The following is a 144,179-nucleotide window of genomic DNA, read 5'->3' as shown; positions in this document are numbered from 1 at the left end:
CCTGCTGGAGCTGCTCCAGTCAACTGTAAGTGCTGTTATTGTGAAGTGGAAATGTCTAGGAGCAACAACAGCTCAGCCACGAAGCGGTAGGCCACACAATCTCACAGAACAGGACCGCCGAGTGCTGAAGCGTGTAGCGCATAAAAATCGTCTATCCACAGTTGCAGCACTCACTACCGAATTTCAAACTGTCTCTGGGAGGAACGTCGGCACAAGAACTGTTTGTTAAGAGCTTCATGATATGGGTTTCCATGGCCGACCAGTCACACACAAGCCTAAGATCACCATGCACAATGCCAAGTGTCAGGTGGAGTGATGTAAAGCACACCGCCATTGGACTCTGTAGCAGTGTAAATGTATTCCCTGGAGTGATGAATCATGTTTCACTATCTTGCAGTCTGACGGACGAATCTGGGTCTGATTGATACCAGCATATCGCTATCTGCCTGAATGCATTGTGCCAGCTGTATAGTTTTGAGAAGGAGAAATAATGGTTTGGGGCTGTTTTTCATGGTTTGTGCTAGGCTCTTTAGTGTCAGTGAAGGAAAATATTAACGCTACAGCATAAAATGACATTTTAGAGAATTGTGTGCTTTCAGCTTTGTGCAACAGTTTAGGGAAGGTCCTTTTTTTGTTTCAGCAGGACAATTCGCCCATACACAAAACGAGATCCATAAAGACATGGTTTGCCGAAGTTGTTGTGGAATAACTTGACTGGCCTGCAAAGAGTCCTGACCTCAACCCCATCGAACACCTTTGAGATGAATTGAAACGCCGTCTACGAGCCAGGCCTTCTCGCCCGACATTAGTGCCTGACCTTACTGATGCTCTTGTGGCTGAAAAAGAGCGAACCTCTCAGCCATCTTCCAAAATCTTGTGAAAAGACTTCCCAGAAAAATGGTGGCTGTTACAACAGCAGAGAGGGGACCAATTCCATATTTATACTCATGGTTTTGGAATGATATGTTCAACAAGCACATATGAATATGTATATATAAATGATAAACGATTCTCATCCGAAATGTTTCATAAACTCGTGTTTTGTTCCGAAAGAGTGTTTTGTAAGCTAAGTTTCACATTCAAGTAACTGTCTCAGTCGGCAACCATACAGTACAAGTACCTTGTTTGTTTGTTTATTTTTGAATTTCGTGCAAAGCTACAAGAAGGCCATCTGCGCTAGCCGTCCCTAATTTAGCAGTGTGACACTAGAGGAAAGGCTGCTAGTTATCACCACCCACCGACAACTCTTGGGCTACTCTTTTACCAACGAATAGTGGGATTGACCGTCACTATCTAACACCCCCACGGCTGAAAGGGCGAACATGTTGGGCGCGACCGGGATGCGAACCCACGACCCTCAGATTACGAGTCGCACGCCTTAAGACGCTTGGCCATGCCGGGCCCATTAGAATGTAAATCGGTATGATTATAACACAAAAAAGGAAACATTCTGTCTATTTGCTAAAGATTTTTTAAAAAGTATAATAAAGGTTTGTTTTGAAACTAACTATGTTAAAAAAGTGCTTTTTAGTATGATAAACCTATGAGATGCTGAAGAGAAAAAGTGCAATATGAATAATTACGTAACTGGCAACTCGGATTTCTGATTGATTACAAAAAATAAAGAATTCTCAAGTTGTTTAAAGCCTTTGATATAAGTAGAAATAAAGGTGGTAATTACGTTTTTTTATATTGTATATGTATGTGTGCCCTGGCATGGCCATGTGGTTAAGGCACTCGACTGGTATTCTGAAAGTCGCGGGTTCGAATCCCTTTCATACCAAACATGTTCGTCTTTTCAGCCGTGTGGGCGTTATAATGTGACGGTCAATCCCACTATTCGTTGGTAAAAGAGTAGCCCAAGAGTTGGCGGTGGTTGGTGATGATTAGCTCCCTTCCCTCTAGTCTTACACTGCAAAATTAGGGACGGCTAGCGTAGATAGCCCAATGGTAGCTTTGAGCAAAATTAGAGAAACAAACAATACAATATATATGAGATCTGGAGGGGTTATCTATGCTGTCACTAGTGTTAACAAACATTCCATGTGAACAGTTAAACGAGCTACATCCTTATGGTATGCTTGTAATACGAGAAACAGACCAAAATGTTTTAATGGAGTTATATCATCTTCCAGTCGGCACTAGATCTCTGGAGGAAGTTAGTGTGTAGTAGGACGAAAGGTTCTTGGTTGTGTCAATCAATCAACATTCGGAACGTATAGCACGTGACAATGCACGTCCAATTAGACTGCGACGGTTTGCAAATCGCCCACAAGAAAAGGATAATTTGATGAATATTTAATACAAAGTATGTTAATTGGACTATCGTCTGTCAAAATATGAAAAACAACCTCCAAAATCTAAATGTTTCATAAATGTTCTTAATGAAATTACTGTCTCACAGACATGTGTGATTTGTGGAATTTCACGCAAAGCTACCTGGGCATAGTTTGATATAACTGTTCCTAATTTTGAAGTGATAGAATATATGGAAATCAAATAACCAGCAGAAACGCTAGTCTTAGCAGTCCAACTAGTGGGACTTCATCATCACTCCGGTGTTTCGAAAGTTTGACTTCTGTACGTCACTGACTAGAAGTGACTTTTGATGTATAGAGCCTCTGTTCTACCAAATGAACATACTGAAGAACTGTCAATTTTGCAGTTAAAGTTTAACAATAACAAAATACAAAGTAGCGTACAATATGTGAGATATAATGTTTCTGTTAAAAGTAAGACATTAACAACAAATTACAAAACAGCATACGATGTGAATGACATAATATTTATGTTCAAAGTAACAATTTAACAACAACAACAACAATACCAAATAGCACGCGATGTGAATGATACAATGTTGTTGTTTAAAGCAATGGTTTAACAACAACAAGAAAAATACACAATAGCATACGATGTGAATGCTGTAATGTTTTTGTTGAAATCAATACTTTAACAACACCAAAAATACAAAAATAGCATAGGATGTGAATCGTACAATGTTTTTGTTAAAAGTAACACTTTAACAGCAAAAACACATAAATAACATACGATTTGAATGATATATTTTTTGTTAAAAGTAACAACTTAATAAGAACAAAAATAAAAAATATCATACGATGTGCATGATGTGATGTTTTTGTTAAATGTAACACTTTAACCAGAACAACAAAAATACAAAATAGCACGCGATGTGAATGATGTAATATTGTTGTTAAAAGCAATAGTTTGACAACAACAACAAAATGTGATATAATGTTTGTGTTAATAGTAACGCTAAGAAGCTCACTTTTTAGTACGAAATAACAAATATATTTCTTCAAAATGGACCATTTGTTATTACTATTTATTTTGACTGTTTATAAAACAAATTGACGGTCCACTCTGAACCATCTATTACAAACTAACAAAGATACTGTTTAATAATAGACTGTTCCTTGTTGCTGTTTATATTAACTGTTACTAAGAACATAGTAATGGTTTTCTGTGTATTTTGTGCCAGAATTGTATTTCCTTATTGATATAATTTGTTTTCGGTCGCACGACCCATGACATATCATTATTTATTCAATCATTAGTATCCTAATAATTTATCTTCTTATCGTTTGCTTGTTTACTGACGTTCACATAAAGTAATGTGAGGGTTATCTGTCCTTAGTTTTAAATTTGTCGAAAGCAGCTAATCATCAGCACCCTCCGCCTAAACTTGGTCTGCTCTTTACCAACAAGTAGTGTCATTAATAGTCACATCATAATGCCCCTACGGCTGAACATGTAAACACGTTTGTCGACATAATTCGATTCCACGACACGCAGGTTGTGAGTCAAGCTCCCTAACAACCACGGTTGTCTCATCTAACCCATTTCACACAATAATTCCTGGTCAAGTATACAACATCTAAATACTTGGTTATCTTAAATAACACTTCGAACAGCATCACCGATTCACTTATGAAACGTCTAAGTGCATAAATTGGCTTTTATAGAAAATTTCGTTTGTTAACGAGATCAAAACGATAATAACTTGCAAACTAAGACTAAAACACAAATCATTTTCTTTATTGTGACTTTTATCATCTTGCTTTCTTTTCATTTTTAAAATATTTCTATTCAAAAGTTTTAAACAAAAGAACGAGCATGTAAGTAGTTTTCTGTAAAGTTTGGAACATACGTTCATCAGAGATGATGACACCTACATGAAATAAAGTTTCAAAATACCTGTTTTAGCTTCGTGGATTGAAAGTTTGATTGGACTTTGCTCCTGAAATTTGCTGCTTTTAAGGTCAAAAGTCCTTTAGAACTAACTTCTTGACAGTTAGAACTGCGCGAGCTTTTTTAAATTCCTAACATGCAAACAGTGGGACAGTTTTTGTGACGAAACTAATCTTGCAGCCAATCGACGAGCTACTTAAAACTGCGTAACAAGTTTAGCTACACATTGTAGAAAAACTGGTGGGCGTTTAGACACCAACGATACGATTTTGTGTTGAACAGTGCCAACGTTTTCTAAGTGAAATCGTCTCACATTTAAACATATCCATCTTGAACTTTTATCTTTTTGTTTTCTGCTCAGCTCAGAGCTATAGAATAGTCTATCTATGTTTTGCACACCGCGAGTATGAAAATCCGGTTTTTAGAGTTACGGGCTCTCAGACTTTTAACTGAGCCACCAAGTGATAAAATTTGTCTAAATAGAATATTTTAATTAGTTTACCTTTTTATGTAAGTCATCACTTTAGTGCTAAAGATTTTAGTGGACAAAATAGAAAATTCAGAGTTGACGCTAATTAAACTGGTCAGATCACGTGATCGGTCATATAGACCGATCCCGTGTTGACAAATTCAATAATTAAAATAGTCACATATCTATATATGTGTCAATTTATATTGAATGTATTAACTTGAATTAACTTGTCACTTACTTGCCTCTTTATTTCCAAAACAACTATAATTTTATACTTTTGTGAGAAAATTATATTTAATTAGAAATATTATTATTTCTAGAAATATGCATTAACTATGAACGTTTGGTTAGGTATCACACAAAAGCTGTTTATAAATGCTACTTGAAACAATCAAATTAGTTTGATCAAAGAGAAAAATCTAAATTTTTTTTCGAAAAGTAATTCCTTCACAACTTGAAACAATCTCGTCAAATTATAAGGTGAGTTTTTATACATATTTAACATGTGTTCATCCTAATCATCGTGTTGTTCTTTTATTTGACGAACTGTTAAATTATATTAGTTATTTATCACTCTAACACAGTATGTGAGAATAGTGTTATCTATAAAACGTCTTTGTCACGACCTTAAGGCAGAAAATAGATCACTGGATACCAAATGCTTCAGCACTCCATATATTTACGTAACACACAGTTCACCAGTCGTATGAGATTATATGTACTTCAGTACTCACGTGAACTTACCTGATGGCTTTCAGTGCAAGGTAATGTTATTTGTAATTTTTATTTAAATTAACACAACGGACAAAGTAATTACTCAGTGTTAACTCACGTTAGAGTTAGCTTATTTAGGAAATATTGCACAGGTAGAGTTAGCTTTTTAGGAAAACTGCACTAGTATAGCTAGCTTAGTTAGGAAGTATTGCACTTGTCGAGGTAGCTTGTTTATGAAGTATTGCACTAGTAGAGTTAGCTTATCCAGGAAGTATTGCACTTACCCCTCACAAAAGCACCTGTTAGACTTGGTTGAGATGTTAAAACACTTACCGTTCCTGTCGGATTACACAGTAATAATTTCACAAGCGATCAAGTGTTAGTTAGTAATAACTTCATACCATAAATAAACGTGTTTATTAAAAACTTGTTCCTTTTATATGCATCACTTCTGCATTAAATGGTTATACAAATAAGTTCCATGGTTGAATACTTTTTGGCCAGAATCTTTGTTTCACAAAGAGGATGTCCGAAAACGAATATAAAAATAGAGTAGAATAACCTTATCGCTATTTGAGATAACAGCAAAAAATGAATATAAGTAGTAGGTTTGTAGGTTTTATTTTCAATAATTAATGGACTTCTCCATGTCTTTCATCATTCGCTATAATTCATGTGAATTTAAGTTGATATTCTGATAAAACATTTTCAAACGTGGCAGAAGGAATGGGTAAAATAGCATCACGACTCCTATGTTTCAGTTCTTCAAGGTTTTTCTATTTTTAAGGAAGACTTTTATTTCCAAAAGGCTGGTATGTTAAGATCTAAATGGGTTAAATTTGGCGAACCAGAGGTCCATTGGGTAGGTACTCCCCTAACAATTCAACGTTTTGCAAAAGTTTTATTTAAAACTCTTTAACAATACCAGCAAAGCAAAATGGTGGTCCGATTTGTTGGAAAACAGCTCTTTGAACAAACCAGGAGTTTCTGAGTTGTTGAATAAATAGCTCTTGTAACATTTGTAGATACAAATTACCAATAACCGTTGGTTTATCAAAGAAACAAGAACAAAACAAAACTTACAAACCTACTTCTTGTATTTATATTTAGTTGTTGTTACATCAAATAACAATAATGTTATTCAACTTTATTTTTGACGTATTCGTTTTTGAACAACCTATGTATGTGTGTGCATGTCTGTATGTCTTTGTACTGTGGTATAAGACGAACACAGAGAAGAGATTTTATGAAGTCTCAATCTGCCCTAAATCAAGCTATATTCTAAGAATACGTAAGATTTCTGTTAATGAAGGTTAAAAATGGTAAAATATGATTTCGTATTTCTTTTAAAAAGTTGGAAGGAAAACTAACTGTACCAGATAAAGTAGACCGACCTGGAAATCAAGCCAAGGAAATAAAGTGTCTTCAATAAAACTGTGATATGTATCATTTGGGAAGCTGATGGATGTCATTGTATAACAGCTGCGAAACTTCACATCTTACTGTCTGGTGGACATTGTTTTGTCACTGGTGTGGAATTCAATGTCTTAGCACTTGGCACATACTTACCTATCAGAAGTCTTATATTTAACAACACAGCTGGTTGTTTCATCAGTGCTCTGAGTTCCAACGATTCGTATACGTTATTCTTTCAGAACTGTATATTCGAGATGGTTCTGTGGTTGTGGTGGTTGGTTAACATTAACAGTCGTGTTTCTTAAACAGGTATATTTAACACTGGTACATTATGTCATTTGCTTTTCTGTATATCATTTTTTCTAAGGTTTTAAATGACAGTAAATTGAATATCTTTCGTAGGAAGGACTAAAAGACTCATGTTATTAGCTATTCATTTGTGATATCAGATAGAAAGAACAGTATAATATTTAAAAATTCAGATTTTGAAATAAAGTACGGACTTCGAAATTTGAAATTAATGCCAATCTGTTGATGAAATAAACGCTTATGAAGATAACAGAATGCATCTCATAGATTATGACAACATGGAGCATCAGGCTTAAACAACGTTACATTTTACATAAATAATCGAGATCTAAACAACAATAGATCTCATCGAATACAACTACATAGAGCATGGAGCCCAAAATAACATCTATCGTAATAATTTATAAGATAATCGATTTCTTATTAAACGAAAGTAAAATAGAATGAATCATGCACGTCGTGTCTGTAACATTGAATTAGAAAATAACTCTGTCAGTATGAAATAAATATTATGATACCCATAATAAAATATCAGTGTTTACTTCTTTAAATAACGTGTTCGGTGTCTGCTGCAAAAGCACCATACAGGGTTTCCAAAATTCGGAGATCTAAGTTCCACTGCTAGAAATTAAAAACAAAAAAAAAACTAACTTGGAAAGCCAACAACTGCACTTTCTAATATTTTATGACAACCAATAGCATATATTGAACAGGTTCAGTTGTCTTTTTGTGTCCAAAAGTTACCACTGGATGTGGAAATTAAAGAACAAGCTTCGTCAATTTTATAGTATCACCTACATTCACCCTATAATGAATGTGAACAAAACAATCTGTACTTTATGTCTTAGGCTTAAAAATACACAGATAAAAACAGCAGACGATTTGAGATAAACTGAAGAAAACACGCACTATTGACAGGACTGGAAAACAAATAGGAACTTCTATCGTACTGGGAAAACATGTGATGAATTATATCAGACAAGTTCAGTAATACCCATAAACCCACAACGACTGAAAGGAGATAATACCCTTTGTTAGAGATATAAAACATGGATCGTCAATATATTTAATTTTAGGTATAAAACATGGATCGTCAATATATTTAATTTTAGGTATAAAACATGGATCGTCAATATGTTTAATTTTAGGTATAAAACATGGATCGTCAATATATTTAATTTTAGGTATAAAACATGAATCGTCAATATATTTAGCTTTAGGTATAAAACATGGATCGTCAATATATTTAATTTTAGGTATAAAACATGGATCGTCAATATATTTAATTTTAGGTATAAAACATAGATCGTCAATATATTTAATTTTAGGTATAAAACATGGATCGTCAATATATTTAGTTTTAGGTATAAAACATGGATCGTCAATATATTTAGTTTTAGGCATAAAACATGGATCGTCAATATATTTAGTTTTAGGTATAAAACATGGATCGTCAATATGTTTAATTTTAACTTGAAACATGATATATGCATTTTAAAAACTTAGAAGAACTTTCATTGTCCCGAAACATTTATAAACACCAAAACATCAGACGTTAGGCACCGATAAACCTTATTTTAATAATAAATTACGAGTAGTAAGAAAAACTTAAAAATGTTTCCTTAAACACAAGTCTTTCTAGCATTTAATAAAACCTGTCAGAGGTATAAATGTTCTGTGGCGTCAAAAGGAATAATAATTTAAAAAATTATATCAGATTAATACACCTGAGAGTTCTGGGTACTTTACTTAGGACAGTAAGACATAGAAAAAATAAAACATGGTTTATCTTAATTTGAAGTATTACATATATTTAGAACTACGTTTGTTTAATTTGAAGGACATGGTTTATCTTAATTTGAAGTATTACATATTTTTAGAACTACGTTTGTTTAATTTGAAGGACATGGTTTATCTTAATTTGAAGTATTACATATATTTAGAACTACGTTTGTTTAATTTGAAGGGCATGGTTTATCTTAATTCGAAGTATTACATATACTTAGAACTACGTTTGTTTAATTTGAAATACATGGTTTATCTTAATTTGAAGTATTACATATATTTAGAACTACGTTTGTTTAATTTGAAATACATGGTTTATCTTAATTTGAAGTATTACATATATTTAGAACTACGTTTGTTTAATTTGAAAGACTTATAGTTTATCTTAATTTGAAGTATTACATATATTTAGAACTACTTGGAGTACTCTTTTACCAACGAATTATAGGATTTACCGTCACATTGTAACGCTCCCACGAACCACGGCTGCAAAGGCGAGCATGGTTGGTGTGACAGGGGTTCGAACCTGTGACTCACAGATTACGAGTCAAGTGCCTTGACCATCTGGTCATTTCGGGTCTTTATATTTGTTATGGTGTGCCTATCTAATCTAAAGAACTATGGTGGCTAATGACATGTTCTTCACTTCCCCTATCCTATAGGTTTTCTAAAGAACTATGGTGGCTAATGACACGTTCTTTACTTCCCCTATCCTATAGGTTTTCTAAAGAACTATGGTGGCTAATGACACGTTCTTCACTTCCCTATCCTATAGGTTTTCTAAAGAACTATGGTGGCTAATGACGTTCTTCACTTCCCTATCCTATAGGTTTTCTAAAGAACTATGGTGGCTAATGACACGTTCTTCACTTCCCCTATCCTATAGGTTTTCTAAAGAACTATGGTGGCTAATGACACGTTCTTCACTTCCCCTATCCTATAGGTTTTCTAAAGAACTATGGTGGCTAATGACACGTTCTTCACTTCCCCTATCCTATAGGTTTCTAAGAACTATGGTGGCTAATGACACGTTCTTCACTTCCCCTATCCTATAGGTTTTCTAAAGAACTATGGTGGCTAATGACACGTTCTTCACTTCCCCTATCCTATAGGTTTTCTAAAGAACTATGGTGGCTAATGACATGTTCTTCACTTCCCCTATCCTATAGGTTTTATAAAGAACTATGGTGGCTAATGACATGTTCTTCACTTCCCCTATCCTATAGGTTTTCTAAAGAACTATGGTGGCTAATGACACGTTCTTTACTTCCCCTATCCTATAGGTTTTTCTTGTAGTGACTACAAAGCACGTTCATACCAATAGTAGGTTTGATACTTTTCACTATGATATAGGCCCGTCTTATCTTGTTAGTTAACTAGTGTTCAGGGTTACTGACAGAGATTGGGGTTCTCCAAAGCTAATACAATTCAATAACACATGTTGATTATGGGGTAATATAACCCAATAACACGTGTTGATCATGGAATAATATAACACAATAACACGTGTTTTTCATGGGCTAATATAACCAATAACACGTGTTGATTATGGGATAGTATAACACAATAACACGTGTTGATTATGGGCTAATATAACACAATAATACATGTTGATCATGGTCTAATATAACACCACGTGATCGTTATGGGCTAATATAACCTAATAACACGTGTTGATCATGGGATAATATAACACAATAGCACGTGTTCGTCATGGGCTAATATAACACAATAACACGTGTTCATCATGGGACAATATAACAAAGTAACACGTGTTGATCACAGGCAAATATGACGCAATAACACGTGTTGATCACAGGCTAATATGACGCAATAACATGTGATAATCATGGTGTAGATTAAACTAAACGTTTCATGAACTTATTCTTCGATATTAATTTTTTAGGATACTAAGTTTAGTTATTATAATAATATTGAATACTCCCATTTATTTATTATAATTATATTGGATACTCCCATTTATTTATTATAATTATATTAGATACTTCCATTTATTTATTATACTTATATTGGATGCTCCCGTTTATTTATTATAATTATATTGGATACTTCCATTTATTTATTATAATTATATTTGATACTCCCATGTATATATTATAATTTATTGGATACTCCCATTTATTTATTATAATTATATTGCATACTAACATTTATTTATTATAATTATATTGGTTACTCCCATTTATTTATTATAATTATATTGGTTACTCCCATTTATTTATTATAATTATATTGGTTACTCCCATTACTATCCTTTCATATTTTTCGTGAATTTATGTTTTCGTGAAGTTTGTTTCCCCTTTTTTTTTTCAAACACCTTATTAACTGTTAATTATAAGTGAATATACGTCATTACGTCATGGGTTGTGACAGCAGTATCTTAACTTCTATACTAAACCTACTTTGAATATTACTTACATAATAAAAACGTATTTAAGTTTCTATCAATTGTTGCCTTCCTAATCAGCCGAAAAAGACACGTATTTACGTTACACAACCGGAAGTTATAAACTGTCCGTGATACAAATGTTCAACGAACCTTTAAGAACATCCTCAACAAGAAAATATTTACTAGACACAACCGGAAGTAATAAACTGTCCGTGATACAAACGTTCAACGAACCTTTAAGAACATCCTCAACAAGAAAATATTTACTAGACACAACCGGAAGTTATAAACTGTCCGTGATACAAACGTTCAACGAACCTTTAAGAACATCCTCAACAAGAAAATATTTACTAGACACAACCGGAAGTAATAAACTGTCCGTGATACAAACGTTCAACGAACCTTTAAGAACATCCTCAACAAGGAAATATTTACTAGACACAACCGTAAGTTATAAACTGTCCGTGATACAAATGTTCAACGAACCTTTAAGAACATCCTCAACAAGAAAATATTTACTAGACACAACCGGAAGCAATAAACTGTCCGTGATACAAACGTTCAACGAACCTTTAAGAACATCCTCAACAAGAAAATATTTACTAGACACAACCGGAAGCAATAAACTGTCCGAGATACAAACGTTCAACGAACCTTTAAGAACATCTCAAGAAGAAATGCTTGCTAAAGTTTCAACTATAGAACACTCCAATGTAATAACTCTCGGAGCTTATAACGAACGTTCATTATTTTATCCTGTTCGCTCTGTATTCTAGATTTTTTATGGCTTTACTTGTTAATATTTTGAATATTTTTCCTTCACTGAAATCATTATCAAACAGATGCTGGGGTGGGAGACAAATCGTCCCATGGTTTTCAGCAATTTTGTGACTATAACACTAATGGTTTTTGATATGTTAGTATAACGTGCCAGAATCTTACATGGTTATAACTAAGCCTTGAGGAAATAACTCTTAATTGTGATGCAAGGACAAAACACTGTGTATCTACACATAGTAATGGTTATTTTTTACGTACATAGCATTTTAATTATCATAGAGTCTGGCATAGCTAGGTGGTTAAGGCACTCGACTCTTAATCTGAGGGTCGCGGGTTCGAATCCCTGTTTCCCCAAAAATAATCGCTATTACAGCCATTAGGGTGTTATGATGTGATGGTCAGTCTCACTATTCATTGGTAAAAGAGTAGTCCCAGAATTGGTGATGGATGGTGATGACTAGCTGCCTTCCCTCTAGTCTTACACTGATAAATTAGGGATGGATGGCGCAGATAGCCCTCGTGTATGGGTGACCTATGTTTGTTTATTTTGAATTTTGTCCAAAGCTAGAGTAAGACTAGAAAGAAGGCAGCTAGTCATCACAGCCAACGAATAGTGGGACTAACCGAAACATTATAACGCCCCCACGGCTGAAACCCACGACCCTCGAATTACGAGTCATGTGCTTTCTATGTAAAAATGAAATTTAAACTTCAGTAGTATTTCTGAATTTGTTTAAAGTTTTCTAAGCTCTTGACTGGATAATAGTGTGTATAAGTGACTTAAATTATTTAGTGTTCAGTAGAACACGAGCTTAAATTGGTTTCCTCTCTTGATATCTGTCTAACTTGAATAAATTAGTTTCAAGCGCTTTAGTTCCATAGATGGACAACGAAACCTCGCTAAACGGAGGAATAGAAAAAAACAAATTGTTAAACTAAGAACAGACGCTGACCTAAGTAACTCGTATCATTTATTTTATTTATAAATGTGATTATAAATCTCATATTTCATTTTTATACTTTTTATTATGAAATTATTTTCAAATGTACGCATTATCAACTCCTATAGTATGGAAAGCTGGATGCATCATTTTATCAAAAAAAGATCCATGAAACTTGATTCTCTCCGAAGGTTTGTAAACCGTGTATTAACAGAAGCATGATGGTGGGGGGGGGGAGGTTTTCTGTACTTTTAACAGATGTTCTGTTGTCGTTCTCTCATTTCTATGATGCTTCAAAAAGCACTGTCTAAATTACTTTTACGAAATGAAATCGACAATTGTCATTGTCTTGGGTAAGTCTTTCTAAAATTGTAGAACAGTAACTCCTTACGTAAGAGATATTTAGTCAATGAAAACATGGGATTTGTTATGAAAAAAATATTTTGAGCTTTGATCTTTATAAGGATTAATATTACATATACATTTAATGTTTAGCATATTTTTAATATGAAAAACAATTTGGAGTGGAGCTACTTGTCTTTTATTTGCCACTGTACCAATTAAGTCCTCGTTTAAGCTCCAAAATTTAGTTGAATATCGTAACATAAAAACTGTATATTTAGTTAAATTTTAAATTTCCTTGGTTTATAACGTCATAAACCAACTTCATCTGTAATAGCGTTTCATAAAACTCATCTTACGTTTCTTAATTCAACTATGAAATACGCCATATGTTCAATCCGAAACGCTATTTGAATAACGTTACGTACATAATGGACATAACATGACACATACATATATATATATACATACGGTAATTTCAGTTTGAACGATTTACACGTTTCGGTTCAATCTGCGAACTAGACTCAGTTCCTGTGCTTGAAATTTAAAAATAAACAGATCTCCCTGTCTCTTATTACAACCTTCGTGACTGAAGATCAGTTTAAGCAGGTACTACAAATTTGAGTAACACTTCTATCAGTTATATTTGTGTACTAACACTTCAATCAACTTCTGTGTTATTAAATTCCAAACCTGTGGTGATAGAATTCGAGTTATTGAACACTAAACTATTTTAATAAACGGTTTTCGAGTAATTGTAATCATTACAAACAGTTTGATGAATGCGTCAATAGAAGTTTCAACTTTAAGAAAAGAAATCATAAAACCCTCAAACGGATTGTCCTTTATTTTCACAAGAATCCACGTGCGATCTAAGTGTCTGTAACTCCATATTTTATGTCACTAACTTTCTACTCCTAATTTAATATTGTTTTCCTTCACGTGTCCTAATGATCACGTGCTCGTTTTGTGTTGTATCATTATTTCCACGTTAACCAGTAAACGTTCACCCCACTCCTAACTTTTCATTTTTCTCAGTTGGTTTCCCATTATCTGCCTGATAAATTAGCTGTTGATAATTGTTTTGTGTTCTTCATAACGACGTAAGTGTTACTGATAGGCCACAGTAGAAGAAACAGAAACGAGGCTGTTCTGTAAATCCAGATTATCAGTAGTGTCTGTCTGTTTTTGGATTTCGCGCAAAGCTACACGAGGGCTATCTGCGCTAGCCGTCCCTAATGTAGCAGTGTAAGACTAGAGGGAAAGCAGCTAGTCGTCACTACCCACCGCCAACTATAGGAAAAGCAGCTAGTCATCACTACCCACCGCCAACTCTTGGGCTACTCTTTTACCAACGAACAGTGGGATTGACAGTAAATTATAACGCCCCCACGGCTGAAAGGGCGAGCATGTTTGATGTGACGGTGATTCAAACCTGCGACCCTCAGATTACGAGTCGCACGCCTTAAGACGCTTGGCACTCGTGTAGCTTTGCGCAAAATTCTAAACAAACAAAACCAACTAGAACTAAAACACTGTTCTCAATTAGTATGTTGAAGTATTATTTCAATGTAGGTTTAATTCTTTTATGCTTTGTTCACAGTAAAATAAACATTTAGTTTTTCATTCTTATCTTAAACGGTTTATTTAGTTATGTATTCTATAATTATGAATTTTTTTCTTTTGTTTTCTCTGTGGTAAAAAAAAAAAAAATACTAAATGTCTGACTTTATACACATAATTCCATCAGTACTCAAATATTAGTGCAGCTACATCTATCTTTCACCTTCTCCGCTAGGTGGCGGTGCTAGTTTAATGTTCGCTTATCAGTAAGGTTATTGCTTTTCGTTACATCTGTCCCTCGCTAGTTTCGCGGTAAGTCTACAGATTTACAACGCTAAAATCAGAGGTTCGATTCCTTTCGGTGGACTCACCATATAGCCTGATATGGCTTTGCTGTAAGAAAAACACACATGTCTGTATCTAATATTATGTATAAGTGATAGTAAATAGTGTGTTATCTAACAGAGAAACGACACTGTGATGGACTTGTTTGCTAAATTAGTTACTTAATTAACGCATGCATATATTTTACCAGATGCTGACTGACTTAGCATGCGTGGTTGCCGTTAACTTGTTAAAACAGTTTAATGTGACATCTGATTTGAATATATAATGTACATTCGAATTATTAAGTATCACAATTTATTACAGACGAGTCTAAGTTTCATTATATTAAGTACTTTACGTATCACTATTTCAAATAACCGGAACTTTTAGTTTAAATTTAGAAGTTAATTAATTAAATGTTAATATATATCAAGTTTTTATTTACCAACAAGATTGATATACACAATTTTCTTTAACACAAATATATTTTGTGTAGTTTCATTTCAAGTGATTTTCTCGTCATCAGGAACAAATGTGTTTTAGCATACAAAGAAAAATACAATTCATAATAACGGTTATTATTTATGATTGTTACAAATAATGGTTTATATACAACAGTTTTACAAATTTACAGACAATACTGAATCTTATATCAGGTCTAAAACTGAATATTTTATGGACGATCCAGGTCCACGACGAGCAAGTTAATTCTAAGTTGATACATCTGTACATTTCGTTTCTAGGCTGGCTGAGCTTTGAGCACCCGTAATTTTTCACTGGCGACAATATCTAATGATCTTATAAAAATACTAACGTCTTAAGTTAATTCACTGAAGTTAAATGGTTTGTAATGTTCGAAATTTATAAATGTTACTGGTCAAATATCTGTAGTTTCCCATTAATATGCGTTAATCACAGCTGTAGTTTCTGAGGTCTAGAGTACACTGACTGTATTGTGTTCTGTCTCTTGGCACGTTGGTTTACATAGTTTAAAGCGACATTCTAAAATGGTCAACAATGTTAGAATATGCTAACATTTTCTTAAAACAAACAGTGATTATTACTATAAAAAGTCATCTACAGATGTCAAGAACAGGCGCGACTTGCGCAGCACACATCGAACAGTATATGTCGCATGCTTCAAACTGAAACAAAAGTAGGTATCAAAATACACGTGTAATGGTAAATCCGTTACAGATTGAGTTCTGACGTAAGAGGTCTTCACTGGCTCACGTTTCAAGGTTTACATTTACCACTTTAACTCAGTTTCTTCCCTCAACTCCAAAACCTTTTTTTTTTTTCCTTTTTATGTTACTTAATACTAAAAATATTGACTCGCATTAGTTTGTAGGTTCTATAATTCATATCCAATGTAATTTCATCCTAGAGCATTGGAGATACCATAAATAAATAGGTTAGTCAATGCAAAATATATCCAAGCTGTGTGTACTCCAAAAAAAAAACGCTTTGATTTTAGAACTTCAGATGTATCTACATAATTCGGTTTTATCTTTACGGTTACTACTATTTTTAGGAAAACATTTTAATATGTTCTTGATAACGAGAAACCAACCTGAAATAAAAATGTATCTCAGAACGGCTGGTACGGGTACTAACACTAATTGATAAGGAAAGAACAACGTTTCGACCTTCCTAGGTCATCTTCTGGCTAAGAAAAATAAACCTGAAGATGACCTAGGAAGGTCAAAACGTTCTTCTGTCCTTATCAGTAAAAGTATTATTACCTATTCTAGACGTTCTGAGATATATTTTAATGTGTTGTTTCCCGAGAAGTTAGTTACCTTTTGCACAGTTAAGTTTAAGTTACGTATTTTAAAAGCATCCATCCTCTTACCCTTTGGTTTTGACTCGTAATGATTGAGTTATTGAAGATAAAACTATGGAAGATGAGGACACGAAACAGTGATTAACTTAATACCACAATATTCAGAAAATTTTCAAATAATATATTTCGCCATCACTTTCTGAAAATAGATCTTTGTTTTTCCAATGGTTTTTGTGATTATTATTTGAATCTTTATATTAATAAAGTGAATTCATGGAGTTAACGATAGTTACATCTTTTTATCAAGATATATCATTCCACGCACAATATTCTAAACCACACGGATTATTGGATTTCCCTAATGGTACGAATCTATACCTTGGTTTGTAATTGTTTCTCACTCTTTCCTTTTATTTACAAGTACACACTGATAGTGCCCGGCATGGCCGAGCGCGTTAGGCGTGCGACTCGTAATCTGAGGGTCGCGGGTTTGCATCCCAGTCGCGCTAAACATGCTCGCTCGTTCAGCCGTGGGGGCGTTATAATGTGACGGTCAATCCCACTATTCGTTGGTAAAAGAGTAGCCCAAGAGTTGGCTGTGGGTGGTGATGACTAGCTGCCTTTTCTCTAGTCTTACACTGCAAAATTAGGGACGGCTCAAGTTTCTCCTCCTGGTTGGGGGTTGTACGGTGGGCTAACAATCTACTCACTTAAAAAACCAGCCTGTTAATGAATCCGCAGGAGGTTGCGGCCCTATGTTCCTTCATGGAATCGAGAGGCATTAATAATAATAACACACTCATAAGTTACATTGTTAGATTTAGCAGGCCTTAATTAGTCGGTAAGAAAGTTTCGTAAACTCGTTTCTGAAAGTGGAAAAATTCTGTTTCTTCTGACGAATAATATTGTTTTTATCAGAACTTCTAATTAATAGATATACTGATCTCCGTGATTCAAGTTTGTAATGAATAGTAGGAATAAATAATCATTGGTTCTAAGGTTCTCTGAAGAACATAATGTTTTATTTCACTAATCACTATATGACCTGTAAAAGACAAAAAAGTACCTTATGACCACGTTGTTGTTGAAACATGGAAACGATTCACCATAGACGAGAAAAAAAACAACTCATATTGTTTGGTTCCACCGTAACAATTACGTTTTTCACAAGATAATTCGTTCTTTTCCGAATATTTATTTTCGTTTACATTTAAACCTTTATTTACAGAAAATTTCTACGAAAAGTTGAAACTCACTCAGGTGTCAAGCACATAAATTAATCGGATTTAATTCGAGATTCTGCAGTGTTGCGAAGTAATAAAATAATCCATACACATGATTATTCACTGAATAAGGAAAATTTACCTTTTCACTTTAAACACAGTGAAACTATGACCATGTGCTAAACAGGCATACTGATGGCTGACTGGAATGGTGTGTGACTGAACTAGACAGGTATAATGGTGGCTGACTAGAATGGTGTGTGACTGAACTAGACAGGCATCATGATGACTGACTGGAATGGTGTGTGACTGAACTAGACAGGCATCATGATGACTGACTGAAATGGTGTGTGACTGAACTAGACAGGTATAATGATGGCTGACTGGAATGGTGTGTGACTGAACTAGACAGGCATCATGATGGATGACTGGAATGGTGTGTGACTGAACTATACAGGTATCATGATGACTGACTGGAATGGTGTGTGACTGAACTAGACAGGCATCATGATGACTGACTGGAATGGTGTGTGACTGAACTAGACAGGCATAATGATGACTGACTGGAATGGTGTGTGACTGAACTAGACAGGCATCATGATGACTGACTGGAATGGTGTGTGACTGAACTGGACAGGTATAATGATGGCTGACTGGAATGGTGTGTGACTGAACTAGACAGGCATCATGATGGATGACTGGAATGGTGTGTGACTGAACTAGACAGATATCATGATGGCTGACTGGAATGGTGTGTGACTGAACTAGACAGGCATCATGATGACTGACTGGAAAGGTGTATGACTGAACTAGACAGGTATAATGATGGCTGACTGGAATGGTGTGTGACTGAACTAGACAGGTATCATGATGGCTGACTGGAAGGGCGTGCGACTGATATTTTCAAAATAAATATTCATACAGTGAAACTGTTAGAACGGTTGGGTTGGAGAGCCAAACATTCAACAGTAAATGGACCAATGTTACCGTTCTCTCCGAAGGAAGTCGTTCATAGAGGAAAATTATTAATCAATTAATATTTGTTTGTTTTAACGCAAAATTAAACGATAGATTAGATTCTCTCTGCCGACGACGCGAAATATAACCCTGGGTTTTAGTATTGTACGTCCGTACTCTGGAGAGCACAGAATTTCTAAGAAGGGCGTCTTCAGTATTCCTCATGTAAACAAAGAACGGTCTTGTCCTAATTTCACTGGAATGATTGGTTTCATTTGGTTTGAATATCGTGCAAAGTTACACGACTCTTTTAATTCTAGGCTTAGAATATGATCTAAACAACGTAATAGTAAGGAATACACGACTGGTAGGCCTAGCATGGCTAGTAAAGATACTCGACTCGTAATCTAAGGGTCGCGGGTTCGAATCTTCGTCACACCAAACACACTTGCCCTTTCAGCCGTGAGGGCGCCATAATGTGATGGTAAATTCTACTAATCGTTGGTAAAAGAGTAGCCCAAGAGTTGACGATTGGTAGTGATGACTAGCTGCTTTCCCTCTGGTCTTACACTGCTAAATTAGAGACGGCTAGCACAGATAGCCCTCGTGTAGCTTTGTGCGAAATTCTAAACAAACAAGACCAACTAGAACTAAAACACTGTTCTCAATTAGTATGTTGAAGTATTATTTCAATCTAGGTTTTATTATGCTTTGTTCAGAGTAAAATAAACATTTAGTTTTTCATTCTTATCTTAAACGTTTTGGTGTGACGGGGATTCCAACCCGATTACGAATCGAACGTCTTTACCACCTGACCATACAGGGCCAGGTCTATTTTAATGTACCAGGTGTTTACGGCATCAGTACAAGCAGTTGAAACAGTCTGAAGAATGAACTGTGTTATAGAAACTTCAATACGAAACGCTGACCATACGCTTGTTACAGCCCAAAGAACAGGAAACTTAGTATATTTTCTAAAATTATTGTGTCCACAAGTATCTGATGACATTGTTTCAGAGGTGTAGCTATCCATCTTACAAGTTGTAAGTGAGAAGTTACTTGACGAATCAATTTGTTATAGTGGTTATTTTTGCAAAAACCTTCGTATTGTACATCATCCTTTACGTCCTTTTCTATACCATCCGCATCGTTTAGAGATTAAATACACGAGAATGCGATTCCAGAAAACATTTCCGTTCGAGTTCACAGAGCGTGATGTATTTGAGGAAACTTTTCTTGGTGCATCATTTGGACAGATGATTTGTTTGTTTGTTTGGAATTTCGCACAAAGCTACTCGAGGGCTATCTGTGCTAGCCGTCCCTAATTTAGCAGTGTAAGACTAGAGAGAAGACAGCTAGTTATCATCACCCACCGACGACTCTTGGGCTACTCTTTTACCAACGAATAGTGGGATTGATCGTAACATTACAACGCCCCCACGGCTGAAAGGGCGAGCATGTTTGGCGCGACGGGGATGCGAACCCGCGACCCTCAGGTTACGAGTCGCACGCCTTAACACGCTTGGCCATGCCGGGCCAGGACAAATGAGACTCGCCTCTTTCCTCTCAGCTACATGAATACCTATAATTATGTCACCTGGCCCAGTGAAAGGCCAAAGATCTTAAAATAACACTCAAAACTTACCTTTTATATCAGTTCCACTGTTGAAATGATTGGACGACGTTATTACGAGTTGTTTCATATCCACTACCGAGTATTGAGGGGCTCATTCATGTTGTCGATGAAGATTTGGTCCGAGCAACCACGATTCCTAAATTCACTCCTGTTTCCCATTAGTTAAATTACTTTCTGGAGATGTCGTCTTATGAACCATTCCTTAGCTTGCAGGTGTCATTACAATAGAAGATTGGAGAATTACTGAATTACGGTTGGATCTACAGACTGTTACACGCTGTGTGTTATTAATCAGATTTCTAACATGATTGTGTAAGATCTTTTACGCAATTAATTAAACACATTTTTACTATGGTCTTGGTCGCTCTATTTAGTATTATTTATTAACCTCAACTTAGTTACTAGTTTAAAAGCAAAGCCACGTGGGGTTATCTGTTGTATCCATCACAAGAAATTGAATCCTGGATTTCACCATTGTGAGTCCGTACGTTTACCGCTGTCCTACCGGTGGACGTAACCTAAACAACACAATTAATAGAAGTGACTCTTTTCACACTTTCGAACAAGCATTTCCTACTAAGGTCCATTCTAATAAACACTTCCTACTGAAGCGTTTCCATTGTCTGTAGAATACTTTTGCGCCTCACATGATGTGAAACTGTGCACATTTAAAACAAAAATCATTAGCCGAAACACCTTCACTTCCAACAGTGAGAAGTTTCACATGTTATAAAGAGAGGTGTCTTTAGAGCCTAGAAAGAATTTATTTAAGTTCATAGAATGAGATATTTTACAAACCGAAATGAAATATTTTATATTTATTTTAATGATTTCGGGATAGTTTGAGTTTACTTGTAAAACAACTTAAGCTCTTTGAGTTAATTATTTTATATTTTTGAAAGGAATCGTTTCCAAGAGCAAATAGTTTGATAACGGTAGACATCTTTTAGTGCTAAGAAACACCAAGGACACCAGGTATTTTTGGAATCACCTTTAGATATTTCATTATTTTCAATCCAGGTGCGAAGTGTCTCTTTTTATCACCTAACACCACACGAAAATAATTTATTTTTATAGTCAGGCTTTCTAGACGAAGGTTTCTTATCAGAATTCATCGATATAATCATCAGCTGTATTTGAGACCAATTAAAATTCCACGTGTTTCTAAGTTGTATCGAACGTCCCCTAACGAGGACTTCAGTAACTAAGTAAACAGTTTTTCATCGGTACTAAAAATGGTCAGTTCTTTCGTTCTTAAAGTTTCATCGCGCCTTTTGTTTCAGAACATTGGTTGTCTTTCCATATACAATGAGCTACCTGCGCTCTCTTAACCGGAAGTATTCGAATCCTGGATTTTAGCCATGTAACTCCGTAATTTTGGCTTGTTATGAATTTCGCGCAAAGCTACACGAGGGCTATTTGCACTAGTCGTCCCTAATTTAGCAGAGTAAGTAAGACCAGAGGGAAGGTAACTAGTCATCACAACCCCCCGTCAACTTTTAGGCTACTCTTTTACCAACGAATAGTGGGATTGACCTCACATTATAACGTCCCTACAGCTGAAAGGGCGAGCATGTTTGGTGGTATTCGAACCCGGGACTCTCGGATTACGAGTCGAGTTCCTTAACTACCTAGTCATGCTGGGCTGTAACCCCATGAATTTACCATTGACCATCATTTCATTATGAAGCGTGGTTTCACGAGCTACGTTTTATTTATATGCGAAGGAAAGTGAATTATTTATAAGAATATAAAGGTCACGTGTTTTAGTAACGAAGAGACGATTTATTTATAAATTCATAATTTAACATTGTAAAAATAATGATTCCGTATGATAAGTTTTAGCGTGAGGTCACGTGTGTATATAAAATATTACACCCAGGAATGAAAAATGTGGAAAGAGAGAAACTCGTTTGTTGTGAAACAAATCGATCAACAAGTAATTTATTATTAAATTGTTTCTGTCCGATGATTCAACGACCAGAAACGTTAAACATTTTTCCTTGTATTATTTGTACAAAGATATTAGATGAGGCGAAAGAATATGCGTTAACTTATAAATTAATAATTCCCCCACCCCACTCCACATTATCCCTTGAAACTGAATGTATTTGTTCAAAATTATTAAGCCTCACTGTTTCGGACAAATCAGAAATAAACTCTATATAAAAACACAAACGTCACAACGTGTGTATCTGTTCCTTAAGTTCCCTAAACATTTTATGATCCATCAGCATCAAACATTACACAGTGATGCAGGATGACGCGAGGAAGGTCATGGGGAGTTGAGCCCCCCGTCTAATATCAGAAGGAACTACCAAACTTGCATATCCCTCAGCGTTAGAATGAACTATGTAGCCACTATTTTCATTTGTATTTATTTTTATTACACATTCAGTGTTTACTATGTTAAAAAATAGAAACTCAGTTTTCTATCCTTTGTTATAAACGAGTTTTTACTTCATTCGTAGCTGTGCTGAGTGCCAAGTGTCCAATGAAATACGTGATGTTAAGGTCTTGGTCATATGGTGAGTCCCGATTCGTTGTGAAGCCACGTAAGAGATATAAAATTATGTATATATATGTTTAGTAACTTGGAACCACACGTTCTTGCATGAACGGGAATCGCGAGTAGTTGGTAGAAAAATTATGGGGAGAGAGTTAAACGTTTGGTGGACGTACTGGCCTAAGTAATTACTGGTACCACATCCTACTGTTCACTGTGCTGCTATGTACTGGTGTAGTTAACTCCAGCCTTCATACCTGATGAAGTCACTACCCACAGATGATGAGAACATTGCTTTAAGAAGAGGAGGTTAGTCTGATAGAATAGCATGTGTTCAGATCTAGGCAGTAGAACATTACTTGAAGAGGAGGTTAGTCTGATAGAATAGCATGTGTTCAGATCTAGACAATAGAACATTACTTGAAGAGGAGGTTAGTCTGATAGAATAGCATCTGTTCAGATCTAGGCAGTAGAACATTACTTGAAGAGGAGGTTAGTCTGATAGAATAGCATGTGTTCAGATCTAGGCAGTAGAACATTACTTGAAGAGGAGGTTAGTCTGATAGAATGGCATGTGTTCAGATATAGGCAGTAGAACATTACTTAAAGAGGAGGTTAGTCTGATAGAATAGCATGTGTTCAGATCTAGGCAGTAGAACATTACTTGAAGAGGAGGTTGGCCTAACTGAATGATCTGTATTCAGATCTACGCAGTAGAACAGTACTTGAAGAGGAGGTTGGCCTAACTGAATGATCTGTATTCAGATCTAGGCAGTAGAACATTACTTGAAGAGGAGGTTAGTCTGATAGAATGGCATGTGTTCAGATCTAGGCAGTAGAACATTACTTAAAGAGGAGGTTAGTCTGATAGAATAGCATGTGTTCAGATCTAGGCAGTAGAACATTACTTGAAGAGGAGGTTAGTCTGATAGAATAGCATGTGTTCAGATCTAGGCAGTAGAACATTACTTGAAGAGGAGGTTGGCCTAACTGAATGATCTGTATTCAGATCTACGCAGTAGAACATTACTTGAAGAGGAGGTTAGTCTGATAGAATAGCATATGTTCAGATCTAGGCAGTAGAACATTACTTGAAGAGGAGGTTAGTCTGATAGAATAGCATATGTTCAGATCTAGGCAGTAAAACATTACTTGAAGAGGAGGTTGACCCAACTGAATGATCTGTATTCAGATCTAGGCAGTAGAACATTGCTTAAAGAGGGGGTTGGCCTAGTGGAATAGCCTGTGTTCATATCTAGACAGCAGAAATATAATAGTTTTGAATCAGAACTAAACTAAATATACTGCAAAATTAATAAAGTATATTAGCGTCTTCGGCAAATTTCAAATACGTAAGAAAAAAGTAGAATTTCATTAATACCGTAAACAAAACAAACATATATACAGGAAGCTGGTTACGCTTCCTCTCTCATAGGTCTGTAATAACGTTAAAACATGTAATCTACTTATTTATTTGACAAGTAAGAAAGAGTAATTAGTCTATAACTGACAGAGTTTAGTTTGTTTCGAATATCATAGGTGTCGCTTTTTGTAATGGGTATCGAATGTGTTAATTGTTCTGACATTTAACACCACTCGTCTGAGCCACAATATTTTTCTTTCTTTCTACTTGAGTCACAACATTTACATGACTAATTTATTCAGATACAAATGATCTTCCATAATAACTAATATCAGTAAGAAGCTTGTAATGTTAGGATTTGTTATACTTACAGTTCAGCAAAACACCAATGGGATAAAATACAATTTAATATGTCGTCTCTTTTCTTTCTCTTCCCTTAGCGGTGTTTTGTGTGTGGGTGGGTGTTCTATTTATAGAAGTGGCTTGGTTTGAATTTCGCACAAAGCTACACGAGGACTATCTGCGATAGCCGTCTCTAATTTTGCAGAGTAAGACCAGAGAAAAGACAGCTAGTCATCACCATTCATCGCCAACTTGGGCTACTCTTTTACCAACGAATAGTGGGATTGACCGTAAATTATAACGCCCCCAAGGCTGAAAGGGCGAGCATGTTAGGTGTAACAAAGATTCAAACTAAGGACCCTAGAATTACAAGTGGAGGCCTGGCATGGCCAGGTGGGTTAAGGCGTGCGACTCGTAATCTGAGGGTCGCGGGTCCCAATCCTGGTTGCACCAAACATGCTCGCCCTTTTAGCTGTGGGAGCGTTATAATGTAACGGTCAAACCCACTATTCGTTGGTAAAGGAGTAGTCCAAGAGTTGGCGGTGGGTGGTGATGACTACCTGCCTTCCCTCTAGTCTTACATTGCTAAATTATGGACGGCTAGCACAGATAACCCTCGAGTAGTTTTGCGCGAAATTCGAAAACCAAAACCAAACCATTACAAATGGAATGCCTGGCCATGCCGGGCCTTGTGCCAGTGAGGTTGTTTTTATCTTTTCTAATTGCACTAAGACAAGTACATTATGTACATAAATAACTAATATTGAAACTCGTGCCATGTTCTGCTTTAAACATTCAATACCATAACAACAGGGGTTTCGTGAAAACATAAAAACGTGTGTAGCGTTTTTACTTCGCAACGTAAAACAAACTTTGGAATGGGTATAGAGACACTGTTTTTACTTCGAAGCCCAAACCAACATTTCTATAACTTTTCCACTAAACCAAAATAGCTACTAGTCAAATGGAATTTCTGACGTCAACATGACGGAAGCGAACACTAAATCGTAACACAAAGAGAATAATATTCTGCCCTTCATGTTTTTGTTAGCGGTTTCCAGTTATACGACAGCTTGTTGTAGGCGTATACGGGAAAACACTTTTTTATAATGTGTGTGTGGTACATAAAAAAGAAAAAAACAAACAAACATCGCCTAATATAAATATGAACGGGCCAGGAGCAGTCTATAAATTAGAGTTCTTAGAATATTAATTCCTGGTCTAAAAGGACAAATAAGCACTTTATTCTTCATCACGTCAAAGAACGTCGTTTGTGTTCTGTTTTACTTTCAACATAAAGTAGAACATAAATACCTAAAAGTAAGTAATTTATTCCAACATCTTATTAAAAGGGGTGAAGACCATCTTGTATACGAATTTAATAGTACAATAGAAGTGTTTACCACACAGTTAACTATCTTTTGGAAATGAGATAATTTGTTAAGATTCAAGTGTTTTAAATGCACAAACTGATTAATTAAATGGGAAATATATGACTAAGATGTCAGTGTTTCCTGAACATGTATAATGTTATAAATGAATCGTAGTTGTTTTACCTCTTGAATAAGTAAACCAATGGAAACAGTGGTGGTTCTTACGACGTCACACATTCTTAAACATGTAGATTGCTATGATTGGTGGTGGTGATTGGCCTAAAAGGTCACGCTTTCTTGAAAGTATTCAGTATTATAAAACGTGCTGCATATCATAAAAGTTTCGGTTTCTTCAATCTACAAAAGTAGGTTAAAGGAAGGTAAGTGTACATTATTCTTAGATACAGTTTACGACGGAACGAATTGCTATCATAATACGTATACAAGCCCACTAACGTGGTTTTATGATATGATGAGTCACTTATTAATATTATTGTAACCGTAAACAAAGTGTAGTTTGTTCTTACATATATATATATATACCGTCACACCATTATCAAAATTGTAAATATATTGAATAACCTACAGACTCGCAACACTAAAAGCCAGTTTTCGATACCTATGGTGGGCACAGCACATGTAGCCCACCGTATAGGTTTGTGCTCAGTGACAAACAAAAATTTTTTTTAATACATTGTCTTTCAGTTTAATTGTTTTTCATGCTTTCAAAGATTATCAGACAAGATAAGTGGTCTTTAAGAAACACAGACATAAGTTTAACATTATATTTTATATTATTATTATTACATCTTATCAGATAAGCGTTTATGAAAATATCCACAACTGTGTTAGAATTCCTCTTACTGAATTACGTTAGGGCGTTATGATACATATGTTAACACCAAAACTGTCTCCTATCCACCCAGCTAGTTTAGTAGTAAGACTGGGGGCTTATAACACTAAAAACCGGATTTCGATACCCGCAGTAGACGGAGCACAGATAGCCTGTATAACAAAAAAACCAAAATTATAACACTTAAAGTAACACTATTTTTTCTGTCTTAACAATTTTTATATTTCTACTTGGAATGTCTAAGATAATTACTTCTGAATAAATAAGCTCTTAGCTTCTCTCTGAATACCAACATTCATTGTTTACACTATAGTATGACACAAAAAGTCATAAATACGTAGGTAATTTATCTTATTCATCTAGACAGTACCTACTGACTGCTCAAACTGTATCTGAGAAAGTATATATCTAATATACTAAAAATCACAAACACGAATTGTCCAACCATTCGACTTCCAAAAACTAGTGCATTTGTGATTCTGATTAGTCTCTAAAATAATATACGAGTTACGTTTTAGACGTAAGTGAACCGTTGGGTTTTTATTCGATTAAAACCTACTTGTTATATAAAACATAAAGACAATTATTGGCGCTTTACATCAACACAGTCAATTAAAGTACATACGTTTCTACATATATATTTAAAAACGGCTGATATGGGTAGATACAGCGCTAGTAAAGGAGCGAACAACGTTTCGATCTTCTTCTAACGATAACCGAAAAAGGTCGAAAGGTTGTTCGCTCCTCTACATAGTTCTTACTCTACCCATACCAGCCGTCTTTACATATATAATTTTCTTTACAAGTGGATTATCTTGCCACACAGATTATTACGTTTCTACATAGGGTTAAGTTACCAAAGGCTCCACTCAGCAGATAGCCCGATGTGGCTTTGCTATAAGAAAACACGTGCACCTGACATACTATATAAACTAAAAATATATTTGTAAAAACCAAGTATTCATAATAATGAAATATTAAGATGGTAAACGCTGTTTCTTCATTGGGCAAAACATAACAAGCACATTTGGCGAATTAAAGACGTTTTGTAAACCAATAATCACGGACTTTCTGCTATAAAATAGGATGTTTAAATCATGCAAGGAAGATAACACTGAAGGTATAAATCATTGTAATCATGCAAGGAAGATAACACTGAAGGTATAAATCATTGTAACCATGCAAGGAAGATAACACTGAAGGTATAAATCATTGTAATCATGCAAGGTATATAACACTGAAGGTATAAATCATTGTAACCATGCAAGGTAGATAACACTGAAGGTATAAATCATTGTAACCATGCAAGGTACATAACACTGAAGGTATAAATCATTGTAACCATGCAAGGTACATAACACTGAAGGTATAAATCATTGTAACCATGCAAGGTACATAACACTGAAGGTATAAATCATTGTAATCATGCAAGGTACATAACACTGAAGGTATAAATCAATGTGATCATGTAAGGTATATAACACTGAAGGTATAAATCATTGTAATAATGCAAGGTAGATGACACTGAAGGTATAAATCATTGTAATAATGCAAGGTAGATGACACTGAAGGTATAAATCATTGTAATCATGCAAGGTACATAACACTGAAGGTATAAATCATTGTAATAATGCAAGGTAGATGACACTGAAGGTATAAATCATTGTAATCATGCAAGGTACATAACACTGAAGGTATAAATCATTGTAATCATGCAAGGTACATAACACTGAAGGTATAAATCATTGTAATCATGCAAGGTACATAACACTGAAGGTATAAATTATTGTAATAATGCAAGGTACATAACACTGAAGGTATAAATCATTGTAATAATGCAAGGTAGATGACACTCAAAAGAACGTCTAATAAAACTATAAGAGTTAAGAACCTAGCAATACTACTGATGCATAATGCAATCAAACTACAAATTTAAGTATAGTTTTAATGAAACGCTATAAAAACTGCATTATCAGTAACAGTCTGTCAAGGAATTGTGAAAATAACACCATTAGGTATGGTGTTAATAAAAACTACATTATTATGAGTAATTGTAATTGCGTCCTATGAGAATTGAGCTACTGGGAGTATTTTTAATTAAATACAATGAAACTTACACTGTCAAGAAAAATCCACCAAAATATCACGAAAACGATACCTTCAATAGAGGTCTATTAAAGTAATATGAAAACAGTTTATTAACTTTTAATTAATTACTTAGAAAATTAATATCACCGGCGTAGTTTTCACAAAAATTTTATGAAATTATATCTTAAAGTCAAGTTCTATGAAAAAAAAAATTGTTATTGAAACTACACTTTCAAGAGTAGTTTTAATTAATTGCTCAGAAAATAAAATCTTCCTGAACAGTTTCAATGAAATGATAAGAAATTTTATCTGCAAGTAATGTTTTTAATGAAGTCTATGAACAATTACGTTTTCGTGAAACTACACCTGTCGGTGGACTTACAATGCTATATATCGGGTTTCGATACTTGTGATGGCCGGAGCACAGATAACCCGTTGTGCAGGTTTGTGCTTAATGTTAAACAATTAATAATACGTTTTCAAGAGTAGTTTTAATTAATCGTTATGAAAATATTAACTAAAGGTGTTTTTTTACTGTTAAGTTTATGAGTAATAATGCATATAACTCATGCCCGTTGAACAAATTGTTTGTTAGTTTTGAATTAAGCACAAAGCTACTCGAGGGCTATCTGTTCCTAATTTAGCAGCGTAAGACTAGAGGGAAGGCAACTAGTCATCACCACCCACCGCCAACTCTTGGGCTACTCTTTTACCAACGAATAGTGGGATTGACCGTAACATTACAACGCCCCCACGGCTGAAAGGGCGAGCATGTTTGGCGCGACGGGGACGCGAACCCGCGACCCTCAGATTACGAGTCGCACGCCTTAACACGCTTGGCCATGCCGGGCCACCGACAACAATATCTAATATTTTAAGTTAATTAACTGAAGTTTGTAGTGTTCGAAATCTATAAACCTTCCAGGTCAAGTTCTGTAGTTTTCAGATTAATATGTATTAATTACAGCTTTAGCGTTTGAGGCCTTTAGCACACTGACTAGAGAGAGCAAACTGTATTTTCTGTTCTATCTCTTGACACGTTGATTAATGTAATTTAAAGCGAGATTCTAAAGCGTTCAACAATGTTCGAGCACGCTAGTATTTTGGTAAAACATATATTGTTGATTCTTACTCTCGAGAATCTTCTACAAATTTATAGAACAGGCAGGACTTGCGAAATACATATCCGACAATACACGTTACATGCATCAAACCGAAACAAACGTAGGTGTTCTGACAAAATCTTTTTATTTCATTCTATCTCTAATTTATATTTTGAAATCAATAAAATTAAATCTGTTAACCTTTTTGTAAAAAAAAAAAAAAAAAAGAGTTAAATTAGGCCTAATAGTCCTCGGCAAGTTGCAGTTTTATTATGATCTCAACTGCTATAAGAGCAACCTGGTACTGAGTGCAGTACAAATTGCATGGGATGACACAAGGTCTGTTTTTAGCTTATAGACCATCCGTTTAAAGATATTCAAACGTATGAATAGCCTGTTTTGTTGATCTTCGTACCAAACTTCTCCACCTCTAGCCATCCATAAAACTTTGACCGTCACTCTTATAACGCACACACGGCCATAAAGAACGTAACGAGATATTTTTTTCTTATTAGTTTTTGTGATAATGGGTCGCAAACGTCAGAATTCTTTTTGTTACTTTATCTGCTTATAAGTAGATGGATATGTAATCGCGTGCTTTTAAAAACGAGCAGGCCCGGCATGGCCAAGCGTATTAAGGTGTTCGACTCATAATCCGAAGGTCGCGGATTCGAATCCCGGTCGCATCAAACATGCTTGACATGTTGTAATGTTACGGGCAATCCCACTATTAGTTGGTAAAAGAGTAGCCCAAGTATTATCAGTAAGTTGATAAGTTACAAATGGCTGACTAGTATGCCACGTAGATTTTGTGCTCAATGTAAAGTTTATATTAAAGTTGGTGATAAAGCCCTTCATTGCTCTGGTGAGTGTCAAAAATGGTATCATTTAAGATGTAAGAACTTAACTGAACAGGATTTGGAATATTTAAATGAAATTGGGAAAAGTTATGAATGTGATTTTTGTATGAGAAAAAGAAAGTTAAGCCTAAATAGTGAAACTCCATTAAGAAGGACTGTGTCCATTTCGTTAGAGGGGGGAGACAGTGAATCTTGTTGAGAATAGTGAGCTTGATTTAAATATGGGGGGAGGCAGATATGAAGTGGCTTAAGACAAAAGTTACTGAAATTTTGTCAAGACTTGATGACTTTCACTTAATTAAAGTAAAGGTCGAAGAATTAGTGACTTCCTTTCAATATTATTCAGAGAAGGTAGAAACTATGAGTGAGGATATCACAACTTTGAGAGCTGAAGTTAAGGAGTGTAAACAGGAAAATAAAACATTAAAGCATGAAAATGAAGAATTGTGGAAGGAGATGGCAAGTTTTCGGAGGAAGATGTGTGAAGCGGAACAATATTCTTATAACTATAATGTTTTGCTTGGAGGTATTCCAGAGAAGCCTAATGAGAATTTGCAAGAAGTTGTTGAGAAGATTACAACTACTTTTGGGGTTGACTGTGCTCCTACAGATATTGACACTGTTCATCGTATAGGAAAGAAAACAACTGAAAATAAGAGTCCGAGACAGATTGTTGTTAAGTTTTGTCGTAAGCAAATTAAATTTGATCTGCTTAAACTTAAGAAAACTAAATTTCGCTCTCTTAATACTAATGATATTAAGGTCTGTAATGAATCTTATCCAGTTTATGTTAACGAACATCTCTCCCCATATTATCGTGATATTTTCATGCAAGCAAAACGAAAACAGAAAGATCTTGGCTATAAATTTCTTTGGGTATCGAATGGTAATATTCTTATTAGGAAATCAGAAACTACTCAGCCCATTGTTTTACGTTGCTTGATTGATCTTAATAATTTATAAATACTGCAATGGCTGATGATTTTGATGATATTGTTGGTGTTACACCAACTTTGTCTTCTCTTTCTGATTTACCAAATGTTTTTCTGTTGGTCATTTAAATTTAATACATGTTAATATTCGAAGTCTTACTCAAAATTTTGACCAATTTCTTGTTTTCTACAATCAAGCGTTGTTAAATTTCATATAATAGCTTTTTCTGAAACTTGGTTTGTTGAGGATGGATTTGTTTCCTTTTCGATTCCAGGTTACTCCTTTTATTCTTCATCTTCTGGTCTAAATAAGGCTAGTGGAGTGGCAGTTTTTGTTAAATTTGAGATACTGACTATGATAAAAGAAGTACAGTACATTAAGTCTGATGCTTTAATTTTATTTTGTATGATTCAAAATAAGAAATTTAATCTCTTTGTTGTTTATCGATCTCCTAGATTGCCTGTATTGAAATTTATTGATGAGCTTTCATTAGAATTGAATTTATACAAATATGATATTAATATACTTGTTGGTGATTTTAATATAGATGTTTTGGCATTTGATGATGTTTGTTATAAGAATGCATATTTTAAGTTTTTGTCTGAGAACAATCTTCGTATTATTATTTCTTCTCCTACACGGATAACCAATGTTACTAATTCTTGTATTGATCATTTTTTAATTAGTGGAAATACTGTTAAAATTGTTATTCTTATATTGTTGAGAGTTTTTGACCGATCATTTTCCAATTGTTTTATGTATAGACATTTTATCGGATCTAGAACATGTCTCAAATGTTCAAAAGATTAAGTTTAATGAATTGAGTTCTTGTTTGAATTTTTCAGATTGGTCCTGTGTTATGAATTGTTCTGATGTTAATGTTGCTTATGATAATTTTGCTGAAGTGTTAACTGATTGTATTCAAAGTTGTACTACTACTGTTTCTGTGTCACGAAAGTTTAGAAAAATTAAGCCATGGATTACCAGTGAATTGGTTTTGTTAATGATTAAAAGAGATAAGTTAAAAAAGAAAGTACATCAATTTCCTGATGATAATTATCTAAAGATTAGATTTAAGTGTTTAAGGAATTATGTTGTTAGCTTGACCCGTAAGACTAAATGGACTTATTATCATAACCTGTTTAAGAATGCTAAAACTATTAAACAGAATTGGAATATTGTTAACTCTATTATTGATGTTAAAAAAAAATATAAGAAATTTTGTAATTTTGGTACTACTGATTTATCTGATTTGAATTATTTTTTTGTTAATGTTGCTAAATCTACTTGCTCCAATCCTAAATTTTGTTCTCAGGGCATGCCTCCTGCTCCTTCTTCTTCTTGTTACCTATATCCTGTTACTGTATCTGAAACTATGAATAATATTTTCTCCTTATCAAATTCAGCTTCTAATGGTGTAGATGGTGTTTCGGTTAAGATTTTGAAAGCTAATGCTAATCTTTTGCACCAATTTTGACTTTTTTTAATTAATTTATCTTTTACTTAAGGGAAGTTTCCTAATGCTTTAAAGTTATCATTGGTCATTCCTATTTATAAATCTGGTAATATTTCTGATTTTACGAATTATAGACCTATTTCCTTATTAATACATTTCTCTAAACTATTTGAAAAATCTATGAAGATTAGAATTTTATCATTTCTTGATAGACATTCAGTTTTGTCTCCTTCTCAATTTGGCTTTCGGCCTGGGCTTGGAACGGAGGTTGCTGTTGCTAAACTTGTGGGAAGTATTACAGAAGCTTTGGATTCTGATCTTCATCCAATTGCTGTTTTTCTTGACTTAGCCAAAGCTTTTGATTCTGTTAATCATAAAATATTGTTAAATAAATTATCTTATTATGGTTTTAGAGGCATTGTTTTTGATTGGTTTTTTTCTTACTTTCACAATAGAAAGCAATCGGTTTGTATCCATAATAATTATAGTGATTGGCTTACAATTAATGTTGGAGTACCACAAGGTTCTGTTCTGGGCCCTTTATTATTTCTCATTTATATAAATGATATTCTTTACCAACAGTTTTTGGAGATATCCAAGCCTATGCCGATGATATTGCTGTTGTTTATAGTAAGCCAAATCTAATTAATGAAGCCATTATTTCTAGTGATCTTAATAAAATTAAAATTGGCTTTTCTGTAATGACTTATCCTTAAATATATCTAAATCTTTTCTTCTTCAGTTTAACCTTTATGGTGTCATTCCAGCTTTTCCTTCTATTTTTTATCATTCTAGTGATTGTTATACTTACCCTAATTGTAAGTGTCCCAAATTGACTCAAGTTTCCTCAGTTAAATATTTAGGAATTATTTTAGATCGAAAATTAAATTGGCGATTTCATATTAATTCTTTAGTTAATAAATTAAAATATAGTTCTATGCTAATTTTTGAACTTAGTCATTGTGCTCCTTATCATATTTTGTTAAGTGTATATTATGCACTCTTTCAATCTTTCTTACAATATTGTATTTCAATTTGGGTGGCACATATAAGACTTTTTTAATTCCTATTCACAAGTTGCAAAAAAAGTGTTTTCTCTCTTATTTTTTACTCATAGGCTTGATACCGATTTCAGTAAATTTAACTCCCCTCTTTCATATGATAAACTTTATTTATATTTTTTAGCTTTATCTACATTGCATGTTTCTTTTAATAGGCCTTTTAAAGTCACTTCATATTTTACACGACTTCAATCTTTTTTTCCAATTAATGTACCCACACCACGTAAAACAGTTACACTTCATCAATATCTTTATTTGGCACCTCGTATTCATAATTTTATTCCTTATAGTATAAGATCTTCTATTAATCGTGTTAATCAAAAGAAATACTTAAAACAATGGATCTTAAATACTGATGATAATATTCTGGGAACTTTATATTGATTTTCTAAGTTTTGATTTTACTTTATTATGTGTTTAACCATCACAGGACGAGTTAACTCTTTGTTGATGGTTTTATATTGATATTTGATTTTTTGTGTCTAATTTATTGCTTAATAAATTTATTATTATTATTATTATTATTAAGTAATTTTGCAATCGCGCCATCTCTTGAGTTTAAAAGAAACATTAAATTTGAAATTATTTATAAAAAAATATATATTATGATAAATATAAATTTATCAACAAACTAACAATCTAGTATAAGTGTTTAGAAAATTCAAGAACTTAGGCTTTACATAAATTTTGAAACCAGTTGATTAACTGTGTCATTAAAGAAGGAACGATTGTTTCCGAATAATTAACAATCAGTGATAATTATTATTTTAATAAGAATTTGTTTTCAAATATTTCTGCTTCCGTCACAGATTTTGTGTCTTTCTAAGCGCTAATTGTTTATTTGGTACCTCGGTGGGTTTACCGAGAAGAAGAATGTATTTCAACCATCTAATAGACACCATATTGCTGACGATGCTTTCAGCTTAATACCAGAACTCATCAAATTTTAAATATTAATTTTTCTTGGGGCTATGACGTCACATAAATTTGATCCATTCTAAGCTGTACACGTGTTTCTTCTTAAATAAGTCTGTTTCCATTTAAAAAGTAAATTGTATGATATTTGAAAAGTAAGCTATTTATAATCCGAGAGTTTCTGGTATTAGCAAACGACTGTTATCATACGTTTTTATATATGTTTTCATTATACAAACCAAAGTACCTGCTTTGCATGAATCATTTTTTTATAATTTAGTTGCCTTAAGAAAGTCTTCAGATTTAAAAACAAAAGTTTCCTTTTCATGTCGCTAGATGGCAATATAAATCCTCCCCTTATTATGATATCACATAAATAAAAGCCTGTAATACAACTCAACAACAATTGTAAAGGCTCATAAATTAATTGTGAAATAAAATAATGTGTTAATAGCTTGTTTAGTACCAGTTGTGTATGAAACAGTATTAAGGTCTTCAAGCTTTCATTAAAGAATTTCTTATCTGTTTGCTTCACATTTTTTTTTAATAAAAGCCTAGTCATCAGTATACTATCTGATCTTTCTTCATTGTTATTAGCTTTAACACATTGTACCTTCTTGCGTATCATGTGTGTATATATATATATATATATACACTTTCTTACATTGTGTTGAACAAATAAAAATAATCTAATTAAGAAGAAAACATACATTTCTTAAATTAGAATTCAAATACTCAATTTTTTTAACGTTACACGTATTATAAAATAACGTACCTCAGTTATAGGTTTCACTTCATATGATCTTTGCAGTTAAGTTTTTACTAAAATTTTCTGGTGTAAAATGTAAAATTGATTGATTTGAAGTTAAGCAGAAAACTACACGAAGCGCTATCTGTGCTCTGCCCAAAAGGAGTATCCAATCCTGGTTTTTAGCGTTTTAAGTCTGCAGACATATCGCTTTGTCACTGGCGATGTGAGGGGGGGTCAAAATAAGAATAAGACCAGTCAACGTTGCGTTTATTTTCTTGTTAAGCGCACACAATGTACGCTCCTAGTCGCAGGTATCGAAACCAGATTATTAACGTTATAAACCTAGAAACATACCGCTGAGCCACCGAATTATTTTCAAAAGGAAACGCTCAATTCAACGCTAACCTGGAGAATTTTACCTTTATAACGACTAACTTCAGTGAACGGTTGAGGTGACAAATATTATATTTTTGATTTGAACTAATCTGTTGTTGGTGTTTTGGAAACTGTTAATTTATGAAATAAATTCTGTTAGGCTATTAATGGTTGAAATATCGGTTGGATAGCGTTGTTTAGCAGAACTAAATATATCATAAAATAAGTCAAATTTAACATTTCAATGACTAAACATATGTAGCAACAGTAAGGTTGAAAGCTTATAACTGTGTGTACGTGTAGGCGAGGTGCATAACACAGATAGCCGACTGTGTAGTTTTGTGTTTAACAGCGAACAACGAACTACTGTATTTTACGCCACATAAGACGCCACATCGTAAAAGACGCACTCTAATTTTGAAAAGACAATTCTAAGAAACAAATATTTCAATTCACCAACCAACACCTTAATACAGCCATGACTTTTTATCAACCTACTGAGTAAATACAGTCAAATACGTCATATTCTTTACAGCATATCAACAATATTAGTTAAATTGAATGTTTTATGCCATTGAAAATACTTGTAATTGGTAAATAGTGAGATTACTATCTGTGTGAGAGGCTGTTTTTAGTAGACCCTGAGATAACAACTTGCCTTAACATCACTTTCGTCTTGGAAGACGCTTTGGGATTTGTGAAGGAAAAGGTGCGTCTTACAGGGCGTAAAATACAATGTATGTTTTTTATATTCGTTTGAAACCTAAATATATATTAATTTATCTGTGTTTTGCTGTTGTTTATATAATGTTTAATCTTGCGTATTTTAACATTAATTATAATATTATTTTACATTAAAATATATTAAAACACTTAAATTAATTACAAAGTTAAGCTATCTGAAAAAAGTCACAGAAGCTGAGATTTTTTAATCACTAAATTAGTATGTAAATATTGTAAAATGACAACATAAACCAGGTGGGTTTGTCAATTTTCTTATGTGTTTTTTATTATATTTCAAACTCTGCGAAACGTTTCAAACCATGTAAAATTATACACTATGTGCTGCTAGTCATTTCGCTAAAGAAACTATTCGTGCAACAGAACTTGTCGACCATACTGTTACTTGTCGTTTTTAATATGTTTGTTGTGTGGTGCTGCCATCTATAGATATGTTCAGTAAAATCTCAAAAATAAATATGTTTATATTAGCGAAAATTAATATTTACAAACCCAAGTAAACAAAATCACGAAAAAGGACTGCATTACAAAAAGCAAATTCAAATCTCTGATAATTATATCAGTTCGTTTTAACTTAAGAAAACAAACCAAAACAAAAATAAATCAAACAAAAAACACTGCACTGATAGACTGTGTATCCCCACCGTAGTGTGTGCCCTACATTAAGAGACACCTCCAAAGCCTAGGCATTTTATAACCCACATTATAGTTTGTACCCTGTGGTCTTTATAATAAGTGAAGCGTTTTTTGTTTAATTTATTTTTGTTTCGGCTTGTTTTTAAGTTATAACAAAGTAATATTTATATATTTGGGTCTCCGTTCTAATATATTTTATTCCGTAGTTCAAGATCAAAGACTTTGTGTTCTTTTTTTAGAAAACAGAAATATTTGACGAAGAAAAAAATAAAAAATTAGAGTTGGGTTTAAATTTTGCGTAAAGCTACACAAGAGCTATGTGAGATAGCTCTCCCTAATTTACCAGTGTAAGGGAAAGCAGCTAGTCATCACCACCCACTGCAAACTCTTGGGCTACTCTTTTACCACCGAATAGTGGGATTAACCGTCACATGATAACGTTTCCACAGTTGAAATGGTGAGCATCTTTCGTATGGCAGAGGTTCGAACCCGCGACTCCCGGAGTTCGACTCAAGTGCCTTCACCACCTGGCATGAAAATTACATACAATAATAAAGCATCAATTTTAACTGTAGTGGAACAGTGTCATAATCTGATGATAGCTAGCAGTGTGCAACCTTTTGGGTTAAAATATAAAATAGCCTTCAGTGGTGGTCATAAACAGTTCCTAGATATATCTTAAGATATTTAATATGTACACCTCCAGGTTGAGAAACTTAGTTCTATCAGTAACACGAGAAGACTATTTCTGTAAAAGAAACGAACCCTTAATTCCACATAACGTTATATTCATTCATCGTTTTAGAATAGGCTAACCAGTTTTCATTTACAAATTTATAAAAACGAAAGGTTATATTCCTTTTTAAAGACACATGCAGATGGTTTTTTATTGTTTGGATATATTGTAATTTTATGATAAGATGAAGATTCCACTATATTGGAATTTTTTATTCATGAATGATGAATTTTGTGCTGTCATCTTAACTCTTCAATATTTGTATACAGTTTTTTTAAGCCCATGAACCATTTAAAATGTATTTTCAATACATTCTTTATAATTAATAATTCTTACCTTTTACGTAGTATTTTATGAATCTGACTTCTTTTTTCAGTCTGTATCACACAAAGAAAATGTTTTTCACTTGTTTCTATATTTGTGTTTAAACAGTGAAGTGAGTTAAAATTGAAGCTCATAACCCAAGAGAGAAAAATACCCAACAATAACTGGTTTTATTATTTATTACATTAGTTTGTGTTTACACTCTAAACACTTTCTCAAACTGAGAAAGTGAATCGTGTACAAAACTGCTGGGTGAAGTAATTATTGCGTTGTTTAAGTAAAACATTGTAATAACTTCACTTCAATTACGATAAGTAAAATTAACAACCCTTCTTTCAAAGCAAAGTGACGTTGTGAGTGTATAAAGTTAACATTTTTCCACCGAGGGGGCCTTCTTACACACGTATTTCTTATTGAATGTTTTGATTGTTTCTTTTAAATTAAACGCAAAGCTAAACAATGAGCTATCTGTGCTCTGTCCATCACTGATATCGAAACCCAGTTTCTAGCGTTGTTTGTCCACAGACGTACCGCTGGGTCATTGAATTTTGTTTTGGAATTTCGCACAAAGCTACACGAGGGATATCTGTGCTAGCCGTCCCTAATTTAGCAGTGTAAGACTAGAGGGAAGGCCGCTAGTCATCATCACCCGTCCGCAATCTCTTGGGCTACTCTTTTACCAACGAATAGTGGGATTGACCGTAAAATTATACACCCCCACGGCTGGTAGGGTGAGCATGTTTAACGCGACGCGGGCACGAACCCGCGACCCTCGGATTACGAGTCGCAGGGTCATTGAAGAGCGAACGTTTTATGGGCCTTTCAATATCAAGTTGATGACAACAAGTTAAACTACAACAAACTGTACAATCTAGTTTTATAACAAGTAATACCCGGATCATATCTAGATTTAACTTTATGCCATCTTTATCTGACATCTTTTCATACTTTGAGTTTTGTCAAACAAAAAAAATTAAAATTAAAATAACTTTAAATCTTACGACACTACGCATTCTAATATCGGATTGCCTATTGAATGGTCCGAGGTTCAAGACATGAGGCACCTGACACACGTTCTGCACTGTAAACTATGGACACCTTATAAAGGTAAATTGCATTATTTAATCAACTTTTGCATAAGGTCCCTTTCAGGGTCAACATTTCAATTTTAATCACTTATCACCTTGAAACAGAACATTTAGAACTTAGAAGTATGCAAAACTTTATCATATTTTAAAAATCTCAAAAAGTAGTATTGTTTTGTTAGAGATTTAACAATATAATATATGTTAGTTTTGGAAAAAAGTTTACGTATTATATTAATTACAGAAAGATTTTTTTTAACAAAATAGAGATTTAACAATATAATATATGTTAGTTTTGGAAAGAAAGTTTACGTATTATAATAATTACGGCAAGATTTTTTTAACAAAATAGAGATTTAACAATATAATATATGTTAGTTTTGGAAAGTTTACGAGTTATAATAATTACGAGAAGATTTTTTTTAACAAAGTTGGGTTTCAATGATATAATATTTGTAAATAAAGAGAAAATTCAGGATATAACTACAGTTTATTACCGGAAAATTAAATATAATAAATGATCAGTGATTGTTTCGAATATTAACTGAGTAGAATTAATAACTAATTATGACTAGCCCCCTACCGGGTATATATCTGAGAATATATATATCTCTTACAATCAACGTTTGATATCCAAACAAATGGGAACTGTTTAATAATCATAAATAAAGCTTGTTTGTTTTTCTTTTCTCCGCCAGGAATCTTATTATATCGATGAATTTAATCGAACGTCATTACTGGTTTTTTTTTTAGCCAATTGAACTATTTAACTATTAAGTATTGTGAGGTTCTTGTGTGCTGTTTCACGATGGTCGTTAAGGAAACATTAAAGATTTTTGCGTAGAGAAATTAGTGTTCTAAAGTTTTGTCATGATAATATATCAAGGCTAGACTAGCTGGTATACACGTCACCATTGAATGTTACTTGATTAAAACGAAATTCTTCACGTTCCGAAGTCTTAAGTGTCATTCATATTTCATTGTTGTGACCGAGATGTGTTCTCTCATCCAAAGTCATCCCAATTCCAGTCGCTTATTAATTAAAACATCTACTTATGATTAAACTGTATACGAATTTGTCCCATAGCATTCTTGTATCGTTTAATATTGTATCTTAATTACAGACGTTTTAATTATTACACATAACTGTCTGTTATCTGTCTTTTATCACGAGGTTATTTTAAAGTTGAAACATACGCGAACTTGAAAGCATTGTTTCTAAAAGCTCCGCCAGGGTTAACATGTTCTTAGATAAAATATTTCTAAATTGCATGTTTTACATTGTAAAAATTATTAAAATAAAATAATCGTTATTGCAGCTAAAATAAAAGTTATTTGTAAACGGTGGTATTAAAATAATAATAATAAAACACATATATAATAATATTTAATACTTTTATTGAAAAAAAAACAGCCCATTTTTTAGTAATTGGCCTTATATAGAGCGCACCTTTCGATAGAATAGTTTTAATATAATAATTCTCAACAGCCATAATGAAAGGAATAACATGAGATGTGGTCATAACAAAATCCGTTATTTCTACACTATAAACTACGTAGCAAACGCCAACTTTTCTTCTTACGGTATTTTCAAATCTACATTAACTACACTTGCTTTCTTAATAATATGGTGTTTAGTTAGTTTGATCATTTAGATTCATATTAATACGTTACAGACGCACATTCATCGATTATCATGTAATATTCGTCGTAAATCACGTAAACAAACCAAAGAAAGCCGTTAAATACATAAACTGTGATTGCTATAGAAACACCTGTTAATCAGTATATTCCACCAGATAGCTGGTGGCTATGGTACGGCAATAATTGGAAAATAAAATGTTTTATCACAGAGTTGTTTAACTGTGCTCCAGAGTTAGTGTTGTTCCGTAACACCTAAAGTAAGCTACTACTGTGCTCCAAAGTGAATGTTGATCCATTACTTACCTGATTAAATCATTCTGTTCCCTTCGCTTAAAATCACCAACAAAGTTGTCACAAATACAAGTAGAAAATTTAACAACACAGTTGCGATGTCAAATAATCTGACAACACAGTTGCGATATCAAATAATCTACCAACATAACTGTGACATCAACGAATCTGACAACACTGTTGCGATGTCAAATAATCGGCCAACGTAACTGTGACATCAAAGAATCTGACAACACAGTTGCGATGTCAAATAATTGGCCAACATAACTGTGACATCAAAGAATCCGACAACACAGTTGCGATGTTAAATAATCTGCCAACATAACTGTGACATCAAGGAATCTGACAACACAGTTGCGATCTCAAATAATCTGCCAACATAACTGTGACATCAAGGAATCTGACAACACAGTTGCGATGTCAAAGAATATTTTTCACAACGAAAATATTCTAAGTACGTCGTTACACACAGTGGTCACTTTGCGGAACTGAATTTTAGTAAAAGAAATAATATTCTGTTCGATCGATTTTTTGTTGTTGAGTGTAGTAAATGCACGGTGCTATTAAAATAATAATAATAAACATAAACACAGTAATATTTAGTATTGTTTATTATAAAAAATTAGTCCACTGATAATATACTTTATATAAAGTATAGGAAATATATAATAATAATACCAAAAAGCAATAATGAAACATTAAAAGATTTAACATGATGTGTCGCTATAACAAAATCCATTATCTTTAGGCTTAGAAAAACACATAAGAAAAGCTTGAATGCTCGACTTTTAACACGCATTTCACACAACGCACATAAATAGAGGTTTGAATTAGCAAATATTTGTTATTTTGAATTTCACGCAAAGCTACTCGAGGGCTATCTGCGCTAGCCGTCCCTAATTTAGCTTGGGCTACTCTTTCACCAACCAATATTGGAATTGACCGTCACATTATAACGCCCCCAGACCTGAAAGAGCAAGCATGTTTGGTGCGACCGGCATTCGAACCCGCGAACCACGAATGACGAGTCGAACACCTTAACACACTTGGACATGCCGGGCCTGTATGCAAATATGAAGCAGTTTTACCTTGAAGGAAGAGCGGAAGGTATGTTCGTGATCTACAAATAAGTAACCTGAAGGAAGAGGAGAAGGTATGTCCATGATCTACATAGAACTAACTTGAAGGAAGAATGGAAGGTATGTCCATGATCTACACAGAACTAACCTGAAGGAAGAGGAGAAGATATATCCGTGTTCTACATAGAACTAACTTGAAGGAAGAGTGGAATGTATGTCCATGATCTGTATGTAACTAACTTGAAGGAAGAGTGGAAGGTATGTCCATGATCTGTATGTAACTAACTTGAAGGAAGAGTGGAAGGTATATCCATGATTTACATATAACTAACCTGAAGGAAGAGGACAAGGTATATTCATGATCTACATAGAACTAAATTGAAGGAAGAGGAGAATGTATGTCCATGATCTACATATAACTCACCTGAAGGAAGAGGAGAAGGTATGTCCATGATCTACATATAACTAACCTGAAGGAAGAGGAGAAGGTATGTCCATGATCTACATATAACTCACCTGAAGGAAGAGGAGAAGGTATGTCCATGATCTACATATAACTAACCTGAAGGAAGTGGAGAAGGTATGTCCATGATCTACATAGAACTAATTTGAAGGAAAAGGAGAAGGTATATCCATGATCTACATAGAACTAATTTGAAGAAAGAGGAGAAGGTATATCCATGATCTACATAGAACTAACCTGAAGGAAGAGGAGAAGGTATATCCATGATCTACATATAATTAACCTGAAGGAAGAGGAGAAGGTATATCCATGATCTACATAGAACTAATTTGAAGGAAGAGGAGAAGGTATATCCATGATCTACATAGACCTAACCTGAAGGAAGAGGAGAAGGTATATACATGATCTACATAGAACTAACTTGAAGGAAGAGGAGAAGGTATGTCCATCATCTACATATAACTAACCTGAAGAAAGAGGAGAAGGTATGTCCATGATCTACATAGAACTAACCTGAAGGAAGAGGACAAGGTATATCCATGATCTACATAGAACTAAATTGAAGAAAGAGGAGAAGGTATGTCCATGATCTACATATAACTCACCTGAAGGAAGAGGAGAAGGTATGTCCATGATCTACATATAACTCACCTGAAGGAAGAGGAGAAGGTATGTCCATGATCTACATATAACTAACCTGAAGGAAGAGGAGAAGGTATATCCATGATTTACATAGAACTAACCTGAAGGAAGAGGAGAAGGTATGTCCATGATCTACATATAACTAACCTGAAGGAAGAGGACAAGGTATATCCATGATCTACACAGAACTAAATTGAAGGAAGAGGAGAAGGTATATCCATGATCTACATAGAACTAACCTGAAGGAAGAGGAGAAGGTATATACATGATTTACATAGAACTAACCTGAAGGAAGAGGAGAAGGTATGTCCATGATCTACCTATAACTAACCTGAAGGAAGAGGAGAAGGTATATCCATGATCTACATAGAACTAACCTGAAGGAAGAGGAGAAGGTATATACATGATTTACATAGAACTAACCTGAAGGAAGAGGAGAAGGTATATACATGATTTACATAGAACTAACCTGAAGGAAGAGGAGAAGGTATGTCCATGATCTACCTATAACTAACCTGAAGGAAGAGGAGAAGGTATATCCATGATTTACATAGAACTAACCTGAAGGAAGAGGAAAAGGTATGTCCATGATCTACATATAACTAACCTGAAGAAAGAGGAGAAGGTATATACATGATCTACATAGAACTAACCTGAAGGAAGAGGAGAAGGTATATCCATGATCTACATAGAACTAACTTGAAGGAAGAGGAGAAGGTATGTCTATGATCTACATATAACTAACCTGAAGGAAGAGGAGAAGGTATGTCCATGATCTACATATAACTAACCTGAAGGAAGAGGAGAAGGTATGTCCGTGATCTACATAGAACTAACCTGAAGGCAGAGGAGAAGGTATATCAATGATCTACATAGAACTAACTTGAAGGAAAAGGAGAAGGTATGTCCATGATCTACATAGAACTAACTTGAAGGAAGAGGAGAAGGTATGTCCATGATCTACATAGAACTAACTTGAAGGAAGAGGAGAAAGTATGTCCATGATCTACATATTACTAACCTGAAGGAAGAGGAGAAGGTATGTCCATGATCTACATATTACTAACCTGAAGGAAGAGGACAAGGTATATTCATGATCTACATAGAACTAAATTGAAGGAAGAGGAGAATGTATGTCCATGATCTACATATAACTCACCTGAAGGAAGAGGAGAAGGTATGTCCATGATCTACATATAACTAACCTGAAGGAAGAGGAGAAGGTATGTCCATGATCTACATATAACTAACCTGAAGGAAGAGGAGAAGGTATGTCCATGATCTACATATAACTAACCTGAAGGAAGAGGAGAAGGTATGTCCGTGATCTACATAGAACTAACCTGAAGGCAGAGGAGAAGGTATATCCATGATCTACATAGAACTAACTTGAAGGAAAAGGAGAAGGTATGTCCATGATCTACATATAACTAACTTGAAGGAAGAGGAGAAGGTATGTCCATGATCTACATAGAACTAACCTGAAGGCAGAGGAGAAGGTATATCCATGATCTACATAGAACTAACTTGAAGGAAAAGGAGAAGGTATGTCCATGATCTACATAGAACTAACTTGAAGGAAGAGGAGAAGGTATGTCCATGATCTACATAGAACTAACTTGAAGGAAGAGGAGAAAGTATGTCCATGATCTACATATTACTAACCTGAAGGAAGAGGAGAAGGTATGTCCATGATCTACATAGAACTAACCTGAAGGAAGAGGAGAAGGTATATCCATGATCTACATAGAACTAACTTGAAGGAAAAGGAGAAGGTATGTCCATGATCTACATAGAACTAACCTGAAGGAAGAGGAGAAGGTATGTCCATGATCTACATATAACTAACCTGAAGGAAGAGTGGAAGGTATGTCCGTGATCTGTATATAACTAACTTGAAGGAAGAGTGGAAGGTATGTCCGTGATCTGTATATAACTAACTTGAAGGAAGAGTGGAAGGTATGTCCGTGATCTGTATATAACTAACTTGAAGGAAGAGTGGAAGGTATGTCCGTGTTCTGTATTTAAATAACTTGAAAGAAGAGTGGAAGGTATGTTATTTATCTATATATTTAAATTATGATTCGTGGTGTTTGTTTTAAAATGCACATTTTGCCAGTTAATATAGAAACACACACACTTGTCTGTACACATATATATGTGTTTTTGTGTGTGTGAAGTTTAACATATCAACAAATAGGAAGCACATGAATATAAAATATTGTTTCTTCAATGTTTTAATATCCAAATAATAATAAAAAGAACAATGAGTATCAAACACACATACTACTGACACAAAAAACAAACACGTATACTACTGACACAAAAAACAAACACATATACTACTGACACAAAAAACAAACACATATACTACTGACACAAAAACAAGCACATATACTACTGACACAAAAAACAAACACATATACTACTGACACAAAAAACAAACACATACTACTGACACAAAAACAAACACATATACTACTGACACAAAAAACAAACACATATACTACTGACACATAAAAACCAACACATATACTACTGACACAAAAAACAAACACATACTACTGACACAAAAAACAAACACATATACTACTGACACAAAAAACAAACACGTATACTACTGACACAAAAAACAAACACGTATACTACTGACACAAAAAACAAACACATACTACTGACACAAAAACAAGCACATATACTACTGACACAAAAAAAAACAAACACATATACTACTGACACAAAAAACCAACACATATACTACTGACAAAAAACAAAACACATACTACTGACATTAAAAAAAAACAAAACACATATACTACTGACAAAAAAAACAAACACGTATATACTACTGATTAAAAAAACAAACACGTATACTACTGACACACAAAAAACAAAACACATATACTACTGACACAAAAAAAAACACACATATACTACTGACACAAAAAACAAGCACATATACTACTGACACAAAAAACAAACACATATACTACTGACACAAAAAACAAACACGTATACTACTGACACAAAAAACAAACACGTATACTACTGACACAAAAAACAAACACACATACTACTGACACAAAAACAAGCACATATACTACTGACACAAAAACAAACACATATACTACTGACACAAAAAAACCAACACATATACTACTGACACAAAAACAAGCACATATACTACTGACACAAAAAACAAACACATATACTACTGACACAAAAAACAAGCACATATACTACTGACACAAAAAACAAACACATATACTACTGACACAAAAAACCAACACATATACTACTGACACAAAAAACAAACACATATACTACTGATACAAAAAAAACAAACACGTATACTACTGATTACAACAAAAAACAAACACGTATACTACTGACACAAAAAACAAATACATACTACTGACACAAAAAACAAACACATACTACTGATACACAAAAACAAACACATATACTACTGACACAAAAACAAACAGATGCTACTGATACACAAAAACAAACACATATACTACTGACACAAAAACAAACACATACTACTGATACACAAAAACAAACACATACTACTGACAAAAAAAACAAACACGTATACTACTGACACAAAAAACAAACACGTATACTACTGACACAAAAAACAAATACGTATACTACTGACACAAAAAACAAACACGTATACTACTGACACAAAAACAAACACATACTACTGATACACAAAAACAAACACATATACTACTGACACAAAAAACAAACACATATACTACTGATACAAAAACAAACAGATACTACTGATACACAAAAACAAACACATACTACTGACACAAAAAACAAACACGTATACTACTGACACAAAAACAAACAGATACTACTGATACACAAAAACAAACACATACTACTGACACAAAAAACAAACACATATACTACTGACACAAAAACAAGCACATATACTACTGACACAAAAAACAAACACGTATACTACTAGACAAAAACAAGCACGTATACTACTGACACAAAAACAAACACATACTACTGAAACAAAAAACAAACACATATACTACTAACACAAAAACAAACACGTATACTACTGACACAAAAACAAACACATACTACTGACACAAAAAAAAAACACATACTACTGACACAAAAAACAAACACGTATACTACTGACACAAAAAACAAACACGTATACTACTGACACAAAAAACAAACACGTATACTACTACACAAAAAACAAACACGTATACTACTACACAAAAAACAAACACGTATACTACTGACACAAAAAACAAACACGTATACTACTACACAAAAATCAAACACGTATACTACTGACACAAAAACAAACACATACCACTGAAACAAAAACAAACACATACTACTGACACAAAAAACAAAGACATATACTATTGACACAAAAAACAAACACATACTACTGACACAAAAAACAAACACATATATTACTGATACAAAAAACAAGCACATATACTACTGACACAAAAACAAACACATATACTTCTGACACAATAAACAAACACATACTACTGACACACCAAAAACAAACACATATACTAATGACACAAAAAACAATCACATATATTACTGAGACAAAAACAAACACATATACTACTGACACACAAAAAACAAACATATACACTACTGACACACAATAAACAAACACATATACTACTTACACACACAAAACAAACACATACACTACTGACACACAATAAACAAACACATATACTACTGACACAAAAAAACCTTTAGTACAAGCAACATATATGAAATACTATTGAGTACCTATGTAAGTGATTCTAGTGGAACAGCGGTATGTATACCGACTTATAGCTCTAAAATACGGAGTTTGATTCCCTGCGGTAGACAGAGTAACATGTTTAATTTGTTCTGACAAAATAAATCTGTACATGTTAAATAGTCTTCGTCTTTAGTGAAAGCCTCACGTGACAAACGAAACTGGAAGTTAAAAATTAGGAGCAGATATGAGAGTAAAAACCTTACACGTGGAACCGCTATTCGCAGTTTAAAGCAACATGTGCACCTCATTTATCCTAGACCTACTATAACTGTTTTTAACTTTCATTTCACATATATATCTAATTAACTGATGTGTAGTCGACCAAAAGCAATGCCGTATCATCTCCACTGAGCAAGTCGTTTCTTAGTTTTATCCAGTCAGTTCATTTCTGTTTATTTTATTGTTTATTTTAGCAGTTGTTTGATATCTCTAAACTTGTACACATATTATCAAGAAAAGTAAATTGTTCAGCTGGTTGTTTAGAAGCAAAGCCACATCGGGCTGTCTTTTGTACCTACCGTGGCACCGCGTGGAACTGAACCTCAGATTTTAGCTTCCTATGTCATTAGACTTACCTCTGGCCCACAGCGGAACAGAAGACAGTTGCTCTTTTTTTAATACTGCTCATGAAATGTAAGGCTATGAAATATATGCTCTGTCATACCTTGTCATCATAATATAGTAAAAATGTCCGTTTACTACGTTTAAAATGCTATCTTATAAGACACTGTTGAATCGTGTTAAGGTACAAAATAAAATAAATGGTAACTAGCAATGAAAAAGAAGAAAATAATGTTAATTTTAATGTTTACTTTTAAAAAAAAATCGTCCATTTCAGTACTGAACAGAAGTAGTTGAATAGTTGTGTTAAATATTTATAATTATCGAAATATGAGGTTCATGTTAAGGTGCTTCCTTGTCATATACAGGAAACAGTGGTTCATCAAACGAAGATATAGGTGTTTGTACTTATTTGTTGGCAACCACAAAGCTATACACTGAGTTATTTGTGCTCTTCCCATCACGAGTATGGAAGTGCGTGATGAGTGCACAATTTTGCCGCTGGAGGGCGCAGTTCTAGGAACGTTTTTTTTTTTTTTAAATAATATAACAAGTTGAGGTATTCGTCCTTTGACTGGGTTGTGAATTTTAAAATAAACAATAGGAGTTGGATGTTGTGATGAATAACAGAAAAATTCTAATTTTGACCCAATTTATTGATAACAAAATGTTATTACAGTATTCATTGTTTAATATAAATTCAATATTTATATACTTAACACATAGTATGCATGTAGGAAGAGGTTTCAGCCAAAATAGTGGTAGTGGGGTGTTTTCTTTTATCCACTTTCAACGCACGCTTTTTAGTGTTTCTCTGTAGTGTTTCACGTGATTAATTAATTGACGGTTAGTGACGAGAGAAGTATCTCGTAAGCCGGAGTTGAAAGATCACATGTCAAAGTAGGAAGGGCTCTTCATGCTAACCTTCTAGTGGCTGTTGGAGTACAGACTTTATGTTGGAGTACAGACTTCAGTTGAGTTTATGTATTATTGCAATAGTGGCGGACATTTTTTCATTGTATTCCTTCATAGATAAAACACTAGTAACCTCTGAGATCTATAAGGTATTTTTGTATGTTGTTTTATAGAAAATTCAAAAGTTCCTACTCCTGGTATCAGAACGTAGCGCCATCTGTGAATTGCATAACGTTAACTTGCGTCAAATATAATAAATTGTCAGCAACAGCAATAATGGGAGTTGGGGGCGAAAGAGTGCTGTACCTTTGTTAATATGCCCCTATTCCCAGACTATCACCCCACAAAGTTTGACTGCGGTTGTCCCAGCGACCTTAAAGTAGTTAGATAACGGGCAGACAAACACACAGACTTTTGTGCTTTATATATATTTATATAGAAGTTGTGTTTTACAAACACACGGACATCTGTTGTAATAATAGATAATAAAGACTTATTAACATTCTGCTTGAGATGAAGTTGCACCTTTCTTGTCTATTTATACAATGTTTTACAATATGGCCTAACATTTTTTGGTGGTTGTCAAATTGCAATCTAAAGGTCATGGATTCAAGTCCTCGTCACCGAACATGCTTGTCCTATTAGCCGTTGGGGCGTTATAACGTGTCAGTAAATCCCACTATTCGTTTATAAAATACTATCCCACGAATTGGTGGTAGGTGGGGTTGTCTAGCTGGCTGTCTTTCTCTTTGTTTTATCACTGCTACATGAGTGACGCCTAACGTACATAGACTTCGTGTAGCATTGCGCGAAATTTAATACAAACAGATAATTTTACAATTCTTTATATATTTTTTAAAACGTTCTAGGAGTTGCCATAGTATTATTATTATGCGGTAACCATAAATCCAAACTACCAAAAATAATTTCAATGGTTATATTTTTGAGCCCTGTATCCAGACATTTCTTGAGAGTTATGTTTTTAATTTACAGTTTGAGTTGAAATACGTTTTTAAAATAAGTTTTCTCACTTTAATATATTATAAGAATTCGGAATGTTTACCGCACTTTCTATTTGTTGTGGCGTCACAAATTCCGGCTGTTACAAGTTTAATGCTTGTGTGTGTGTGTGTGTGTGTGTTTCGTATAGCAAAGCCACAAAGGGCTATCTGCTCAGCCCACCGAGGGGAATTGAACCCCTGATTTTAGCGTTAATGCTTGTGAACTTTGAATTTATGAATATTTCGAGCTTTTCTCGGTACAATAATGCTGGGTTTGCCTTATGACTGGAGTAATTTGTCACAACAATTTTCAATGCAAGATAGACTTGGGGAAGATCGTTGAACAATATAGAACCAAACAAAACGACATTCCAAAATGGGAGTCTTAAATGTTGTCCACAGAAACGAATATATATATAACATGGCAGAACATTTAGGACAGCCAGAAGTTTCTAAGTTGACCCAGAGAAACGCTCACAGTTACAAAGGGGTCACGTACATCGTTGACCTCTTCCACCCTTCTGTACTGAGATTTAGGTTTCACTGTTTAAATGTTGAACGTTACACAAAAGAAGGCGCTGATGTCGCATAAAGTCAAAGTATGATTGTTTTGTTTGTTTTTGAATTTCGCGCAAAGCTACACGAGAGCTATCTGCGTTAGCCGTCCCTAATTTAGCAGTGTAAAACTAGAGGCTAAGGCAGCTAGTCATCACCACCCACCGCAAACTCTTGGGCTACTCTTTTACCAACGAATAGTGGGATTGACCGTCACTTTATAACACCCCCACGGCTGAAAGGGCGAGCATGTTTGGCGCGACGGGGATCCGAACCCGCGACCCTCCGATTACGAGTCGAGCGACCTTAAGCAGCTGGCCATACCGGGCTTGTCAAAGTATGAATTCAATACCCCTATCAGGGTCATGTTATTTACTAGGCTCATCATGCACGCTGACATACACTATTACAGCCCCATGTGTTCCAATGCATTTTCACTGTTTCGCCTATATTATATGTATTTACACAAAATACCCTTTTAATACACAGTACATATACACCACAATAATGATCAATTAAGCAGGCCTAGCGGTAGGTGGCTGATTGCTACACTTATAATACATATATTCAATGAGAGGTATAAACCCTAGTTTCCATCATGTATGATATAGTGACCTAGAGTGAGTAATAATTTGTTTCTGTGTACATTTTGCTTCAATAAGTGAATGAACTGTTTAAAAATCTGTCATAAAGAGGTTGTACATTTCCATAGTTATGTAGAAACTAGAAGTTTGTTTGAAATATCAAAAACTCGTTCATTTGTTCGTTGAATTTCGCGCAACGCTACAGGAGTGTCGCCTAGAGTAACTGTTCTTAATTTGAATGTGATATATAATAAAGTGAAATCGGCCAATCAACGCCACCTCTCATCACTAACTCTCAAACTACCAACAAATAGTGGAATGCCTGAAAGAACGAAAGTGTTCGAAGGCGAGACTCGAACCTACAAATTACGAATCGAATGCACTACGCACCAAGAAATATCAGGCGTGGAACCAAACCAAAGAAATTCTTTGAAGTTTAACCTTTTATAGGTTAAATATAGGTAACATTGTATTCCAAACGATAAATCATTCGAGACAGTATATTATAGTTACATGGGACAGAAAGAGTGCATTCGTTCACTTTTGACCCGGCATGACCAAGTTTGTTAAGGCGTTCGACTCGTAATCCGATGGTCACTGGTTCGCATCTCGGTCGCACCAAACATGCTTGCCTTTTCAGCCGTGAGGGCGTTATAATGTGACGGTCAATCCCAATATTCGTGGTAAAAGATTAGCTTAAGAGTCAGCGGTGGGTGGTGATGACTAGCTGCCTTCCCTCTAATCTTACACTGCTAAATTAGGGACGGCTAGCGCAGATAGCCCTCGAGTAGCTTTGCGAGAAATTCAAAATAACTGACAAATAACTCGTTCACTTTTAAAATATATATTACTTTATTGTATCTGATGAATATCCGTTTTAGCTTTTTTTTCTTAGCTGAGTCTTTATCTTTAACATTTTTCTGACCTTTCGGTGCTTTTGTTTTGTAAAATAGAAGAAATTAGAAAAATGAAGTTATAAGTTTTGTGTACTTGACAAAAAAAATATACTCAAAGCGAACAATGATTCACAATATTTATTTGTATCGATACATTCATTCTCAATCCATATTTCATTCATGACTTCCAGAAGAAAAAAAAAATAGTCATTTAGATTCTACGTTTTGACACTTCGATATATCCACATAAAAAGAGCTGGTTCGGTAACGAGACTGAGCGCCGAGTCTATGGATTTCAGCGAAGCTGGTGCTTTCTGTGCATCAACTGTTTAGAAAGAACATTAAACGGTTGGAGAACGAAAACGTTGGGCCCAAAAAGATACACGTTTGAGATTCTAGCAAATGAAAATTAATCCATTAACTTACAGATTAGTGGTGTACTACAAAAAAACTATGGTTATATATAACTCTAACATCCTCAGTCATTTCATCAGTCGATCCTCCAATAACTCCTTGGCTGTGGATTCCTGACGTCCACTTTTTAACGGTCCTAAATTCGAAAGAAAAATAACACGTAGTTAACATATAATCTTACAGAATATTCTAGCTGCCTTTCTCTCTAACCACTAATGAGAAGCAGCCATTTATATTATTAAAAGGTAAATGAATATATATTTTGATTGGTGAAACTTAGCTGAATTGACGACAACTTGCTGTTGTAGAAACACAAATACAGAGGACGACGTTTCTAAATTCTGCCGAGTTTCATCATGTGTAATGAGACAATAAACGTGTTTTGCTTCGAATTTCGCACAGAGCTGCATGAGAGATACTCGCCATAGCTGTCGTTAATTTAACAGTGAAAAAATAGAGGAAAGGTTGTAACCATCCACCGCCAACTCTTGGGCTATTCTTTTACCAATGAATGGTGGGATTGATTGTACGTTATAACGCCCTCACGGCTGAAAGAGCAAGCATGCTTGGTAAGATGGGAATTTGAACCAGTGGTCCTCAGATTGGGAGTTTAACACCCTCAGCACCTGACGGCAATAATTTCAAATATTTCACAATCCAGAAAAACGAGATCGTAAGTTTGTTTGTTTGCTTAGTTTTTGAATTTCGCATAAAGCTACTCGAACGCTATCTGTGCTAACCGTCCCTAATTTAGCAGTGTAAAACTAGAGAGAAGGCAGCTAGTCATTACCACCCACCGGCAACTCTTAGGCTACTCTTTTACCAACAAATAGCGGGATTGACCGTCACATTATAACGCCCCCACGACTGAAAGGGCGAGCATGTTTTGCGCGACGGGGATGCGAACCCGCGACCCTCAGATTACGAGTCGCACGCCTTAACAGGCCATAGTAAGTTTGAATTAATCTAATGACTTCATTCTCTTGCATAAGACATTAAAAATACAATAATACATTTATGGCATCAAAATATTATCATATAAGCTAACAGCATATATATATGTTTATATATTCTTTAAATGAAAGATACACGGGTGCTTTAATCCACTGTTCATGTTTAAATTCAACTTTTATTTCTCGATTTAAGTATCATCCACATCAAGAAATAAACATTTTATAATATTCATATCTCCTGTTACTTGAAACCAAGGACTGAATGTCCGTAGTACAAAGGACGGTGTCAGAGTTTCCTGTGTGTTTCTAAAATATTATATAGATTACATCCTGTGCTGTAATAAGGAGAGTGCGGAAATTATTTCGAAATGAAAAATGCAGATAAAATCAGCACACTGTATCCCGAGTCTTCAAATTGAACGTGCAACGTTCTTCAACTGTTTATAATATTTAGGCTTCATAAACTGCTTTAGTATTGTAGTTAAATAGTTCTGGCTTGCGGATGAACACAAATTATTAATACAAAAGCTGTTTTATGCTGTATCAAGGAAACCCTTAAGTATTGTGTAGGTTGCTTAGTCTAAGCCTAATACTACTAAATAATTTATTAATACGGAAATAAACGACCCTAACAACAATGGCGGCAGTGAAGTAAAGGGCAAGTCCTTTTTTTTTTTTTTTAACCATACCTTATATAGAAGTTGTAGTGAAATTTTAGTGAGCTGACCCTAAGGATATTCGATAATAACCAATACTTTAAATATTACTATTATTAATTTGTATTTATAATAAAACATTATTACTTTAGGCTAAGGAAATGGTACATAGTTCACACGGTAAATACTACAACATTACAGTTAAGGCTTATGATACTGGAAAGTTAATATGTAGAATTATAAGTGGATTTTTCTATACGTTAAGATATTTTTATTACAAGCTTTCGGTCCTTTTATCGGGCAACAAAAACGACTATTGTCTAGTCTAGATAGATATTTCAAAGCAGTGTTCCATAGTTTTAATTAATTTTTGCTCAATGTATTGTGAAGGCTCTGGTGAGAGGGCCGAAATCTTACAATAATACTGTGTTTTACTTACATACAGTCGATGCAGACGATTCTTTGTCTAGCTTTGCAAACTTTGAAACCGATGTTTGGGGTAAAATAATTACATATATACCTCTAGTTTTAAGAGTGTATACATCACGTATATTTCGTTTGTTTTTAATGTTTAAACAATTCACTGAATATTAAAGAAACAAGTGATTAAAGTTTAATGATATTAAAGATATAAAAGTTAAATGATGACAAAATGATCACCTTGCATTGTTGATTCTTCCCATGTGTTTCCGCTTGCTTCAAATGGGTAACTGGGCCGGATCCTATGCAGACTGTAAGTGTAAGGATTTCTTTTACCCCACATTCCTGATAGCTTATTCCAGTCTCGTTTACCCCACATTCCTGATAGCTTATTCCAGTCTCTTTTACCCCACATTCCTGATAGCTTATTCCAGTCTCTTTTACCCCACATTCCTGATAGCTTATTCCAGTCTCTTTTACCCCACATTCCTGATAGCTTATTCCAGTCTCTTTTACCCCACATTCCTGATAGGTCGTTCCAGCCTTGTTTGTTCAGAATTTCAGAAGGGTTGTTCCAGTTTCGTTTACCCCACATTCCTGACAAGCCATTCCAGTCCCGCTTGCCCCACATTCCAGAAAGACTGTTCCATCCTCTCTTCTGAAGTTCTTCATTTCCGATTCTTGGAATAACGACTTCTAAGTCTGGACCATTTTCTGGAATATGTCTCTCCGCCAGAACAGCCAAAACACACAAACAAAGGAAACAGTCAAATCCAATGGTTACAGCATGCATTATGTCTGGGAAAATACAAAAGTAATATAACAACCAGGAACGTACTGGATACATTGATATAAAACTAAGAACTATAACAAAACACGAACCTGATATGAAGTCTTCGTTTCGTGTTAGCATAAATTTATAGTGTTTAAAATTTCTAACAAATCTTTCCTTTAATTTGGCTTGCTTAAACTGAATCACACTGTTCATACTGAAAACAAAGATTGGTGTAGAAGTCTAGTAGTTATTTGATGTTTTAAAAATAATGAACATTTTCATACCAAACACCTTTTCGTGATTATGATACAGTTTGAAAAATTATTACAGTTCCATTTGTCTCGCATTCTAGAAAATAAAAATTTAAATTTATTATTTTATCAAACTACAGAAGACGTAATTATGATTTTATTATAGTAGTTTTGTGGTGGATCAAAAACCTTAATTAAGATACTGAGGTTTACTATTTTCTGCTATTCATAATTATCCCCACCCCATCCGATAAGTCTGTGATCTTATAACGTTAAAATCGTGTTTCGAAATATGCAGCGAGCAGAGCAAAAAAAAACTTCATTGTTTGACTTGCCCGTCCCCTAGTAGCACGGCAGAAAGCCTGAAGGCTTATAACGCTAATAGCCGGGTTTCGATACCCGTGGTGGACAGAATACAGATAGCCAACTGTGTAGCTTTGGGGGCCTGGCATGGCCTAGCGCGTTAAGGCGTGCGCTTCGTAATCTGAGGGTCGCGGGTGCGCGCCCGAGTCGCGCCAAACATGCTCGCCCTCCCAGCCGTGGGGGCGTTATAATGTGACGGTCAATCCCACTATTCGTTGGTAAAAGAGTACCCCAAGAGTTTGCGATGGGTGGTGATGACTAGCTGCCTTCCCTCTAGTCTTACACTGCTAAATTAGGGACGGCTAGCACAGATAGCCCTCGAGTAGCTTTGTGCGAAATTCCAAAACAAACAAACAAACAAAGTGTAGCTTTGTGCTTAACTTTGCATTTACACAAACTTTCATATATTAAACAACCTTTTAAAATGTAGAATATTTTTAGCTGGTTTCTGTTTAGTTGTTTGTTTTTAAATTTTACAACATTTTACACATCAGCTATAACTGTATAGATCTCTGGGGCACTAGAAAATTCCTGATGAACCTGCGGTCCACCAAACAATTTAAAAAAAAAATCAACACTATTTAAATCGATTATTCAATTTTTCCTTCAGTGACTACTTATCAATAAACGTGTAACTACCTTACTATTCTACAATTGCTTTTGTGTGACTTAGTTTCAGGCGATATTATTTTGTAGTTTACATTTTAATGTAACAGATAGTAGACGTTGGATTGCAAATGAAACGTCTTGCACGCGATATTTTTGGTTTTTGATTTGCAAGAAGTATTAATATATATTATAAGCTACGCAACGTAAAGCACAGCACCCGCTAGTGTTTCTGGGGGACATCCTTTTTTATCTCATGTCATTTTTAACCCCTCAGATATTCCTGGTTTCTTTTTTCTTATGAATGTAAGAATGATAAGAGGTCTTATGCCTACAGTCGGAGATAAGCCATAATTTAACATGATGCATTACCTTTGAAAAAAGAAAACAACAAAAACATTTTTAAGCGAGTTATGTCCCAGCTGTTATATTTTTACACGATTACTGACATGAAGTGTTCCGGTTCTGATACCACTACGGTTCATTATCGTGTTTTAAATCACCGAACCATTTAGCGCAACATGTAATAAATGTATTTAGTAGCACGCTTCCTTCTTTATGTTCTTGTCGACAGTCGGTTGTTGCCTAGGGTGAAAGTGAATATCTCTACCAGTCCCAGTGAAGTCAGCTAACGATAAATAGATTCCAGCCTTATTCGTTGCTACGGTAATCGTCTCACGTCTTCATTTTGTCTGATCAGTTCAGTTGGGAACAGTTGAAGGGTATTTAACGCTGTCGTTATATACGAACAATCAGATGTGTCTTATTTTAAGAATTCCTGAAATTATGCTATGCGGTGTCAAGTAGAACTTTCACACCTGTACACCACGAATATTTCCCAACCCAAAGACAAAAGTTCTGGTCAAAATCCAAATTAGACCAAGGAAATATTTTGTTACAAGCTGGGGTAACCGTCCTCTGTTATGAATTTAAACAAATAAGGGGTGGATGCTGTGAGAAATAACGCAAAGATCCTACCTTTCACCCACTTTATACAATAACATAACGTGTTATTACTGTATTCGTTGTTACCTCACTAAATGTTTTGCATACGGCTTAAGAACTCAATACGCATATACTGTAAACAAGTTATTAACTGTGCGATTGTCAGGTGACCTTGTAGGAAAAGGCAGCGACAATTTTAGTGGCTATAGGTATGCTTTCTGTTATCTACTTTCAGTACCCAACCGTTAATGTCCTTCCACGGTGTTTTATGTTTCACGTGGTTAATTAATTGACGTTATGGATTGGCCAAAGAAATAACTTACAGAGTGAATTTAAAGATAAAAAAAACGGGTGTTTGTATCAGCCTTATGGTTGTAGAAACTTTAGCTGAGTTTATGTATCAGTGCAATAGTAGCAGCCATTTCTTTCTTATTATATTCCTCCATAGATAGTGCTAGTGTACTTTCTGAGAAACGTAATATGTTTGTGAACCTTTTCCCCACACTACGTGTATGCCGTGTTATAGAAAATTTAATATATATATATTTCTATGTTGTTGTTATAGTTGTAAGGTAAGGATGTAATGCCATCTATGAATATTAACGTTAACATACGTCAACGATAATAAATGCTGCCATCTATGAATGTTAACGTTAACTTACGTCAAGGCTAATAAAAGCTCAATAACAACAATAATGAGGGGTGGGGTGTTGAGTGAATGTTCTTTTTAACTCCCATTACCAAGCTCCTTGTTCCAGGCTATCATATCACAAATTTTGGGCCCTCCAGTGGCACAGCGGACTCACACTGCTACAAACCGGGTTTCGGTACCCGTGACAAGCAGAGTACAGACAGTCCTTTGTGTAGCTTTGAGGTCAATTCCAAACAGACGAACAAATACAAAATTTGGTTGTAAATAACCCACCAACTTAAGAGTAGTTTGATAATGGACAGACAAACAGACAGACACACAGATGTTTGTATTGTATATATTCTGATGCTCGATACGTGATTAATACACACAGAAATTATCTCATCATTGTAAACCTTCCTTATTCTGAATGTTATTTGGCAGAACTGGAAGATATCTTAAAGTAAAGTTAGAAAGTATTAATTTAAACATTTAACTTTATACAATAACTTTATACAAAAAAGCTTTTTTTTTTGTTTGCTGGTGGCTCACGTTTTTATTTTTTCAATAACAAATTCATCAATTTTACTATTATGAGACTATTATTAATTAAGTAATTAAAAAGTCTGTTTGATTAATAATTCCATTAATATCTATCATTGATAGTAAATTGATGGACTACATCAAGACACCTAGCCAACAGTACGACTCTTGAGCAACTCTTTTCTGATACAATACTTGAATATTTGATCTTCACTGTTATAGTTTACCAATGTACCCCATGTTTGAACCACGTTATTGCAACAAAAGATCGCGCCCCTCGAGGTGGATTCTTATATGGGGTGAAAGAACCTCCTAGGGAAGGTTCTTTATTTTCAGTTAACTTTCTCTGGGATCTGATCATCCCCCCACGTGTTTCTAATGCGTGATGACTCGTGAAGGGGAGGTAAGGATCGTGGTGGTTGAGGGGTTCAACTCTAAACACAACCTTTGGCTTTAAATTCTTGTAGATGAGTAGCCTTGGGGTTGTCCTAAGGGTCACTTGGCTGGTCCTGTAGGGCTAGGGTCAACAGAGTACTAGTGTTGAGCGTTCTCAATAGGTATTGTGGACATTTTGTTTTACGCTGGTGTTTGGGTAAAATGCTCACAAAACCCTGGTATTGTTTCAGTGTCCTTGTTCAGCATTGTAGTGCATCCCCTTATAGAACTCCACGGTGTGAGGGGTCAGTAGGTACTGAATATTTCTTTATTTATTAGGGATACCCCAGTTTAAAAAAAAAAGATAAAAAATTAGGTTATTTGAGCTGTAAAATGTGGCCATACATTCCTAATGCTTTCCGGTGTCAGTAGTTTTGACAGTCGAAGGCATGTTGTCGTGATTCTTTGACATGTGCTTTCACGGTGACTTTCACGGTGACAAAAACCATGACATCTACGAGTGTCAGATGGACCCTTACTGTATCAATTGCGATGGTTTACAGCCCATCTTACTACTGATATTAGCCTAAGTGGGTGGAGGAGATAGAAGCACAGCTTTTGAAAATGGTTAACCATATTTCTCACATTTTGAGTTATTGTCCGCAACTCCATCTTGAACATGTGCTGCTACACTTCATTCCACTGGTACAGTTAGAGTGCAGACACATCTTTTCGTCCCTCCAACATAGTCGTTCTCAAACCATGTGAAGGGTCTTTTGCCTCCATGGTCAAGTGAGTTAAAGAGTCAATGTTTACTCCTGTCACTTTCCCTGCCATTCCTTTCAGTGACTGTTTGGATCCACTTCGTTTAGCCCAGAATTCTGGCATCTGCCCTAGTCCATCTTCTTTGACCTCGAGATACATAACGATTATTCGTTCACTCCCTTAGTCGCTGGAATCTATGTCTACTGAAAGAGATTTGCCCACTCTACCAAGGACAGGATCCATGGAGATAGATCAGGAGACCTTCTTCTAATAAATAAAAATGGCGTGGTCGTTCTTCACTCAGTTTTTCTCCACATAAGTCAAAATGACTACTTTAATACAGTGCAGCTGTTGAGGTTTCCATTCTAATCTTAATGACACTTAGGTTGTGTGTCTTTTCTATTGCTGAATCCTCCTGATGCATTCACCTTTTGGCACTTTTCTTCATACCGGAATGACAGATTCTGTGAGGGACGACTGCATGGAAAGATGGCGCTGCTAGTCGACCAGCATGTACCCACCCTGTCTCTGCCACTCGGTACATCCTTAGAGGCAATAGCCATCCGTGTTTCCTTGGATCATACCATCACTGTTTGTTCTTCCTACTTGTCTTTCCTAGTGAAACCTATGATCATTCAGGATCGTAATAGGCACACAACTAAAGACGCCAATATACACACGTTAAGAACAAAAGATATAAGATTCATTATGGCTCCGATGATTCATTTTACAAACAATGGAAGGGTAAAGCCATCATACAATACAAGACCATTCTTGATCAATCTTAGGCTACTTAGAGCACAATATGTTCCAAATTTATTATTAATCTACGCATACTTCACATTGACGAGACATTGATGACATAATTGGTATTTCAATTTCAAATAAAGACGAACTCCATAATTTTATCAATTTCGTCAAGAACTATCGTCCAGTCCTTCAGTAAACAAGCAACGTTTCAAACTATACAGTGGATCTCCTCCTCTGAACCTAAGTACAGAGAATACCACTTTAACTTCCATGTATTATTAATCCACCAACTCCCATTAAGTCCATTAAATATGTCATTATTAAGTCATCGTTTCACCGCCTCAGTCGTTTATGCAATACAGAGGCCGATTTTAACCCTAATATTGATGACCTGTAAGATTTGTTTGTTTGTTTTTTAAATCTTAAGACATAAACGACTCAACTTGCAAAGATGCTTCCAAAAAATCAACATTACAGTAGCAATAACAAATACGAATATTGACTAAAATCAAGTCCTTCTTATATTTAAAATATCTTTCACGAATACTCAGGTTTCCAAAATAAATAAAGACCATCTGAGATGTTCTAAACGAAAAAAACTTTTATAGTTAAACTGACAGACTATCAATACTATCACATGGTATTGACACGGAGAAAAGTCAAACAGGCATATTGATACACGTTCAAGGTGCAATACGTAGGCCCACGTACACAGTCAAACAGTTGCTGACTGGTACATACAAGAGTTTAATTTATGCGTAGGGGGAAATTGGTCGAATGTTTTCTGAACGAGCACGTGAACACATCCGTAACCTCCAGAACTGTGGTCCAAACAATCCTGAGGCAAACCATTACAACAGTAATAACCACAATATTAGACATTTCAGAATTATGGCTCTTCGTCATTTATCGACAATTAGAAATAAGAGACTATAAGACGAAATTGAATCCATCTGTCCGTTTGACACCATTCACCCAAAATAGATTAACAAAGTATTTTTTATTCAGTATTGTGTATGCATGTGAGGATACGTATATGTATACATACTTACCAAAGTAGCATTTTGCGAACTGTGATAACGCTGTCTCACAGCACTCTACTTACTTGGTATTGTTACATACATTGTTTCGAAAACTTTTAAATGTATGTGAAATTTGGTTTTAATTATTGTTTCCATTCATAAAGATACGAGGCGTGGCATTGCCAGACGGTTAGAGCACTCCAAGAGACGCGGGTTCGAATCCCGGTCGCACCAAACATGCTCACCATTTCAGCCGTGGTGGCGTTATAACGTGATAATCAATCCCACTATTCGTTGGTAAAAAAGTAGCCCAAGAGCTGACAGTGGGTGGTGATGACTAGCTGCCTTCCTTCTAATCTTACACTGATATATTAGAGATGGCTAGCGCAGATAGCCCTTGTATAGCTTGGCGCGAAATTAAAAACAACAACAAACAAATCCACCTATAATCGTACAGGGACTGTCTTCATTATATTCCTGCTCACGATAATCTTATAATTCTATTGTTTTTTATTTAAAATTCTCAAGCTATACCAAGGATATTAACAAAACAGTTTTTGTATTTGTTTTAGTCCAAGCTATACGTTAGACTCTCTGTTCTGCTAGTACCATTGCAAGTGTTGTTTGTTATTAGGCACAAACCTCCACAAAGGGCCATCTGTGCTCTGCCCACAACAGGTATCGAAACCCGGTTTCTATCAGCATAAGTCCGAAAACATACCGCTGTGCCACTGGAGGGCAGTACTGAATTTTCTTTTGTGTGTGTGTACGTAAGATGGTAATAAAGAGAGTAGAAAAACATCTATTTTGAAAATAGTATTTCTTGAAAACAGGCCTTTGACCGTAATATATACATATATATATATATATATACGTTTTGCAAGAATATTAATAGAGAAGACTTGAGTAAACTAATACAAAATAAACTAAAACGGAAGAACTGCATTAAAAATATAAAATCCAAACCTCTGACTAATTATATTATTTAATGTAACCAAAAAACAAGCTGAAAGAAAAATAAAATAAGAAAAATGCTGCAGTAAATGAAGGGATCCTACAATATCAAATGTATCCCAGGTTATGGAGGTGTCTGTGAAAGTAGAATCCACATTGCGGTGAGGATACACTGTCTATTAGTCTTAACCTCCGTTCGCTAGTATCACATAAAGAATAATTAAATAATGAAATAAAATGATATAATTAAAGGAATAGAAATTAAAAGAGTGAGATGTGGGTGCTTATGTCTACAACATTCCACATCTATATCACATTATTACATTATAGCCTGTACCCTGGGGATCCTTTTTATTTTTTTTATTTTTGTTTCAGGTTGTTTTTGTTTATAATAAACTATTTACTTTTTGATATACATTTTTATCCCTTTAAAACAAATATTTTACTGTTTTTATTGGCTAATTATTCTAAAAGCAATTCCCTGTCGGAACAAAAATGAACTGAAAAATATATACATGGAAGTATTCCTGTATCAATAACTTATCAGCTTCAAAACTGATAAATGAGTGTAGTATCTTACATCCACTTGCTTATAGACTAAAACCGTTAAACGTCTTAAAGGTATGTCCAGAGGAAATGTATTAGTCATTTATTATTAGTGAGAAGTACAGTACTTGCTTACAGACTAAAATTGTTGAATGTACCAATGGTATCTCCAGAGAAAATACATTAGCCATTTATTATTTTATTATTATTGAGTGGTACAATATATAAATAGAATGTTGGCAAAGCACTATCCTTAATTAAATACAAAAAGACAAACGGTGGACGCAGGGAATCATTAGTGTACAATCACTCCTTTCGTTTGGTTTGTTTTGAATTTCGTGCAAAACAACACGAGGACTATCTGCGGCAACCATCCCTAATTTAGTAGTGTAAGACTACAGGGAAGGTAACTAGTCATAACCACTAACCGCCAAATCTTGGGCTACTCTTTTATCAACAAATAGTGGGATTGACAGCACTATTATAACGCCCAGACGGCTGACAGGACGAGCTAGATAGTTTGATGTTGATTCGAACCCTCGACCGTCAGATTACGAGTCAAGCGCCTTAACCACCTGGCCATGCCGGGGCCTTGTGGAGAATAGAACTAGTGTTAATTTATTTTCAATCTTAATGACATCTCACGTGACATTGGATTCAGCGTCCAGGTCAGAGGTCTCTAAGGTTAAGTCGTGCAGGCCATTGTCCACAGGATCAATTAATGGCACCAATCGTCTACGCGGCTACCCTTAATAAAACAGCAGGACGAACTGTCAGAAGTATAAAACTCTCGCAGCTGCAGAGCGCGTTCTGCGGCATATCGCTTACATATCTTGCACATTCCCATCACAGCTGAACGACCAAAGCGTTCAAAAGGTATTTCGCATATCGAATCTTACATGTTACCAATCTATTATCCCAGATACAACTTAAACTTTACGAAAGATGAAATCTGTCTTATCTCAAATGCAAAAAGCAGTCCATACTTTTCAAGAATCCTCTATCAGCCATCAATATCGTTGGGCTATAAAAGTTTACAATTTGTCATGTGTCTCTCAGATTAACAAAATATCTAAACACAGGTTACAAAGTACAAGAAACTAAGTTAGTGTTGCACATCATCCAAGCGGCGTCCAACCAACAAACAGTTTACAATATTGAATAGAAACAAAGTTTATGTTAAACGTGATCCAAGCGGATTCCAACCTAGAAACAGTTTATAATGTTGACTAAAAACTAAGTCTGTGTTAAATATTATCCAAGCGGTGTACAACCTACAAAATGTTTACGATGTTGACAAGAAACTAAGTTTGTGTTAAACATCATCCAAACGGATTCCATATTACAAACAGTTTATAATGTTGACAAGAAACTAAGTTTGTGTTAAACATCATCCAAACGGATTCCATCTTACAAACAGTTTATAATGTTGACAAGAAACTAAGTTTGTGTTAAACATCATCCAAACGGATTCCATCTTACAAACAGTTTATAATGTTGACAAGAAACTAAGTTTGTGTTAAACATCATCCAAACGGATCTCATCTTACAAACAGCTTATAATGTTGACAAGAAACTAAGTTTGTGTTAAACATCATCCAAACGGATTCCATCTTACAAACAGTTTATAATGTTGACAAGAAACTAAGTTTGTGTTAAACGTCATCCAAACGGATTCCATCTTACAAACAGTTTATAATGTTGACAAGAAACTAAGTTTGTGTTAAACATCATCCACACGGATTCCATCTTACAAACAGTTTATAATGTTGGCAAGAAACTAAGTTTGTGTGAAACGTCATCCAAACGGATTCCATCTTACAAACACTTTACAACGTTCACAAGAAACAAAGTTTGTTTTAATCAGTGATGACGATATACTTATAATGAAATATATATGTAAAAACAGCTGGTTTGAGTTGAGAAAATTTTAAAAAAGAGGAGCAAACATCGTTTCGACCTTCTTCGGTCATCGTTAGGTTCACAAAGAATGAAACAGGTAACTGACCGATAGCTGACCATATGTTTGAAGGGGATTGTTTAACTGAGTGTAGAAATGTAGAGGGCGTACTTAGATGTTTGATTATATTTATTAATATAGGTATAAAGATGTTCCTTTGTATTGGTTTATTTTGGGCTTGAGTTGTTGTATAAGTAAGGCTTCTTTAATTTTGCGTTTATGTTTGTTTTTTTATCTAGTATTTGGGTGTTTTCTATGGGCAACCCAGTATCACCAGTTCTAGCCAATATTTTTATGACACAAGTAGAAACACAAGCAAGTAACACAGCATTACATCCACCACTATGCTAGTGCAGATATGTTTGTTTTGTTTTTGAATTTCGCGCAAAGCTACTCGAGGGCTATCTGCGCTAGCCGTCCCTAATTTATGTGTGTAAGACTAGAGTGAAGGCAGCTAGTCATCACCACCCACCGCCAACTCTTGGGCTACTCTTTTACCAACGAATAGTGGGATTGATCGTCACATTATAACGCCCTCAAGGCTGAAAGGGCGAACATGTTTAGTGCGACCGGGATTCGAACCCGCGACCCTCGGATTACGAGTCGCACGCCTTAACCCACCTGGGCGTGCCGGGCCATACAGATATGTAGATGACACGGTTGCAGGATGCAGATCTACAAAACACATACTTAATATTTTCAATCACATTAACTCTATACATCCCAACATTAACTTCACATGTGAACAGGAAGAAAGCAATCAAATATTATTTCTTAACCTCAAAATTACAAGAACCGACACACAATTTAAAACAGAAATCCACCAAAAAAACACCCATACTGCATTAACGTAGCCAAATGCCTCATCATCTAATTAGTGACGCGCATGAATGGATTAACGAGATTCCCACTGTCCCTATCTACTATCTAGCGAAACCACAGCCATGGGAACAGGCTTGGAGAAATCAGCGGGGAAACAGGCCTTTTTCTATACATTTCTTGAGACTCAGCACATGACACAAAACAAAAACTCGACATATTAAGAAACCAAATAAACACAGCCATAAAACTATGCTCACCAGATAAAATTAATGATGAATAATTATTACTTAATAATTATTACAAAATAAAACATTACTTCATCAACATCAATAAGTTTCCTCCACAAACCGTAGAAAACATTATACGCACACATCTAGTCGTAAAGCAAATTCAACTAACAAAAGTAAATATATCCCACGAATTAAAAAATCACGAAACCATATACTGCTGCATACCATATATTCCCGACATCAGCAGACAAATAACCAACATTTGGCAAAAACTAAAAACAAAATATGACATTCCAGTTAATACTAATTTTTTTTAAAAGACCAGGCACAAAACTGAGGTCTATACTATGTAAAAACTACACTGACAAACACCACACTAACATTATTTATAAAATACAATGTGACAATTGCCACGAATTCAAAATCGGAGAAACGAGTAGAAAAATGGAAACCAGATTCAAAAAACATAAAAAGTCACCTTCACACGTTTTTGAACACTGCAAGTCAAATAAACACGACATAACCATAGAAAACACTCAAATATTAAATAAAGAAACAAACATAAACAAACGCAAAAGTAAAGAAGCCTTACTAATACAACAGCTCAAGCCTAAAATAAACCAATACAAAGAAACACCTTTATACCTATATTAATAAATATAATCATACATTTATACACGCCCTCTACATTCCTATAGTCAGTTGCATAACCCCCTTCAAACATGTGGTCAGCTATAGGTTAGTTATCTCTTTCTTTGTGAGCCTGACGATGACCGAAGAAGGTCGAAATGTCGTTCGCTTCTCCACATAAAAAAAAATTCTGAACCCAAACCAACAGTTTTTACATGTATAAAGCTTGTTTTAAACGTCATAAGCGGCGTCCAACCTACAAACAGTTTACAATGTTGACAAAAACTAATTTTGTGTTGAACATCATCAAAGGGGATTCCAAACTATAAACAGTTTACAATGTTGACTAGAAACTAAATCTACCTCTGCACCTTAGTTTTTAACATGAAAACATAATGTTTGTACATCATTATTAGAATTTTATTTAACATCAAGAGCAGTATAATTAAATGGTCACTGAGATCATTAAATCCATTCATTAACTTAACCGGTTTAATTATGTACTCTTTAATTTCATTATAATTAATCGTAGGAAACGAAAGTTTGTTTGTTTTTGAATTTCGCACAAAGCTACTCGAGGGCTATCTATGCTAGCCGTCCCTAATTTAGTAGTGTAAGACTAGAGGGAAGGCAGCTAGTCATCACCACCCACCGCTAACTCTTGGGCTACTCTTTTACCAACGAATAGTGGGATTGACCGTCACATTATAACGTCCCCATGGCTAAAAGGGCGAGCATGTTTGGCGCGACGGGGCGCGAACCCGCGACCCTCAGATTACGAGTCGCACGCCTTAGCACGCTTGGCCATGCCGGGCCAAAATGTTTGGTGCGAAGGTGATCCGAACCCGTAGGAAACGATGAGCAACTTATGAAGATAAATTGTTGTAATAACCACTTAAGTTTGAATCATTTCTTCAGCTAAAGGCTTGAATAATTGAAATTAACTTTATATTGCTTTAAGACACAAATTCATCTTATATTCAACATTATTGACTATTTATATTCTAAATTGTTGACTGTTATATTCAAGATTTATTGTTTGTCGTTTTTTTTTTTAATTTCGCGCAAAGGTACTCGAGGGCTATCTGCGCTAGCCGTCCCTAATTTAGCAGTGTAAGACTAGAGGGAATGCAGCTTGTCATCACCACTCACCGCCGACTTTTGGGCTACTCTTTTACCAACGAATAATAGTATTGAACGTCACATTATAACGCCCTCACAGCTGAAAGGTCGAGCATGTATGGTGCGACGGGGGATGTGAACCCTCGACCCTCAGGTTACGAGTCGCACACCTTAACCCACCTGGCCATGCAGGGCCAAGATTTATTGTTGAATGTTTATATTAAAAATTTTTGACTGTTTTTTCCAAGATTGTTGAGTGTTATATTAAAGATTGTTGACTGTTATATCCAAGATTGTTGAGTGTTATATTAAAGATTGTTGACTGTTATATCCAAGATTGTTGAGTGTAATATTAAAGACTGTTGACTGTTTTATACAAGATTGTTGAGTGTTTATAACAAAGATTGTTTTCTTTTATTTTCAAGATTGTTGAGTATTATATTAAGGATTGTTGACTTTTTCACAAAATTGTTGAGTGTTTATATTAAAGATTGTTGACTGTTACATCCAAGATTGTTGACAGTTTATGTTCATAATTGTTGACAGTTATTTATTGTGGTGAGTAACAAGTTTTTTTTCCCCAATGTGTGAGTAGCAATTTTGCGGGCTTGCAACGTTACTGTCTGGAATTCGATTTTTGCGGGTTTTTGTGGACAAAGCGCAGAATTATCATTGTGTAAGTTTTCGTTCAAAACAACAAAATAAAATTAAAAAATGAATTAGAAATAATATATTAAGATAACACGATTATCAGTGGTCCAATGATAGTTAATCGTACTTGTCTAAAATTGATTTGAGTGCGACTCGTAATTTGAGGGTTGCGGGTTCGCATTCCCGTCGCGCCGAACATGCTCACCCTTTCAGCTGTGTGGGGCGTTATAATGTGACGGTCAATCCCACTATTCGTTGGTAAAAAAGTAGCCCAAGAGTTGGCGGTGGGTAGTAATGACTAGCTGCCTTCCCTCTAGTCTTGCACTGCTAAATTAGGGACGGCTAGCACAGATAGCCCTCCTCGAGTAGCTTTGCGCGAAATTCAAAAAACAAACAAACAATTTGAACGATTAAAGTAAATATATTTTTTCGCTAGTTAAATTTCTCGATCTCCTACGAAACTTACGTTATGGCGGAAAAGTACATAAAACATAGATACGTTATAACAAATTTATCATTTACTTAAATTGCTAAACTTTAGTGATGGTATGTAATACTATTTTACTTTTTTTCCTAAACGTTTATATTTAATAACGAAAGAGTTAGATCTGAACTGAAAGTTCATAAACTTTACTTTTAAGAACGAATTTAATTAAGCCATTCGGGATATTGTAAGTTTTCTTTGTTTGTTGTTGAGCCTAAAGCTACATAATGAGCTAACGTACTCACCACGTGTATCGTATCCCGTATTTTTGCGTTATAAGCCTTCAGATATAACAACTAGGAAATGGGCGAGGCTATAATGAATAAAAGCGAGCGCTAGATTCGGTGTGGCTTATTAGTTAAGAGGAACGTTGAAAAATAATAGTTTTAAAGCGGGCGGATTTTATGACTCCTTTTTACTTTACCATTCACGTAACATGTACAGTGGAACCCCTCTAAAGCAGCCACCTTCGGGACTGAGACAAACTGGCCTGATTAGAGGGGTTCCACTGTAATATCTTCTATTGTACTTTTGGTGAAAACCAAAAATAATCCATAACACGTTACAGCTTGTTTGGTAAGTAAAACATTATACGATAAAATTAAAATCGAATAAGTTAACAGATCTAAAAAATAATATTTTGCTTGAAACAAATAAGGTCGGCCGAGGCTTGTTTGTTAATATGCAAGACTATGGGTCAGAGACACCAAGGTTCGAGCCTTGATATACTGCTAACCACGAAGCGAACTTTCAGAAGTAAAACTTACAATTGCGATAGTCAGTCCAGTTATTTGATTAAAAATATGCGAGTAAGCGGCGGATGGTGCTCTTTGTTACTATCTTTCTCTGAGCATTTCTAAAAGTAGGGATACCTGTGTTTGAGCTGTGGGGTTTCTGACCTGGTCACTTAGTTAATATGTCACACAAAATATTTTTCAGATTGAAAAATATGAATATCTGAAACAAATTCTTGTTTATATGAACTAGCTTTTCTTTCGGAAGAATGCCCACAGTAGCTCAGTGGTATGTCTGCGGACTTATACTGCTAGAAAAAGTTCGGATAATAAACTTGGAGTTAATCTGAATGTGTTTAAATTAATTTAAATAAAACAATCGAATTTGTGTCCGTTTGTTTGAATTTTAATCAGTTTGGTCTGTCATGGGCGTCAAAATAAAAAATTCCATATTTCCCTCAAGACAGTTATCAGGTGAAATGGTTGCTTTATAGTGGTTACACATGTTGTGTACCCTTACCTTCGCTTCTAGGAAACTCGGGTGTTGACAGAAGAACCGCATGATAATAGTCAATAGAATAATCAAAGCAAAGTTCTTAATGAATGGGAGTCAGATGGTTTTTGTGGATAGCGCGTGCATTAAAGTTTAAGTAAATATCACTTATTTCTGGGCATGTCTCCGGGGGGTCCCTCATTGATAAAGATTCAGGAAACCATGCAGGTAAGAGTTCTAGAGCTCCCTGATTATCCCCAACACCCACTCTGTCCATGTGAGTGTGTATATTCAGGGACTCCCACCGGGGATGTTTGCTAACATTAATAAGATATTCAACAAATATGAAATGTGTTAATATCTCGCTTTTATAAAGATAATATGGGATCTTCAGTCAATCAATCTGGTTACTGCTTCCTCAAAACATAGAATGAAGGTGAGTTGACATTTAAAGTAACGTGTTTACAATAAAATATAATTTTAAACCTTGAACAACTCTTCACTGTTTATTACAAAAAAAAAAAAAACATCAGTGATTTACCTCAGATATTATACAAATATTGTTTTTCCTCCAGGGAAGTAAAACTCCCTATTATCGCCCTTAGGGCAAGGTAATTACTGTCTTCTTCGCCCTTAGAAAATGCCTGTAAAAGAATAAAACTTTGAGTATTAGTAAATTGTTATCTTTCTTGTGGAAGACACAATTTAATTCAATAAGAAACCTTGTTTGTTCCAAACAATCAGCCACTATTAACGCTTTAGCCACAAAAGCGGGATTACGTCACATACGAAGTCATAAAGTCATTTGTTTCGTCACTCCTACCCTAATAACGTCATGTAACCATCTTCATGCAGAGAAACCTGATACATCGTTCTTGGTTACACATTACCTTAATTATATAAATGTATAACTAGTTGGACGGATGTTATGCAAGTTCGTGATTAATTAAAGGTTACTTAGGACGTGAAAAGTTGCTTCCGTTATATGTAATTGTAGAAAAACGCCCCCCCTCAATAAGCTGTAAAACGCAAAATGTGAAATTGCAACTTTGCTTTCATCTCCCCACAAATCCAATGAACCTCCGCACCAACTTTGGTGAATATCCATCCACACCCTACAAAGTGGTTACATGGATATACAACAGGCAGCACTATTATATTTATACAGAAAAGTGGTTACATGGATATACAACAGGCAGCACTATTATATTTATACAGAAAAGTAGTTACATGGACATACAACAAGCAGTACTATTATATATATGTATATATAGTAAATTAGTAAATGTACATACAACAGACAGTACTATTAAATTTCTATAGATAAGTAGTTACATATACATACAACAGTCAGTACTATTATATTTATATAGATAAGTAGTTATATATACATACAACAGTCAGTACTATTATATTTATATAGATAACTAGTTACATATACATACAACAGACAGTACTATTATATTTATACAGATAAGTAGTTACATATACATACAACAGACAGTACTATTATATTTATACAGATAAGTAGTTACATATACATACAACAGACAGTACTATTATATTTATATAGATAAGTAGTTACATATACATACAACAGACAGTACAATTATATTTATATAGATAACTAGTTACATATACATACAACAGACAGTACTATTATATTTATATAGATAACTAGTTACATATACATACAACAGTCAGTACTACTGTACTTATTCGTAATGTAATGTCAAACTAATCTACTCACGAATGTCAGCTTGGTTTGCTCTGAATTCTGAAGCAAAGATTCCGAAACCGCCCTCAGGTATTACATAACATACTAAGAAATTATTAATAAATCCATTAATAATAAATTACATCATACATCCTTCGTATTCTCAAGACGGCTGGTACGGGTGTTAAAACTTTAATTAAAATAAAACATAGAACAATGTTTCGACCTTCTTAGAACATTTTCATATCAACAAAGAGATTTTGCAAGTGACCGATGCCGGGCACGTGTCTTGGGAACGAGAGTGTATACGGGTACGGGATTGTAGGTGGCGTTACAATTAGATGTTAGGTTATTAATTAGCATAGGTATAAAATTGTTCTATTATACCCGAACCAGCCGTCTTGAGAACACAGTTTTACTTCTAGTGGGTTTCTTGTCATAACGAATATCATATATCTTTATCTAAAAATTTTCGAAGTCATTCACAACAACAGTTTGATGTGAGTTGACTCTTAGAGCAACAAATTATGCGCTAAAAAAACTTAATAATTTTGATGCTTTCTAACGCTATATTTTGCTAATTTCACCAAATGGCAAATTATTTGTTTTGTAGGTGAGTCAAGTCAACAGTAAAAATAGCCGTTGGTCATTGTGTCAAAGTGGGAACTGTAATAACGAATCTTCTCAACTAGTTCAACCTGTCATTCACTCGCGTTACTTCAACCTTTAAATCCCTCAATTGCACAACGATATGTCCGTGAACTCACACCGCTAAAACCGGGTTTCGATACTGTTGGTGGTAAACGAACTGAATTGCGGGATGGCACAAAGAACGTTTGCCGTAAAGTGTAATGCGAATTTTGGTCGTTTAGGTTACGTAGTTTATAACTTGGGGCAGCCTGAACTCCTGGTCACTATTACTGAAATTCAGCACGTGTAAACATCCCTTGACATGTTATAACATCTTCATCTGTTTTTCGTTACTGTAAACGAAACTGAAATCTTACGTTTGCTTCTCCGTTTAAAGTAAAAAATGCCAAGCGTGGCCTAACAGTTAGCGTGCTGGAAATGTGAGATTTTCGGGTACTACGTTTGCGTCCCTCTAAAATTCAGGTTTCGATTCTCCTCAAAAACAGCGCACAGATAGCACACTGTGTAGCTTTGCGCTTTACAAAAAATAAACAAATAATTATTTTGTCAGTAGAATTACTAGATATCTATAGCTTGGATGAGAATAATAACCTGCACTCCAACAAGATCCACTGGTTCACGTTTGCTAGAATTGAAGAAATTCGTTGACTGTTATGAGAAATTCAGGTGTGGTGGAGTTAAAGAAATTCGTTGTCTGTTTTGCGAAGTTCACGTGTGCTGGAAAGGGATTCACGGTGCCTCAAGTTAATAATAAATTGAATCACTTATGAAGATTCGATGTGCCGAAAATTACAAATGAGTTGCGTCAGTTATGAAGATTCAGTGTTCTATTTCCAGATTTACTTAAGTAAAGAAAAATTACTTTACCGTTATGACAAAAGTGCAGTTAAGCTTATTTTAAAATTCTCACGTGTTTTCTTTACATGAAACAGAATTAATATCACTTTCAGTACAAAGCAGAATTAATTGAGGAAGCAGTTCTAAACTTGAAAAGTTACAGAAGAGACAAAAATTCGGACTAAGCCTGTTTAGCTCAAACTTACGTTATAATTACCGAAGTTGCTAAACGTTTTTCTCCCTACGGTATTTATTGAGGATCACGGTTATATGGCGTGTGCTCGTAAAACGTTATTCATTCAGAGGGGAGAAGAGATCAACATTGGCGCCTCGCAACTCCATCCACAGAAGTCATAACAAAGCCAGGATCACTGAAGATTTCTGCTCTCGGTCTCTGGTTCGCCCACCCGCCCAATCCAGATTTCAGTTTCAAAGAGTATAAATCATTAAAGTATTATCTTAAATCCTTACAGGCCAAATTGAAAACAACGTGTAATATGTGAATCTAGAAAGCGAGTAAGTACTGTAATTTCAGAAGAGATTTTAAACGTCGCGCAAAGTTGTAATTCTATGAACAATCGATATTATGAGTTAGAAGATTTGGTCAGAAGGGAAAAATTGCCTTCCAAACGTTTTATTTAAAGAGGGATTAGACGTGTTGCTATCTTCCGTTATATTCGCATTCAGAATTCTGTACATAAGTGGTGAAACGTATCCTACTTTCGTCTTCTAAATAATTTGAGGCAGGAAGAGTTTTTTTTTTTTCACACAGTTTGAAGAAAGGGTGTTTTGGTGTGCGTGTGTGTGCGTTTTTTGTTTTATTTGGTACCAGATGCAGAACTCGTTAATAGCTAGTTTATTTACGGAAACAGTAACGACCTGGCTAAATCGAACTGTTTCGTAGTTTAACATTACAAACGCTTTGTTTGAGACTTAAGAAAGCACGAAGCACTTTTGCTGATAATAATGGACTACTATTACTTATTTTAACGACCGCATGCGAAGGTTTGTTTATTTTAAAGCAAAGCTGTAACAAGCCATCTGCTGTGTCCACCTCGAAATATCGAACTCCTGATTTTACCTCAGTAAGTTCGTAGATTTACTGCTGTTCTACCAGGGGACCATATCAGTTTGTTTGTTTGTTTGTTTTTTAATTTCGCACAAAGCTACTCGAGGGCTATCTGTGCTAGCCGTCCCTAATTCAGCAGTGTAAGACTAGAGGGAAGGCAGCTAGTCATCACCACCCACCCCTAACTCTTGGGCTACTCTTTTACCAACGAATAGTGGGATTGACCGTCACATTATAACGTCCCCACGGCTGAAAGGGCGAGCATGTTTGGCGCGACGGAGATGCGAACCCGCGACCCTCAGATTACGAGTCGCACGCCTTAACACGCTTGGCCATGCCGAGCCAGACCACATCAGAAGAAAGAACACAGACCTGTACAGAGTTCCTGAGATTAAAGAACATTTTAATGAATCGTGTTATGTAAGTAAAACGGCCAGAAAAAAGCAATGAAAATTGGGAAAAGCTGCTTGTTTTACACTACAGGTGTTTATATATTATAGTAATTCGTTTGTGAAGATAGAAATATTGGAAAATATCATGAGTATTTCTGTAGTGAAAACTGACACGAATTTTATCCTATTGAATCGTTCGAAGATAAAATTTGCTGTAACTCCTTGTATAGTGATAAGTTGTTTTGCAGTCAAAGAAGAAATATATTCTACAAATGAATAATTAATGTTATTCAATCATAAAGCTTAATTTAATGAAAATTAAATGTTTACATAAAAATGATAAATTAAAATTGATAATTATCGTAATGAATTACTCAGAGGTAATATTTATTGTATAGAATTACTTGTATAGAATTACATAAGAAATAAAAGTTATTGTTTGTTTGTTTTGAATTTCGCGCAAAGCTACTCGAGGGCTATCTGCGCTAGCTGTCCGTAATTTAGTAGAGTAAGACTGGAGGGACGGCAACTAGTCATCACCACCCACCGCCACCTCTTGGACTACCTCTTTACTAACGAATAGTGGGATTGACGGTCACATTATAACGCCCCCATAAGCGAGCATGTTTGGTGCGACCGGGATTTGAACCCGCGACCCTCCGATTACGAGCCTTAACACGCTTGGCCATGCCGGGCCTCTATTTAATATAGTTAAGATTTATTGTGTTTAATCACCCAGAGATAAAATTTATTGCACTGAAGCAATCGGAGAAAACAATTATTGCTTAGATTGTTTTTTTAATCGCGCAAAGCTACACGAGGGCTATCCACGCTAGCCCTTCCTAATTTAGCAGTGTAAGACTAGAGCGAAGACAGCTAGTCATCACCACCCACCCCCAACTCTTGGGATACTCTTTTACTAACGAATAGTGGGATTAGAAGTCACATTTTAACGCCCCCACGGCTGAAAGGGCGAGCATGTTTGGCGCGACCGGGACTCGAACCCGCGACCCTCAGGGATACAAGTCGAACGCCTTAACTTACCTGGCCATACCGGGCCTCTTAGAATTATTCGAACATAAAATTTTGTAGTGAATTAGAAAGGACATGCTTTCAGAACCATTTTGTCCAGTCTTCCAGAAGTATGATAGGAAATTGTTGTGTTTTTTTTTCTTATATCTATTTTTCTCGTTCAGAATAAATGTTGATATTGTTCATAAAATGTTACAATATGCACACGTTTCTCATTGGTGGATAAAACAATATTTCACGATTCTCCAGAATGTATGCGAATTTTTAGTTTAAGCACTAAACATTTTTTATAGCTAAAACACAAAATATCTGAGATAATTAAGTGAAAATCGGATATTCCTATTTTACATAAATGAATGCTCCACAAGTTATGGATTTGCCAGAAAACGTATCTCTCACCCTAACGTTTTTTAAACTATTCAAAAAATTAAGTACGTAACCCTGGTGGAGGGGTTATTAAATACACATGATACAAAGTGAAATTGATTTTTAACCAAAGGACTAATAAAATATTTTGATTGAAGCAAATCGTGCAGAAAGAAAGTCAGTTATAAGAGCAATGTTGTTATGTTTCACAATATGAACGTTAGTGTTAATTTGTCAATATTAAAGCAGTATATACCATTAATATTCTGCATGTTTCCTAGGGTTAAGTACATCCATAACCTTGTAGAATGAAAATAACGTAATGCTAGAAAGTCATTTACCAATTTTTTTACCGTTACGAAAACGAATAGAAATTTAAAACGTTTATGTAGGAAATAAATACATAACAATACAAGAATAAGTAAAATATCTATCATGTTATCTTCCACAAAGTTTACTAATCACTAAACCTCAAATGACTATCTACCTTTTAACCAACTGGAGGTCGTCTTCCTTCGTGGCTTCTCTGAAGGATTTGATAAACAAAATGATGTCTCCTCTGGTGTACCAACTGTCACGTGCAAACAGGATGGGGATAGGCCGTGAGTTCATTCACTAAGCAATAATTGTCGTCCTTTTATTGCGTACCTTATGCAAGTTTTCTTACGTCACGAGCGGAATCCACTTTTCTCTTCTTCCTATTGGTCGAATTCCTTAAAACCCGAGACTTGCAATCTAGCCATTCACAGTAACCTTACAATCTATATAACCAATTAAGTATAAGTAGGCTTTATATTACAAATAAAATTTCAGAATATACCTACCTTGTCCAGATCGATGGAATGTTCTGTATTACGTTTCTTAAGAGATGAAAAATAAAAAACACATTTAGTCAGACTGTACGTTCTATATCATGTTAAAGTTTAGTTTTAATACGCGCTTTTAAACGCGAATGAAAAGTCTCTTAAACACATAATCACGCGATTATTTTTCAATTCGGCTGAGAATGATCACATCTGATTAATGTCTTTCCTCAGGCTTAACGTTAGGCATTTTTAAAATACTTTCAACATAATTCAAGACTGGTTTGTCCATCTTATTTCTATAGTTTTGGATGATTCAGCCACAAAACAGTAGCATTTATGTTTCAAGTAACATAGATGTGACCTGCCATGGCTAGGTGTTTAAGGCACTCGACTCGTAATCCGAGGGTCGCGGGTTTAAATTCCTGTCACACCAAACATGCTTGCCCTATTAACCGTGGGAGCGTTAAAATGTGACGGTCAATCCCACTATTCGTTAGTGAAAGAGTAGCCCAAGAGTTGACGGTGGGTGGTGATGACTAGCTGCCTTCTCTCTAACCTTACACTGCTAAATTAAGGAGAGCTAGTGCATATAGCCCTCGTGTAGATTTGCGCGAAATTCAAAACAAACATAGATCTATAGGAGACTTTCTCTCAAATATCGATGATGTAATAGTTAGTTGCTTTGTTCCATATTTTACGTATTCCGTATTTTCCGTATTAACTTGGTGAAGGCTTCAGCTCGAGGATTTTGGCTTCAGATCTGTGTCTAAAATAACCGCGAATTTTATTATATACATGATAAACAGCTTACATTAATTTTATAAGTACAACTGTTTCTTCGAGAAGCGTTTGTAACTTGGAAATAGCATATATTCCTCTACATATAAAAACTCAATAAACTGTTGAACAAATAAACATGTTTATTTTGTGTTCCAAAACAGCTAGTTGTATTTAACCCTATTTTAAAGGAATATTTCCCTTTCCAGGTTCGCATTTCTTTTTAAACTTGAATTACGTTAATCATGCTGGTGCAGTTCAATAAATTTTCCTATCGTCGAAGCCTGAGGGTCACAGGTTTGAATCCCCGTCACACCAAAAAGCTCGCCCTTTCAGTCGTGGGGGCGTTACAATGTGACAGTCAATCCCACTATTCGTTGGTAAAAGACTAGCACAAGAGTGGTCTATGGGTGATGATGACTAAATGCTTTCCCTCTAGTGTGACACTGCTATATTAGGGACGGCTAGCGCAGATAGCCATCGTTTAGCTTTGCGCGAAATTCAACACAAACCAAACCAAATCTAATCCACAGCTACCGTTCTAAGGTATTTTAATAAATTTTCAAGGTGCTACGTATTCTCGGACACGAATTTAGTGTTAACTAGAAATATCGCGAAAAACTCCCACCAGTTGTCGTTAGTGTTTTCAAGCACTTATTCATTATTTTGTTTATTTTTCATAAATCCACCATAGCCTTGAAATATCAAAAACTTTTGTAAGCGTTATTATGTGTTATTTTCCAAATTAAAATGCGGTCAAGCGAATCTGTTTCCCTTGTGGTACAGAGGTAAGTCTTTCGATTTACATCGCTCTAATTAGGGGTTCGATTCCCTTCGATAAACACAGAAGATAACTCGGTGTGGCTTTTCTATAATAAAACACACACGCACTCAGATGTGCCCTCTCTTCACTGGAACAGCAGTATGTCTGTGAACTTACAACGCTAGAAACCTGGTTTTGATACCCGCGACTAGCAGAGTACAAACAGTCCACAGTGCAATTTTATGCTTAATTTACAAACAAACAAGTCCACTCTGATGCATGCGGTAAACAGTGGCTCACAATTACCGTCTCAACTCTACTTAAAAGAGCATTGTGGTTCACAGTTACCGTCTCAAACTGTACTTAAAAGAGCATTGTGGCTCAATTACCGTCTCAAACATTACTTAAAAGAGCATTGTGGCTTAGAGTTACCGTCTCAAATTGTACTTAAAAGAGCATTGTGGCTTAGAGTTACCGTCTCAACTTGTACTTAAAAGAGAATTGTGGCTTACAGTTACCCTCTGAAACCGTCTAAAAGCACATGATATAAACAATCAAATCTGTTTGGCCACTGTTGATTCAGTTCACTATTGAAACCTGATTACTTTAACTAAAAGTTAAGTCGTCTACGAATGTTGGCTGCCAATTCAACAAGAAGTGAATCGAGGTTTCGAAGCACTGGTCGAATTATTTTATTCACTTCGCTCACACTCATAATGGGTAAGGTAACAAGATGTATATACTGCCATATAGACAGTTTATTGTCTGTCTTAACTTCCCACGAACGATCATTGAACAGGGAGGGGCCATCAAATATTTATGATCTAATTTTTTATGTTAGTTCTAGGTCTTCTCTTCAGTCATCTAACCCCCCCCCCAGTGGCTCAGCGGTATATCTGCGGACTTACAACGCTAAAAACCTGGTTTCGATACCCGTGGTGGGCAGAGCAAAGATAGCCCATTGTGTAGCTTTGTGCTTAATTCAAAACAACAACAACAACAGTCATCTAACATACCTATACAAATATTAATTATTATACTTCGATTAATTATAATCATAGAGATGATATACTGGCTATCAAATAATAACTTCGGTTGTCAAGCTTCAACAAATATTCAAATAATCTGCAATTTTCTGCTCCCTAAATATTTATTTTTAAAATATAATCCAAATAACAGAACTGTTACTTGAAGATAACCAGGAGAATTTGCCTTACAAGTCATCATAATTACATGAGAGAACGGTGATTATTTATTTCGTTAAAGCTGCTTCGATATCATTTCTTTGTTTTGTTCTGAGGCTCGGCATGGCCAAGTGCGTTAAGGCGTCCGACTCGTAATCTGAGGGTGACGGTTCGAATCCCGTTCGCAACAAACATGCTCGCCCTTTCAGCCGTGGGGGCGTTATAATGTGACGGTCAATACCACCATTCATTGGTAAAAGAGTAGTCCAAGAGTTGGCGGTGGGTGGTGATAACTAGCTGCCTTCCCTTTAGTCTTACACTGCTAAATTAGGGACGGCTAGCGCAGATAGCCCTCGAGTAGCTTAGCACGAAATTCAAAACAAACAAACTTTTGTTTTGAGCTGATATTAAAATTTATTCGACATAAATTCCAAACTTCATGTCTCAAAATACTAAACTATGGATGAAAGTTCTCTGCTAATCATATAGGGACTGAGAGTTTGTTTTGTTTTCTTTTTACACCAAGTTGTACAAGAAAAACATCTGTGCTACATCTGACGCAAAGATCGAATTTTACCGCTGTAAATTCGGACACCAGACACCAAGGACTTTATAGAACGAAAATCTCTTCAATAAATATTCAAATACATATTAGACTATTAGAACAAAGTGAAAAGCAATTATTAATTCTTTAGATTTAAATAACGCGGCAAATGAGTATGCCTATTGTAACCGAAGTGTTGAATTTCAAAAACATTTCGAGAGCTTAGGATTGTCATGTTTAAGCCTCCCATGGGACTGGGTGAAAAAAAAAATGAAATTTCGCAATAAGTCACAAAAATCAGCGAATTAAATCCACGTAAATTATTCGTTCAAGCTCTACACGTTATATCACACAAGATTTGAATTGTCCGAAAACTAATAAATAATTTAAATTAGATAGGAATGCTGAAAATACAAAATGTTATTAACTCCTACTTAAACTTGACGTGTAGATTGCGAACCATTTAAATATAATAACTTTTGGTTAAACTTGACTTGTAGATTGAAAACCATTTAAAGATTAATAACTTTTGACTAAACATGACAGGTACATTGAGAACTATTTAAAGATGATAGATTTTGGTTAAACTTGACATTTAGATTGGAAACCATTTGAAGTTGATTACTTTTGGTTAAACTTGAGATATAGATTGAGAACCATTTAAAGATGATAATTTTGGTTAAATTTCACATGTACACTGAGAACCACTTAAAGATCTTCACTTTTGGAAAAATGTGAGATGAAGATTGGGTACCATTTAAAGATGATAACTTTTGGTTGAACTTAATATATACATTAGGAACCATTTAAAGATGAGAACTTATGGTTAAACTTGACACGTAGATTGGGAATCATTTGAAAATAGAAACATTTAATTGAACTTCACAAAGAGGATAAGAACCATTTAAAGATGATAACTATTGGTTAAACTTCACATATAATTTGAAAACCATTTAAAAATGATAACTTTGGGTTAAACTTGAGATACAGACAGGGAAACATTTGTAAATGATAAACTGGACATGTAGATTGAGACCATTTAAAGATGATATTTTTGATTAAAATTTACAAGTAGATTGAGAACCATTTAAAGATGTTTACTCTTGGTTAAACTTGACATGTAGATTTAAAATTATTTTCAGATGATAACTCTTTATTAAACCTCAGATTTAGATTGAGAATCGTTTAAAGATGATAACTTTTGTTTAAACTCAACGTGTAGATTGAGAACCATTTAAAGATTTTAACTTTTGGTTAAATTTGAGATGTAATTTGAGGACCTTTTGAAGATTATAACTTCTGATTAAACTTCACATGTGGATTGAAAACCATTTAACGTTTGGAACCTTTAGATAAACTTTACATACAGATTGAAAACCATTTAAAGACGATATCTTTTGGTTAAATGCGAGATGTAGATTTGGAACAATTTAAACATAATAACTTTTGGTTAAACTTGAGATGTATTTGGGAACCATTTAAAGATTGAAACTTTTGATGAAACTTAACAAGTGGATAAGGAACCATTTAAAGATGATATCTCTTGGTTAAAGTTCACATATAAATTGAGAACCATTTAAAGACAACTTTGGGCTAAACAGAACCTGTAGATTGAGAACCACTTAAAGATGAGAACTTTTGGTTGAACTTCACTTGTAGATTGAAATCCATTTAAGAATGATAACTTTTAATTAAACTTGAAATGTAGATTGAGAACCACTTCAAGACCAAAACGTTTAATTAAACGTCAGATGTAGATTGGGAAATATCGAAATATTATAAGTCTTGGTTAAACTTGACATGTAGATTGAAAGCCACTTAATGATGACAAGTTTTGGTTAAAAGTGAGATGAAGATTGTGAAACATTTAAAGATCATAACTTGTCGTTAAACTTGACATGAAGGTTGAAAAACATTTGAAGATGAAAACTCTTGGTTAAACTAGATATTTAGATTTAAAACCATTTAAAGATTATAACTTCTCGTTAAGCATTAACATGTAGACTTAGAATTCTTTAAAGATTGAAACTTTGGTTTAAACACCACACGTGGATTTGGAACCATTTAAAGATATTTTCTGTTATTTAAAGTTGACATGTAGATTAAAAATCATTTAAAGACGATAACGTACAGTTAAAAGTGAGATGTAGATTGTCAACTATTTAAAGATCATAACTCTTAGTCAACTTGATATGTAGATTGAAAACCATTTAAAGATGATAACTCTTGGTTAAACTTCAAATATAGATTAAAAACCACATAAATATTATATCTTCTTGATAAACTTGGCATGTAGGTTGAGAAAAAATTAAAGATGATGAATTTTTTGAACTTAACATGAAGATTGAGATCCATTTAAAGATTGAAACTTTTGGTTAATTTTCGCATATGGATTGAGAACCTTTTAAAGGTGGTAACTTTTGGTGAAGCTCTACACGTAGATTGGGAACCATTTAAAAATGATAACTCTTGCTTAAATTTCACATAAAAATGAAAACCATATAACTATCATAACTTTTGGTTAAGCTTGAGGTCTGTATTGGCAATGAGTTAAAGACAATAACTTCTTGTTAAACTTATCATAACGATTGAGAACCATTTAAAGGTGATAGCTCTTGATAAACTTGACAGATAGATTTAAAACCACATAAAGATGTTAACTTTTGGTTGAACTTGATTTGAAGATGGAAAACCGTTTAAAGATGATAACTTTTGGTTAAACTGGAAATGTAGATTGAGAACCATTTAAGGATATAAACTTTTTGTTAAACTTGACATATGGATTGGGAACCATATAAAGATGATAACTTTTGGTTAAGGTTGAGATCTGTATTGAGAACCATTTAAAGATTATAACTTCTGGTTAAACTTGGGATGTAGTATGGGAACCATTTAAAGATTATAACTTCTGGTTAAACTTGGGATGTAGTATGGGAACCATTTGAAGGTGATAACGTTTGGTTAAACTGGACATTTAGATTGAAAACGATTTAAAGATTGAACCTTTGGGTTAAATTTGACATGTAGATTGAGAACCATTTAACGATGATAACTTTTGGTTAAACTTGATATGTAGAATTATAGCCATTGAAGGATGATAACTCTTGGTTAAACTGGACATGTAGATTGAGAACCATTTAGAGTTGATAAATTTTGGTTAAACTTGACTTGTATAATGAGAACCATTTAAATATGATAACTCTTTGTTAAACTTGAGATGCAAATTGAGAACCATTAAGAGATGAAAACGTTTGATTGTACATAAAATGTAGATTGAGAACCATTTAGAGTTGGTAAATTTGGTTGAACTTTATACGTAAGATTGAGAATCATTTATCACTGATCACTCGTGGTTAAACTTTGTGTAGTTGAGAACCATTTAGAGTTGATAATTATTGGTTAATCGTGTTTAATTTTTTGGGGAATTACTTATAAATAATAACTTAATTAAATTTGTCATGAAGAGATTTTATAGGAATAGATATTATTAGATTAAAGTCACGATTTTTTTTAAGAGTATAACAGTTACCTGTGACTTTAATTTGGCGTGTTAGGTGAAAAAAAAACCAGTAGGAATGCACAAACAGTGATAACATTTGTGTGAAACTCACGTGTAATTTGCGATCATCCAATATTAGAGATGTTTCGGACTGAGCGATAGAGATCCTTTTTCTTTCTCTTTATTTATCTCATGTGTCATTTATGGTATTATTCCATCTCAAAATATCAAAGCTCTAGAAGGACGTGTGTAAATGAACTATTCTTCAGAGCTGACTTGTGTCATGTTTTTAATAAAACCATCTAATTCTTCAATTTTGTGATTTGAAAAAAAAAACCATTCCGACCAAAATTTGACAAATTTTTGCACAACTTATGCTTCTATGTTTGCTATGTTTTTCTTCTGATGTTTCTTTTTAATGTACCATTATTATTTAAAGTTGGAGAGGTTGTCCAAACAACTCCAATCAAAATTTACCAAAATTTTGCGCAACAATATCGTATTGTAAAGATTATAATCTCTACCCCATAATTTGATTCGTTTTTTTTGTTGTTTTCTGCAAAGACCAGATTTCATGTACGTTGTAGCTTATAAAACCACTTTTTTGTGAAAGGTTTTGTTATTTTAATAATCTCCATTTAAGCTCCGGTATTCCTGACAGGTTCACTTTCCTACACAGGATCACCTTCCTGAAACAGGTTCACATTCCTACTATATGATCGATCACCTTCCTGAAACAGGTTCATCTTCCTATAATATGATCTCCTCTCTAAAAAAGGTAGTTTGGAATCGATGTATTTACGTATGCAATCAACGTTTTCGACAAATACCTTTTTTGAGAATATAAAACTACCTAAGATATTTTGTTAATTACGATATTAATAACTGAGTTTTTAAAGTTAATAGACCATATTGTGTATTCTCAAGACGGGTATTAGCACTTTAATTAAAATAAAGATCATATTTTGGTTTACATATTCAAAAGCATGATAACATGTATTTTGTACTAGCACAAACATCAGTTTCATTAATATCAAACGCGATATTAAACATTGTGAAAACTGCAAAAATATAATTATATCCTATTTATGCTGTTCAGTAAAATTTTAAGCTCTGAAAAAAAACAGGAAAAAAGTACTCAGAAAGAACGCGACAGTTACACTGGCGAAGAAAACCATCAAGTTATGAATATTTTAACATTTCAAGGTGCCTTCATGATGGAATAATCCTCTCAACGCAGACGACGTGTAATAGCGGGGCAGATGGCTCTCAGCTGCAAAATGCTTCGTATTAGCAAGCTTCTAATAACACTTAAGTTTTAACAGCAACATCATCCCAAATTGGTTTGAACGTTTGCTTCAAAACCAGTCGAAATAATGACAAAGTAGCCAATAGCAAGCCAGCCTGAGTTCGATTCGTGTATGTCAGGAGTGAAGATAAATGAGTGGACCACATAATATTCTCAATTCTTCTCCAAAATGTCAGTGTTCATTAACATAGTCAAAAGTGCATCAATTATAATAAACTCGGTAACTGGTATATACTCATAACTCGATTATAACGTACTGAAGACGTCCAAGAATAGATTCCATTTTGTCTTCTCCATACCAAATGAAAAATTTAACTGCAATACAGCGTTAATGAAACCATCTTTTACGTATTACTATCTGCAGACAGGCGGACATTGAATAATATAGTTAAACAATAACTTTTCCTACATGTACCAAAACAAGGGAAGAGTATTCCAAACTTACAACTCCAGCATCATGGTCAACGTAACATTTAATCACGAAAAACACGTTCTTACTTGGAAACTGACGCAGAACGACAGTTTACACATCAGGTGACTAGGTGTTCTTATAATATGAACATAATTACAATGGATGGACAATCATATCATAATTTGGAGATAATTATGACCCGTGTAGTATGTTATTGTTCATTGTAATTGCACCTACTCATAGTTGTTTGTTTTGTCTTTGTTATTATAAAACAAACGCTTCTAATTAACTATAATTAAATGAATAGGTTTTATTTTTCGGAATTTATAATGTATATATAGTGGTGTGTTTATTCGTATATTATAAATTTATAAGAAACGCGTATGCCCTGAGCCTTCAGATGGTTTAGAATATAGCGTGACGGATTATAAGACTAAAAATAGAGTTTCGATAACCGTGTGGACACAGCACAGATAGCACATTTTGTAGCTTTGTGCTTAATAACAAATAAACTTTTTTTTTTGGTCTGAGTTAGACAATAAACAAATTAATGCTCAGAATCATGTCTGATAAACCAATTTTCATTTATATAGTTGACAAGTGAGTGCCAAGTATTCTGCTAGATTGTTTTATTTATTACATAATGAGCAACATTTCCTTACATATTATTTTACAGTACCCTGTTTAATCATGGCCGTCAATAACTTTTGTATGCAATTGCTCATAAATGTTTCATGACATCTCAAAAACCCCTTTTAAGGTGTTTTACTGTGCAGTATCCTCCAGTGGGACAGCGATAAGTTTACGAAATTGCATCGCTAAAACCTAGGGTTCGATCCCACGCGATGAACGCAACAGATAAACCCCTGGTGGTTTTATTCTAAAACAAACATGTTGGATATTCCACCATAACCGTAAGGATTTGAATCAACGTTTATCAAGTTGTGTCCGTTATAAGAACAAAGAAAGCTAGCACTGGAACTTTCAATTATTTACAACGTCTTTCGCACGACATGTTACGTCATGTTTGAGCAATAAAGAACAAAAGTAACGTCACATTAACTTCTTACAAGTGTAGAACGAGTTGTACTACTGGGCGTTTTGTTGAGTTCACAGAATTTATCTTTCATTCGTTTCTCAAAACCTATATCTAGTATTCATTAATTAACCAAATTATATATAGAGATCTTGATATTATTAGGCCTACTGCAACAAGTTAGATGTCGCTTCAGTTCCTGAGTTAGGATATTTTTTTTACGAAACATCGGTGTTACATTGAGTTGTCTAAGCGGGGCATTGTTTTCAAACAGCTAGATTTTAATCATGTGCTCATGAACTGGTGACGTAAGCCCAGAAAGCCACTACGTGGGGGAATAATTGAAATGTCACTCATTCATTAAGAGTGACGTCAGAGTTATCTTGAATGTCAGGATGTTAACCTTTTTAACCTATACAACATTCGTTTAACTAAATTATAGAGAACCAGAACAAATATTTATGTAATACAGATTAGTCTAGAATAATTTAAAGTAAAATGGCCCTTTACCTCAAATACAATGACGAGACAGCAGACTTCGAAGCAGCATGAGGCCTAATCATTCTTCAGGGTTAAGGTAATAGTCGTTTTATCATTTCGATTAATTAGCTCAGAGACTACACTATCTTTTGTTATCTAATCATAAAGTGTGCAACAACAATTCCGTATGTTTTTCGGACATTAACATGGTATAATATTACAACTATTAATAAGTTATAACGCTCTGTTCTTAACTGGCACAAGAGTGACTTCCAAAGAAGGTGGAAAATTAACAAAACATCCTAATTAATGCTGCTTATTAGTTGCTAATGAGGCGTTGTAATTAATATGAGTGAATTAACAAAACATTCTAATTAGTTCTTCTTATTAGCTATTGCCGAGACGTTGTAATTACTATGAGTGAAATAAAACATCATAATTACTACCTTTTATTGTTTGCTTGGGAGGCGTTGTAATTAATATCAGTGAATTAACAAAACATCATAATTACTACCTTTTATCGTTTGCTGGGGAGACGTTGTAACTAAGAACAAGAAGTTATCAGTCTGAACGAAAGATAACTTCGTCTTGATTGAACGTCTTCAAAGTTGTAAACATTGTGACAGGTTATTGCTGAGTAATAAACTGTTCAGCCCTGAAAATGCTTTTCTAATTTTAAGCATTTTATCTGAAACGTTTGATAACTGATCTTTCTTGGTACTAATTTCATATTTACATCCGAAACGGTTGATAATTGTTTGTTTGAAGCTAAGCACAAAACTACACAATGGGCTATCTATGCTATGCACACCACTGGTAACGAAACTCAGTTTTTAGCGTTATAAGCCGGTAGACATGCCGCTGTGCCATTGGGAGCGCTACAGAAAGGGTTTATGCACTAGCCGTCTCTAATTGTGATTTAATAGACTAAAGGTGAAGGGCAAGGCAGTTAATCAACAGCGTACATCACCAACTCTTTGACCACCCTTATCCGTTCAAATGATGGGATCTTACTGTCACTATTGTAACGCGCCAATAGCCCCAAAATAGAGACAACGATTTTTTTTTCTATTTTACTTATATGTATACATATATATATATATATATTTTGCAGTCCTAGTATGTGGACAATAAATGTTAACTGTTGGGGACACTAGAGTCTCCTGATACGTATTTCATGCACTTGTGACTTTTTCAACATAAAACAAATAGAATAATTAAACAACTCTTCTAATATTCTTAAAAAAGACACGTTTTCAATGCGTTATTCTTAAACCCAGTGGCTGTGATTTTGTTTGTTAAAGCAAAAAATAACCGTTTTCTGTTGAAGTTGTTTACATCGGTGAAGAAACTTATAATAAAATATTGTGTGCTAAAGTGATCTACTGAAATTAGTTCTCCCAAACTTTGATTAGGACAGAATAAAAATTATGTTAAAAGCACAAAAACCAATTATGTGAGCAAAACTAATATGACTAGATTAACATCAACCAGGTGTAAAGGTCAAGGGTGTACTAACAAATACCTTAGAAAATGTGTGTATATATATATATAAAGTAATTTACATTGAAATTCTAAAATTTGACCACGTGCTCGCTTAAAAGATGAGATTCTGGAACAATGATTGTTGCTAGGAAACATGTGGTTGCTAGGTGACATATGTATTTACTCTCTACTTTTTAATAGAACAATCCTTACTTCTTTTAGCAGAAATGTTCAATGACACGTCATAAACTATTAATGTGTGAACTATACGAAACGATACTTAGACATAACATCACGTTGTTATTTATCTACGTAGTTAAATGAGCTGTGGATCCTGACTACAATATTGATTCTGACGTGAGTAACACTTAAAGTTTATATGCATAGGGCAATTCGTTCTCCTAACGTAAATTCAACCACAGCTAATGAAACATTTCAGGAACAGCAAGTAAGATAACATCGTGTGTAAAACTTTACTGCCACGTTTTATTGGAATAGCCCGAGGAAGCTCGAGCCTCGTTTTCTGTCACTTCACTTTATTGTATTCTCTTCTATAAACTTTTAGTTTCCAAAAAAAACATCATGTCTCCACAGGGTTTGTGTAAATAGCTGCATATAAATCAAAATTTATTTAATTTTTATCTTTATGGCTAATCTATAGATTATTTTTTCGTGTTAAAATGCTTCTCTGTCGTTCATCAACCATCTTATTCTGATATGCTGCTTAAGATGCGGTTATAAGATTATAAATGTGCGACATACGACTTCACTTGAAATATCAGGTATCTCGTAACGTGATCAGTAAGCACATTTTTATCAACTCTGTTTTGCTATCGCTATCTTAAATCTGGTATAAAGGACCCTTTTGGATATGTCAACCTTCTCTAATCAAAAAGTTAAGGTATTAGAATATTATTTGCCCAGACATCTAAGTATGGAAGACAATGACCAGTCAATTCCACAATATGTATTATGTTGTAAAGCAACATGGTAACTAACCCTAAAATAACTTCTTAACAGTGTTCTTAATATGAATGAAAACTATTCCTTCAAAAAGGGGGTTTCAACAACACTTTGTGTTCCACAGTTATAAACTTGGACTATTAGGATTCTAACATCTTCCTCTTTCTATCTGTTAGAAATCAATATAAGGCCTGGCATGGCCGGGTGGTTAAGGCACTCGACCCATAATCCGAAGATCGCAGGTTCGAATCCCTGTCGTACCAAACATGCTCGCTCTTTCAACCATGTGGCGTTATAATTTGACGATCGATCCCACTATTCGTTGGTAAAAGAGTAGCCCAAGAGTTAGCAATGGGTGGTGATGACTAGCTGCCTTTCCTCTGGTCTTACACTACTAAATTAGGGAAGTCTGACGCAGATAGCTCTTGTGTAGCTTTGCGCGAAATTCAAAAATAAACAAGAAATCAATAAATATTTATACCATGTAACGTTATTAAATTATTTGTTTTGGTGTAACGAAACGGTGCAGTTATCATTCATACATTTAATGCTCTTAAAGTGTCTGTTTTGGTGTAACGAAACGGCAGTTATCATTCACACGTTTAACGTTATTAAAGTGTCTGTTTTAATGGACTGAAACGGTGCAGTTATCAATTATATACTTAATCTTTTTCAAGTGTCTATTTTGGTGAAACGAAACGGTGAAGTTATCATTCACACGTTTAATGTTATTGAAGTGTCTATTTTGATGAAACGAAACGGTGTAGTTATCATTTATACATTTAACGTTGTTGAAGTGTCAGTTTTAATGGACTGAAACGGTGCGGTTATCATTTATACATTTAAAGTGTTTATTTTGGTGCAACGAAACGGCGCAGTCATCATTCATACATTTAACCTTATTAAAGTGTCTGTTTTAATGGACTGAAACGGCGCAGTCATTATTCATACGTTTTAAGAAGTTTTTCCTTGGAAACTCCATTAAATATTTACGAATACCAAAGTTTAAATAAAAGTTCTTCACGTTTCAATTGACAGAGGAAACAGAATTTGTACAAAACGTTTCCTGGACAAAAACGTGATTTAAATTAGCTTCGCGAACTTCATTTCACTAAAGAAATGTAATTAAAATAATGTAAAAAAAACTGTAGTCGTTGAGGTAGTATAATTAATTCACAATTATAGGACGAAAGAACTCGTTTTTGTAGAATAGGACTCGTGAGGCCGCTTCTGCGTTCTCGTGTCTCGAGACATAACCTTCATTTGTAGCTATTCACACGAGCACACTTTGCTCAACATTGTGAGCAAGGAGTTCGCTAGTAAGAACACAATACTATTCAACCACCTCATACAAGGCTATATTCATCTGCCAGTGTTTTAACCTACAGCCTACAACATTTGTAACGAATTTTCACTTTTCCTTTTCCTTTAAAGAATTAGTAAGTTATTCTTTCAAAACAATGGAAACCTTACGCTGAATAGCATTTTATTTCAGGCTGTAGGGACACATCTTTGGCTGATTATTTCAAGCTGTAAGGACACATCTTTGACAGATTATTTCGGGCTGTAGGGACACATCTTTGACTGATTATTTCAGGCTGTAGGGACACATCTTTGACTGATTATTTTAGGCTGTAGGGACACATCTTTGATTGATTATTTCAAGCTGTAAGGACACATCTTTGACTGATTATTTCAGGCTGTAGGGACACATCTTTGACTGATTATTTCAAGCTATTGGAACACATCTTTGATTATTTCGGGCTGTAGGGACACATCTTTGACTGATTATTTCAGGCTGTAGGGACGCATCTTTGACTGATTATTTCAGGCTGTAGGGACACATCTTTGACTGATTATTTCAAGCTGTAGGGACACATCTTTGACTGATGTGTTTGGAAACTGTTTTAATGACATGTAAAAATTCTTAAGAGGAACTGAACTATGTTGAATGTGGACATGAAAGTGATAATATATTTAAGTAACATAAAATACAAGTGAATGTTGTGACGGATTCACAAATATACATCTGTTTCAATATCGATGTCTTTAATTTAAACTTACATTTAGAAATGCACATTAATTATACTGTGAAATCTGTATTTCAAAATTTCCACCTGTTCACTAAACTTTAGAATAATCGCGATATTAATAATCAACAATATATGTTTGTGCGTAAACACTAGCATATTGAGTATATTGTTTATTATATTGGATTGAAGAAACTACGAGTTTTTTAGACCAGGAACGGACAATGCCTAATGGTTTCGTTCAATACCGTCATTCACTGGTAAGAGAGTAGCCTATGAGTTGACAGTGACCTATGTTGACCAGCTGCTTTTCCTCTAATCTATCACTGCTAAATTAGAGACGGTTAGCGCGTAGATGGCACTCGTGCGGCTTTTTACAAAATTCCAAATAAACCAAATCCAAACCAAAACTGTCATATCACTTTACAGAAACTTATGTGGTTTATCTTATTGTTCTAAATCCTACATTTAACCAGTATTGTTTATATGAATACATATAATAAATAAAACATTCAATAGTGTGAATGACTCAACAGATATTTTAATGCATTTCCATTCTATAAAACCGGTTACTAGTAACTTCATCCCTAAGTGAATCAGCGGTAAATCTGTGGATTTATAACGCTAAAAATCGGCGTTCGATATCCGCAGTTGGCAGAATACATTGTGTGACTTCGCCCTTAACAACACAGGTACAGGTATGTTTTATGGCCAGGCATGGCCAGGTGGTAAAGGCTCAGGACTCGTAATCCGCGGGTTCAAATCCCCGTTACACCAAACATGCTCACCCTTTCAGCTGTAGAGGTGTTATAATGTGACGGTCAATTCCATTATATTCGTTGGTAAAAGAGTTGTGCAAGAGTGGGGGTGATGACTAGGTGCTTTCTCTCTAGTTTTACACTGCTAACATAGAAACGGCTAGCGCAGATAGTCCTCGTGTAGCTTTGCGCGAAATTTAAAACAAACCAAATCTTGACAATGACCAAGCTAGTAATTTCGATGTTGTTCTCTTTACAGGTGACTCTCAAAAAATATTTTTACCACACAAATGAAATATTCATAGGAACTAGTAAAATATTTTCGAATTCGAAAGTTAAATATTTTATTAAGGTTTTAAAAAAACATTCATTGTTTCTTTCTACGCTGTAAATACAGAGCAAAGTAAAATTTTGATCTGCAGGTTGCTCGTTATGAAAACTGCTCTACTCCCAAAGATTAATGCGCTCAGCCTTTGTGTCGGTTATCATAGAACTTGTTTGGTTAAGAGTTGTATTCAGGTTCGATTCTAAGCCTTATAAACGTAAAACTAAAGTTATCACATGAAAACTAGGGTACATCTACTGGTCGTTCCCTGGTCTGAGGAAGAATGTGGTGATTTTGGCTGTTAATAAAGCATATAGTTTGGGAGAATCAACTATGAGACAAAATGTGCAAAATTAGAAGTATCTGATTATTTTACTCACAAACCATCAAATCGTTTCTCTTGGTAATTACCGGATTATTTTACTCACAAACCATCAAATCGTTTCTCTTGGTAATTACCAGATTATTTTACTCACAATCCATCAAATCGTTTCTCTTGGTAACTACCAGATTATTTTACTCACAAACCATCAAATCGTTTCTCTTGGTAACTACCAGATTATTTTACTCACAATCCATCAAATCGTTTCTCTTGGTAATTACCAGGTTATTTTACTCACAAACTATCAAATCGTTTCTTTTAGTAATTACCGGATTATTTTACTCACAAACCATTAAATCGTTTCTTTTGGTAATTACCAGTTTGCTTCATCTACTAAGCACTATATGATTAAAGTCAATAAATTACTGGATTGATTTATTTATTAACACCACCTATTGTTCAGTTTGATAATTACTAAAGTATTCTACTTGACAAACCTCAAATATTTCGTTCGTTTCAAATCAATTACTTACTTACCACTAAAGTATTTTATTTTCCTGTTACAAGACAGGTATATTTACTGACCACAACAGGACCTAACATGCCAATGACCAAACAGTTTTACTTAGAAATCACTAACATATGTTACTTCCTAATTATTATGTAAAAACACTTTAGATTATTTACGTAACACACACAACAAAATCCTGAAATCACTTTACAGTTCTCTGCGTCATTTTCAATAAATGTGGACCACATCAACAATTGAATATCCAACTAACAGTTTTACACTCAACTGTATTATTTAATACCAGTTCATCAACTGTTCAATATTCCACTGATCGACTTTCCTTGTTGCAATCTTTAAGTATTCATCAACTGAATCCTCATAACGTTCATTAAAACGACGTTAAAAACAAGCTTATCTTTAGACCGCCCTGTATATCTGACACTTATCTAGATGTTGTATATAGTGTAGATAAAACAATTAATATTTAAACTAATAACATCGTAATACGTCATTTTAAAGTTTATTTCCAGATAATACCAAAAATATTTTTTTAAAATATAACGCCCTTCCTGAAGAGGTCGAGGAGAGCAGTGTATTAATTTTTGTATGCATGTTTTGGCAAGCACGTGGACAAATATAAAATGTGTTTATCATCCACTTCAAAGGCGCCCTCTGACGATGGCTCATAATCAGAAAACCCTAATATACTCTTCTACCCAGAGTCTAATTATTTTTATTAATTATAATTAATAAGGGGTAAAATGAGGAATTCCACTTAATAATTCCTGCTTGGATCTTTTGTCGATGTTGTTTTTTCACTGTTTAATATAATTCAAAGTTATGAACAACTTATATTTCACGGTCACTTGTATGATCTCAGCTTTAAAATATTTATTTTGTAAGCATTTGTTTGCTTGTTTCTTTTGAATTTCGCGCAAAGCTACTCGAAAGCTATCTGCGCTAGCCGTACCTAAATTAGGTGTGAAGACTAGAGGGAAGGCAGCTAGTCATCACCACCCACCGCCAACTCTTGGGCTACTCTTTTACCAACGAATAGTGGGATTAACCGTCACATTATAACGCCCCCAAAATTGAAAGAACGTTTATATTTGGTGGGACGGGATTCGTACCCGTGACACTCAGATTTCCTTTACCACTTGACCATCTTGACTCAGTCGTAGATTGACTAAGGAAACCTGTCCATATATCCATGAAAATATCTCTTTCACTCGTGAAGCTGTGTTGATAAAAATATGACAAACTGAAGAAAATTGACAATGGAACAAATATATGTTTAAAATCCAACAAAAAAAATAATGGTGAATTTTGAATTAAATTCATTTTTTCAGTTATTATTATTTTTATTAAAACAGAATTTGACCTTGCTTTTAACAACATTAACTTGGAAATTCTCCAACGTCACACGGTGAGTCAGCGATAAGTTAACGAACGCACATCGCTGAATTCCGGGGTTCAATTCACGCTGCATACACAATAAATATCACATTGTGGCTTTGTTCTGAAACAAATAAACTTTCTCAAAGGTTCACTGGTTTTTGGGTAGTGTAGTATTTAAAGTGTAATAATCCATATGAAAAAGTTTTAATTCTATAAAATAAATGCGAATATAAATTTTAAACGTGACATAATAAGAGCTTCATATTTAGATGCCCGGCATGGCCTAGCGCGTTAAGGCGTGCACTTCGTAATCTGAGGGTCGCGGGTTCGCGCCCGAGTCGCGCCAAACATGCTCGCCCTCCCAGCAGTGGAAGCGTTATAATGTGACGGTCAATCCCACAAGTCGTTGGTAAAAGAGTAGCCCAAGAGTTGGCGGTGGGTGGTAATGACTAGCTGCCTTCTCTCTAGTCTTACACTGCTAAATTAGGGACGGCTAGCACAGATAGTTCTCGAGTAGCTTTGTGCGAAATTCCAAAAACAAACATATTTAGATTTTTGACGACCATAAAAACATTTCTTTTTAATATATTATATTTTCTTATTATGGTGAGTAACTCCTTTTACATACATTCCGAATATGTTGATAGTCGTTGAGTTTTAGTAACTTCATGTTAGAAAATATCTGTTTATGAAGCTTATTTATTTGTTTTTCAGATATTTAAACAAAGCGAGACAAATGCTGCCTGCTAACTGACTTTTCTCTGATTGTCCAAAACATTAGAAGTCAACTCTTGGGCTACCCTTGTCTAACAAAATAATAGTTTAATAATATAAAGAAGCTTGTTCCTTCGTTTCTTACTAAGCACAACGGGTTTTCTGTGCTCTGACCACCACAGACCCGGCATGACCAGGTGGTTAATGCACTCGACTCGTAATCCGAGGGTCTCGGGTTTGAATCTCCGTCACACTAAACATGTTCGCTCTTTCAATAGTGGGGACATTATAAAGTTACAGTCAATACCACTGTTCGTTTGTAAAAGAGTAGCCCAAAAGTTGGCGGTGGGTGGTGATGACGATCTGCTTTCCCTCTAGTCTTATACTGCTAAATTAGGGACGGCGAAATTCAAAACAAACCAAACCAAACCAAACTGACTACCACGAGTAACAAAATCCCATATTTAGCGTTATAAGCCTTCGATTTTATCGCTGAATCACTTGAGGGCTACAAAGAAAAGATAAAATCTTCCGTATATTATCGTTTGTACATAAAATTATTCCAATCTAATAAACTCTAAAGAAAGTATACATCTTAGTCCAGTACTCAGGCGTATGGGTCAAATTTAGTTTGATATGTTCAGAGGAGTTGTAAATATTTCATTAGAAAAGTCCTGAAGAACTTTTTTTTAACGCGGAAGGAATATACAATTCAGAGAGAACCAGGAAAGAGGTTTATAGATTAACATAAAAAGTTTAATTTATAGTTGAAAATTATTTGTTTCTACTGTTGCTCTGTTCTGCTGTTTATGTAAACTAAACAAAAAATAGAGGAAGTTTAATATTTCTTATTAGATTTTAAAAATTCATAGTACCACGAAGTGTTCTTAATAAAGCCATATCACACGTGCAAAGTTAACACACACACACATATATATGTCGCTCTATTCTAGAAACACGACGCCATTGCAAAGCAAAAAAAAAATCATTAAGAAGAAACAATTACTACATTAATCAATAGTAATTTGTTTTTAGTCTTAATCAAGTCATGGGTACAATAACCCTCGTCATAATTTCTAATTCTCTGAAGTTAAAGTAGCAGTGCTTAGTAATATCAAGGTACTCTTGATGGCTGCTCTGCTTTCCGAGTGCTATTGAGATCACTCGTGTTATGATTAAAGCCACACTTGGTGAGACAGGAAGCACTTCACATTTTGTGACTCAATAGGCTATTGCCCAGAATCTCGAGAGTTAATTATCTCATGTGTTTTTCTTGGCGCAATAGTCTCCGCTGAACAGTCAATCAATAATGGCGAGTCATGATTTGGATTCTTAAATTTCAACTTCTAAAAGCAAGCTCCTGTTTTCACTTCTGATATAAAGTGTGCACATACTCAAAACTTAATACTTCGCAAAATAATTCTTTATCTGACAAAGTATCACATTTAGGTTATAACTGTTGACGGTCTTATTCTACAGTGAATAAGGTAGGAACTTTATGGTTATATTTTATAAAATATTACGTTTATTAGAGTATAATTTATTGCTTTTCTTACAAAGAAGGAAATCTCCAGTATGATTTTTGGTGGTTTAATTTTGAAAAGGATAACATCCAGTGTTTTATTATTGTTATTATTACAAGGAGGACTTCTAAAGTAAATATTTTGGTACCTTCATTTTATAAAGTATCACATATATAGAATTATTTTTGTTGTATCTTTTTACAATGAACGGACATGATTTGGGGTGTGTGTTTTTTTTTTGGTGTATAATTTTGATGGTTTTATTTTAAAAAGGGGTGACATCTAGTGTATATTTTGTATTATTATTATTACTACAATGGATGACTTCTGATGCACAAGTTTTGGTACTGTCATTTTATAAAGGATGACATATAGTGTACAATTTTTCCTTGTTTTTTGGTTGTTGTTTTTTTACAATGAACAATCTATGGTATAATTTTGGTGGTTTTATTTTACAATGGAAAACATCTATGGTATAATTTTGGTGGTTTTATTTTACAATGGACGACCATTGGTAGTTTTATTTTATAAAGGATGACCATTGGTAGTTTTATTTTATAAAAAATGACATCTGGAGTGTAATTTTTATTTTCATACTACAATACAGGACTTGTCGTTCGCTTGTTTCTTTATAACACAGGACATCTAGGGTATTGTTTTTTGGTGTGTTTTTTTAACTATGAAGGGCCTTTGTGATATACGTTTTGTGTATTTATTTTGCAAAAAAAAATGACACACAGATTAATGGCTTTGATTGTTTATGTGGCAGAGGATAACATAAGGGACTTGAACGTTGATTTTACTGCAAACTCATTTAGGGGTTTGATTTTATTTTACAATGGAGACCTCTAGATTACAATTTTAGGGTTTTATTTTACAGAAAATAACATTTAGGACATGAACTTTTGTGGTTTTATCCTGTATAAGATGATATCTAAAAGTATAGTTTTTGATGGTTTTATTTTACAGTGGAAGACCTCTGGGGTATGGTTTGATTTTTTATTTTATTTTACAAAGGATGGCATCTTGTACATCACTTGTGAATAATTCAATTTATAACCAATGATGTATTTTGGATGTTTTACTTTCCAGAACATAATACATCAGGTATGAATGTTGGTTGCTTTACTGTACGTAGAATGTACTGAAAGGTATGGTTTTTGAGGGTTTTATTTCTCAAAGACAAGAATAAGATAGTTTGAGGGTTTTTTTTACTAAAGAAAATATGGAGGCTATAATTTTCGGTTGTCCTACACTTTTCTATACTTTAAATAATAAAAAGTACAGTTAGTAGAAAAATTGTACACTAAATATACGGGTTTTGTTATTCTTTCGCATCTCTTGAGATATACGTTAGGGTTAACTTTTATGTAGCATCGATGATACATCACACTTAAGGTATATTTGAAACAACTTGTCGAATGTAAAAACTACAAAATGTGATAATGTCTTTGTCTTTATAGCATCACATAAATGACAAACATAGAAAAAAAAAAGATTTAGAATTTCGTTTGGAATATGTTGAATTAAACAAACATGTTTATTGTTATGGAAAACTGTATTATTTCATATAAAACATGAATATTAGTAAACTACACGACTTAATATTGCGTTTTACTTTTCCTTATTTGGTATAACTAAGATGTATTTCTCTAGAAGACAGGTTTAAAATTTCTCTTTTTATGGTAATTGGTGGGCTGAGCACAGGTATATCATTGTGTAGCTTTGTGCTTAATTCCAAACAAACAAACTTTGTTCCCCAGTGGCACAGCCAACTGTCTAGTAACTTACAACTTTAGAAGCTGAGTTCCAGTACCCGTAGTGGGTAGCAGATAGCACACTGTGTAACTTTGTTCCCCAGTGGCACAGCCAACTGTCTAGTAACTTACAACTTTAGAAGCTGAGTTCCAGTACCCGTGATGGGTAGCAGGTAGCACACTATGTAACTCTGTTCTAGTAACTGTCTAGTACAACTTTAGAAGTTCCAGTACCCTGACTGTGTAACTTTGTTCCCCAGTCCAGTACAACTTTAGAAGCTGAGTTCCAGTACCCGTGATGTGTAGCAGATGCACACTGTGTAACTTTGTTCCCCAGTGGCAGCCAACTGTCTAGCTGACAGTACGTGATGGGTAGCAGGTAGCACACTATGTAACTCTGTTCCTTAACAGAAACCAAGCCCAAAGTTTTTTCTTTACTAAATTTCTCGCCAAGCTGCTCCACAGCTATCTACGCTGGTCCTTCCCAATTATGAAGTGATAGACAACTGAGAAGGCAGCGTGTGAACACAACGTACTACCAGCTGTCGGGTTACTCTTTTACCAACAAATATTAGGATTAACTGTTACATAATAATGATCCTAGGGGATTCGAGTCCGCAGTTCGCGGATTGTGTGTCGAATGCCCTAACGATCAGGCCATGCCAGGTTTACACTAATTATTAACAAGAAAAGCGCATATGGTCGAGTTCTTAGCGTCACAGTCTGTGGATGGAAAGGTTCAAAGTTCGAACGGCTAAATGTGGCTGAACATTCTCCATATTTCTAACTACGAAGGAAGTATAATTACGACGTCACTTCCGCTATTTAGTTATGAGTAGTTATGTGAGCGATAGGTGCCTCTTCACTGTTTGCCCCCCATCAGGTCTTGGATCAAAATTATGAATGGCTTTAACAGAAGCTTAAGGTCAATTTAAGTGTCATTCAGGTTAAAAATATTAACTTCTAATTGTATTAGTTTCATCTAAACAATTCTGAATCACAACTCAAACCATCACCACATAAAATAAATAAATCTTAAAGAAGGATTAAATATTGTAGATCATATTGTTATGTGTATCTCTTATCACACTGCTGGAGTTATCCATAGAAGATTACCACATAAAATAAATAAATCTTAAAGAAAGATTAAATATTGTAGATCATACTGTTATGTGTATCTGTTATCACACTGCTGGAGTTATCTACAGAAGATTACCACATAAAATAAATAAATCTTAAAGAAGGATTAAATATTGTAGATCATAGTGTTATGTGTATCTGTTATCACACTGCTGGAGTTATCCATAGAAAATTACTACATAAAATAAATAAATCTTAAAGAAGGATTAAATATTGTAGATCATATTGTTATGTGTATCTGTTATCACACTGCTGGAGTTATCCACAGAAGATTACCACATAAAATAAATAAATCTTAAAGAAGGATTAAATATTGTAGATCATATTGTTATGTGTATCTGTTATCACACTGCTGGAGTTATCCATAGAAGATTACCACATAAAATAAATAAATCTTAAAGAAGGATTAAATATTGTAGATCATATTGTTATGTGTCTGTTATCACACTGCTGGAGTTATCCATAGAAGATTACCACATAAAATAAATAAATCTTAAAGAAAGATTAAATATTGCAGATCATACTGTTATGTGTATCTGTTATCACACTGCTGGAGTTATCCACAGAAGATTACCACATAAAATAAATAAATCTTAAAGAAGGATTAAATATTGTAGATCATATTGTTATGTGTATCTGTTATCACACTGCTGGAGTTATCCATAGAAGATTACCACATAAAATAAATAAATCTTAAAGAAGGATTAAATATTGTAGATCATATTGTTATGTGTATCTCTTATCACACTGCTGGAGTTATCCATAGAAGATTACCACATAAAATAAATAAATCTTAAAGAAGGATTAAATATTGTAGATCATATTGTTATGTGTATCTGCTATCACACTGTTGGAGTTATCCACAGAAGATTACCACATAAAATAAATAAATCTTAAAGAAGGATTAAATATTGTAGATCATATTGTTATGTGTATCTGTTATCACACTGCTGGAGTTATCCATAGAAGATTACCACATAAAATAAATAAATCTTAAAGAAGGATTAAATATTGTAGATCATATTGTTATGTGTATCTGTTATCACACTGCTGGAGTTATCCATAGAAGATTACCACATAAAATAAATAAATCTTAAAGAAGGATTAAATATTGTAGATCATATTGTTATGTGTATCTGTTATCACACTGCTGGAGTTATCCATAGAAGATTACCACATACAATAAATAAATCTTAAAGAAAGATTAAATATTGTAGATCAACTATTATGTGTATCTGTTATCACACTGCTGGAGTTATCCACAGAAGAATACCACATAAAATAAATAAATCTTAAAGAAGGATTAAATATTGTTGATCATATTGTTATGTGTATCTGTTATCACACTGCTGGAGTTATCCATAGAAGATTACCACATACAATAAATAAATCTTAAAGAAAGATTAAATATTGTAGATCATACTATTAAGTGTATCTGTTATCACACTGCTGGAGTTATCCACAGAAGATTACCACATAAAATAAATAAATCTTAAAGAAGGATTAAATATTGTAGATCATATTGTTATGTGTATCTCTTATCACACTGCTGGAGTTATCCATAGAAGATTACCACATAAAATAAATAAATCTTAAAGAAAGATTAAATATTGTAGATCATATTGTTATGTGTATCTGTTATCACACTGCTGGAGTTATCCATAGAAGATTACCACATAAAATAAATAAATCTTAAAGAAAGATTAAATATTGTAGCTGTTTATTACTCATGCTTTTATTTGTTTGTTTGTGTTTTAGAGCAAAGCCACATTAAGGGCTATCTGCTTTGTCTTTACATGGAACCGAATAGTGGATTTATCACTGTTCTACCGGGGGGACGCCATGTTTGTATTGAATGACTTACGGTCGTCTTTCATAAAAACCTATGATATGTATATATAAGAATGATATGTCTTTCTGATGCAACTACGTAGAATTTCGCTACATAAAAGTTGGGTTTATAAGATGTTTCCGTTCAAAAATGACTGTATTTCAAAAAATTTTAGCTTGAAAACATAAGATTTTAGTAACAAAAAAAAAACTACTGTCACGTGACTTCTTTAGTAAAGATATTCAGGCAGACCCACAAAAGATCAATTTTAAACGAATAAATAATTGGACTAAAAATATAAGTTAGAAAAACTCTTCAATTTTTACAACGTGAAGTTAACGCCAAACGGTTTGGTTTGTTTTGAAATTTGCGCAAAGCAACACGAGGATTATAATCGCAGATAATTATCTGCGCTAACCGTCCTAATTTATCAGTGTAAGACGAGAGGGAAGGCAGATAGTCATCACCAACCACCGTCAACTCTTAGGCTACTCTTTTACCAACGAATAGTGGGATTGACCGTCACATTATAACACCCTCACGGCTCAAAGGGCTAGCATGTTTGGTGTGACAGGGATTTGAACCCACGACCTTCAGATTACGAGTAATGTATTTATTGGCAACTGTCTTTACATGTAATGTATTAAATAGTAACTATCTTTACATGTAATGTATTAAATAGTAACTATCTTTACATGTAATTTATTAAATAGTAATTATCTTTACATGTAATGTATTAAATAGTAACTATCTTTGCATGTAATGTATTAAATAGTAATTATCTTTACATGTAATGTATTAAATAGTAATTATCTTTACATGTAATGTATTAAATAGTAACTATCTTTACACGTAATGTATTAAATAGTAACTATCTTTACATGTAATTTATTAAATAGTGATTATCTTTACATGTAATGTATTAAATAGTAACTATCTTTGCATGTAATGTATTAAATAGTAATTATCTTTACATGTAATGTATTAAATAGTAACTATCTTTACATGTAATGTATTAAATAGTAATTGTCTTTACATGTAATGTATTAAATAGTAACTATCTTTACATGTAATGTATTAAATAGTAACTATCTTTACATGTAATGTATTAAATAGTAATTATCTTTACATGTAATGTATTAAATAGTAACTATCTTTACATGTAATGTATTAAATAGTAATTATCTTTACATGTAATGTATTAAATAGTAACTATCTTTACATGTAATGTATTAAATAGTAACTATATTTACATGTAATGTATTAAATAGTAATTATCTTTATATGTAATGTATTAAATAGTAACTATCTTTACATGTAATGTATTAAATAGTAATTATCTTTACATGTAATATATTAAATAGTAACTATCTTTACATGTAATATATTAAATAGTAGTTATCTTTACATGTAATGTATTAAATAGTAACTGTATTTACATGTAATGTATTAAATAATAATTATCTTTACATGTAATGTATTAAATAGTAATTATCTTTACATGTAATGTATTAAATAGTAACTATCTTTACATGTAATGTATTAAATAGTAATTGTCTTTACATGTAATGTATTAAATAGTAACTATCTTTACATGTAATGTATTAAATAGTAACTATCTTTACATGTAATGTATTAAATAGTAATTATCTTTACATGTAATGTATTAAATAGTAACTATCTTTACATGTAATGTATTAAATAGTAATTATCTTTACATGTAATGTATTAAATAGTAACTATCTTTACATGTAATATATTAAATAGTAATTATCTTTACATGTAATGTATTAAATAGTAATTATCTTTACATGTAATGTATTAAATAGTAACTATCTTTACATGTAATGTATTAAATAGTAATTATCTTTACATGTAATGTATTAAATAGTAACTATCTTTACATGTAATGTATTAAATAGTAACTATCTTTACATGTAATGTATTAAATAGTAATTATCTTTACATGTAATGTATTAAATAGTAACTATCTTTACATGTAATGTATTAAATAGTAATTATCTTTACATGTAATGTATTAAATAGTAACTATCTTTACATGTAATGTATTAAATAGTAACTATCTTTACATGTAATGTATTAAATAGTAATTATCTTTACATGTAATGTATTAAATAGTAACTATCTTTACATGTAATGTATTAAATAGTAATTATCTTTACATGTAATGTATTAAATAGTAACTATCTTTACATGTAATATATTAAATAGTAATTATCTTTACATGTAATGTATTAAATAGTAATTATCTTTACATGTAATGTATTAAATAGTAACTATCTTTGCATGTAATGTATTAAATAGTAATTATCTTTACATGTAATGTATTAAATAGTAACTATCTTTACATGTAATGCATTAAATAGTAACTATCTTTACATGTAATGCATTAAATAGTAACTATCTTTACATGTAATTTATTAAAGAGTAATTATCTTTACATGTAATGTATTAAATAGTAATTATCTTTACATGTAATGTATTAAATAGTAACTATCTTTACATGTAATGTATTAAATAGTAATTGTCTTTACATGTAATGTATTAAATAGTAACTATCTTTACATGTAATGTATTAAATAGTAACTATATTTACATGTAATGTATTAAATAGTAACTATCTTTACATGTAATGTATTAAATAGTAATTATCTTTACATGTAATGTATTAAATAGTAATTATCTTTACAAGTAATGTATTCATTATTAATTATCTTTACATGTAATGTATTTAATAATAACTGGCTTTACATGTAATGTATTTAATAGTAACTATTTTTACAAGTAATACAATTAGTAGTAACTACAGGTTACGCAGAAAGTATTTCAATGGATACCTAATTTGCAAGTTATGTGAATTTCTATTGTCAAGTAATTTATTTAAATGGTCAATGTTCATGCTGGAAGTTGGTATTTTAACCAAAACGTAACTAACTTCCATTAATACGTACCTGGCGTAGCTGTTAAAACAGAATTATAACATCAGAATTCTACTCTATACGTTCAACAGGTTGTTTGAAAGAAAACAGGTGGTTATGTTTATGTAGGTTTAGTCGCAAAATTTTAGCTATTTACTTGTCATTCCTCGGAATATGTAAAAATATTCACAACTTTTTGTACATTTCTAAAGTAATTGTGTATGCAAATTAGAAGCTAGCTGGATGTCATGACAATTAGGGCGGGGAATGTCGAATTCGTGGTTAAAAACTTTCGTTGTACCTGAGTTTGTCTTATGAATATTTCCCTTTTTTCTCCGGGTTTCTGAATAAGGACAATTTGTGAAAATTCTTTTCGCGACAAGAACGTATTTCAAGACTGTTGCTTAATGTTCGTGTATTATTCTGTATTCATCGAACGAGATATTTCTCTGAGTGTCTGTCAAAGTACATTTCTGACATGTCACGTCAGCTCTGCACAGAAGTTTTACGTTACAGAAATTAATTCAGTATGGTTTCTGTACATTATAAGCCTTGGGTTAATTAGATGTTTCAAAAACGAGATACAAAGTCCATATTTCAACCGTCTTTAGTCAGGATTGTTTGATTTTCTTATTGCAAAGCCACATCAGGCTGTATGCTGAGTCCACCGAGGGGAATCGAACCTCTGATTTTAGCGTTGTAAATCCATAGACTTACCGCTGTACCAGCGGGTGACCTATAGTTAGAAAACGTTAGACTTAAATTACAAGTTAAGAAAGTGTCTCATTTTATGTTACACGTTGTTTGCCAAGAAACATCGTGCTGCAACAGTCAAGGACTGTTATTACTTTTCTCTTCTAAATTAAATAACCTCCAAGTAATGGATTCACTGTTGAAGACTGGAGAAGTATTGGAAATCAGTAAGCAATATGTGTGATTAAATAAATGAGACTCTACAAGTTTTGTTATTCTTAAATTCCTCTAGAGTTAGCTGTTCTAAATGGTTTCTTTACGTTGAGTTGGTAGTAGCCAAGTGACCAACGTGACGGACCGCGGAATCAAGGGCCAGGAGTTCACGTCACGTGGCACAAAAAAAAAATTGCTTTCCACACTTTGTAACAGCGCATTGTAAGATTGACGGTAGAATCCCACTATTCAGTTGGACTATACCAAGCGTTGGCGGTGGATGTTGACTAGTTGACTTCCTCTTAGACTATGTGTTGAAAATTAGGGACCAATAGAAAGAGGATCCTTCCAAGCGTTGAGCCAATATCCGAAAGAAAAACAAAACGAACACTGTATATGATGTGTATTAATTATCTTCATTGTGTCTCAAGTTAGAATTACTCGATTCTCTATACTCCATTCTCAATAGCTGGTTTGACGTGTTTATATAACCATTAATTATCTAAGAATTCTAAGCGATTAACCTTTAGCTTACTCTGAGCTTCTATTCAATTATATCTTGAGTTCTATAATTGTCCCACAGTTGTAGGAGTAAAATGTCATTCTATTGTCATTAAAAAGTTTCGTTTCACTGTATTTGTCAGTCAATCACTGGTTTTCAAATCCGCTTCTATTATAAATATTTCCTGCGGCTGTGACATATTACTAAAGATTTTAGAATGGACTAGACGTTCACAATAAAAACTGTAAAGTCAGGTAACAGCATATAGTTTACACAAAGCAATATCCCTCTGAAGTATAACAACAACGGATTTCCATCAAAATTCCTCGTGTTTAGAGTGAAGTTTATTGAAACATTTCGAAGTAAACTGAGTTCATTAGAGAAATGTTTGTTACCGTTATATTAAACATATCGTTGAACTGGCTTAAGATTTAATGTTTTCTATGTGTGAAATCCAGAAATTTAACTACCTGTCTTAACAGTGTTGTACTTACCGCATAAGAAAGGTAAAAACATGAACTGATATTTTCTTTTTTTAAAAGATATGCTGTAAGGAAAGTCATACTAACCAAATGAGACACCCACTTCTTGTATTGTACCGTTATAAGTCTGTAGATTTACTGCTGTCCCACCGATGAACAACTACGAAGCTACCCAATGAGCTATTTTCATTCTGTCCATCGTGGGGAATCGAACTCCAGATGGTATCGTTGCAAGTCCTGAAATTCACCAATGACCCACCAGGAGGTTTCTGACCTCGCATAGCCTGATGGGTGGCTAGAATGGTCAACACGTTATCTACAAATCACGGGATCGACACCTATCGTCGAATATGCTCGCTCTTTCAATCTTTGGGACGTAATAATATTTCGATCAATTACAGTGTTCGTTGCTAAAGAGTAGCTCAAAAGTTTGTGATGTGTAGCTGCATTTCCTCTTATCTGTCACTTTAAAATTAGAGACGACAAGTGCAGTTAGCCCTAAAGATGTGCGAAAGTACAGCTCCGTTCTGCAAGTTTTTTAAAATGAATCCAGAATTTTGATGTCATTTTAATAACATTCGGGTGAAATTATCTACACGTAAAAATATAGTAGTCCTTGAATATTCCCCTCCACAAATGATCAGCAATATGTCCGCGGAATTAGACCGCTATAAACCGAATTTCGATACACGTTGTTGACAGAGCACAGATAGCCGCCACTCGTGTAGCTTTGTGCCTACTAAACAACAATAACACCAGATCCTTTAATGGCTGAAAATCTTGTTTATTAATACCAACACATTTTAAACGTTTATCGTTGTAGTAATAACGAGTCTCATTAGTGGTCGAATACGTCAGGTGTCAGAGGTCGTTTTCAAAAGCATGATTCTGTAAGAAGTATTTTAAAACTACGTGCGCCAAATTAAAGACACAGGGTGATAATTCAAACTTTTTTCCATTCCAACTGTTTTTTACGGTCCTAAGTTATTGAATATTATTCAAATGCAAGTTTCAACCACTTATTCGCTTTTATTTTTATAATATTTTATATATGTCTCTACTTCCTACATAAATTTCAGTGTTACAATTACACTTAAATGTATATGTACCAAATAATGAAATTATATTCCCAAGACAGTTGTTAAGTGTGTTAGCACTTTACTTGAAATAAAGTACAGAACAACGTTTCGACTTTCTTAGGTCATCTTCAAGTTAACAAAGATAACAAATTTGTACTTGTGTCATTCGTTTTGATGTAACACCCTCCATTTGCGCATGCGCAGTTTTTTTTAAACTTGTCCTTTCACCAGGCATTATGCGTCAACATGACGTCATGAGCTTCAAACAGCCCTTTTGATAACTTATTATTTAGGCTGAAGTGACACCGTTTCGTATGAAGCTTGAAACTATTTTCAAAACTCCTGAATATTAGGTTGTAATAACGAAATCATTTTACTAACAAAGTCGTTTTACAAACACGTGATGACTACTAAAGCAATTCGATTAAAGAATCGTCGGCCTCCCTTTCATACTACAGGAAAAGGGAAATAAATTATGTTACTAAGGGTCAAGGTTGATCTACCTTTGTAATCGAAAACTAGCAGTAGTTTCAGCAGCTACTCACTGATGGAGGTTATGCAATTAATCAATAAATTATATATTAGAACCACCTACAAGGTTGCTTTATAAGTCCATTAAAACTAGTAAAATAGGTGTTGGATTAATAAATCCTGATAGTATCATATGTAACTCTATATCATATGTAACTCTAACAAGTACTCCTTATTTCGTATCCAGCCCCCACTGGAACAGCGATAAGTCTTCGGATTTACAATGCTAAAATCAGGGGTTCGATTCCTCTCGGCGGATAAAGCAGATAGCCCGATGTGCATTTGCTATAAGAAAACACAAACACATTTCGTATCTTCTGTTCTTAACCTCTAAGCTGGCTTTGTTATAACGGACACAAAATTCGCTCCGAGCGCGTGATCAATAGGTACAAAGCTGAAACATAGACCGCAGGTTGCTAATTTTATGTAGAAAACCCTCTCCAATTAATGAAATTTCTTGAAACATCCTATGTTATATCCCCGAATCAGCTAACAAATAATGACCTTTACTCTCCCATTTGAATTAAGAATATTTACAAAGATGTTTATGAAAATGATCCACACATGAGATTACTTTCAGTGTTGTAACATTAAAAAAATCAACTTAACAGCTCATATTGGTTAATAAAACATAGCATAACAGGCCTGGAACGATATTTTAAGGAATATTAATCTCACTAGCGACACTGGTCGGTCATGATTAAAATTATTATCCAAAGGAATTGTTTACCTGCTTTTTGAAATTGACTTTAGCATTGTATTGATTTAAGATGTTCAGAACTTAATTATTAGTATGAATTTCCAGCCTCGAAAACGGGCATACATAGAAATCTTATATCGTAGAAGGTTTGTGTAATATCAAACCAGCCCGATGCGAAAAAAAAAATTGAAGACGAAATCAAAATAAGCCGACAATTTAATGAAGGCATTTAATTAAAACAGTTAAAACATATAATTATATTATCAGAGTTGAAAACTAAGTTTTACAGATATTTGGAAAGGCTAAAGGATTTACTTCTTCCACGAAACGATGAAGCGAAGAGATTTGTTTCTTTGTTTGTTTTGAATTTCGCGCACAGCTACACGAAGACTATCTGCGCTAGCCGTCCCTAATTTAGAAGTGTAAGACTAGAGAAAAGATAGTTAGTCATCATTTCCCACCGCCAACTCTTCGGTTACTCTTTTACCAACAAATAGTGGGATTGGCCGTAAAATTATAAGGTCCCCACGATTGAAAGGGCGAGCATATTTGGTGTGACAAAAGCTCGAACCCGCGACCTCAGATTACGAGTCGAACTCCCTAACCACGTGGCCATGCTAGGCCTAAGTGTATAGAATACGGAAGTTAGAAGCAATGTGATAAAAAAAAGAATCAACATGGATAAACAATACCTACAGAATAAATAACTCATAAAAAACCCTCACTGCTTTAATGGGTGCGTTAAAAGATCGACAGTCAAATCTCTCTAATTCTTAAATAAACTAGACGACCAAAGTTATTTATCTAGAAAATCTTTACCTGCCGACTGAAACGACGCTTTGCTATTACGACAGTAGTTTATTTATTTAGTTATCTGAAGAGGTCCCTCATCTTTATGCTAATAATTAATTCATTTAAAATTTAAATTGTAATAAAGTTAAAGCTAGGAATGTCGACCTATCTGCAAGGCCCTGCCATGCGAGATACCATCATTCAATAGAATAGAATGATACTAAGATAACGAAACGTGAAGTACACAGGATAAAATAAACCTTTCACATTCCACACACTCGCTCAACTTAACACAAAAGTTACAAAACCTGAATATAGCTTCTGAAACCATTCAGTCATTAGCTAATACAATTATTAATTTGAGTAGAAGAAGTTCTCGACCAGTGAATACCCACAACCATTCTAAGGTCTTCCCTGGAGGGAAGAGTCAGTTAACAACTATAAACAAGGTTCATTTGTGTAGGAACTATTTTGTGAGTAGTGAGGCCATTTCTACGTCACTGTTCATAGGAAGTGTAGTGATACACTCCCAGAAAATGTTTAAAAATTTAATATTATCAGATTGAATCTTGAGCTGTTTTAATTACAGATACTGCATACACAGAAAATAATGCATTGAACTTAAAGAACCAGGTTTTGATACATAAGTTGTAACTAAACATGTCACAAAAAAATGGTTATGCCATGGTCTGAGAAGCCTTACTGCTCCAGACGGCCCATAGAATAAAAACTAGCTACTAATTAGTGTACATTAATACAATAAAATAGTAACTAATTGATAATTAAACTTATGTGGACATAAAGGATATTTATTTACCATGAATACAAAGAAATGGATGTCTACTAAACATAATATTCATTTTAAATAAAAATACATTTAGTTTTTTCTTGTATACTCGCTTCCTCTCACATTATACACTGGTAAAGCGTGTCCTTTAGCGAAACGGTAAGTCTACGGATTTACAACGTTAAAATCAGGGGTTTGATTCCCCTCTGTGGACGCAGCAGATAGCCCGATGTGACTTTGCTATAAAAATAGCACACGAACACACACACGAGTTAGCAGAACTACATATCTTTGTTAAATTATTTACCTTTAAAACCGGCTCAGCGTGGCCTGATAGTTACGATAGTCGATTTGTAATCTACGGGTCGCGAATTCAACTTGTTTGTATTATAGCAAAGCTCCATTCGACTATCAAATTCCGCACTTTGGGGTTGTAAGTCCTTAGACTTACTATCCCACCAAGAGGACGGCGGAATCAAATCCTTTCACCGAATATGTTTGTTCTTTGAATTCCACTCTTGGTAAAGCGTAGATCAAGTCGTGTTGATTAGCTACTTTCTGTCTAGTACACCACTTGAATACCAGGAACAACTAGTGCATGTATCCCTCAAGCAGCTTTGAGTGAAATTCAAGAAACAAATCTTTTTCGCTAAGAACGTTTTACTCACTTCTGTTACGACACAACTTATTTAAATGAACTTTAGTAATGATACACAGCCGTTTTTTGTTACTACTATACCCGTGCTATTGTTATCAACCAAGAAAACTGTAACAAAAGATACATATCTCATGTGATGTTAGATTGCAACCGGTTGCTATGGGATAAATACAGCGAGCCATGTCGAAATGTTCTTCTATTAACATAATTACAAAGTTTAATCCTTTCTCATACAAACGTATTAGAAACCTAAATTAACAGCACAAATTACAAGAAACATGTTTCTCTAGCACTAGCTATCTGGATAACAACTTTGTTTCTAATATATCACCATGTAAACTGATCAAACTGTAATTGTTCAGCCGTTCCACGTCTTCTGTTCCCTAGCTGATTATATTAAAACGTATCATGACCTGACATCTGTTCCGTTCAGTAAACGAACTTCCCAGTATATCTGCCAGAATACGTCCAATGAAATGAAAGTGTTTGAGTTACTGACGTTGGAAGGTAAACGGTTGCACATGAACAACTTTATTATCTTGAATTATCAACATGGCAAATTAAAACAGGAGGGGGTTGCACATAACCACGATTGGAAATTTAATACTTAAAGAGAGATACTGATATTGTTACGTTCTATCACGAGGGTGAGTGACTATATCAAACACTTGATAGACAAAGTTCTCATAAGATACACTAATATGTTCTTTTAAACCAGAATAAAACGCCAACCCATTAACACCTAATTATCCTTTTTATTTAGAAAGCTTCCAAAGGAACATGTTTAAATGCTCGCACGTGTTAACACGTTTTTATCCATCCTCTTTCTTTGACTCAGTGGGATGTTTGAAAGTTTGCAACACTAAAAACCTAAGTTTAACCCCTGCTCTGGGCACAGCATAGATACCCATTGTCCGTGTCTGTGATAAACAGTAAACATTTTTATACCTATCAGTTTCAACTGTTCTTTTTAAATTTCTTACTGTTAGTGTAAACTCTCACAATCAATGGGAAATTGTGTGAAATCCCTAACGGATATTCTGTTTTTCACACACCGAAATCCAGTTATTTCTTTATACAAACAATGAACTATTTGCTTTATTTCGTCAATTTCTTCTTGATAAAGGCCACAACAATCCATAAAGTTTCGAAGTTGTTTCAAACGTACAAGAATTTTGCTCACAAACTGTGGTTTTCAGAAATTTTTCACAGCAAACCCAGTAATACTGGCACCCACGACTGAAAGTTGAAAAAGAAATCCACATGTAAATCACCAGTCAATATAGAACCACACTTAGTATGCTTTAGTAATAAAAAAGTGTTTCAAACTGTTAACTGTGATTTCAAAGCGCATCACAATCTCTTCTACAAATAACTTAAACATGAAAAATTCTTTGTCATCAAGTCAGTTGATAAAGGTGGAGCTCTTGTTATTCTTAATAAAATTTACAACGCATTGATATTAACTACTTCAATATCTATATATATGTAGTTAGTTGTGAACCCTCTCTGCAATTCGTTGAACTAAGGAGAAAGTGTTAAACACCTCAGAAAAAAATCGAACACATTTCTTTAACCTGAACATCCCTCTAGAGGTCGCTTTTGCATGTCATCAAAGATACACAAACCTAACAGTAATGGTCCCCCTATTATTTCTAACGTTGATACGCCTGGTGGAAACACATCTGTCCACTTCGATCGCTACATCAAAGATATTTCTCACATATATCTACAATCTTCAGTTAAAGACACGTCACGTCTTTAGAGCTTAATTTTAGACACTAACACAAAAGACCCATTCCTACGGCCATGTGGTTAAGACGTTTGACTCATAATCTGATGGTCGCAGGTAGTAATTCCCGTCCCATCAAACATGCTCGTCCCTTTCAGACGTGTGGACGTTATTATTTAACGGTCAATCCCACTATTCGTTGGTAAAATAACCCAAGAGTTGACGGTGAGCAGTAATGATTAGGTGCCTTCTCTCAAGTTTTTCACTGCTATATTAGTAAGTACTAGTGCAGATAACCCTAGTTTATCTTGACTGGAAACTCAAAACCAAAACAACCCCAGTTTCTACAAACATTAATCTTGACACTATTAGCATATTTCCTCTTCACACCAACACCCCCACACGATGAATGTTCATTACGCAACTTTATAGAAAATTGAGACACGCAAACTATAACAAACGAAAGTACACTGGTTTGTTTTTAATGTAATAACCGTTTCTTTATCCAAAGAATTCATGGTTACTAGCACCAAAGTCTATCGCAAAGATACTGGCATAACTGAAGTGTTTGTTTTATTTATGATGGTTCCCAACAACCCGTTTATAGACATTCATAGTTCTATTAAATTCACTTTGAATTACTCGTGTTGATATATGCAGATTTTCCAGACAGAATTCTTACACTGAAAAATAACTGTATTTATTCAATGATCATACCAAAAGCTAACTGATGGACCGCAATACATGTACAGTAAAAGTTTTCACATAATTTTTAAGTCTCTACATCGCAAAAAATCTGCGCTGACGTTAATAACGACAGTTACATTATTCACACACTTTATCCTATTTCTCCAGTGTACACGTAACGTCAAGCGTTAGAGCTCTATAACTTCAAATCTAAATAACAGAACTTTAATTTGTAATTGATAGCAAAGTAATATTAATCCAGAGTGGCAGAGACCGGTACTTTAAAGGATTTAAGAAAAGGTTTGATAAATACTTTGGGAGATAAGTGTTGGATTTGGATTCGTTTTCTGTTTATTGTTGTTGTTTTAAAGAATTTAGGAATCTGGATATACATGAAAGGCCAAAACATGACCAGTATTTATATATATATACATAAAAGAATGATATTAACATATTTTGATAAAACATGTGAATGGACTTGTCACTACCCGTGTAAGTCACAAGCACGACGTACGTTAAGTCAGACTGAATTCCACTATGAATGACTTTCCTTGCACTATCATAGCAGCTTGTTTTAAATTTTCTCTTGATAATATTAGTATATTTTGGCATAATTATTTAGTAACATAATAGCGAGTACTGTGTGGATTTTTCAAAGATAAATTAATGTTTTAATAAGATCCTAGGCCTCAGTCCCAGACTTGAAACCACGAACTTATAATTAGGCCTAGTTTAGTAACATAGTAACAATGGCTAAACATAAATAATAACCTAGATTAATAGAACCTTTAAGCTTCTTGTCCTTACTTTGAGGTGATCAAATTAATTTTGGAGAGAAATAAAATCAAATATTCGGAGAAACAGTCTTCTTACGGTTGTTGTTTTACGAAGTTATACCTATTTTATGCGTTACTTAAGTGTAACTGATAGTGCGAAAATTCTAATCTTGTTTCGACATAAAGTCCAGGCTACGGTAGTGATGTAAACTTTTGGTGGTTTATTGGTTAGCAAAATAAATATTTTATTTCACTAACATCACATTACTTTAACGTGCGAGTTATATCGTTTTATTATCACATGTAATATAACATTAAGGAAACAATTCAAAATGCAAAACCCTATTGAGATACTGAATATTAAATTATGAGGTAGTCACTACCAATTACAATTAAACTGGGTAAAATGAGGTCTTGGGTCCGAGACGAGGTACTACCGAACACGCTTTCATCTGTTAATTCATCTTAGGAGTAGCAGAGAGTCTCGCTATTACACTAAGAAAAACCAACTAACGTAGCAAGTATCATAGGTATAACAACTGGTGGCTTGAATGCGACGTGTTTCCATGAATATTGAGTATGATTTAAAGGATACCTGACAAAACTGTATTTCAATAATTCAGCAACATAATATATTTATTGGTATATTTTTAGCAAAGAGGATTCCATGAAAATCAATGACTGTTCCAACATTTTAGCTGTGGTGAACCCATATCGGGTAATACCGACTGATTGCTTTCATTCTGGTCCTCAGTTAAATATTAGATACATCTGAGCCTGTTTCTGATATTCAGATTGAATAAAGAAATGGTACTGTTGCAAACGTTAGAGCATTAGATATAGCTCAGAAAATTAATTACTTGTTTATTTTTTGTTCATAACTACGGAGTTACACAATGGACTATATGTAATTTGCCTACTGCAGGTATAAAAATCCAATTTTAGCGTGATAAACCCTCAGAAGCCAGTAGTAGGTAAAAGTTTCTTGTGATTCCAGTGTAAAATAACACACATTTGTTGTGTGATCTGATACGCGTACACAACTTTTAAATTGGTGTTAACTAAAACAACGGTATATATATATTACTTAATATGTTAGTTTACACGTGTTCTGTTCAAAGTTTTTGTTTTGTTGAATTTTCCGCAAAGCTATGCGAGGGCTATCAGCATTAGCTGTCCATAATTTAGAAGCGATACAGCCGCAGCCAATTCTTAAGATATTATTTTAGGCTTTTACTAACGCAAAAGTGTAATTGACCATCACATTATAACGCCCCATAGCTGAAGGGACAAGCATGTTTGGAGAAAGGATTCGAGCCAACGATTCGTAGACTATGAATCGAGTGTCCTTAAAAATGAGGTAGTATAAAACAGAACGTGTTTTTTATCAGAATAAACGTTAAACTGTAAATATTGCAGGTACAGAAATTTACTGTATGGCCTGACACGTTTATGAAGTGTAAGATACAAGACAACATGTTACACATTATTTCTTAGGTGAACTTAACGTCTTCCAAACTGAGCTCTTTTAATATTAATGTGTGTAACCACAAGTATTGGAGAATTAGGGTTAGAATTATATTATACTTAATTATCATATTATGACTAATAAATTATGTGCATATTACATACTTTTGAAACTTTTAGATAACTGTTTTTACACGTAGTGCAATCAGTTTAAACAATTATTAATTTGCATTAAAAAGTCATATAATTTTGAGTGTTTGCACAAGTGAAAATCATTCATATACTCTGTGTAAATCTAAGTAAACAATTTTATTTAGTACAATAAGTAATAAAAGACAGTAGTATTTAAGAATATATCAAGTAAAAAAATCACAATTTTTTACATATTAGATTTCTAAACTTGTTATTATTTTCATTAATTAATTTTCAACAAGTTGTAAGAATTCGGACGAGGTTAACATTTACGAAGTAAGTATAAAATTAAAATATTTTCAGAAATCCTTAAAACTGCCTTAACATTAGGAAAATATTATTAATTATTCCTCATATAGAAATTCGTGATGGCGAAAAACCCGCTGGAAGTAAAATGTATCTCAGAACAGCTGGTATGGGTGTTACCACTTTTACCAAAATAAAGCAGAGAACAACGTTTCGACCTTCTTAGCTGATCTTCAGGTTAACGTTTGTTAACGTAAGGTCGAAATATTGTTCCCATACCAGCCGTCCTGAGATACATTCTTGTTCCTGTAGGTGGCAGCATATTTAAATATTTTTACTATATTGATTATGTTTCAATAGTCCTTCATCGACGTTGACTCGGTTGTAATTCTAAGGACTTTTAACGCTGAAAGCTGGCTTTCTATAACCACAGTGGGCAGAACACAGGTTTATTTGGAATTTCGCACAAAGCTACTCGAGGGCTATCTGTGCTAGCCGTCCCTAATTTAGCAGTGTAAGACTAGAGGGAAGGCAGTTAGTCATCACCACCCACCGCCAACTCTTGGGCTACTCTTTTACCAACGAATAGTGGGATTGACCGTCACATTATAACGCCCCCACGGCTGGGAGGGCGAGCATGTTTTGGCGCGACTCGGGCGCGAACCCGCGACCCTCAGATTACGAAGCGCACGCCTTAACGCGCTAGGCCATGCCAGGCCAGGACAGAACACATATGGCGCATTGTGAAGCTTTGTGATTACGATAAACAATATTTCATTTTAAAAAAAAAAGTATATAAAAATAACAACCAAGAAAAATTAAAATTGTTTTTAATATTCCTATTTGTGTTATTGAAATATTACTGTAACATAAAAACGAAACGATATTCTAGTAAGATAAATTCCAAACATTACATTTAATACGTTTATTAGCTGCCAAACTGTAGTTCTGTCAATGAATACTGCGTATTATTCAGACCTTTGAAACAACTAGACGTATATGAGAAACCGATTGATTGAATGAGTTTTAAAAAAAGTGAACAATTTGACTTTTATCGGTGAACTACTTCAGACAAAATATCAAATTATCGAAAGACAGTAATTATTAAAAACGCGACAAAATGAATTTTCATTTTTTTATTGTTGTTAAATTTCGAACAAAGATGCTCGAGGACTATCAGTAATACTCAGCCCTAATTTAAAAGTGGTAAACCAGAGGAAAGGCAGTTAGTCAAAATCATTCATCGCCAATTCTTAGGTTACCCTTTAACAACAGAAATATGTACTGATCGTCACATTATAACGTTCTAATAGTTGAAAAGACGAGCTTGTTTGGTTAAGGGATTCGAACCCGCGACCCACAGATTGCAAGTCGAGGGCTCTAACCGATACTTTTTTTTTATCAATAAACAAAAACAGTTGTCGCCATCAAACAGTGATGTATTATAAATCTTATTCGGTTCACGCCAGTATGACTGCTTATCTTGTAACCCTATAACTGAACAGAAAATTGAGGACTTATAACACTAAAAATCGGGTTTTGACACATGCAGTTGGCAAAACACAGAGAGCCCACTGTGTAACTCTCTGCTTCTTTACAACTCTACAAAATCATCAGAACGTGGAAGGTATAGATTAAATCTGGTTCCTACAGATTGCAGCAAAACAACGTCCTAGCAGTTCGCTTATTTTCAGTCGCTCTTTGAATGTTTTTCGTATTTATAGGAGGCCTGGCATGGCCAAGTGGTTAAGGCGCTTGACTTGTAATCCGAGAGTCGTGGGTTCGAGAGACGTGCTTGCTCTTTCAGCCGTGGGGACGTTATAATGTGACGGTTAATCCCACTATTCGTTGGTAAAAGAGCAGCCCAAGAGTTGGCGGTGGGTGGTGATGACTAGCTGCCTTCCCTCTAGTCTTACACTGCTAAATTAGGGACGACTAGAACAGATAGCCCTCGAGTAGCTTTGTGCGAAATTCAAAAACACATTCTTAACTCTACGAAAAAGCTAGTTTTACAACACACTGAATAACATGTATGCGTGTAGAAACGAATGTTGGTTATCAGACTTATATAATACACAAAAATTGTTATATTACTTTACCTTCTGCTGTTGACTTTATGCATTATCACAGTTTATTACAAGTATTCCTGGTGGCGAGATTATATTGTCGTCTGGCGGGAGCTGGTCCGACCTAGACGGATTACAGTTTTGTTCCAGTTACGCTGAACTGCAATCTCTGTAATGATAGGCTTAACTTTGGCGCTTGGTTATTGCTTTGTTACGTTCTTCGGAAACAATTTGTACAAATCATGCAATCTGAGTAAAGTCATTTGCATTCTACATCTCACGTTCTACGAAATAAGCATTGTCAGTCTAATTGTAGTGATTTGTGAATATATGTCATGGAAAACTATCATACTGTTAGGCCTGACATTTTTTTAGAAATATTTATCTATAATATTGTTAATACCTCGTATTTTTACCAAGCACAACCTCGAAACTTAGATTTTTGTACTATCTGTTTCATTCGAATGATGTGATATTTTATGAATATTTTACTGTCAAAATATTTCCTTCGCGTACTTTTTGTGTATGCATTTTATCACCATCTATATCTGTCACCTTTGGCTGTTTTACGTACTCAAGCAAATTAATCGTATACAGAAAACTGGATCTATTGGATATTGTGTTTATTTGGTTGGTTGCTAAGTGCAAAACTACGTGACGATGGGTCATCTCTACAGTGCCCACCACGAGCATAGAAACCCGATTTTTAGTTGTGTTAGCCCACCGACTTAACAGTGAGCCAGGAGAGGGGATGTGAGACACAGATATTAATAGTGTTTGTATTTTTAATTTGAATAGCATGTTGAGTGCATATGCGGTAAATGGCCTTGTACAAACTTCGAAAGGCCATGAGGACTCTTAGTTTACTCTGCCATGTTGGACATCAAATGCTTAGTGACGTGGCGTGCAAGACCTCTAATTATGTTCTTTAATACACTTATCAAAGGGAAAGCAGCCAATCAGCAGCATCCATTAAATCTATAAGGTTTTAACATATTCCTATTAGCATTGTGTACATTTTCACATTTTTCAATGTATTTTTTTAATAGACTCTAATCGCCATGACTGTTAGTATAGCCTCTTGTTCACACCTGCAGCGATTCGTATTGGTTAGATGTTTTGTAGATACAACACCACCAGTAACAGGTAAAACTTTGTCAAAAACTGTTCAGTAAGTCTCAGGATTAGTGAGGCCAAAAGTTAGGTTTCGATTCTCGAGAGAGCATAGCACAGATAGCCCATTTTGTCACCGAATATCACTACTACCGCTATAGTTAAATGTTTGTTTATAGTTAAGCACAAAGCTACGCAATGATCTATACAAATATGTCAGGTGTCCTAAAAAAGTACAAAATCAAGTGATTACCAACTAATGTATGAATGTATCTGAAGAATAATAATGGAAGTTTATGTTTCCATAATCCCTTTCCACACCACGTGTTCAGTATAGGATCCATGTTTCCGATAACAGCCTGCATTCGGACTGCCATATTGTTTATCACTTCAGGAAATATTTGTAAAGGACGTTCTGAATCTCCTGGCGGATACTGTAATTGAGTTAACTAATAGTTTGGGGCTAGCATGTATTCCGTCTTTTCGAGAACCCCACATAAACAAGTTGGGTAGTAACATAACAAGTTAAAATGAAGGCCATTCCGTATTCTCGTAAAGACAAATCAGTCAGACAGTAAATTATTCACGAAAATAACACCTCATTTACTTGGCTGAATGAGATGTCTCGTCCACTGGAAGCACTGTGGTTTCATGTAAAATACATCCTCTGGAAACACTGTGGTTTCTTGTAAAATACATCCTCTGGAAACACTGTGGTTTCATGTAAAATACGTCCTCTGGAAACACTGTGGTTTCATGTAAAATACATCCTCTGGAAACACTGTGGTTTCTTGTAAAATACATCCTCTGGAAACACTGTGGTTTCATGTAAAATACGTCCTCTGGAAACACTGTGGTTTCATGTAAAATACATCTTCTGGAAACACTGTGGTTTCTTGTAAAATACATCCTCTGGAAACACTGTGGTTTCATGTAAAATACATCCTCTGGAAACACTGTGGTTTCTTGTAAAATACATCCTCTGAAAGCACTGTGGTTTCATGTAAAATACGTCCTCTGGAAGCACTGTGGTTTCTTGTAAAATACATCCACTGGAAGCACTGTGGTTTCATGTAAAATGCATCCTCTGGAAGCACTGTGGTTTCATGTAAAATACGTCCTCTGGAAGCACTGTGGTTTCTTGTAAAATACATCCTATGGAAGCACTGTGGTTTCTATAAAACACATTTCTTCGCCGATACTTTGTTTATTTCAGGAAGGTAAACTTCATCAATTATCTGGCGATAGTTAACTTGGTTAACAGTTACTGCTCGGCCACCTTCATCTTCAAAAAGTATGGATCAGTAATGAGATTCCAACCAATAGCCATCATCCATGTGGTAACTTTAAGAACAGATCGTGAAGTTTCCTCTATCGAATGATTCTGTTCTCAAATATCTCAAGTTTTGACTGTTGATAGAAACCTGACAAATGAACGTAGCATTCCTCACTCATGTGAAGTTGTTTCAGAAAATCTCTATTGCTCTCCAACTTATCAAAAAACCACCTGGCAAGATCTAATGGTTCGCGTTGTTGCTGTAAAGTTAGTTTAATTTGCATGTGGATTCTGTAAGGGAATGCATGTTATGTAACCCTAGAAATGCGGTAAATAGATGTTTTGGAGATGTTTGTCTCTGCCGATAGTCGTCGAATAAACTTTCTTGGATTACAGTTTACTGTGTCTTTTATTGTTCCAACATTTACAGCAATGCGAACATTTCAACTTCTTCTGGCATTGTAACAAACTTTGTCACAGTCCGATAAACAGTTCTTCTGGTTGGAGCTTCCGTGCTGTATTTGTACTATGCCACTGGTGCCACCACTCAGCAACTTTCATTCTTTGAATAACTCTAAATCTTGACGAGTTCTAAAATTCAAGGCTTTCCCAAACAGAAGATAATGATTGGTTATACTTATATATCACAGTATATAGGCATTTAAACTCATGACCCAAAGTAGGTATATTTTTGGGATGGGCGACACACTTCATAACTTATGCATGTTCCTCGACAAGAAATTCACTGTATTTTTTGTACAAGCTCAAAACGTTGTTCTGAGTGAATATATACCTACCTCAAATTCGAGTTTAATTTGTATTACGTGTTAGAATTTGAAATAGACTAAAACTGAGTTAAATGATAATTTAAATTTAGAAGTTATTAAGAATTAAATGTCAATGTTTATACAATTTATGATACACAGAATAATGATACACAGAGTTTCTTGCTTAATACAAACACCTGAAGGCAAACCGTGCGGGTTAATCGGTTTTGCCATTGGACCTTCAACTAACACTACTAGATGTCAAGTACAAAATTTATTTTTAAGTGTGGATGTCGTAGTGAACGGAGCTCATAGGTACTAACTCAAGGCTTTACAGTTCAAACAAAAGAGACTCGAACCCGAGACTTTATTGATACTTCCAAACAGTTAACACTACACACATATATACAGTCTAACTTGCTAAGGTTTATTATAGACAGTTAGTTATTACCAGGTGACTGATGTTAAGAAGTACTAATACTTACAAAGGGTATGAAGACATCTTTAGTTGACATTCTGACTGAGATACTGAGCTGTCTGAATTACTTATCTGACTAACAAACTGGACTTATTTTCCAAGTCCTTTTATATTAGTAGAAGAGTGATTATCAGCCTACTCAGAGATACAGCTGGTTATCTGTTTACAATTGCTCTGAGTTTGTTTCGTGACAAAACTCTTATCGAGACACCGTTAATCTGTTAAACTTTGTTTACGAACTTCTACGTTCTCCAGTTAATTACTAATCCTCTTTTAACACGGGATTGGTTGATTTAACTGACTACACGACCTCTTCTCTATACAAGTAAAGTATTTCCTTCACCATCCGAGAAGAATGGTCAGATTATATCGTCGTCTCATTAATCGAGGTCTTTAAGTTCAACATCTAAGTTTGTATGTTTTCTTACAAGCTCGCTGACGTCTGATTATTTAGCTCAACATTCATGAGACATTTCCTCGATTTTAGTTTGTAGTTTTGATAACCTCCTATAACTCCAAGAGCGTCTATTTGTTTAATGTAAACACATAACTAAAGTCCCTCGGTGTGTTTTTTCTGAAGTAATGTCCCAAGTGATGCCTCTATATTTACTTGATCACTGGTTGGGTCAGTTATTCATCAACAGGTTAATTGTACTATGACACGTTTCTCGACATTTGCTCAAGATATTGTTCTGTCTATAAACATTATTGCTTTAAAAAAATGTTCGCTTATACTACACTTTGATATTACTCGCGGGACAATACGTCTCTCGACGTGTTTCCTTCAAATGTTGTTATTTTCTAGACATCATTACTTTGAAAAATATGCTTACATGTACGGCATCCTTCTATGTTTATTGTTATAATTAGTCATGCAGGGCATTCACATACTTAACGATGCCTCAATATATACTGTCTCTCGGCACGTCGCGTTAGTTACATTTGTAGGCGTGAGGAGAATTTCTAGAAATTTCAGCCTGCACAACAATACTGACGATACACCACTGTTTATGTACAACATATATAGTGTTTATTTTTACTCTCAAGAATCTTCTACAACTTTAGTGACAAGGCAAAAATTTCGCAATACAAATTTAAAAGTATAAGTTATCTACATTTCTAAATATAAATCCAGCTTAAACATCAATATTAAAATAGCTATACAGTTATAAACCCATCACATCTTTAAACACTTAACACCAGACAAATGGTATTACAAAAATATTGAGCCTTAAAATACGTTGTTAATTAAAGCCCCCTAGTGGCACAGTGGTATGTCTGCAGACTCACACAGCTAAAATACGAGTTTTGATACACGTGGTGGGCAGAGCACAGATAGCTCATTGTGTAGCTGTTTGCTTAATTCCAAACAAAAGTATTGTTTATAAACAATTAACTTTAAACAAATGCACATAAATGATTAAAGCTGAACTTTGGTACTAAGAAAATAATAACTCTTGAAATAAAAATGTGTATAGAATGTTAATAAACATTTAAATTTAAACAATGAGATTTTGTAAACACTTAACGTTGAAATGTAAGTTGATAAAAGTACTAATCCTTGAAATATTGTATAATATATCTAATTAATTTTTACGAATGGTATAACATTGAGTTATGATATTATTAATACAGTAAACCATGAAGTAAGCTGTTATCTATGAAACATGGTGTAATGTAAACTCTTTGGTACTTAGTATCAATCCAATCTAACTTATAAGAAGTATTACACCTAAGGCCCTGCATGGCCAGGTGGGTTAAGGCGGCTGACTCGTAATCTGAGGGTTGCGGGTTCGAATCCCCGTCGCACCAAACATGCTCGCCCTTTCAGCCGTGGGGCGTTATAAAGTGACGGTTAATTCCGCTATTCGTTGGTAAAAGAGTAGTCCAAGAGTTGGCGGTGGGTGGTGATGACTAGCTGCCTTCCCTCTAGTCTTACACTGCTAAATTAGGGACGACTAGCGCAGGTAGCCCTCGTGTAGTTTTGCGAGAAATTAAAAAACAAAACAAATGGATTTTTATTCCATCCGTCTAATGGACTGGTACTCCAGCAAGGCAGAATATGAAAATAAAGTTATGTAAATAAAGCCTGTAACATACAAGTGTATTTTACCTCATGACATACATTGATATTTAGTTATGATATATCATTAGATGGCTTTCTTTAGTCAAGTCACCGCACACGCTTTGGCCAAAAGTCAATATTACCGGTTGTTATAACCCACATTACTAATTATTTACCCTTTGCAATAGAACTTATTTACCGTGCAAGACATGGGACCACTTTCATTATTTCAAAAAAAAAAAAATTCTTCGAACATGTCAATTCGGTGTCCCTAACAAATTTCTTCACAAAAAATAAAATTTCTTTGGCTTTCTATTGGCCACCCAAGGGTACAAATATTCAAACGGATGGTTAGAAGCAGCAGAGTTATATTTGCCTTGTAAAGTTTATTAAACTTTCTCAGTAAGAAACCAATCCACTTTAGTAGTTTAACTAGTGTTGAACACATAAAGCATTATTTAAGGTAAAAGAAACAAATCCTATAATAGTGAGATTTGTTTTCTGCAAATTTTGTCAATTTATTTTGCTCTGATTTAGAGACACCCTGCTGAGAACAAACATATCAAAACCTTTTGAATCTCTAAAATGATGTAATTATCATATAGCAACGAAACCTAGAATTTCATTTTCTTTGGTTTATTTCAGTGATACAGGGAATAAAGACATATATACATATATATTCATAAATTATTTGAATTCCTGGCATGATGAAGATTTATCCTCTGACGTCAACCAATAACCATGGATACTCTGTGAATATTTCAGTAATTGTGAGAGTAGATATTTCGGCTTACGATGGTTTTGTTGGGTCTATGGACTACTATAAGTAGATACCAAGTTCTTCAGAGACCACATTTCGTTCTTGGACACAACTTCTTTTCACATCCAACCGATCATGTTCATCGTCCAGAATTTCCAGCTTGCGATCTGCCTTATAACATCCTTTTACTGGACCTCTATGGGTATGATTTTGCTATAATATTCTTAACGTATCAGCTGTTAACGTGTATTATTTTCACTTTCTTTTCTTGTATATTGTGTATTAGGAAACCTAAAGATACAATCTGTAAAAGTTATTAACGAGCTGGCCAACTTGCCGTCACTGTCTCTCTTTTTATATTAATCAAAGTATATTATAAGTAAAAGGAAGATATTACGTATTAACAATTTAAATGTAAACCCATTTACTTTTGTTCCATATCTTAAAGCATCACCTACTTTTGATTCCTTGATAATGCTGTCTTTAATTTAAAGTTTAAAGTACATGATCCCACGTTAAAATATTAAAGTGAAATTACGTTCAATTATTAAGCAGTTTTGTAATACTTTTTATGTTTAAACTTCAATTTTAAAGAAAGAAGATTTTATTTAACTTGTAATCTGAGGGTCGTAAGTTCGAATTCCTGTCGCACCAAACATGCTTGCCCTTTCAGCCGTGGAGGCGTTATAATGTGACCGTCAATTCCACTATTATTTTCTAAAAGAGTAGCACAAGAGTTAGCGGTTGGTGGTGATGACTAGCTGTCTTCCTTCTAGTCTTACACTGCTAGATTAGGGACGGCGAGCGAAGAGAGCTCTCGTGTAGCTTTACGCGAAATTCAAAAACAAACTATCCGCAGTGATTGTCCCTAATTTACAGTAATAGACTAGAAGGAAGAAGTTAGTCAGTACTACCACCCACCAACTCTTGAGTTATTCTTCATTCTCGAATAATGGGGCTGACCCACGACATACAAATTGCAATTAAGTACCCTAACCATCACGCCATCTTGGGCCGAAAATCGATTTGAAAGATTGTTTTATGATAAAAGTTTATAGTGGTTTCTATTTCTTCAATGAGTTAATTTAAAGTCAATTTGATTTGATGCATAAGAAAGGACATATATATTTGCTGATCGAGGTAAGCAATACGAATAGCATGATACTGTTAAAAAAATTTAACTTTAAAATTTATATAAAACTGGACCAACATTGGAAACTACAAAATACCTTATTATACGAAAAAATGTATTTCTAGATTAATTACTAAAATGGTTACATTTGCTCCAAAACTTGCGTGTTTTTCAACTTTTCACATTTTGAACACATCTATTTTTATATCAACCAGTTTCATGTTGTCTGTTTTAATAATTTATAATCACTTTAATGTTCACATATTTTTCAGGTTATGTTGCTAATGACAAAAGTAAGAAGGACGATTCCATCTCAGTGTTACGACAAGGTCGTAGTTTCAAACCAACTGGTGACGAAAGGGCGTTTTTCTCCGAAAAGGGCGATCCCCAGTTTTGATTTCTTGCCATATTCCTATCTCATGGTCGAAGATTTTGTGCTTAAAAGTTCTGAAAAGGCAAATGATCCTAAGCTCTTTTACACGTTTTACCCAAGAATTGGCCGAAAGAAGAGGTCCATGCTCCAAGAACATGGCGGGGACGTTCAAACAGATTGGCTTGACAGCTTTGCAGTTGAAGATGGAGATATTCAAAATATTGTTCGACGAATTATTCCAACTCCCTATGTCAGCCACAAAACTTTAGATGGTGGTGACGTAGACTGGGTCAAAAGAGCCTTTTTCACACCTCGGATAGGCCGTGCGCCATTTATTCCTCGAATCGGAAGAACAAATCCAGATAGATCTTCTGATTTTGCATTAATTCCTTTTACAAGCCGAGTTCCATTTATTTCCAAAATCGCTACACTGGACAACTGAGTTTTTCAAGAAAAGAGTCGAAATTTGGTTTCAATACGCTATTTGTGAATGCATATTTTGGTATTTTGTATCACTAACGGTATTGAAAACTAAATGTGAAAAACAGCACCGAAAAAATAATAAATGTAACTGTATATTGCATATCGCAAACACAAAGAATAAATAAAGGAATTTATGAAGCAAGCATAATTATATTTTGTTTGTACAAATTACTGTTTATTTTACTTTACTTAATACGAGTATACTAGTATTCTATTTCAGTAGAGGGCCCGGCATGGCCAAGCGTGTTGAGGCGTTCGATTCGTAATCCGAGGGTCGCGGGTTCGAATCCCGGTCTCACCAAATATGCTCGCCCTTTCAGCCGTGGGGGCGTTATAATGTGACGGTCAATCCCACTATTCGTTGGTAAAAGAATAGCCCAACAGTTGGCGGTGATGACTAGCTGTCTTTCCTCTAGTCTTACACTGCTAAATTAGGGGGACGGCTAGCGCAGATAGCCCTTGAATAGCTTTGCTCGCGAAGCACAAAATCAAATTACTTTATATCTTAAAATAAGAAATTAAATATTTTAAAAATAGTGTCAAACAGCCTAACTTTTGCCAGTAGTTGTTTCGTATTTGCTTTGTCCACAGCAAAGACTCGACTCCTGGACTTTAGCGTAGCCTTATCGCTGTCCCATTGACGGACATTTGTAGAAAGTACTGTATTGTGTCGAAGGCTTATAGATTGTTTATACCCTTTACATATTATTAAACTCATGCCACACTGTGGTAGTTTTTATAGGTAGATTTGCACTTTTGGCTTTCTAAAGTAAATTAAATTTCTATTTTAGAACAACACACCGACAAAAGTATATCGATACATCTGTTCGAGCTCACACTTAGGGTAAAGATGACTGGCTCTATTACCTCTGGGAAGTAATTCAGAGTTAAAAAAGGCAGGTCGTTTTACTTGTCTACTAAGCCCACGCCAAAGAACTATTTTCTCACGTTTTTCAACAGACATAGTATATCTACTAGACTCAAGTATATGAAAATTAATACTTCTAGATTGAGCTAACGTGAAAATTACATATTGTGAATTTATCCTCAAAGTTACAGAAAATGACTACAAAACTGTTTTTCGGTTTTTTAATTAAGTTTAAGGCAATAAATAAATTTTAAAAATATTTATTGGATACTTTAAGTCACACCAAACATGTTTGCCCCAATCAACCGTGGGGGTGTTATAAAGTTACGGTCAATCCCACTATTCATTGGTAAAAGAGTAGCCCAAGAGTTGGCAGTCGGTAGTGATGACTAGCTGCCTTCCCTCTAGTCTTATACTGCTAAATTAGGGACGGCTAGCACAGATTAGCCTCGGGTAGCTTTGTGCGAAATTCAAAAACAAACATTTATAAAGGAATATCGTTTGTTCTGTCCTGGATATGATATTGCTATAATACTGAACATCATGCAACAATGTCCTTCAGTATCACAACGCGTGGAGGTTTGAGGTTACAACCTTACCTAATTAGAATGACCATTACAGGGGTAACTTTAGTCACGTTGGGTAAGTACGATGTGTCTTGTAGAGAAGATAACATTGATTTAAACAGACTAGCACACCATCTTGAAGAGAAAATAGCTTGACAAACTAAAATGGACAATCCAGCGTACAAATTAAGTATATATTCTGTATTTCTGTTTAGTGTTTCAATAAAATTTATTTGTTTCATGTTTTACTTTGTGTACATTGTCTTTAAATCATCGGCACTACTTTGTTACTCGTAGTTACTCGGTATCATTCCTTAATCTCTTATTGTCATGCGGAACTATCCCATCACTCTTAATTCAGTTCGATCCGACATATCACAATACTGTTATAACCTGAAATGTTCTTCGTATTTAAAGGAGGCCTGGCATGGTTACGTTTCGAGGGTCGCGGGTTCGAATCACCGCCACACCAAACCTGTTCACCCTTTCAGCCGTGCGGGCGTTATATTGTGACAGGCAATCCCACTATTCATTGGTAAAAGAGTAGTCCCAGAGTTGGCGGTGATGACTAGTTGCCTTTCCTCTAGTCTTACACTACTAAATTAGCTTTGCGCAAAATTAAAAAACTAACAAGCTTATATGTTCGGATGCTCTGGTAACAAAGGTCCCCTTTAACTGGAAATTAAAATGTTTTTCATTTAAAAGATATTTTATGTTTGAAATAAGCACTCGTTTAATAAAGTTATTTTTATTTCTTAAATAAATTCACAGTTAATTCACTTCTACTTTTTCAGCTTCGAAGGTTAAATATCTGGGTCATTTTTCCTGGGTTAAAACGCATTAAAAGAAATAATTGTTTTCGAGAAAAACATCTAAAAAAATTCAGGGCCAGTTTCATTAGTGATATATTTTTCTTTTTAATAAACGTTTTCAATGCATTAAAATAATATGTGAAACCCAGTCTAGGTTGGCCTTCTTTTCGCTTAACTCTATGACGTAACGATATTGAAGGCAGCTCATTTCAAAAGCCAATCACCCTATTTAAAAAAAATGATACTGTCTAAATTGCAGATGACTCCTTCTCTGCCAAAATTTGATTATATGTCCCCTTGTTCTATTATTTTCACTGCTGAACACAAAGTTTGGATCTGTATTATCAACATCCCAAATAATCTTAAACACTTCAATGAAATCGTCTCTGATCCTTCTTCTCTCCAGAGGAAATATGTTTAGAGATTTTAGTCTCTCCTCATAGGACAATTTCACCATCCCAGGTATCATCCAAGTCTTTTCTCCAACACTCCTTGATGTGGATTCCTGTACGTGGTGAGGGACCTCCCAGAGAAGGTTGTGTATTTCAATTTACCTCCTCTGGGATCTAAACATTCACCTGCGTGTTTGCCATGTGTGGTGGCCCGTGAAGGGGAGGAGAGGATCCTGGTTATTGAGGAGTCCAACCCTAACACACCACTTTGGCCTTGAATTCCTGTAGACGGGCGGCCTTTGGGTGGCCCTTCTTGGGTCAATCGGCTGGTCCACTTGGGCTAGAGTCAACTAAGTACCAGTGTTGGAAGTTCTCAACGGGTGTTGTGGACATTGTGTCTGATGCTGGTGTTTGGGTATAGTGCTCACGAAACCATGGCGTTGCTGCAATGTCCTTGCATGACATTGTAGTGCGTCCCCTAATGGTGGGTGGGGACAGTGAGCACTGAAATATATTTTTTTTATTATGGATACCCCTCAAATAAAAAAAAATAAACAAATATGACAGCATAGAGAAAAATCCGTCTACTGGCAAACAATCGCACATTTATGACTCTGTACAGTCAAACTCACAGCTTGAAGCTGTCCCGATATTTTAATTATACATTCTTTAACTGAAATTCCTTTGGGCAGATGTCTTCATTTTTTATTCAGAAGGGCTTGCTGGCTCTCCTAAATCGGTAAAAAAATTAATGTCTGGGGATATTTTAGTGGAAACATCTTCATCACAACATTTCAAATTCCTCTTGAAATCAAAGGCCATGTGGATATACCCATTGAGGTTACTCCTCATTCTACTTTGAATTCTTCCAGAGGAGTTATAGTTGAGAGGGATTTAAAAACCATTCCAGAGTCAGAGATCCTCGTAAGTTTCACCAGCCAAGGTATTACAGCCGTGCTCCGAATTTTTACTCGTAGAGACGGAATTATGGAGCTGACAAATGTTCTAACTGATTAATGTTTACAACATCGCGTCCTCCCACCACAATCAAGGCAGGATATCTGAACTGTAAGATACGGCCTTATATTCTCAATCCTGTTAGATGTTTCCATTGTTAACGATTTGGTAACTCAAACATCTTGCCATGGTTCCTTGACATGTGTCTGTTGTGCTGGTAAAGACCATGATTCTTTTGAATGCCAACTTGAATCACATTGTATTAACTGTAATGGTCCACATCCTTCCTATTTTACTTCTAGCCCTAAATGGGTAGAAGAGAAAGAAGTACAACGTCTAAAGACTGTTCACAATATTACTTACCCAGAGGCTCGGAAATTACTATTCCCACTTCCATCTTGGACTTATGCTGCTGTAATCTATTCCATTACTACAGTAAGAGTCCAAACAGACCTTTCTGTGCCTCCTACAGAATCCTTAACAGTGCATCTTAATGTAGCACCCTCCAAAATCAACAGAGTTAATGAATCAGTATCTACTTTTATCTCTGTCCCTACCACATCTGCCAGTTATTGCCCAACTTCATCTTGTTCAAGCCCAGGTGTTTCCATGGGGTCTTCCTCTCTTAACACCCCAAAAATTAAACAAACCATTCGTTCACGTTCTCAATCACGAGAACGTATGTCTACAAACATCGACCTGCCCACCTGATCTAGAGAAGGATCACTAGAGAGTGACTGACCCACATCCAGTAAAGAAAAAAAAGTGCGGTCGCAAGCAGAAGGTCTCCTTGCCATATATTCCTCCAAAATAAATAAAAAAATGGCCACACTAATCCGATGGAACTATTGAGGTTTTCAATCAAATGTGAATGACATCAAGGATTTGATTGACTTTTATCATCCCACGTCTTTCTTTACAGAAAACATTTTTAAAACATACCAATACAGTCACAATTCGACAATACTCCTTATACCAAAATGATAGGTCACGTGTAGGACAAGGACGTGGGGGAGTAACACTGCTGGTTGATCAACATGTGCCCACCGGGTCCTTGTCATTGAATACGCCCTTAGAGTTTGTAGCTATCCATATCTCCTTGGGTCATACCATCACTATTCCTCTCTGTACCTTACCCCTGGACAAAGTTATCATCCCTCAAACCTTGATGCCTTCATTGAGCATGTGCCAACTCCATTTTTAATTTTGGGGGATCTTAATGGGCATAATACCCTCTGGGGTGGTTCTAGTATTGATGTGAAGGGTCGTGCTATAGAGCATGTGCTCCTGAATCACAACGTCTCTCTTCAGTACTGGCTCTTACACTTATTTTCATGCACCCAGTCAGTCATTTACTGCTATAGATCTTTCTATCTGCTACCTTTCACTTTTCACTTGCTTTTCTTGGGAGGTTGATATCAATCCACGGTGTATTGATCATTTTCCTATTGTATTAAGAGAGATTGGCCGTGATCAGTGCCACCTGACCCGTTTGCCTCAGTGGAAGTTGTGCCAGGCCAACTGGCCCTCCTTCACTGCTCTCTCGGATCTTGATCCTGTCATCTTATGTAAATCATCGATAGGTGATTGTGTAGCAGCAGTAACCAACTGTATTGTTCAAGCAGTTGCTCAGTGCATCTCCAAAACCTCAACATCTTTCCCACGGCATCCCCGCCCTTGGTGGAATTTTGCTTGTTCTATAATACGAAAAGCTCAGAAACGTGCTTGGGATAAATTTCATAGATATCCCACGCTTTCAAACTGCATTGCATTTCAGCAAGCCTTTGCATAGGCTAGGCGAGTTAGACGTCAAAGCTAGAAGGAATCTTGTATTAAATACACCTCCATCATTTCTTCAACCACCAGTTCAAAAGTCATATGGGACAAGATCCGGAAGGTGAGTGGACAATATACTGCTGTCACCCTCTCTAGCTTAATATTCAATATCCATGAAGTTGCTGATGCTCAGAACATTGCTAATACTCTTAATGAATGATTCTCTCATGTCTCTAGCTCTTCACACACATCCCTTTCCTTCTTAGCTATTAAAACACGTGTTGAACATTTGCCTCTTTTTTTTTCAACTGATCATCCCCATGACTACAATTGCCCTCTTACACTGGTGGTACTCAAACTTGTGCTTCATCGGTCTGGCATTACATCAGTTGGACCTGATGATATACATAAGAGATTCTACGCCACCTTTTTTTTTGCCTCTCTTACTATTCTCCTGGCTGTCTTTAACCGGATATAGCAGGAGAATGTCTTTCCTGATGATTGGTGCCAAACTGTTGTACTCCCCATTCTTAAACCTGGGAAGGATCCAAAGATTCCTTCGAATTACCGTCACATTGCTTTGACGAGTTGTCTCAGTAAGATCTTAGAGAGGATGACTAATGCTCGTCTTGTTTGGTTCCTTGAATCAAACAACCTTCTCTCACCCACTCAGTGTGGGTTCCAAAGACAACGCTCCACAATAGACCACTTAATTCGCCTTAAAGCATCAGTGAGAGAAGCCTTTTTGAAGCGACATCTTGTTTCTATTTTTTAAAAAAAGCTTATTTTAAAAAAAGCTTATGATACAACATGGAGATATGGCATCTTGCGAGACCTTTACTCATACGGATTGTGTGGCAATTTGATCCCACTTTTATTAAGCGGTTTTAATGAACTGCCGATTCTAAATTAGGGAGGTCAGTGTGGGCTCAACACTTTCCAAAAGTCAGTGTTTTTTCCCACAGGAACTTGGAGTCCCTCAGGGCTGTGTTCTGAGTGTCACACTTTTCATTATAAAGATTAATACCATCAGTGAACAGCTACCTCCTGCAGTTACAAATGGTCTTTTCGTTGGTGACTTTCACATCTCATATCAGTCATCAAACATGAGGTTTATTGAGCGGCAGCTATAAACTGCAATCAATCATATACTTAAGTGGACCACGGCAAATGGTTTTCAACTTTCTCTCCCTAAAACTGTTTGTGCACATTTCTGCCACCAACGGGGTACTCATCCAGATCCAGAACTTCGTATTGATTATGTTGTACTTCCTGTAGTCCCTGAGGCAAAGTTCTTAGGTCTTATATTTGACTGTAAATTAAACTTTATTTCTCATATCAAGCAACTTTGTGTCAAATGCATAAGAGTACCGAACATCCTCTGTGTCCTGTCTTCCACTTCTTGGGGGGCGGATCGATACTTCATGCTTAAAATTTATCGTGCCCTATCCGATCCAAACTTGACTATGGTTCTTCCAGAACCTCAGCACTGAAACTGCTGGATTCTATCCACCATCAGAGGCTTCGGCTTTGCACTGGGGCCTTTCGTACTTCTCCAGTCCAAAGTTTGTATGTGGAGTCCCATGAACCCCCTCTATATATTCGCTGTTTTCAATGTACGCTTTCAAACTTCGCTCTTTACCACAGCATCATACTTGAGGTTGTGGTTTCCACCCTCAGTGGGCCACACTTTTTTTATAAAAGAAAATCTGCCATTTTTCCTTTTAGCCTTTGTATCCGGGTACAATCAGAAAAATTGGATCTCTCTTTGAATAGCATAGCAGTAACAACAGATCGGCCTCTTCCACCATGGTTAATTACTATCCCCCTCTCTTTGAATAGCATAGCAGTAACAACAGATCGGCCTCTTCCACCATGGTTAATTACTATCCCCCTCTCTTTGAATAGCATAGCAGTAACAACAGATCGGCCTCTTCCACCATGGTTAATTACTATCTCCGACTGTGACTCATGTGTCTTTCAATCACCTCATTCGAAATATCGCTCTTTCTTTGCTGAACATTTTTCAAACAATCCATCCATTCCCATATATACAGATGGTTCAAAATGAGGTGACTCTGTAGACTCTGCCATGGTTTGTTACAGTGTGGTTGTAGCACACAGAATCCCCTCTAAAGTTTCTGTGTTCACTGCTGAATTGTATGCCATTTCTCTTGCCCCAAATCATGTCGAAACTATGCAATATACGAATTGTACGATCTATACTGATTCACTCAGCTGTCTATTGGCCCTGACATCATTCCATGGTCAGAGAGAGATGGGCTAGTTTGTTTTGGATGCCAGGTCATGTTGGTATTCGTGGGAATGAGTTAGCTTACAGAGCAGCAAAGTCTATATGCTCTGGCTCTATCACCACCGTACCTGTTCCATACATGGACTATGGTCCAGTTGTCAAAACCCGACTGTACACCAGTTGCAGTGAGCAACAAAATAATAAGCTTTTTCAAATCAAGCCTTCTACAGCTCTTTGGCCATCTTGTTTTTGTAAAGATCGAAGGGAGGAAGTTGTTTTGGCTAGGCTACGCATTGGTCACAGTTTTTTAACTCACCACTTCCTTTTATTTGGTACTGATGCACAGTTAATGTTAATGCCTGCAAATTTTCTGAAATATAAGCACCATGAGCTAAGTTACCACATTATAACAGTTGTTCAAACAAGTTGGTAATATAAATAACACCTAGACTCCTACTATGATGTCTCAGCTGTCCTGATGAGTCCAGGTATTGGGTTAAATAATCTCACTGTTACAGAATATGGCAAATATGATATGGTTAATATGCAATATTATTGTGCATTATATACCTTATGTTGTACCAGACAGTGTGCTGATGTTGTAATACAAATTATTATGCATTATGGACTTGTGATGGAATTTTTATAGTTGTTAATAGTAATGTTCTTTGTACGTTTCTTATTTCACATTTTGTTGGCAGTGGAATAAAATCCTAATTTGATACTGGATTGCTTTAGTTTAAATAAATAGTTATTAATTATTGAAAATATAAGTTATTATGTGAAGGCATTAGTTTGGGCAAATCTTTTGTTCTGGTGTTTGTAAGTATATGTATTCCTAGTAAGAGTCTCTATCCTCTGGAAACTCAATGGTTTGTTTCTATTCGAAGAATGCCAGTTTTTTGTTATATACTTCGACCACATCATAATGGTGTCTGATTGAAGCTTACAAATTTCTGGTAGGTATCATTAGTTTACACATACGTTAATTTGGTATTGTAAACTTGCGTATGAATATCTTGTCAAACAAATATTGCAATAACTTCCAGCTTCTGGTTTGTTTTCTTTATTTCTATTTCTTTAGTTCTGTTGGATTTAAAGAGTAGTCTTTTCAACATAATAATTTTATTAAACACATAAGAAAAATAAATTGGACACAAGTTAGACTTAATGTGTTTCTGTGTATCATTGTTATCAAAATAAGTAACATATTTATTGTAATGTACTGGATGTTCATAATAAAATATAATTTCATTTCGTTTTTTGTATTTCTTGTACAAACATTTAAATTTATAAATTTTAACAGTTATAATATTTTTATTCATTTACACACTGATATAACATTTCAAAATCAATTCAATACCTTCATAGCTTGTGTACTCAACCAAACAGTACAGTTACATCTTTAAATGGAGGACAAGGTAACTTGTCTAATGTATATGTGCAAGTTGGAATGCATTCTTTTAATGTAAGCTGAATATCTCATGCCACTGGAAATAGACTTTATTAAGCTCTAACACTCAACCCAGCCACATGATCAGAAGAACATAATCAGGACCTCAATCATGTTGTGAGTTGTTTGTTTATAATTAAGTACAAAACTACACAATGGGCTATTTGTGCTCTGTCCACCACGAGTATCAAAACCCAGTTTTTGGCATTGTGGGTCTGCATGAATACCACTGTACCAGAAGTGGGCCATATTGTAGTTTAAAATGTTATGTGTCCACCTTTTATGGCCACTTCTATAAGACTGTTATTTTTCCTGGAATTACAGATGTTCATTTGCTTCTGTCAGATTTCACTTTCTGTGGATTATTTCTTATGACAACTTGTTTCATTCTTTCCTCCAATTTTTACACTTAATCAAAATTACTTTAAAGATCTGGTTTCATAGTTTTCACTGCTTTTCAACTCTCTACATCTTTCAGTTTAAAAACTATAATTTAAATACCAAACACCATCCTTAAAAATTTATTTTGGATGTGGTATTTTGTGTTTAACAAAAAGTTGATAAAATATAAAGACAGTGCTATATAAATAAAACAGATAAGTGGCCTGTCTACACTACTCATGTACAAAGTTGGGTACGTCGAGTTCTGAACAAACCTGATGGCTGTGCAGGGCATCTCAATGACTGCAAGGTTAAACATAAGTGGGTTAAATCTAATACATAACACATGATATCCACCAAACATTTAATATGAAGGACAAACTGATTGAATTATCTAGTAAATAACCAGCTAAAATTCAGTTTATAAATTGTATTTATATAGAAGTACTGTGTGGTTAAATTAATTGTTCAAAGATACTTTCAGTAAATGACATAACATGTATGTTTGAACATTTCACTTAGTCATCTAAATTTGAGACAGCAAAGTAAGCAAATGCTAATTAACCCTGTGCACATGTGTGAGTCAAAGTGTGGATGTCATCACCTTTTTTCACACCTCTATCTCTTCACACAAAACTTTCCTGTGGTAGTAAATTGGCTTTAGGATTACTTGAGGGGAACTAAGTGCATCTGTAAAGCAATAGAACTTAAACATATATTTAAAGTGTCTGTAAGTTTTGCCTGTACTGTAATTACCTGTTAAAATATGATGTTATTCTAGAACAAAAAAAGGGTTAATTTAGGTTTATTTTATATCTTTCATCTTTTAATTCTATCCTATGTTGCTGATTGTGTGATAGGTTGTGTTCAAATATGAAACACAAAAGGAAAAATACAAAGTTTTCTACAAAAACTTGTGATATTTGTTTAGGAGGTTCTAGATGTTATGAAAATGAAATGAGAAAAGTATTTTCACTTTTGACATGAAAATCAGTTTCTTCTCTGACCAGTCTGGTTCCACACATTTAGAGACAAATTTTATGCAAAAATACTTCATTAAAAATTTTGTGTGTGTGTGCAACAGACTTTTAATTTTTACTAAAAGTTTGCCAAGTTTTGTGAAGATACACATAGTTATAATATGTATAGTTTTGTAATTACATGGTGGTCACAAGGTCAGTCAAAATGACCAAGCCTGTATACAGAATTAAGCAAAGGGGAGGAAACACAGATAAACAGTGAAATAACAAAGAATTTGAATTCAAGAACAATAGTTATAGTAGATTTAGATATTGGTTAGTTTTGTTTTCTATTAAAATATTAGTTTCAAACGTAGATCTATTTGCCGTTAGAAATTGAAGTACCAAACCTGAAGATCTGTGTTTGATCTAATATATTATAGACTTCCTGGATTTTTTTTTTGAATGAGGACATAGAAAAATATACAATTATTTTCAGTGCAAATATTATCTTCTACATTTACCAGAAAGTGTCAACTTTCAAACATTTCTTTCTGATTTGTTTAAATTCAATCATTTGCAAATAAACTTTTCTTAGTTACTAATGTTTTCTTTATTTGTGGTATTAGTTGACAGCATAACAAATGTTATATTGCTTTTGAAAATATACAATTTTTTAGCTTCCATTTGTGACTCATATCATCATTCATCAAAGAATCACAATTCTCTAACAAGAAGAACAAAAGAAATACACCTGATTCACCTTATTCCTCCCCTGCAAATACAAAAATAGTTTTTATCATGAAAAATAACTTATCACTGAAAGTTTAATCACATGCTTGCTTAATTCAAAGTTTTAAACCTTAAATATGAACTAGTTTAATTATTGGAGAAATTAAATGAGATTACTTCTTTTACAAACAGCACATCTGAGATATGATGGTATGTTTCTTTTGTCAGACTTCTATGAAGGCTTTCAGTCGTTTTATAATAATATAGCACCCTCAGACCCAACCACTGAAGGAATAGATTGAGACTTCCCATGCTGAACAGATGACAGTCTTGTGAGGTTAGTAGTTAGAACAATATACTGTTTTCGTGTACATCTTGCAATGTATTCCACAGTTTCATGTTTTTTATAAATGTACAACAACTGTTATTCTCTACTACTACTTTTGGTCCTTTCTTATAGATTCGTCTTTGGAACAAGAGAAATGTACTAAAAATGTAACTTAATCAGAATAGAAATTATGAACTGTAATATATTAATTGATTTTAGTTAAGTAAAGTGGCTTTATAATGAAAATATAAAATAAAATGCAGTAATATCCAAATTATTCACACAATATTTGTTTTAAGTAGAATATATGCTTGTTACTACCCTGGAGGTGAAGTTTGAATTTCAAAGCTTTTTTTGTTTTCAGAATTATCATCGACTCCAACAAGTGACTTGTAGACTTTTTTTTAAAGATATTAAATCTGAGGAAGAAATTACAATACTTTTGATATAAACTGACATATAAAGTAGTTAAGTCCAACGCAACTAAAAATTAAGTTTCATCTTTTATAATACTGAAAAGGAAGATCCGAATTAGAACTACTATACGTCCTTATTATTAAACCTAAAATAATTATAGAAATACACAGTGCTAAGCCTACATCTTGTAACATTAACTATAGTGAGTAACAGTAAGTAGAGCACTGGTTGATTGACTGTTTACCAAACTTCAGCAGTGTCTGCTATTCCATTTTTAAAGATTCATTGAACAGTTGTTAGACTTAGTCTTACAGCTGGTTGTATTATTCGCAATAGAAAATCATGTTGAGAAAAAGGTTATCAGCCAAAACATAACTTTGTTACATACACACATTAAGTACATCGCAAAACAATGTCTTGCCTGGCACGGGTAGGGTGCTCAACTTGCAATCTGAAGGTCACAGGTTCAAATCCCTGACCCATTAAACGTGCTGTATTTGTACTATGCCACTGGTGCCACCACTCAGCAACTTTCATTCTTTGAATAACTCTAAATCTTGACGAGTTCTAAAATTCAAGGCTTTCCCAAACAGAAGATAATGATTGGTTATACTTATATATCACAGTATATAGGCATTTAAACTCATGACCCAAAGTAGGTATATTTTGGGATGGGCGACACACTTCATAACTTATGCATGTTCCTCGACAAGAAATTCACTGTATGTTTTGTACAAGCTCAAAACGTCGTTCTGAGTGAATATATACCTACCTCAAATTCAAGTTTAATTTGTATTACGTGTTAGAATTTGAAATAGACTAAAACTGAGTTAAATGATAATTTAAATTTAGAAGTTATTAAGAATTAAATGTCAATGTTTATACAATTTATGATACACAGAATAATGATACACAGAGTTTCTTGCTTAATACAAACACCTGAAGGCAAACCGTGCGGGTTAATCGGTTTTGCCATTGGACCTTCAACTAACACTACTAGATGTCAAGTACAAAATTTATTTTTAAGTGTGGATGTCGTAGCGAACGGAGCTCATAGGTACTAACTCAAGGCTTTACAGTTCAAACAAAAGAGACTCGAACCCGAGACTTTATTGATACTTCCAAACAGTTAACACTACACACATATATACAGTCTAACTTGCTAAGGTTTATTATAGACAGTTAGTTATTACCAGGTGACTGATGTTAAGAAGTACTAATACTTACAAAGGGTATGAAGACATCTTTAGTTGACATTCTGACTGAGATACTGAGCTGTCTGAATTACTTAACTGACTAACTAACTGGACTTATTTTCCAAGTCCTTTTATATTAGTAGAAGAGTGATTATCAGCCTACTCAGAGATACAGCTGGTTATCTGTTTACAATTGCTCTGAGTTTGTTTCGTGACAAAACTCTTATCGAGACACCGTTAATCTGTTAAACTTTGTTTACGAACTTCTACGTTCTCCAGTTAATTACTAATCACGGGATTGGTTGATTTAACTGACTACACGACCTCTTCTCTATACAAGTAAAGTATTTCCTTCACCATCCGAGAAGAATGGTCAGATTATATCGTCGTCTCATTAATCGAGGTCTTTAAGTTCAACATCTAAGTTTGTATGTTTTCTTACAAGCTCGCTGACGTCTGATTATTTAGCTCAACATTCATGAGACATTTCCTCGATTTTAGTTTGTAGTTTCGATAACCTCCTATAACTCCAAGAGCGTCTATTTGTTTAATGTAAACACATAACTAAAGTCCCTCGGTGTGTTTTTCTGAAGTAATGTCCCAAGTGATGCCTCTATATTTACTTGATCATTGGTTGGGTCAGTTATTCATCAACAGGTTAATTGTACTATGACACGTTTCTCGACATTTGCTCAAGATATTGTTCTGTCTATAAACATTATTGCTTTAAAAAAATGTTCGCTTATACTACACTTTGATATTACTCGCAGGACAATACGTCTCTCGACGTGTTTCCTTCAAATGTTATTTTCTAGACATCATTACTTTGAAAAATATGCTTACATGTACGGCATCCTTCTATGTTTATTGTCATAATTAGTCATGCAGGGCATTCACATACTTAACGATGCCTCAATATATACTGTCTCTCGGCACGTCGCGTTAGTTACATTTGTAGGCGTGAGGAGAATTTCTAGAAATTTCAGCCTGCACAACAATACTGACGATACAACACTGTTTATGTACAACATATATAGTGTTTATTTTTTACTCTCAAGAATCTTCTACGACTTTAGTGACAAGGCAAAAATTTCGCAATACAAATTTAAAAGTATAACTTATGTACATTTCTAAATATAAATCCAACTTAAACATCAATATTAAAATAGCTATACAGTTATAAACCCATCACATCTTTAAACACTTAACACCAGACAAATGGTATTACAAAAATATTGAGCCTTAAAATACGTTGTTAATTAAAGCCCCCTAGTGGCACAGTGGTATGTCTGCAGACTCACACAGCTAAAATACGAGTTTTGATACGCGTGGTGGGCAGAGCACAGATAGCTCATTGTGTAGCTGTTTGCTTAATTCCAAACAAAAGTATTGTTTATAAACAATTAACTTTAAACAAATGCACATAAATGTTTAAAGCTGAACTTTGGTACTAAGAAAATAATAACTCTTGAAATAAAAATGTGTATAGAATGTTAATAAACATTTAAATTTAAACAATGAGATTTTGTAAACACTTAACGTTGAAATGTAAGTTGATAAAAGTACTAATCCTTGAAATATTGTATAATATATCTAATTAATTTTTTACGAATGGTATAACATTGAGTTATGATATTATTAATACAGTAAACCATGAAGTAAGCTGTTATCTATGAAACATGGTGTAATGTAAACTCTTTGGTACTTAGTATCAACCAAATCTAACTTATAAGAAGTATTACACCTAAGGCCCTGCATGGCCAGGTGGGTTAAGGCGGCTGACTCGTAATCTGAGGGTTGCGGGTTCGAATCCCCGTCGCACCAAACATGCTCGCCCTTTCAGCCGTGGGGCGTTATAAAGTGACGGTTAATTCCGCTATTCGTTGGTAAAAGAGTAGTCCAAGACTTGGCGGTGGGTGGTGATGACTAGCTGCCTTCCCTCTAGTCTTACACTGCTAAATTAGGGACGACTAGCGCAGGTAGCCCTCGTGTAGTTTTTCGAGAAATTAAAAACAAAACAATGGATTTTATTCCATCCGTCTAATGGACTGGTACTCCAGCAAGGCAGAATATGAAAATAAAGTTATGTAAATAAAGCCTGTAACATACAAGTGTATTTTTACCTCATGACATACATTGATATTTAGTTATGATATATCATTAGATGGCTTTCTTTAGTCAAGTCACCGCACACGCTTTGGCCAAAAGTCAATATTACCGGTTGTTATAACCCACATTACTAATTATTTACCCTTTGCAATAGAACTTATTTACCGTGCAAGACATGGGACCACTTTCATTATTTCAAAAAAAAAAAAATTCTTCGAACATGTCAATTCGGTGTCCCTAACAAATTTCTTCACAAAATAAAATTTCTTTGGCTTTCTATTGGCCACCCAAGGGTACAAATATTCAAACGGATGGTTAGAAGCAGCAGAGTTATATTTGCCTTGTAAAGTTTATTAAACTTTCTCAGTAAGAAACCAATCCACTTTAGTAGTTTAACTAGTGTTGAACACATAAAGCATTATTTAAGGTAAAAGAAACAA

At 34.5% G+C, this 144,179-nt stretch overlaps 1 protein-coding gene and 1 long non-coding RNA gene across 7 annotated transcripts; one reads left to right on the top strand and one right to left on the bottom strand.

Moving 5' to 3' along the window:
- Positions 1-53,948: 53,948 nt before the first annotated feature.
- Positions 53,949-78,611, bottom strand: LOC143256485 (uncharacterized). 3 transcript variants are annotated; one of them, XM_076513774.1, is made up of 4 exons: positions 78,471-78,607; positions 72,461-72,563; positions 56,508-57,065; positions 53,949-54,374 (listed from the first exon to the last, which is right to left on the bottom strand). In XM_076513774.1, the coding sequence occupies exons 3-4, from the start codon at positions 57,058-57,060 to the stop codon at positions 54,307-54,309; spliced, it is 621 nt and encodes a 206-aa protein (XP_076369889.1). In that variant the 5' UTR covers positions 57,061-57,065; positions 72,461-72,563; positions 78,471-78,607; the 3' UTR covers positions 53,949-54,306. The 3 variants fall into 3 exon arrangements, with proteins under 3 accessions (XP_076369889.1, XP_076369891.1, XP_076369890.1); XM_076513776.1 differs by lacking the exon at positions 78,471-78,607 and adding an exon at positions 73,670-73,889; XM_076513775.1 differs by lacking the exon at positions 72,461-72,563 and having other exon boundaries at positions 78,471-78,611.
- Positions 55,492-128,067, top strand: LOC143256486 (uncharacterized). Of its 4 annotated transcripts, none has more exons than XR_013031382.1 (3): positions 55,534-55,757; positions 126,437-126,753; positions 127,956-128,067. It is a non-coding gene; the product is annotated as an uncharacterized LOC143256486 (long non-coding RNA). The 4 variants fall into 4 exon arrangements; XR_013031380.1 differs by having other exon boundaries at positions 55,558-55,849; XR_013031381.1 differs by lacking the exon at positions 55,534-55,757 and adding an exon at positions 98,510-98,786.
- Positions 128,068-144,179: the final 16,112 nt, after the last annotated feature.

This window comes from Tachypleus tridentatus, chromosome 7 (genome assembly GCF_004210375.1).
Source record: "Tachypleus tridentatus isolate NWPU-2018 chromosome 7, ASM421037v1, whole genome shotgun sequence".
Taxonomy (NCBI): Eukaryota; Metazoa; Arthropoda; class Merostomata; order Xiphosura; family Limulidae; genus Tachypleus; species Tachypleus tridentatus.
Note: the sequence above shows the minus strand (reverse complement) of the source record. Positions and strands in the feature narration are given on the sequence as shown.

What these genes read in the sequence shown, in the direction of transcription:
- LOC143256485 (XM_076513775.1), bottom strand. Translation starts at nt 57,060, where the DNA reads ATGCATGCTGTAACCATTGGATTTGACTGTTTCCTTTGTTTGTGTGTT. An exon ending in GGAAGAATCAACAATGCAAG is followed by an intron (nt 54,375 to 56,507) that starts GTGATCATTTTG and finishes TTTCGAATTTAG; the next exon opens with GACCGTTAAAAAGTGGACGT.